The sequence below is a fragment of the Amblyomma maculatum genome, chromosome 5 (genome assembly GCF_055883805.1).
Source record: "Amblyomma maculatum isolate TAMU_Amacu chromosome 5, ASM5588380v1, whole genome shotgun sequence".
In the NCBI taxonomy this organism is placed as follows: domain Eukaryota; kingdom Metazoa; phylum Arthropoda; class Arachnida; order Ixodida; family Ixodidae; genus Amblyomma; species Amblyomma maculatum.
This window is the reverse complement of record NC_139348.1, coordinates 41,460,017-41,604,195: the sequence shown is the minus strand read 5'-3', so window position 1 is coordinate 41,604,195 and position 144,179 is coordinate 41,460,017. Positions and strand designations below refer to the sequence as shown.

Sequence of the window (144,179 nt, the reverse complement as noted above, 5' to 3'; positions counted from 1 at the left end):
CTGTCGTAAACGTCAGATTTTTATGTAGTTCTGTAGTTTTTCTGTAGGAGCTTTCTGTTGTCTGTAGTTCTGTCGCACTTTTCTGCTGTAACTAGAGAAAGCTGTGATGTTACTATAGAAAGTTCTGTAGTCACAACATGTTTTCTGTCAAAAACCGCACAAAAATTCTGTCATAAACCGAAATTTTTCTGTAGTTTTTTTTCGACTGGGTTGGACCAGAGCTCGTTTCTCTAGTACAGAGCTGCTGAGCAGGGTCGCCTTCCGGACACAACGAGTGGGGTGGGGAATAGAGGCTATTTTGCGATTTTTTGGCAGGCCCATACCACGTGGTAGGCATCAGCCACATCACCATAATGCTGACACTAGGCATTGATTTTCAGATCAAAATGTTTTAGTATAGCCGGTCAGAGAAACATATTGGTTCGGAGGTGATGTACGTATGACACGTTCTTGTGTTGTGGATAGGCCTTTCTCCGAAGGGGATAAACTCGGGGCTGCTAACACTAACAGATTCCGATTGCACAAAAGCGAAGTAGGATGTGAGATTAAGGCTGCTCAGGGAAGCATGGAGGATCCCTGAAAATCAGTACGCGGGCCACTGCACCTGCAGCGTGATTGCATCGAAGGCGCTAATGGCCTAAGTCCAGATTGTGGAGCCCCTTCGTGGCCGCATAAGCTTTTTGAGCGTTCTGCATTGTAATTCCGTAGCTGTCATGGCAGCTTAAGTAGTTATGGAGCCTGAAAGAATAGTTTTGCAAGTTATATGCCACAGTAGAAGACTGCTCTCCTTTGCTGACAACGGGCCATGCCAGTACCAATGTCATGCGTACATATACTCTCGATTGCTGAAATGGATATAATTTTTTCGTTTTTATTTACAGTTATTGCCAACACCTGAGTTTTCATTTTCCAATCATCTTTTATTCATATCAGGCAATTTCAACCTAGGAAAAGGCTATGATCTTTTCCGGCCTTAGTTGGATTACCCTTACGTCGTTGTGATGTCTTGAAATAGCTTGGCCAAAGATAGGACGACACATACAAATCCGATGTTCGGTTTGGTGTCTCCTTTGCTTATCTGCACATTCGAACCCTTTCGGGAAAACAGCTGCGAAGCGATCCCTGTTGGTTCCACAACGAGCGCTTTCCATACACCCCTCAGGAGAATGCTGAAGAAATGGTTTCTGGGGTTATGGGACTGCCTCTTACAGAGAGCAAGTAAAAGTCATACATTACATTACAGCAAAATCTTGCGGATAATAAAACCACTAATGAGTGCAACAAATAAGTACTACCAGCAGCTCTATTACGTTGCGCTAAATCATTATCTTAATTTCCAAATTAAGAAGAATTAAGAAGAAATGGGCATGGGCAGGACATGTAGTGCGAAGAGAGGATAACCGATGGTCGCTTAGGGTAACAAACTGGATTCCAAGGGAAGGAAAGCGTAGCAGGGGGAGGCAGAAAGTTAGGTGGGCGGATGAGATTAAGAAGTTCGCAGGGGTCAAGTGGATGCAGCTAGCACAGAACCGGGTTAAGTGGAGAAATATGGGAGAGGCCTTCGCCCTGCAGTGGGTATAATCAGGCTGATGATGATGATGAAATCATTATCACCGTGGTAAGTTATAGTTCAAGATGTTCGTGAGCCAAAGCTGTCGCCTCACCTCTTGATGACACTTTAGCGCCCCCTGAGTCTCACACGCTGAAGCTTTGCTGTCACGTGTCAAATAAGTTATTACAAATGCATTTATGGCTACAGTTTCACCTTCCTTTGTTTGCCTGACTAGCCGCCTGTTCCTACGCACCTCAAGAGTACAACCGTTTAACGTGCTTAAACCTTTCTTACAATGTTCATTTTTGCGTTAGAAGGCACGTCTGAGGCTCTTAAATGTAAATTGGCCGACCGCCGGAGGCTGCGTTTTGATGGAGGCAAAACAAAGAGGTGTCCGTGTGTTGTGCGATGTCTGAGCGCTTTAAAAAGTCTTAGGTTGTTGAAATTACTTCGAAATCCTCCACTATAGCTCATCATTCTTTCCACTTTCACTCCCACTTTCCTCCTTCTCTTACGGCCCGGTTAAGGTATCCACGGAAAAAAGATGCCGCTTTTGTCGGGAGGACGTTGAGTTAACAAGCATTAGCTCTTTGATTTACCAGAATTCATGGGAATGCGATTACACTCCGCCGAGGTGGCGCAGTGGTTACAGCGCTCGACTGCTGTGCCCAAGTGTGCGGGTTCGCATCCCGGCCTTGGCGGCCCTTTTTCGGTGTCCAAAAACCAAAACCATGTGAACACTGCCTTGTCCACATCATCATATGTTGACAGTTTCAATCTTAGCCTTTGTTCCCGACTCCACTGCACTTCTAATCTTCTCTTCCGCACTCAAAATTGTTGACAGGGTCCTCGCTGGGACGTTGAAAGGAGCGGCAACGTCATTCTTCTTCTCGCCCGCGGAGACCGCATTTAAAATGGCAAGTTTGTCTTTAAGTGACAAATCTCTTCGTTTTCTGACCGTTGAACTCATCACGACGAACTGACGCCGCAGATACAAGCGGTGCCCCGCGAATACAGGCAGGAAGGATGGCTTAGCACTTCCGAAACACGTCGGGCGAACCAACACCGCAAATCCGCAGACAAACTAGACGTGCACGAGACGCAGAACAACAAACAAGATGGCGAATGCACAATGTGCGCAATATTTGCATGTGCTACACTCACGTACAGTACTTTACAAAGAAATCAACTGCAGCCACTAATTCCACCTGGTTTTGCACTACACTACCAACGCCTGAGGAGGCTGCTGCGTTATCCACGGAGCGGCGCTATAAGGTAATACCGTGGTCATGATTGCCAATTTCGCTTGATTTCTGTGATTATAGGCGCTCACGTAGCTGCTGGTTTCTTAGAGTTCTAATATTCCCTAAATTAATGCATTTCTTCGGCCACATGTTCAGTAAACGCTCGAAAAAAATGACTGACCAGCTTCGCGAGTTCGTTACATGAAGGTTGACCGCCGCAACGCCTTCGTTACATAGAGGTCGAAAAAATATTGGCTTCAAAGGGTGTGGCATTGGGGAATTTCAAAACATCTTTAAATTCAGGAATTTGTTACATAGAGGTTCGTTCCATTCAGGTTGAACTGTAGTATTGGGGCGCACAGACACAACTAACTTTAGTGGACGCAATCTTGGCTATGACGTTACAGCAAAAGCCGGCAACTTGGACTTGGGAAACCGAAACTAAGGCGCCATTTCTTCCCCTGACATCACAATTACGAGGTTTCACTTCCATCTACAATGTTGCACCATGACGTCATCATTATTGTTCAAATTTTGCCGCCACCATTGATTTAACATTGCGAAACAACCGCTATCTTTATTTCACTTCTACCCCCTATATTGGATTATCGTGTCATAACTGGCATCCAAGTTTGGCCGCATTCTTGGATTATGATGTCTTAGTGATGTGCTGGCCTACGTCTGCTGTCATCTTGGATTGAATAATGACATCATCAATTCTTTAGCAGTATTGGCTCTCTCGGATTTCCAACTGAGATCGCCAATCAATCACCAATTGTGTTACTATTAATTTAGTGTCTGGGACGCCATGTTAAAATAACTGGTGACGTCATCAATGGGCGGCCATCTTGAATATATCATTGACGGCACCAATCAATAGTTGATTTAATATACTGGTCTGGTGTATGGGGTTTAACTTGCCAAAGCGACTCAAGGCTATGAGATACCATAGTGGAGGGGACCAGGAAGTTTCGACCACCTGGCATTCTTTAATGTGCACTGACATCTGACAACACACGGGTGCCTTGCTTTTCCCCTCCATCGAAAAGCGGCCGCCGAGACCAGGATGCGATCGCACATCCTTTTGCACAGTAGTTGAACGCTGTAACCACTTCACCACCATGGTGGGGCATTTGGGTGTAATAGGACACCACGAATGAATCACAGTTGGCTTACTATATCAATTTACTATGGCCGCCTCCATGTTGAGTTCATCGGACGTTGAAATTTTCACGACAAAGTGAGATGAAGGTAGCACTCCCCAAGAAACCGAGAAGCGTGATGAGTAAGAGCTAATACTAATAAATGTGTGACAGATACTGCTCCTTTCTTCTCCCGTAAACGAATTTATTATAGAGAAGGAAGGGCGGCGCCTCCTTAGAGCTTCATCTTGTCTATGCTCTCACGTGCTTTCAATCGGTGCCTGATTTGGTGCATGAGGCGTGTTATGCACATGGGGGCAGCACACACCGAAGCAGTTCCGCGAGGCGTCTTACAAATATTTTGGTCAATACCTGGTAATTATTGTTTAACAAAGTAACAGGTCGGCAGTCTCCAGGACTGGACGAAGAAGCGTCATTTTTGAAGCGACAGCTTCACTACGCAGTGTAAAGCCAAGGTCACCGTGTGCTTCCGTTGACCTACAAACACCTTCGAGGTAGAGCTGGAACTTATGCCGCAACCACTTTGGGTAGATATGTTTCCACCAAAGGTGAAGGTCAAAGTCAATGTCAAAGGTCAGCAAACGTGGGAAGTAGCTTACGCGTCAGTAGCTGCTGAATAAAAAGAGTGGCTCTTTGGGCGAGTTGAACATTATTTTAAAGCAGTGTTAAAACACGGACAGATAGAACGAGATAAACGCATATTGAGCTGAACTGATAAATGAATTTTCAATTATGAAGCGTTTGTTTTTATGCACAGCAGCTGATCAAAAGTCGACAAAGAGCCCCATTACATCTCCTAAAACGTCGCCTTTCGCTTCTAAAAAAGCCGTTTCCTTCACTTGAAGTTTTAGGGAAGTGCTGCTTATGCATGTTTCTTAATCTGCTCTGGTTACTACCTCAATACTTTTTGTTGCTATTTGATCTCAGATTTGGCCTATTACTTCAGTCCTGTGAAAGCTCGGGTCACACTTGCAATCCTGACAAAGGTCGGCAAGATTCCAATGCCTTTTCCCCTCTAAATTCTTCTTGTGCTCAAGGGTCCTATAATTAAAGCAGTGTCGCGTTTGACCAACATTTGTCTTTCCGCATATCGCATGCGACCGCAGGTGCTTTGTGTTTTATTTCCTTCGTTGTTCCTTTCTGGGTAGGTTATTATTTTGCACAGTTTTTCTAACGTGTCCGGCGCGGGAAAAACCGTCTTTGTTTTCACCCCAAGAGCAATTCTTTTGAAGTTTTGCGATACCTTCTGAATGTATAGAATAACGACTATATTTTGCTTTTTCGAGCTGCATCCTGGCTTGCTGCGAAGTTTATTGAGCATGCCTTTTGCCACCGAGATCAATACATGATATGGACTCCCTGGGTAGTTAGGCCTGTCCACTTCGTGATTAAAACTGACATTGATCATATTTGGGTAAGATGTTTTAAGAGTGTTTTGAAAACAGCTTCGCAATCGCTCTCTTCACTAGTTTCGAATGTGCGGAGCTAAATGGCAGCCAGCTTTTGATGCTTCTGCGCTAGTACGTCAAGCATGTTTCATGTGGAAAGAGCCAAATCTTGACGTCGAGGAACCGAATGGCAACACAAATTATTTTTTCATACGTAGCGGTTATTAGGTCGAGGAAGTAGTGAGTCGAGGATCGAGCAGCAAGCAGCTCTGCTACAGCAGAGTCGTAGATAATTGCATGATGGTTCAAAGGCACGAGAAATTATCCATAAATCTGACACTTTTACGTTCAAAGCTTTAGGTCTCCGCAAACGAGCAGCAAACAGTTCTGCACAATATTAAGATAAAGGCACTTAAGACTGGCGCAATGCATGTTCCTATGCAGACACCCTGTTTTGACAATAAACCACGTCATCTCAAACGACACACATGGGACTGATGTAAAAAGGAACTTCAGCAAAATTAGGCAGGGACATGCCAGTTTCATTTTAAAACGAAATATTTCCAAACCGATTATACATTCCGCCACACACTGATGCAACTTCTGATGTGGCAAAGAATAATATAGGTCCTTAATATCGAACAAGCCTGCCATCAGCACATTTTCTTTGTGATCGCCAAGAATGGTTAAAACATTGCGGGAACCATTAACAAGAAAAGTATTATCGGCGGTGAGACGAATAAGCTTTCGTTTCAGAAAATTAGCAAATGTTTCTGCCATGTTCGTGACTCAAATACAATAACTGAGTGGACAACCAGACTTGTGAGCTGTAGCTGTAAAGATAACTTTCAGGCTGTTGCATTCACTTGTTTTCAATAGTTGAGGAGAGACTAGTCATGCAGTCACAAAAGCTTCTGTACTAAGGCGATCACAGAGACAACGAGCGCTCCCGCAGCGTTTGGGATACGGGAGAAACTTCGTGCAAATGTCTTATTCCTTTATTTATTGAGCTGAATCTGTGCTTACATTTTTGTTCTTTGTATAAAAGAAGGAATATGTATCGTACTATGAATAGCATCCTCAATGCTGGTAAAACTACAACTCATACGCCACAGTAGATACGCCCTCTCAAGCTGCTGATGGTATAATTACCGACAGCTCAATAAAGCTGCTTTCCTTTCCCCCTTTGAATTCGCCGTAAATGACATCAATACAAACAGCAACTTTGTTCATTCCATCATACATAATTCGAACTTCCGCCATATTATATTTCTTTTATCAATCCTGTCGCTATAGTACTCATTTCAGCGAATAAATTAAACTTCCTGTAAAATAACTCCTGTTGTAAAACTTGAAATTATCTCCGAAAATGTTGTAAAATGAACAGCGACACTTTATCGCCTTGTCAGGTTTCACTCATTTCCGACTCTGCATGAAGTTTGTCATCGTAGCGCCCTTATCCGTCGTCGCTGTTAATCTCAGGTGGATGCTTTAAATACTGGCGCGCAAATTTAAATTTCGCCTTCAAGAAAAGAAGGCGATTGTGTTGCCGGATTCCGTCCGCGTCGTTTATGGTCAGCCTCTATTAAGCTATAACCTGCCAGCCTTCCTGGCCTATCAGCAGCATGTCTCTCTCGCATTTCGAAGAACCTGTGGTCGACTCCCACACCACTAAAACTTGACTAAGCTTTCATTTCCTCTCAGTTATTTCCGTTTGGTTACAGGAACTACCTTCAGAATTGTAACATCAGTCCGGTCATTAAGACCTGTTCGTCAATTTTACTTTCTGTTGGAGTCTCACTCACTTGTGAATTCGGCTGATGGAGGAATATATAGGAAAACCGATGCTAGCACCAAGATACTTTGTTGAGTGAGTTGGTACTTATGGTAAGGGTGTCAGCAAGACTTCTCTTGCTCTTTCAAGCAAAGAGGTGTCTTATTTAAGGGATTTTTTGTGCAGCAGGTGAACCCAGGGGTTGTTTCACGTGACTGTTTCGTTTTCTTCATGTTTTTTTTCTTCTGGGCCTTGGAGTAAAGGGCTTAGGCTTAGTTGTGAGTTTGCGCTTGTACTGTGGCTTTCTTTTATCTTGTCCTTTGTCTTCGTGTTCGCGCTGTTTATATTAACGATGCTAGCACAATGTATTGGCATGCGACAGAGAATGTCTTATTGGATAGAGGCCTGTCAGTATGCGCACTTCACATGTGCTTGCAAAACGAGGGCTGGATAAATTGAAAAGGAAACGAAAACAGCGAATTCAACGGTTGAAGTGATCGATATGAGCCGTTGAAGCATACCCACATTTAAGCTAGGCTCTACGTTGCACCTGGCCATTTAGCACTTCTTTGTAGGAGGCACATGGGTGTGTATGCATTAGTTTCTCCAAGATGGCTGCAGCGTCACCAATATTTTCGCTTCTACGTAAACGGGTACCTTAATGTATGCTTTAGGTCTCCGTGGAAGAAATGGACAGGCGCTGAAACACAAAACAAAACTCGTCGCCGCGAGCGTCGGCAGTTCTTTGAGAATGAGTAGCTCCAACACGTATCCCGTAAGGACTTTCAAAACGACTGCTAGGCCGCTTTCATTAGCGCCACTATGGGCATGGAACTGGGGACTATACAGGGCTATGACACTCCGAAATAGAGATATAAAAGCCAAAAACAAATTGAGCGCAAATTTATAGATTTGCAGCATTGAAAAAAGTGAGTCGTAGAATGTGTAAAGCAAGGAAATAATAAAAACTAGGAAACACAGAAGGGAGATATATATGCCGTGTCCGTTGCGCATCACCGCTACCACCAAAGTGATAGGATTCGTGATAGGATTCCTGCCGCCCGACTCAGCAACGCGGCTGCAAATGTCACAATTAAATATTTTCAGCAAGTCTGATTATCTTGATTGTGTTGGCACAGTCCTGCGATCAGCCGCTCTTTCTAAAAATAAGGTATAAGCATGGCTAAAGGCCACGGAGGGTGTGTTTACTACATGCGCGCAGACATATATCTCCAGAAAAGCTTTGCTATATTGTGCAAATAACTGCCCCGGCCGCTGGCGCGCACCCTTTTTTGGACAGTTCTGCGCGAACAATGCGCACTGTTTTATCTCTTTTATTTTGTAAATAATGTACAATGCATCTCTTGTCCTTTCTTGGTATCGCTCCCCTTTGCACTTCTTCTCGTTAGGTTCTCTCTATACCCTTTCTTTCTGACCGGCCGCTGCTCGGGTGCTTAGGATAGTAGATAGCAATTGCCGCAGCCGGCATCATTATTTTTCGTTTTTCTTATTTTCTGATTCAACCACCAATTTAGTTTGGGACCCAGCCGGCTCTAACAGATCAACTTCAGTGATCTCGGCAGAAGGGCGTTATGCTGTATCGTTTCAATTATAATTCTTTATTACATGGAAGTAAAACAGAGATAGGCTTCAAGAATTATTAACTAGGCTGCCTCCAACAAGCCAACATGCTTATTATGCCAGGCAACAGCTATCACTCTGCCCAAATGCTAAAACTGCGTCAGACACACAAATCCATCGAGTAAAGTCCGGGAGACAGAAGGTAGATCGCGCGCAGCATATACACCCTTTGGCCCATAGCATCAAATATTTGGTGAAAGCTGCGAATCTTTGTTGCGATCTGAACATTTTTACGAGCATTAATGACCACATGAAACCTTAGAGCTTGCATTGCACGAAAAACTCTAAAATCGTTTTGAGGGACATATGAAGAATTTCCAAGTAAATGCGACGTCATCACAAAACAAAAATCAATGATCAATAGTTTATAGCTGCTGCCTGGCCTTTGCATAAGCACGGAATAAATGACCTTTCAGCACGAAGCCACAATTTGGCAGGTAACGTTAGCGTGTGAAGATTGGAAAAAGTACGTGAGCCCGACTTAACATACTTCTGTCACACCCGCTTGATTATACTGCTGACTCGAAAGGAGAAGGAAGGCTGTCAATACATCGGCACACAAAATGATGTCTCAATAAGAACTTTTTTCGTCTCTTTTCTGAATAGACTGCACATGAACTGAAAGCAAAACCGTATAGCGAGGAAATAGAATGTCTCCGCGACTCCCCTGAGGAAGCCTCACAGAGGACCCTCAATTTCATGACCTTTAGGCGCCAACATAACAGGAAAATGGGTTCTTAATCGCCTATTAGGGACCGCAAATATAAGCGGCAATTTGCCGCTTTAAGAAAAAGGTGGGGATGGAAAAGAAATGCTAAACGCTGGCATCATCACACTCTTCTTAAAAATAATGTCTTGACGCATAGACTCCAATTGACAGCGCCGCAGTAGACGGACAGACATCCTTGCGTAACTTGTACTTTTTTCATGCAGTATGTAACCTTTGCAATGTATAGATAAGCTTCGTGACCAAACCTATACTGCGGAATTGTGCGCGTGCCACAACTGATGATATCTGATAATCACAATTCGGCCTAATATTTCAGTATTTATGCACAGAAGCATCAACTTATGTAAGTCTATTGAGTTTACCTGATGCCTCCAAAACGACTTCGTTTTAATATCCCGGTGCCATAGCCATGGAACACCGTTTAATTTATCGAGGTTAAAAGCCACAACAGAACTATTGCACAACTGCTCACAAAATCGCAAAATCTCGAACAGACTACTTTTGTCAAACAGAAAAGGCCACTGCCGTCAGCATAACCCAAGATCTTTATAATTTAATATTTCCGGTGCCATCACAAGATATAAATGGTCAAGATATAAAGTGGATAACGAAGGCGATAGTGTGCAGTCTTGCAAACCTATAATGTAATTGAAACAGGCTTGGTAACTTCTCAACAATAAGTTTTAGAGTGGGCGTTTTATAAGATGATTCTGCGCTAATATGTAGCAAGACATTACCAATGTCCAGATTCTCCGGGACAGGGAAGAAAAAATTATGAAGCAATTCATCAAAATCTTTTATCAGGTCAAGCTGGATAAACACTACTTGAGATTGCTTCATCGGACGCTGTCTCCAATAAAGAACCTGCAATATGGATACTATTGGAACCTTGTATTCCACACGCAAGATGTTGCCGCTCTAAATGAATAGCCACATGCTGCAGATAACAACAAAGAACCCGCGCAAATATTTTATGACCCACGCGGCGCAAGGATATTACGATACTATTCGCCGATGTAGCTGACTTTTGTCTGTAGCCAACGCAACTTTGCATAATTTGCGTCTTTGGCTGCTTGGAAAGCTGCGTGTTTGTGTGCGCCGCATCTACGAACACGCGACAAGTCACCGACGCCCTTGACGGTTATCTACACAGACGTCTGCTGAGGGACGGCAATATTTATTCTACGGGTAGCTCGCACTGAACCCTCTGCTGAGCTGACTGAAGCGCCACCATTGTGCATTTTTGGATACCTCACTCTTTGCTGCGCCCACTTCATTGAGTAATTCTGGGTTTAGCAGCGGTTAGAGCCGGACGTTGGCATAACTGTGTCAATGCACCTTTTCAGGTTGATTCTTGTGGTTTTGTGCCTCTGAATATTGTGCACCGCCTGCTGCTGCCAACATTTGTACATTGTGATGGATATACATTGCGACGGCGGGACAAACGTGCCTTGCTTCCAGGAGGCTTTGTCTGGTGTAGATGATAAAATGACATAATGTTCGAATTCACATATCATTTGTAAAAGTGTTCTGGCATCCCTGGTACTTCATTTAAAGGTAAATTTACATCTCAGCTGCAAATTTAGTAGTGCGCTCTTGTTATCCTGCCCGGTTGAGAAAAGGTTCAGATAGCTTATTGAATGGGACCTTTCCTCAAGTCCTGAAGTTGTTCATATGTTGTTCGGCTTAAGCCGTATTAAGGAAGAGCCCGGAAGAGCCCATCCATGTTTTCTCCGTTGCATCTTTATCGCAAAACTACGCGTGCAAATTAGGAGAAGAAAACATTTATTTACACACTATCCATGTTTTTGCAAGTGTTTTTTTTTTTCTACTCAGCAACGGGACGATGCTTCTTTCGGAAGGGAGGCAGTGTCACGCCCGAAGAAGACTGAGCGCGATCGCTTCGACAAAGACGACGCTGCTGCTGTGGTTCCGCTGCTGTAGTACTGCATTGTGACGTTGTCCTTTTGAATCGAGGTCTCTGCCGCGGTCGTGTCCCTGTGCGTCACCACGTGACAATAGTGGTGGGGACCCGGTGGCGAGTTTTTGCCTTTAAGTGGATGCTTTCAGCGTACAGAATCTGCTCCTTTTACTTTGGCTTGGCCAAACAACTCAGGCAAAATCAGACTTCGCCCCTACCAGCTGTCACCTAACACAAAGATAATTTGAAGATTATGGTAACGAAATCAGCTTATGTAATGGTTAGATTCATTTAGTAAGATAACCTCAACTTTGCAAAAACAGACTAAATTTGAGCTCAGCCGAGCACGAATGCTAAAGCAAAGAGGTTATAGGGAGAGACTATTGGAGAAGACGAGTATAAAAATATTGGCATAATTTGGTACATCTTACCACTTGGAGCCTGTGTCGAGGAAAGAACTCACGGTTTAAGCAGGAATGTATATATTAAATTGATCAGTCAACTGAGGTTTCACCAGAGGATTGCGCCATACTCGGTCCTTTCGTTTCTGCTAACATTTCATCCGTTTGGAGCGTCTCAAGTGAATATACTACGTTTTATAACTATGACACAGCTTCGTGTAGGAAGTAATTCTGTAATTTCGCTTTATTGGATTTGAAAATGCTTTCAAAAATTGAAAACCGCACATTCAAAGACGCCGCCATATTTGTAGCTGCGCTGCCGTCCCCAGTGTCGCTGTTACCTTGTAACCTAGTAGTGACAAGGCCATAGGCAACATTCCAACAGACGTGGATTTCGCCTAAATAAACTTCTTATTGGGCTGCCTTCCCCTCAAAAGAACTCAGCAATTCGAGGGCTGTCATAGCAGTTTTCGGGCTAAGCGGTCGTCGAGGTGCGAATGACCGTCGCTCTAGTAACGCCCAATTTAAAGGGCGAAGAATGATCTGGATAAAGCCGCAAACGGTCACTCGCACGTTTTTCTTTTTGCCTTTTTTTAGAAACACACGCGAGTGGCTGGAATCTTTCGAAATACGTCTCGCTGCATACTGCGTGAGAAAGAAAATGATAAAGCCGCGTCTCGGGATAACGAACATGAAGTAACAAAGAGTACAGAATCGTTCCGTGAGCTACATTTACCGCGGTCGCATCTTGGCGACTGTTGAAAAAGATCAAATAAAGATTTGAATGATTCGCGGCAGTACCCGCGAGATCTGTCACCAGGTGTATGTAAATTTTATCAATTCATCAATTGCAAGTTATTTTAGAAATCTCAATTCAAAGTTAACAAAATCAGTGCATCTTAATTATTGCCAGCTTCTGCACGCTACTCCATAGAGGTGCTATACAAACTTTATGTCCTGTCGACAACGTACGTCTTTCTAGACGTGAACCAACACTGAGAAAATGAAACTATCATCTGGAAAAAATTACGTTTTTAATGGTTCGGCCATGTTTTCAGCCAAACAACCATTTATTCATTATTTCGCAGTTGGAGCGTTCCAACGAAGCAATAAAAAATAGTTGAAAAGGTCAGTAGACTCGGTTTAAAACAAGCCCTAGGAGAGGAACATTTTAAAGCTGCTTAATTCACAAATTCTTGCGCGGCCACCAAGAACAGATCCGTTAAAGATTCATTATGGTCATGCCATGTGTGGCAAGGATTTTCGTTGCTTAACGAAATTCCAGTGCGAATATCTGGTACGATAAGCAATCAGGCATAAAATAAAAGACGAATTTTGACTTCGCACTGCATACCCGGACTTGTACCAGATAAGGAGGAAGTTTTAAAATTACAACCACCGTTACTTAAAAGAGCAGCTTTACACACGCGCGAAAGCATCACAGTGAATAAAATCGTTCGGTTGAAGATGTTAAATTTATTAAAGTGTTTATCAGTATGTACACACTGCACTAAGTTAGAAGCTCCCACAAAGCGTTTTATTTGCGACAATGTTCCTGACTTCATTCTGTCTACATTCATCTCAGACGTGAAGGCAGCATATAATTGCCTGCAAGTACGCATTATAGACTGAATTTTCCCACTCGTTTGAAGACTGTACATGATGCGTCACCGGACCAGTTGTTTCCTTTAATTTAGTAGAAATATTCTGTTTGTGTGTCGCAGAACGCGTGAGGGACGAGTCAGCCATCTGCTTCGTGGTGACTTTCTGGCGTGTTCCAGGTTGTTTTATTATAGTTAGCGCAACCGAGATCAGAGAGTGATGGGTGCTATCACACCAAGAAAGGGCAAAACATGTTGCTCTTCTGTCCATAATAACCTTGGCTATTGCAAGGATCACACTGCAACAACAACACGGTCACCAGTCACCGACCAACAACTCGAAAATCAAGTTTCCCGTAGAGCGCGCCTCGCAATATTCGCAAAGCAGTTAAGAAAAGGCCGGTAACCCCATCCGAGGTAGCATTTGTGCCAGTTTTCGAAGGGGCCCTTCGCGCAAACGGTGTGCGAAGGCAGATCGTTTTGATGACGTGTACATGACGTGCCGCTCGAGAGGGGAGGGACTCCTGGTCACGTGAATGACGCTTTAAGATAATAGCGGCAGGTCCTTTAGAATCGCCTTTTTATTCCACGAGCAACCGCAGTGGGAGCCGCTAATGGTGGCCACTTTCGCTGTCGTATATTATACAAATAGACGCAGAGCTTAAGCGTCCACATGATTTGCAGTGTCTAACTTCCGTTTTCAGATCGCCATCTACAGCGGCGGTGCTATCCTGGCTTGTTTGATATGTCTGATGCTGAATTATCTCCGCGTGCTTTATTATGAGAGCAGCAACCGACAAGAGAGGGATGACTGTGAGAGTCATATTTTAGTAACGACATTGCTCGAAACAGCCAGGGAAGGCTAAATCCAGGCAAGCGGCGATATTCTGCACCATATTCTGCGCGAAACTATAATAAATCTCTCAGTTTTAGTTATTATTCATCATAAGGCATACAATGTTCCCCCTTAAAGAAGTGATACGACATTGTCTTGATAACCTAGGGGTGGTGTGTCCGACTTGCAAACAAGCGGACAGGAGTTTGGCTGATGTACCTCGCTTATCTTACTTTCCAGCGCAAACTAGTGATATACTCAACGCATCGTAATAATGTTTACCGCACTGTGACTTTGTAGTCACACTTGTCTGGTATTTTGTTTAGTTTGAAAAGAATAAAATTACAAATTATTACATCAGGACTATGCAGACTACTGTGATTTTCCTTGAGTGTTTTACTGCCCCCAGGCCATGCGGTCAGTCTCAACGCTGAATATCAGGTTTGCTGCGAAACTTTGCCGTCCCCCTTTCACTTCACAGGGCTCTCAGAACTCACGTGGAGAGCAGGCAACACAGATATTATTTGCACAGATATACAGGGTCTCCAAGCTGACTTTAGCAAAGGGTTAAAAAACGAAACATTTGAGATAGGCCAGACATACAACTTGTATGCAGTTGCCAGCCAACTGGTGCACCACAGGCAATTTTTGGTTTTGCAATTAACTAATTAGTAATTAGATTTTTTTTTCTTATTTGCCTTCAGACAACAAATGTGATTTGCAGACTTGGAGAGCATCGTCTAAAGCCCCCGTTCCACCTATTTCCGATAAAGCCTCACGTGTATCGCTTTAACAAGCTTTAAAGAAAGCTCGCGAAATACAAAAAATATGACGTGACTGGCGCATTCGTGCGCCACGATTATGCTGCTCTCAACCTGGCTTCCAGTAAACGAAATCAGCTGCGGCATTGGCTCCACGGCCGTGTTCAGCGGCAGGCTGATATGTCTGCGGTGGTTCTTTGTCCGCTTCACGTCAATTTCACGCAGTCGGCGCGCGTGACAATGCAACTCGCAATGGGCTAACCGCGCCGGCTGCAACCAACGCCAACGTATCAGCCTGCCGCTGGGACTGCGCTGTGGAGTCAAGGCCGCAGCTAATTTCGTTCAGTCAGGCCGCGATTGAGAGCACCACAATCATGGCGCAGGAATGGGCCATTCACGTGATATTTTTTGTAATTCGCGGGCTTTCATTAGGGCTTGGTAAAACGATACAAGTGAGGCTTACTCAACGAAAATAGATGGAAAGGGGGTTTTAGAAGATGCTCTCCAACCCTGCAAATCGCATCTGTTGTCCAAAGGCAATAGTTAGTCTCTCATAGTCTGAGTTGCTTTGTTACGTTAGGCTCCGCAAACAACAGTCACTAAATTAGAAAAATATCTTAATTACTAATCAGTTAATTAAAAAACAAAAAATTGCCTCTGGTGCGCCAGATGGCTGGCCTCTGTACACAGGGGGTTTCCTCTGGCCTATCTTAAATGTTTCATTTTTTGCCCTTGGCTAAAGTTAGCTTGGACGCCCTGTATATTAGGCAATGCGCTTATAAACGGAGCATGAACATGTGGAAAATTAAAGCGGAAGATAAGAAGGAGTGCTTGAATCATCGTACCTCAAAGTACTGAGTGTGAAGAAAACCTACTGATGACGAACGAACATTGCTAATATTTTAGAATTGTAGGCGACAAGATGATCACGAAGCATATTGCCACCTGGCAGTTTGAGGTAGCGCTTGAAAGACGAAGTTGGAGACTCTAAACTTCGCAAAAAAAAAAAAAAAGTTGGAGACTCTCGCGCGCCTCAGCTAGCTAGGACTGCGGACTCTTGAGCCTTTGTCTCAGTGTCACTGCAATAAGTGGATTATCGTGGCTACAGATTATCTGACACGTTACGCGGAAACTACGGCGGTGCCGCGTGCAACATCCTCCGAAGTGGCACAATTTTTCATGACGCAGATTGTCCTTCGCTATGGCGCCCCATCATACGTCATCGCCGATCGTGGCAAGGCATTTACAGCGCGTCTCTTTGAAGAAGTTTTCCAACTAAGCCAGACACATACACCGAAAGACCACCCTCATGTCTAATGGCCTTACGGAGCGACTAAACAAAAAACAAAACAATAGCGGACATGCTCACCCTGTATATAGATGTGCGGCATAAAACATGGCACGAGATATTGCCTTATGTCACATTTGCATATAACACGGCCGTCCAAGAAACTACTCGATTCACTCCGTTTCGCCTAGCATATGGACGCGATGTACAGACCATGCTCGACGCTATGCTGTCATGTGCAGCTGACGACCAGCTGCTTACCGCTGACGCAGAAGAATTCACAAACTACGCTGAGGAAGCTCGCCAACTCGCCCGAAATCACATTACAAAACAGCAAGCAACAGATGCACGCCGGTATAACGACCGACATCGCTACGTCGTGTTCCAGCCTGGTGACAGTCTGGGTGTGGACACCTGTCCGGTGCCCAGGCCTGTCAGAAAAACTTCTCAATCGTTACTCTGGACCCTACATAGTGTTGCGTCACCTCTCAGAAGTTACGTACGAGGTTATTACAGACGGAACGGCACCAAGTTCTTGTCGTCAGTGCTCGTCTGACCTAGTGCATGTGCATGAAGCCGTGTTTCACCCGCTGAAAGCTGTATTTACCAACCGGATCAGTTTTTTATATGGGCTTGCGTTTTTTGTTTTTGTTTTTTTCGAGGGGGGAATAATGCCATCTGGCGGTTCGAGGTAGCGCTTGAAATACGAAGAAGTTGGAGACTCTCGCGCGCTTCAGCTGGCTAGGACTGCGGACTCTAGAGTCTGTGTCTCTGTATTGCTGTTTCCCGTAAACCCCTGCCTAGACTGTGTGTCTCTGCTCCTGCTGCCGTTTCTCATAGATCCCTGTCATCGTGACAATATAATGGCAGAAAAATTGCTCGAAGACTTGTAACTTCTGTGTTTAGAAACAGGTGACCAAATCAGGAAATGCACAGAACAATGGGAAGTGCACATGAATTGCATCACAGATCAGTATTTACACACAGAAAAGGAATTTAGCTGTTGCGTTTGGAAACATTATACATTGACGTGTGTTATTCCACAGTGCGGTGTCTTGCACTGCTAAATGCACAGAACAATGGGAAGTGCACATGAAATGCATTACAAATCAGTATTTACACACAGAAAAATAATTTAGCTGTTGCGTTTGCAAACATTTTCGACACTATACATTGACGTGTGTTATTCGACAGTGCGGTGTCTTGCACTGCTAACGGAACCAATCCTCTCAATGAAACCCGAGCTCTACCTTCCGAGAAACGCGCAAACTTATCATGGGTAAAGAACTGAATGTTAAAAAATGTAGAGAGATTTTTCAATCGTATTTATATCTTATCAGTTCCTTCCGGTTCCTCTATAGGCGCGTAATCAGAGTGCCCTCCCCTTGCATTAACCAAGATATAAAAAAAAAAAACAGAACACACCGACTCCAGGCGAAAAACCCATCATGAGCCTTCAAGCCAAATTGTAAAGTTTGCATGAAGGGAAAGGCGCTGCATTTGATACATTTCTCGCTGGACACCGAAAATGCTCCGCAGGGAAATAATAATAATAATTGGTTCACAGGTAAGAAAAAGCGCAGTATCTGTCACAGGTTTTGTGGACAACTGACAAGCGCCGTAAGGGAAGTGGAAATGCGGGCAGTGAAAGTGGAAATAGAAAAAGAGGTGTCTTAGTGGAGGGCTTCAGAGTAATCTCGAACACCTGGGAACATTTAACGTCCACTGACGTCGTACAGTACACGGACGGCTCCACAAACACTTGCGGTCAGACACTACACTGGCCAAACTCCGTAAGGTGGAGGACCAGGTGCGCCCCATGGTCCGCCGGGTTTCAAACAAACGCGGGAGGTTACGAAGTAAGGATGCCTTGCCGCTGGCAAACGCCTTCGTGACAAGTCGGATTCTCTATTTGACACCTTATCTCGGCCCGCCCCACCGGGGTGGTGCAGTGGTAAGACGCCCGACGACTGTGCCGGAGTACCCGGGTTCGAACCCGACTTCGGCGGCTGCGTTTCGATGGAGGCGAAAGGAAGAGGTGTCCGTGTGCTGTGCGATGTCAGGGCACGTTAAAGGTCCCCAGGTGGTTGAAATTCTTCTGTAGCCCTCCACTACGGCTACTCTTTCTCTCTTTCCACTTTTACTCCCACCTTCATCCCTTCCCATAAGGCGCGGTTGAGGTGTCAACAGAAAACGAATAAGATAGTTACCGCGCCTTTCCCTTCCTATAAATCAATCAATCAATCAATCAGTTTATCTCGCCCGACTCTGCACACTTCTCGAAAATGAGGGCATAACCCTTGTCAGTGATACACAACACCACCCCCGATCTTACACTCACGAAAACTTAACACAGTGCTATTGAACAAACACGCAAACCTCTCTGGTAGTGATAAATAATTGAGACCTTTTTCTCACTTCAGTTCAGTTCAGGCGTTCAGTCGTGTCCGACTCTTCGTGACCCTATGGACCATGTCACGCCACGCTTTCCGGTCTCTCACTATCTTCTTAACATCACATAGCTTCATCTGCAATGCCTCGAGAATGCCATCTAACCATCGCGTTCGCTGCCTACCCCTTCTCCGGCGACCCTCAACCTTTCCCAACATCAAATCTTTCTCCAGCGACTCCTCTCTTCTCATCAGATGACCAAAGTAGCTGAGCTTTAACTTTAGAATTTGACCCTCCAATGAGCAGTCAGGGTTTATGGTCGACAATATCGACTGATTTGATCTTCTGGCAGTCCAAGGAACTCTTAAGAGTCTTCGCCAGCACCACAATTCAAACACGTCAATTCTTCGGCGGTCAGCCTTTTTCACAGTCCAACTCTCGCATCCATACATCACAACTGGAAAGACCATAGCACGGGTTATACGGATCTTGGTTGGCAGACTGTCTCTGCTCTTTACTAGGCGGTCAAGGCTAACCATTGCTCTCTTTCCCAGAAGCAGGCGTCTCCTAATTTCATGGCTGCAGTCTCCTGCCGAGGTAATCTTGGCGCCCAAGAACAGAAAATCTGTCACAGCTTCCACTTCTTGTCCATTGATGCTCCAGGACTTGATAGGGCAAGACGCCATGATCTTCGTCTTTTTAATGTTCAGTTTAAGCCCAAACTCTCTTCTTGTACGGGCATCAGAAGTCTCTTGAGTTCTACTTCACTTTCTGCCATTAAAGTGGTATCATCCGCATATCTAAGGTTGTTGATACGTTTTCCAGCAATGTTCACTCCAGCTGAAGACTAGTCCAGACCGGCCTTCCTCATGATGCACTCTGCATATAGGTTAAATAGGCAGGGCGACAGTATGCAGCCTTGCCTCACCCCTTTCTCAATCGGAAACCAATCAGTAAGACCATGCCCAGTTCTGACTGTGGCCTCTTGCCCTTCATAAAGGTTCCTGAGGAGACAGATGAGGTGAATAGGAACTCCCATCTCTTGGAGAGCTTAGCCTCTATAATCCCCCGTGTAAAGCGGAAACTCAAAATCACCAACTGGGCCCCGAAGCAAATAGACCACCTTACAAATTGGCTGGCTAATCTCAACAAGGACGTGAACATGGTCACATCGGAAATGCCGTGCACACAAAACTCAGCGGCGATTGACAGCCGATTACTCCACATATAAGAAGCCCACTCGAGCTTACAGAAGCGATGGCTTGAAAACAAGCACATTCGCACCCTGAAGCTAAGCATCTCCGCTTTCATAAGAGAGATGGAGACGCACGCAGCAAAGCTCAGTCACCAGCAATGGGTCAAGTATGCGACTGCCTTGCGGAAAACCTAGGACTTAAGGAGACGTGCCGGTTGCTACGATGGCTTCTTGAACCCGATCACGCCAATAATGACAGCAGAAAAATGTGACTCGTCTTATCCACGGAATAGACATGGACAACGACAACATTATTAAGGCCTTAAAAATACATCCCCCGCAACCACACCAAAGACACCCTTACCACAGTACCTTAGAACCCAAAGCTATGAGCTAGATGAAGACATCACAAAGTATGAAATCAGAGCAGCCATGCTCCAACTCCGCATACGTCTGCAACAGGAGCCGATCATGTCACGAATAAAAGACTTAGAAACCTAGATGAAAACTCAATCCAGGCAACAACGAAACTCTAACAAATACTGGAAAGAGGGAACGCTTCCCTCAGAGTGGACACACGCACAGGTTACTTTTATTCCTAAACCCGAGGAGGAGGAGGAGGAGGAAGAAGAGGAGGAGGAGGAGGAGGAGGAGGAGGAGGAGGAGGAGGAGGAGGAGGAGGAGGAGGAGGAGGAGGAGGAGGAGGAGGAGGAGGAGGAGGAGGAGGAGGAGGAGGAGGAAAATCTTTATATAGCCCTATAATACTTGGCGGTTTTTGGACGTCTTCAGAGATGTGTGCTTGTTGAGTACACAAGAGTCTTGTCTGTCGACCTCGTCCACTTTTGCACAATGGTCGGTTTCCCTCAGTCCAGGGCTCCGCTGGCTACGAACGCAAACCGCTCGTTCTATCAAACCTTAGGCCCATTTCGCTAGCCTCATGTCTTGCTAACCATTTTGAACACATTGTCTTGAATCGGATACATACACACATGCAAACACGCGACCTTTTTCCTCACAAAAAGTTGAGTTTCCGCAGCCACCTTGGCAGCAGCAGTCACGGCGATCACACAGCTTTTCTAAGCGCTGCGCCTGCGTGGATTGCTGGCTGAATAACCTAAAAGCACACGAAGAGCCCATCACCGGCTCGCTTGGCAGCAGCAGTCACGGCGATAGCACAGCTTTTCTTAGCGCCTTCGTGTACTTTCACAGGTTGCAGTCACCACATAACAACGAGTGGCGTGCTGTTGGCAGCTGCTGGAATCGACGACCACCCCCTGTAGCAGCGTGCTTCGCCAGCGCTCGTCGGCAGCGAGCACTGCGCCCGCGTGGATTCCTGGCTGAAGAACCTAAAAGCACACGAAGAGCCAATCACCGGCTCACTTGGCAGCAGCTGTCACGGCGATCGCACAGCTTTTCTAAGCGCCTTCGTATACTTTCACAGGTTGCAGTCAGCACATATCAACGAGTGGCGTGCTCTTGGCAGCTGCTGGAATCGACGACCATCACCTGTAGCAGTTTGCTTCGCCAGCATTCGTCGGCAGCGAGCACAGCGGCTGCGTGGATTCCTGGCTGAAGAGCCTAAAAGCACACGAAGACCTCATCGCCACCTCACTTGGCAGCAGCAGTCAATGCGATAACAAAGCTTTTAAGCGTCTTCGTATACCTTCACTGGTTAGTGAAATGCTTACCTACTAGTCGCAATGATTTCTCTTTCGCTGTGACTGATGCTGCTACACTCTGTAATCTGTCCATTGCGCTTGTTTTCACTGGGTTGTTTTTGCTTTAGCGCGATTACAAACTGCGCGTTTTTTTTCTTCTTCATAAGTGGCAATGTCGAAGGAAATTACTAAACTTTTTGAGGAACTGAAACGAGAACTTAAACAAGAGTTCCGTGAACTACGCGAAAGTCTCGAACGGGACTTAAGAAAGGACATACGCGAGATAAAATCTAACCGAGCATTTATAAATGAGCTACGAAGAAATGAAGACGTCTGTGAACAGCGTTGAAACAGAGAAAGAGGAACTGAAAGCATTCGTAAAAGAACATGAGGAATGCGACGCTTTGCGAGCAGAGCTGAAAGCGCATGAAGTGAGACTTTTACAAAACGACCAACATACGCGATCTTAAAACGTGGAATTGAAAGGTGTACCAATGAAGCAGAATGAAGATGTCACAGAGATTGCAGATAGAATAGCTAGAGCAATTGAGTTTCCACTTGAAAGTGACGACATCGAAGTTTGCCACCGCGTTCGAACTGCGGGAAATGCAGGTGCTCCAAACATAGTTGTGCAATTTGCCCGCAGATCCGTTCGTGATGCCTTCCTTGAGAAAGCTCAAAAGTAGAGGATAACGTCAGAGGACATTGAACTTGAACCGAAGACGCAAATCTTCATCAATGAACATTTGAGTCCTTCAATGAAAAAACTGTTTGGTGCAGCAAACGCTAAAAAGAAAGAACTGAAATAGAAGTACGCATGAATTCGGAACGGCAAAATATATGTGCGCAAAACGGACACCTCAAATGTCGTTGCGATCACCAACCAGTATTATCTGCGCAAAATGGCTTAGTTATACCTTCTGTCATCCAACCTGAGTACTAGTTCTGTGACATTGGTTATAAGCCACATGAGATTACGCAATTTGATTAAACATAAAAAAACGGCTTTGTCTTTCTTCCACTTAAACATTAGATCCTTAATAAACAAAGAAGATGAATTAACTATTCTACTGGATACTGTCGAAGTTCCACTCACAGCAATAATGCTGACTGAAACGTGGTACAATTCGGCGTCGAATGTGCATCACCATCCTGGATATTAGTGTTTGTATCAAAACCGAAAAGATAAAAGAGGATGCGGCGTCGCGCTTCTACTTACATACAATATCTTGTGAAATGGTCGAGGAACAAACGGCAACAACTGCTGATTACGAAGTGCTCACTTTGCAAAGTTCAAACCAACTTTTGTGTCATGTACAGGCCACCATCTGGCGTCATCAGTCATTTCTTACCATTTGTCGGAAATATTTTTAGCTATGCATCATATGAATCTATAGATATGGTTTTAGGTGGCGACATCATAGTAAATATGCTTTCAACTTCACAATCACAAAAGGAACTCCATGTGTTCCTTTTGGAAGATGTGTTCATTACAAATATTGACACTAATTTATTAACCGCGGACGTTGGTTACACAGATATTAGTGATCATCTTGGAATCTTCATTGTACTTAACAAGCCCGTGCATATTAACGAAAGGAAAAGGCGAATAATTTATACACAGTCTATAACTAACAAAATCTTGATTCCTTTTGTCGTGCTATTAGCGAACAGACTAAGAATAATGTTTTTGAGGCGGATAGTAGCGATACTGCTTACTATAATTTCATCATATCATTTAAAACTATATATGACCTGCACTTTTCACTAAAAACTGTGAACGCGCCATCTAGGGCTAGGAAACCTTGGGTAACGTCTGAGTTGCTCCAAATGATAAAACATAAAAATAGCTTGTACGCACAGTTTGTAAGAACAAATAATGAAAACTTGTTTAGCCAATTCAAAAAGTATAGAACTAATGTTACATCAAAACTGAAGATCGCTCGAGAAGCTTATTTTAAATATATATTTTGGAGCTCGACTGAACAATGATCGGATCTTATCTGGAAAAAATTAAATTCCTTATTGTAACCAACTATCCCTGATACTCCTGATAACTTTCAGCATGAGGAAAAGCGTATTCATGACGCTAGCTTAGCTGATGCATTTAACAACTTTTTTATTCAACAAGCTTCTCAGTGTCAAATTAGTAGTAGTCAAGATTATACTGCATTTTTGAAAGCAAGCAGCAGTTCATCACCACTTTTCTTTGCTCCGACAAACTGCGCAGAAGTTTTCTCGTGTATGAGCACAATTGAAAATAGCAAGTCAGTGGACACACGTAGCCTCTAAATAGCACCTATTAAACATGTTCTTCACCTTATATGCCCAGCCATTACGCACATATATATTTTAATACTATCTACCGCTGTATTTCCGCAAGAACTTCAAACTGCTCCAGTGATACCGGTTTTTAAAAGTTACCATAAATCTTTGATCCAAAATTACCGCCCTATATGTATATTACCGGTATTCTCTAAAGGAATACAGAAGTTACTTCATGGTAGGGCCCTGTCATTTTTTAACAAGCATAATCTTCTTGACATTCAGCACGGTTTTAAAAAGAATCGATCTACAGAAACGGCGCTACTTGCGCAAAAAGAAATAATAATAGATAAATTTCAAAATAAGGAGCTAATTGCTGGCATTTACATAGATTTCACAAAAGCGTTTGATTTATTGAGTCACAAAATTCTCCTACATAAAATAGAAACCTACGGTATCCGCGTATAAGCACTAGAGTTAATGGAATCATACCTCTCCCATGGAACACAGTATGTAGAGTTTAAAAGTTCCTTGTCTTCAGTACAGAATATCTAAACGAGAGTTCCCCAGGGAAGCATATTGGGTCAGCTTTTATTTTTAATTTATCTAAATGATATTGTGCATTGTGAACCTAATAGTACATTTGTAGCCTACGCCGATGATACTTCAATGTTCATCTCCGGGAAATCAGAAGATGATATTAAAGAAAAAGCAAGCAGCACAATTGATGCTATAAATACATGGGCAAAACCAAATTGTCTGAGGATTAATCCTAAAAAGACAAAAATAGTGTTGTATTTTCCGAAAGGGAAGGTATTGTTTAGGCCACTCATTGTATGTTTAAACTGTTATCCTGGGGAGATAGTGGGTTCTGTCAAAATCCTTGGTGTCATGTTTTCTAAGCACTTGACTTGGAATGACCATGTTGATTATATTAGATCTAAAGTATCCTCAGCTGTCGGAGTTATATCGCGCTTGCGCAACATTCTTCCTGTCAAAATTAGGCTGTTGGTGTATAACTTCTTCGTTCTATCTCTCTTACAACACTGTATTATTGTTTGAGGTACCACTGGTATCACGAACATGGCCAAATTGTATCTTCTCCAAAAGCGAGCTGTGAGATGCATGGCTGGTGTTCCTTATTGTTTCCCTACGACTGACCTGTTTTTAAAATACGAAATCCTGCCAATCTTCGCTTTACACGAATACAAACTTTTAATGAGCTTCAAAAGTGCTTCGCATAGCAATTAAAATTACGTTGGTAATTTGACAGTACTTGTAAAAAACACCCATATTCCACAAACCAGAAGAAAAAGAAATGTGGTTAGTTCTTACACCTAGGGCATATTACTCAGAACAATCTATCTCTTACACACTGCCAATGCTATTAAATAAATTAAACAAAGAAATGATTGACCCTTTCCAGAATTCAGATACGGTTATTAAGAAACTTCTTTGAACAAGTTTGTGTGATGGCACTGATTATATTTTTGTGTTGGTACTTTTTGCTTCTTTTTCAAGGTGTGTTATCGACCTTTTGCGCTGTAATGTATAGCGCAGAACTTATTGCCGCTTGTCTGATGCAATGCCAATGTAAAAAAGGGGGCAGGACCTCTGTCAAGCTTCCGAGCTTTTAGTCCTGTCTCCTTCTCTAATATAGACAAAATAAAAGGGTGCTTGATTGATTGATTGATTGATTGATTGATTGATTGATTGGTTGGTTGATTGATTGACCTATGCACCCCAGATATGATGCTACAGATATCCGAAGAAATTCTCCATACCCGACACTGCAAACGACCAAGAGCATTGCCGGCTCTAGACTTGCACAAGGCATTTGACAATGTATATCACTCCTCTGTATTGGATGCATTATCCGCTCTTAATGTGGGACACCGAACACATGCTTAATTTCAGCATTTCTCCGCGGTCGCTCAGCAGAAATCGGTTCGGTGTCCTAATATCCCTCACTTTTACCCTCGGTAATAGAGGCACCCCGCAGGGATCAGTCCTCTCCCCTTTTTTGTTTAACATCACACTCATCCCCATGGCTAAAAGGCTTGCACAGATCCCAAACCTCTCCCATTCTCTACATGCAGATGGTATCCCCCTGTGGACCACCACTCGGAATGTAGGTAGCATGGAAGAAACTCTTCAAGAGGGGGCGGACATGGTGTCAAGGTGCGCAGCTTTAACTGGTCTTACATGTTCCTCCCCCAAATACGAGCTCCTGATACTCCACCCAAGCCCACAGAAATACTCCCCTCCCCTATGCTCATCATCATAGATGGACAGCCAGTACCACAATACTAGGCATGTTCATACAAGACAACGGCCTTAACACGGATACACTCTCCAGATTCACTAACACAACACATCAGATCACTCGCCTAATCAAATGTATAGCCAACAAGCACCTTGGAATGCGCGAGCATAACCTCAGATGCTTAGTACAGGCATTTATTACAAGAGGCATTCTTTACTCGCTTCTGTATTTATATGTAACAAAAACAGAGAAAGACAAGGTGGATGCTCTCATCAGACAGGATTATAAGGCAGTCCTCAGTTTACCTAAACGCACCCCAATCTATCGTCTCTTAGCCATGGAAGTTTACAACACCCTCAGCGAACTGGTGGAAGCCTACTGCATCGCCCAACTAAGACGGCTCTCCACTACCCAAACTGGTCGCCACGTTCTTTCCTTTCTCCAACTTAGGCCGTTAGGCACGTGTCCCTTCAGTAGAAACTGATGCAGTTCCAAAGACAGTCCGCGATCACCTCACTGTCCACCCACTTCCGAAAAACATGCATCCCCTTCATAACTAGGCCAGACGGAAAGCGAGAACACGTGCCCTACGCAGAGCACATGCGAACGAACCCGACAAGGTTTACGTGGACGCCGCAGAATATTCACACCGCTCAGCTTATGCAATATGGGCGGTATCCAGCCGCTTCGAACACATTACATCAGCCTCTATCATTACTCGAACGTCCGTAGAAGCGAAAGAACCCGCTATAGCCATCGCGATAGTCTCTTCCACCGCCACCCTTATCCTCAGCGGTTCTAAAACTGCCATTCAAAATTTCGCCCGAGGCCAGCTACATGCTGCCTCTCACAAAATCTTGACTATCAACCTTCAAACCCCCCGACCCATAGAACATGTCTCAGTACCAGCCCATTAGGGCAACTCCGGTAACGAAGCCTTCCATTCTGCTGCTCGAGTATACGTCGACCGAGCAACGGATACCGAGGACCTAGGCAGCACCTGAGATCGGCTGATCACCTACATTGACATTACACTACACTATCGGTCCGAAAGACTTCTCTACCCTCCTCCCCACCCCATATTAACTAAACCCAACAAATAACATGGTGACACCTTTAAGCAAGCACTTTCCCTCCCCAGCACTCCTGGCACTCTTCTCCCCCTCTACTCATCAATCCGAATGTTGCCTCAGCGAGGCCACGAGAGCTACATTCGAACATATTATGTTCAGATTCGCAGAGATTCAACCACCGGCCGAATGGGGCCTTACGGACAACGAGGCTTGGGAGATTGCGGTCTCACGCTCAGAAACCGGTTCCACAAAGGAGACTGGTCGAATGGGCTGAAGTGGTCACCTTCAGGCACTGCCTGCCGGCCACCACCGAAGATTAGGAGCCAGCCCAGCCCTTGTAACAAGTATTTCGTGGCTCCACAAACGTTTTTCACCACCACCATCTACGGAAACAAGAGGAGGATGCCATTGAAGTCGTCCTTTGCAAAATTATCAAGCATGCCCTGAACCTCCCCATCACTACATCAAAATGCCATCTTATGTCCCTTGGGGGATGAATACTTTCCGGGAGCTCCGGGAAGCGCACCTTACAAACCAGAACACGCGTTTATCGCAAACGGAGCGGTGTCGCCGCCTTCTTGCTCGACTCTATGTCGAACACGCCACGCTCATGGAAGACAGGTTTCGCATCCCAGAACTGGAGAGACGTGCCCTGTGTGTGCGACCTCTTCCAGCCAATATGTCACACAAAGATTATAATGGTCGGCGCCTGGCACGAGCGGAAGCACTAGCCCGTTACTATGAAAACAAAACAGGTGTATACAACGTGGAAACCTCCGACCCTCACCTCGGGGGATGGTACACGGCCGCTGTAGTTCACAACAGCAAAACGGTTAACGGTCTCACCTTCAGACCCCACAGTGCAACACACGCAGAAGAGGTGGCGATTGCTCTCGCGGCCTCACACTCCGATTTAAAACACATAATAACCGACTCGTGAGGAGCCTGTCGGAACATCAAACAAGGCTGGACTCCCTTCCTAGCCTGTAAAATCAACTCAAATTGCATACGGGTTACAGACCCCGCACACCGTTACCTTATATGGGCCCCTGCTCATCAGGGTTTGGCAGGAAACGAGGCAGCAGACACAGACGTCCGCGCTCTCTCTCACCGGCCTGTTTTCTCCTCCCCACCCGATCAGGAACCCGATTTTAATCCGGTCTACGCCTTCAAAGATATCACTATGTGCTATCAAAATTGTCATCTCATTTACCCCAGCCCATGTAAAGGTCTCAAAAAGGAGTATGAGCGGCTCCTTCTCCCCCTTTTCACCAATACATTGCTGTGTCTGGCAGCCCTAAAACATTTTGACCCCGCCTTCAGTGGCAGCTGCCCACACTGTGGGGCGGTGTTATCTGACACCTGTCGCGTGGTGTGGGCCTGCCCCTCCAACCCGGCTATTCTCTCATCCCCAACCCAACCCGGGAGGACTGGGAGATGATCCTGCTCGGCTGCCACGACTTTCAGGCCCAACAAGCCTTAGTCGGACGCGCCTGGGTGGCGGCAACCGCCACTGGGGTCCGAAATTATGGATCTCCACGTAGTGCTTGTAGGGACCAGTCCATTATGGGCTGATCGAAACTACCTCCTGGCCCTTGTACAACCAATAATTTTTTTTTACCCCCACGGACGGCTCGCCATTTCGCCGCTATCGAAACGCAGCCAGCGATCAGGTTTCAACCTGAGTACTCCGTCAGAGTAGTCAGGAATCTCAACCACTGCGCCCCCGAGGCGCGACTATGAGGAAATCAGATGGGAATAAAAGGAGAGGCCTTCGGAATAATTTCGACCAAGAAACCTGAGCGATAGGGAACTTTCATGGGCATTGACATCGCGCAGCACTCGGTAGCCTTTGTCTTTCCCTTCATTTGAAATGCGGTCTCTGCCGTCACGTGTGAACGTGCTTTCTTGGGATCATAAAAAATTCTTTTACAGACATATAAAGTGACGACATCACAGGTTGTGACGTCGTTGAACCACTGGTGAGTAGTGTATTCATAGCGAAAGATAAAAGAAATTAGCGGAGGCTTAATGCGGTTACTCCATCAACAGCGCGTTCACTAGAACGATTATGGAAGACAGTTGGGCTAGTTGGTGTGTATTCGTTAATGACTGCGACATTGCAACTAGCGTGGAAAAACACAAAGGACAGCAACAAAAGGTACCAACGGGACAGCACGCTAGGAATCAACTGACGTTCAATGTACACGTAAAAAAAATTATATACTGGCATTAGGGCGCATGCTCAGGAGACTGTTTCCCCCCCTCTCCCCTTTCCTTATCAAGAAGCATGTCATAACAAATAGTAAACATATAAACCAAATTGACGCGCAAGTGTCTTGACAAATAGATTCTCTCTTTTTTCGTGAGGGCTAATGAGGGTGTGCTCACGCACTTATCCCCTGCCTTATCATTACAAAATGCCTCAAATATCTCCCTATCACCCTGCCTGGGTGATAGGTGGGTGAATATGTCTAATTAAAAAAGGTAGTAAACCGTAACCCCTGACCATGAAAATGAAATAACTAGGAGAATAAGATTTAAAAATACTGGCAGGTTAAGCCTAGCGGCTTGTATGTACTGCTCGAGAGGAAAGTATATAGAAGTTGCACATTGCCTGTACTTGCCTCTACGGCGGAGTACGCAGGGAAGCGAAGAGTCGTGCTTAAGCTAAGGCGAATGAAGATAGATACGAAACAAAAATGATAGGTGCAACGTTGAGTGATAGAAAGCGCGCATAAGTGGTCCAGCGAAGATATTAGATGAAATAGTAAAGAACTCTGAATTACAGTCTCGTTATTAAGTTATTCCATTCCGTAATTGTCCTCGGAAAGAAAGAATATTTAAAACAGTTATTTCGCGCGTTAGTCCTTCCGCAGAAAGGGTCACATCCAACCTGTCAATCAAATCAGGGTCCGAATGTTAGCTTTGTTTCTATGCACTGATTTGCCGTGGTCCTAGAGCACATTTCCTTTCATGAGAAAGCCGAAGCGGAAACATTCGGAAAACGAAGGAGATTTGTCGAGACAAGTTCACCACTCTATGATTTAAGTGCACGTTAAATAACCTCAGGTCATCAAAATTTCCCGAGCCCTCCACTACGGCGTCTCTCATAGCCTTAGTCTCTTAGGAACAATAAACCAATGAACTAGCAAATCATTTCCACAGTATAATTCATCCGCGCCTTCCTCCAGCATGGTACCATGGTGTCACACATTCATTCACTTATACTCCATACCAGAACATTTAGCGCTATAGAAGCTAGGAGACCTCAAAAACCAATCACAAGAGTGCCTTCATCGTGTTTCTCCTTGTCCCGTCGTCTGCACGTGGTATGCTTGCGGTATGTTGAGATATGGTCGACAAAAGGCGTAAATAGGAGCTGCCTGCGTATTTTGCCCTTAAGGAACATTAGGATGCTATAAAATAGCACTTTACTTTTCGTTACCCCGTTTGTGACGACAGCTACTCGTGATCAATGTATGCCTACAGAACTGCAACAATGTGGCGCCAAATGGTTTTTGTGAGTGAACGTTAAGGCTCGATCTGATGTAGCACTTCGCGAATGCACACTTTAAAACACGTTATCGCACATGATTTTAGGGCTATTTCATAGTAGCACTACATTCCGGAGCATTATGACATCGCCTCAACACTAATCGTAACATTGAAAGTGTTGCTAGGAACTGGAACGGAGTATAGGCACCCTGCACCCGCTCGGCGCCACCACCGCAGAGCTTTTGTTCAGCGTCCAACGCGGCTGCTTCCTGGTTCCTATTATGAAAGCTCCCTCCCCGTCAACGCAGGGATGTCGTCTGTTAGCGGTGTGCCGCTGATTATAGAGGTTGGATTTTGAGCTGTAATTTGGTTGAAAAATACTTTCGAGGCGCAAACATCAGGAAAGGAATGAAGTCTTTTGAAGCAGGCCGTGTACACGACGTGAAGGAGATAATTTCGTGGGATGAGTACCAAGTAACAGCCTGGAGGAGAAGGAGGAGGACAAGATATTTATTAACTCTAAATGAGTATGTATATGAGGTTTGACTGGATCAAGCCTTAAAGGGCTGGTCCTCACGACCACTAGGTGGAGTCCCGAATACGGCAACCCAGTGGCGTGTGCATTGCGCAGACAAGCATCAGTGCGACATCGAAAACCGTTAAATTAAAGATTATAAACATATTTTGCTGCTGGCTTTTAGCGTGCTGAATGCTTTGCTACTAGCCTCTTGCACCTAAAAGTGTGATGAAAACGGCCACAAAAATGAGAAGCAAAACACACTGCGTTTCGGAACCTACTCGGTTCCTTCATCAGGTGTAGCTGCAAGCATGTGCTTGGTTGTGGTGGTAATAATAGCGGCGGTTTATTAAAAATGATCAAAGAGGAAGTAAAGGAATGATGCCGGCTGCGCCAATTAGTATCTGTCTCTTAAGAATCCAAGCAGCGGACGGCGGAAAGAAAAGGGACACGATGCAGGAGAGTTGCAGCGTACCTTCTTTTTTTATCCCGCGATTACCCATCCGCCGGATCACCGAACGTAGCTCGTGGATGTAAAATAGGATGGGGGGAGGGGCGGGGTAGAGGTATCCTGGGTGCAGGTTTATGTTTCCTTGTGTATACTATGATTCCAGCAAGAGTCTCCTGTGTGAGCGCGGGTCCCTGTTGAGCACAACTTTTTTTTCTCAAAGCCATTCTAGTGTTCATATGTCTCGCAGTAAATGGCCACCGCGCTATGGTTTCTGCTCGTTTGTGTGATATCCGCCTTGTGCTGTTCTATGCTTTGGGTTAATTTAGCTTTTTTGTACACTGAAGGAAAAATACTTGTGGCGTAGGACGATGGTGCTTCTTCGTTCGGTTTTGCATTTAATAGGAAAGGACTGCTGCATTCCTTGGAAATCGCCGAAGGTGCCCCATCTGAGGAATTTTAGTCTCAAAGGTCAAAATAAAAACAAACAAGCAACATACTCTGCTATGCGCATGCAATGAAAGATCTACGGCGCCTTTATGCAACGTCATATATGTGTAGCATGCATTGCAGATGCCAAGAAATGTGCCTCTTTGTGCACATTGACTTCAACACATCTGCCCTTGTACATCTCACATCTGCAGCATGAGGTGTGTAAACAAACGGAGCTTAAACTTGCTTTTGGCGACAAACAAGGTGAATCCAAGGCTACCCTCGGTCCGCCTCGCAATGCCGCGTTGGAAATGCCTGAAATTTTGTTCCAGTCGGCGATTTCAAGTAAATATTACTGGACACACTGCTGTGTGTCCGGCAGTTTTTATGCGGCATTTGTGATCGAGAAAGAAGCGTAGAGCTCATTTGTGTCATGCCACTTTGCGTAATTTGTGACGACGCGCACAGCACGGCACAGCACTGCATGCGCCATCGCCTTCGTGACAGGGACGTGCTCGCTGCCGCGAGTGGCGCGCATGTCGCTCCGGAGTTAGATGCGCAAGGTGCCTGTCGGCAGTCGAAGCACCAGCAGTTCTAAGCACATTCAAGTTTTTGGAATGAACCTGTCACTGTGCTGTGGTGTCAGATTACAGCGTTTCCCCGTTTAGCTTGAGGAGGTGGTGGTGATAACAAATATTTGGTAACGAGAGAGGATGATCCCCTTGGGTACCACTTAACTAGGCGTCGCCAATATTATAGGGCGTCAATAAATGGGGACGAGGGAGGGTGGATCGGTCAGGGAGAGCGGCGCGAAGTGGTTGAAGCTGCTGCTCGAGCCCATTGGACCAGAGCTCGTTTCTCTAGTCCAGAGCTGCTGAGCAGGGTCGCCTTCCGGACACAACGAGTGGGGTGGGGAATAGAGGCTATTTTGGAATTTTTTGGCAGGCCCAGACCACGTGGTAGGCATCCGCCACATCCCCATAATGTTGATACTAGGCATTGATTTTTGGATCAAAATGTTTAGTGCAGCCGGTCAGAGAAACATATTGGTTTGCAGGTGGTGTATGACGCGTTCTTGTGTTGTGGATAAGCCTTTCCCCTAAGGGGATAAACTCGGGGCTGCTTGCACTAACAGATTCCGATTGCACTAAAGCGAGTAGGATGTGGCACTCAGGCTGCTCAGGGAAGCACGGAGGTTCCTTGAAAATCAGTGCACGGGCCACTGCACCTGCAGCTTGATTGCACCGAAGGCGCTGATGGCCTAAATCCAGATTGTGGAGCCCCTTCGTGGCCGTGCACGCTTTTCGATCATTCTTCATTTCAATTCCGTAATTGTTACGGCAGCTTATGTAGTTATAGAGCCTGCTGAAAGCAGGGGTAGGAAGAGTTTTGCAAGTTATATGCCACAGTAGAAGACTGCTCTCCTTTCCTGACAACGGGCCGTGCCAGTACCAATGTCATGCTTACATATACTCTCTCGATTGCTGAAAAGGCTATAGTTTTTTCTTCTTCTTTTACAGTTATTGCCAACACCTGGTTGTTCACTGTCAAATCACCTTTTATTGGTATCAGGCAATTTCAATATAGGAAAAAACTATAAACTTTTCCAGCCTTAGTTCAATTACCTTTACGTCGTTCTGACGTCTTGAACTAGCTTGGCCAAATACAGGACGACGGATAAAGATCCGATGTTCGGTTTGGGGTCTCCTTTGCTTATCTGCACATTCGAACCCTTTCGGGAAAACAGCTGCGAAGCGATCCCTGTTGGTTCCACAACAGGCGCTTCCTATACACCTCTCAAGAGAATGTTGAAGAGAGGGTTTAGGGGGTTATGGGACCGCCTCTTACATAGAGCAAGTAATAATCATACATTAGATTACAGCAAAATCTTGTGGATAATAAAACCACTAATGAGTGCAACCAATAAGCCCTGCTAGCAGCTCTATTACGGGCGCTAATCATTATCACCGTGGTAAAATATAGCGCAAGATGTTCATAAGGCAAAGCTGTCGCCTCACCTCTTGACGACACTTTAGCGCCCCCTGAGTCTCACGCGCTGAATATTTGTTGGCACGTGGCAAATAGGTTAATACAAATGCATTTATGACTACAGTTTCACGTTCCTTTGTCTTCCTGGCTATTCGCCGGTTTCTACGCACCTCAAGAGTACAACCGTTTACCGTGGTTAAACATTTCTTGCAATGGGTTCATTTTTGCGTTAGAAGGCACGTCTGAGGCTCTTAAATGTAAATTGGCCGACCGCCGGAGGCTGCGTTTCGATGTAGGCAAAACAAAGATTGTCCGTGTGCTGTCCGATGTCTGAGCGCTTTAAAAATTCTTAGGTGGTCGAAATTACTTCGAATTCCTCCAATATAGCTCATCTTTCTTTCCACTTTCACTCCCACCTTCCCCCTTCCTTTACGGCCCGGTTAAGGTGCCCACGGAAACAAAGATACCGCTACCGTCGGGAGGACGTTGAATTAATAAGCATTAGCTCTGACTGACCACAATTCATGTGAATGAGATTACACTCCGCCAAGGTGGCGCAGTGGGTACGGCGCTCGACTGCTGTGCTCAAGGATGCGAGTTCGCATCCCTGCCTCAGCGGCCGCTTTTTGGTGGAGGCGAAAAGCAAGGCGCCCGTGTGCTGTGCAATGTCACTGCCCGTTAAAGAACCACACGTGGTCGAAATTTCTGGAGCCCTCCACTACGGTTTCTCTCGTAGTCTGAGTCGCTTTCGACGTTAAACTCCACAAACCAAACCAAACCAAACCGAGTGAGATTAGAGTCGATATCGCTACTTAGCGTAGTGATCGGCACCTAGTGCCATCCATCGGAGAAATAACGATCATGTGCGTAGTCTAATCTAGGCGCCATTTGATTAATCAACGCATCTTGTCCGATCAATCTCGTCACGAAAAATTGTTTGTCACCTGTCCTCTTTGTGTAAGTCTCCGCGTTGTCCAGTTACATTTATCCCCCCCCCCCCCCCAAGATATTGTTACGGACGACAAGAAAGAAGAAGCGGGCAGTGGCGCGGGCAGGAGCGCTCGCGCTAGGCCCGCGAACCTTCATTAAACGTCATCTACCATCGTCATCGGTCATGTTCTGTCTCCTGTCTTTATCGGCTTGCCGCTTCGTAACAATATTTTACATTTCGGAATTTGCTTCGTTTGGGATTCAAGTTTTGCCCAGATTTCGGCATCCGCTGCGATGTGGTTATGCTTCTATTCGTAGTTCCATGTGAATAGTGTTTATTATGTAATCATGTTTTTTATATACAACCATTCATAGGATTTCGCTTACGTACCGAAATCGCTAAACAGCTGTCCCCGGATTGCTACCCCGTTGTCAGAGTATAATATATCAGAATATGTATAGCGGTCCCGTAATGTGACAGGTTTACTGCCCCATTATAGAGTTGAACCTGGATATAACGAAGTTGACAAAAGTTCGCAATTTTTCGTTACATGCAGGTTTTCTATGAAGGCTCGCACAAATGATGCAGAAACGAAACCGAAAGGCTTCAGAAATCAGTGAAGGTGAACTCACCCTTCAGCCATTTATTTTACAGCAAAAAAAGCGTAATCTCTGCTTGTTCCCGCGCGACCGAAGGTAGAACACGGCGCTCGAATGAAGCTAAATCATGTAATGCTCCTTCGAGGTCGCGCGAGACGACGAAACGGCCCAATACGTCGACTGCGTTCATCACCTCCTTCGCGGTGGGCATGCGTCACACGGCTCTAGCTCACAGGAACCATCATCAAACACATCGAGATTTTTCACGCTTCCGGCAAGTGCCTGAACAATCAATTCTTCCGTAGCTACGGCGACGTTGTCGGCAAACAAAACGTCGCTCAGATCAACGTCGTCGGGGACACCACATTTGCTGCGTAGCTCACCCCACGCTTCGACCACGTCGGATGAAGCTGAAGTCCCTTCTTCCTCGCCGTCGGCACTAGCCTATTCGTTTTTCGTAATCCCTGCCTTCATAACGCACTTCCTAATAACTTCCGTCCTGACTTCTTGCCAGGAGGCAGCAAGCATATCAACTGACTGATCTTCAGCTCCCGTTCCAGATCAATTTTCAGAAGAAGCTTCTTTATCAGTCGGCGCTGGTGACAACATTTAAAACTGTTCATTATTGCTTTGTCCAACGGCTGTATTAGTGATGTGCAATTAGGCGGGAAGTAGTGCAGTTTGATGTGAGACAGCTGCAAACCTTCAACATGGTGCGCAGCGCAATTGTGCAGAAGTAGGCAAACTTAACTGTCTTGCCGCTTGACATCCTGGTTGAAATCTTTCAGCCGTTCAGAAAATATTGCCCGAGTCATCCACGCTTTAGTGTTCGCCGTGTATTTCACAGGCATACGCTTCGTCCCCTTAAAGCACCTGGGACAGGCACGCTTTTCCACAACTAGCGGGACTCACTTGTCAGTGCCGTCGAGGTTGGTGCACAGTAGAACTGTTACGCGGAGTTTGCTCTGCTTTCCGCCGCGGCAGTCATCTCCTTTAAGTGCTATAGCGTGCGGCCCGGAAGCTTCTGAGAAAAGAAAGCCGTCTGGTCGGCATTATAGATTTCAGCTGCTTCGAAGCGACTCAGTATTCCAGGAAGCGTGTCAGCCGCCCACGAAGCAGTAGCACCGCTGTCTACAGAGGCAGAGTCGCCGCAGATAACTTTCCCGATGACATTGTGTCGGCTCTTGAAACCTTGTAGCCACCCGTTGCTTGCCTTGGAGTCATAATGGCCCAAGATGCAGAGAATTATTAACTAGGCTGCCTCCAACAAGCCAAAATGCTTAGTATGCCAGGCACCAGCTATCACTCTGCCCAAATGATAAAACGGTGACAGACACACAAATCTATCGAGTAGAGTCTGGCAGACAGAAGTTCGATCGCGCGCAGCTTATTGTCACGTAGTGGTGACAAGGCCATTGACACCAAAAGAAGACACAAGCTTGATTTTTCTGAAATTAACTTTTTATTTAGCGGACTTGCGTCCGCAAAAGAACTAAGCAACTCGGCGGCGGCGATAGCAACAAACGTGCTCGTCGATCGTCGAACAAAGAATGCTCGTCACACTCGTCAACGCTCAATTTAAAGGCTGCTAAGAACAATCTAGATAACGTCGAAAACTGCTACTAGCACAAACTGGAACATTGTAGAAACATACGCAAGTGAACGGAATCTTCGAGACAGATCTCGGCTCATCTCTCGCGACAAAGAAAACGATAACACGTCGTATCGCGACAACGAGCATGAACAAACACGGGACACAGAATTGATACGCGTGCCTGGATCACAGTGATAAGCCCGCATGCCGGTGGCTGTTAAAAAACAACAAATACAGATTTGAAGGTTTCGCCGCATTACTCCCCCCTTAAAAAACATCGCCTCGATGTTCTAAAATAAACAAAGCAGCTTCAATAGAAACATTACAAAGTTTAAATACAACAGATTCTTTAACGCGCGTAATAAGGCTCCAGACGAACAACATGTACGATTTCTGGGCGCGCGCGACGCCGTTGTGATGCTGTCGTACCCTCAGGAATATATCATAGTCTAGTTGTTCGATGCGGTGAAGGATTTTGTATGGCCCAAAGTATCGACGCAGAAGCTTTTCACTTAGCCCACGGCGGCGAATTGGAGTCCAAACCCACACCTGGTCTCCTGGGTGGTACTCTACGTGGCGTCGTCGTAAGTTGTATCGCCGGGTGTCAGTGCGCTGTTGGGCTTTAATACGCAGCCGTACGAGTCATCGGGCTTCTTCTGCATCCTGCAGGTAGGCGGCGACGTCAAAGTTGTCCTCGTTGGTTACGTGCGGCAACATTGCGTCGAGCATCGCCGTGGGCTCCCTGCCGTACACAAGGTTAAACAGGGTCGCTCTGGTCGCTCCTGGACAGCCCTGTAATATACGAAAATCACGTACGGCAAAATAGCGTCCCAGGTCTTGTGTTCAGCGTCGACGTACATGGCGATCATGTCCGCGATCGTTTTGTTCAGGCGCTCCGTAAGGTTATTGGTCTGGGGATGGTATGCAGTTGTTCGTCGATGGCGTGTATGACTGTATTCCAGGATCGCTTGCGTCAACGCTGCCGTAAATGCCGTTCCCCTGTCCGTGATGAGAACTTCTGGGGCGCCGTGGCACAAGAGAATTTGTTCGACAAAAAATTTAGCAACTTCTGCCGCTGAATCATTGGGCAGTGATTTTGCTTCTGCGTAACGGGTAAGGTAGTCAGTGACGATAATGATCCACTTGTTACCCATAGACGAAGATGGAAGGGGGCCGAGGAGATCCATCCCAATTATTTGAAAAGGCAGGTCTGGAGGCGGAATCGGGTTAAGTAGCCTTGCTGGTCTGATCTGTAGCTTTTTGAGTCGTCAACACTCACGACATGTCTTCACGTAGTGGGCAACTTTGGCAGGCAGTTGCGGCCAGTAGTACTCCTGGATTCGACGAAACGTGCGCGCAAACCCGAGATGGCCTGCTGTGGGCTCATCGTGAAACGCCTGCAGAATTTCTTGTCTGAGGTTTTTAGGCACAACAAGAAGCTGCGCGGTCTTGTTGGGTGCGAAGTTCTTCTTCACGAGGAGGCTATTGCATAACGCGAACGATGATAAATGTCGCCTGAACACAGCAGGAGGGGAAGTGGTCTTTTCTTCTAAGTAATCGGCTAGCGCTTTCAGCTCAGGGTCTGATCGCTGTTGTTCTGCGAAGCCGCTGGCGCTTACTGGTCCCAAAAAAGTCTTCGTCGTCTTCTTTCGCCAGCGCATCAACGGGGGCTCGTGACAAGCAGACTGCATCGGAGTGCTTGCGGCCTGACCTGTAGACGACTGTGATGTCGAATTCTTGAAGACGTAGGCTCCATCGGGCAAGGCGGCCGGAGGGGTCTTTCAAATTAGCCAGCCAGCAGAGCTCGTGGTGGTCGCTTACCACCTTGAATGGTCGACCGTATAGGTAGGGACGAAACTTAAAAGTGGCCCAGATTATGGCGAGGCACTCCTTCTGGGTCGTTGAGTAATTGACTTTGGCTTTCGTGAGGCACCTGCTAGCATAGGCGATTACTTTTTCCTGTCCGGCACTCTTCTGGACGAGAACGGCTCCTGGGCGCACATCGCTCGCTTCAGTATGAGTTTTGGTCTTGGCGTTTTCATCAAAGTGCCCAAGTAGCGGAGGGCACTGCAGATGGCGCTTAAGTTCTTCGAAGGCTTTTTCTTGCGGCGCATCCCATTTAAAAGGTACGTCAGCCTTTGTGAGCTATGTCAACGGTTCGGCGATGCGCGAAAAGCCCCTGACAAATCGTCGATAATTAGCGCACAGCCCAAGGACCCTGCGCGCGGCTTTCTTGTCAGCAGGCGGTAGAAATTGTGCGATTGCAGCTGTTTTCTCCCGGTCTGGCTAAACACCATTCTTGCTAACGATGGGACCTAGGAACCGCAGTTCCTCGTAGTCGAAATGGCACTTCTTTGGTTTTAACGTTAGTCCCGATTATTTGATGGCTTCCAACACTGTCTGCAGCCGTTTCAGGTGGTCTTCATTGTTTGACGAGAAGAGAACAACATTATCCAAGTATACCAGGCAAACCTGCCACTTCAAGCCCGTCAGCACAGTGTCCATTACTCGTTGAAACGTCGCTGGTGCGGAGCAGAGGCCAAATGGCATTACCTTGAACTCGAAAAGGCCGTCCGGTGTGATGAATGCGGTCTTCTCGCGATCTCTTTCGTCAACCTCAATTCGCCAATATCCGCTCTTCAGGTCCATCGATGAGAAATAGCTTGCATTGCAGAGCCGGTCCAGTGTGTCGTCGATGCGGGGAAGCGGGTAGACATCCTCCGTAGTTATGCTATTCAAGCGGCGCTAATCGACGCAGAAGAGAAGTGTGCCGTCTTTCTTCTTCACCAAAACGACTGGTGCCGCCCAGGGGCTGTTTGATGGCAGGATCACGTCATCACGCAGCATTTCCTCAACTTGATCGCGTATGGCCTGGCGGTTTTGTGGCGATACACTGTAGGCGCTTTGACGTAGCGGTCGAGTGTTTTCGTCCGTGATGATGGGATGTTTTGCCAACGGAGTTTGCCGCACCCTCGACGCTGACGAAAAGCACTCGCTGTAGTTTTCAAGAACAGTGCGAATCCGGTCTTGTCTGTCTCGGGGAGCGCTGGGTTAATGTCGAATTTGGGCTGCTTGGCTCGGTTGAGTGCATCATCTTCATGTTGGCTGGGGAGTTCGAAGACTTCTCGTGTGTCCGCTAGCTCGTCATTGAAAGCAATCATCGTGCCCTTGTTCAGGTGCTGGTATTCGTCGATGAAGTTCAGACGAGGACATCACCTTGTCCATGACAGAAACGGACGATGCCTCTTGCGGTGCCACATCATCTATTTAGTAACAACCGAGTGTTTCCTTCGACAGCCCCTTCCGTGATTTTGCTTCTGTTGTAACCACAGGGACGATGACGCTTGATCGTGGCGGTACGGTCAATTCTCAGTCGAGGACGTTGACAGCGACGTGAATCGTTTATGTTCTCATACCAGGTATGGCTTTGTCGGCCGAGAGCTTGATGAGTTTGGATCGGAGGCCGATGATCGCTCGATGTTCGTTCAGGAAATCTATGCCCAGAATCACATCGCGGGAGCAAGGCTGTAGGACGCCGAAGCTGGTAGGGTAGGTACGTCCATTTACTGTAACCCTTGCGGTGCATCGCCCCGATGGCGTAGTAAGGTTACCACCAGCGGTGCGGATTAGCGGGCCGTCCCAATTGGTCGTCATTTTCTGGAGCTGGGCGGCGAAAGCTCCACTGATGACAGAGTAGTCGGCACCGGTGTCCACTAGGGCGGTTACCCGGCATCCGTCGACAGCAACCTCAAGGTCGCTTGTTCGCGTCCTATTATTACACGTTGGCTTAGGTGTTCGGTCTCTGCTTCGTCTTGTGCTGAGGTCGCGGCCGGGGAACACCGTCGTAACGTCGGTGGGCGGCGATGTCAACTTGAAGTCTGGTCGTGATCTCGTCGACGTTGTCGTCTTGTCGATCGGCGATTTAATGGCTGCCTCGTCATCGCTCATCGTCGGCGATGGAGGATCTTCGTGTTTTCGACGTGAAGCAACCTCACCCCGAAGGTTGCTGTGTTCAGTTTCCCCTGCGCGGGCTTGGGGACCCTCCGCGCACACTCTCATCGTTGTTACGGCCTGGTGACGCAAAGCGGGCCCTGTACGGCGATTGAGACCTGAACCGACGGCTTGGTGGCGCAATCTCACCACTACACAGATAGTTGTCTATTTCTTGCGGTCGTTCACCAGGGCGCGGGCGTGGAGCGTCGACTGCAAATTTGCGGAGACCGATTCGTCGTTACGGGCAGTGGCGCAGAATGTGGTCGGTCTCACCACGGTGGAAGCATAATGGCCGGCTGTTTGCTGTCCTCCAGGCGTCGCACTTCCTAGGGTTTGGGGGTCGTTGGTAGGCTTGGCAGGCGGGTGCCAAGGGGCGGCTTTCGTGAACAGGACGGTAGCGGTGAGGTCTTGGAAAGTCATCACGTCGGGACTCAGAGCGACGTAATGCAGCAGCGTAGTTCATCGCTCTTGCCTCTTGTGCTGGAACAGTCGCAGCCCTCGCTTGAGGAACGCCCAGCACCTGCAGGACGTCTTCACGGACGACGTCCGCGAGCGTCGCCACCTGCGGTTGTTGCGATGATGGCATCAGTCGGTGGAGCTCCTCTCGCACGATCTCCCGGATGAAGTCCCGAAGGTTCTCTCCGCTTGTAGATGCGCTGGGGTAGTGGCTTGAGTAGTGTGTTGAAGTGGTCGCTCGTACTGGCGCATCCAGTTGGCCAAAGTCTTCTCGATGGCAGACGCTTCCGTTTCAAATTCTGCCACGGTTTTTGGTGGGTTTCGGACAAGTCCTGGAAGAAGCGACTCTTTAACGCCTCGCATTACCAATCTCACTCTCTCACCTTCGGTCATGTTAGGGTCGGCGTGGCGAAACAGGCGCTTCATCTACTCTACTTATACCAGGACGGGCTCGTTTAGGAGTTGAAGTCTTGATTGGAGGAGGGCCTGAGCTCTTTGCTTTCGGACAGAACTTACAAAGGCCATCAGAAACTCTGCTTTGAATATCCCCAATCCTTTAAAGAAGTCTCGTGATTTTCGAACCAAACTCGGACATGTCCTTGAAGAAAAAAGTAGACTTGCCTCAGTTTCGCAGCGTCGTTCCAGCCGTTGAATCCTGCCACATGGTTTAAAGGTCCATCCAGTCGTCCGCATCTTCGTCCGGTCGTCCATGGAAGCAGGTGGGTTCACGGGGTTGGACGAAAACAACCAGTGCTGTAGGCAGGGCTATTGTCAGCGTCGATACCTTCCGAGATCGAATGGGGTCCGGCAGCAGACCGCGTAACAGGGTAACAAAAACAGGGTAACAGGAACAGGGTAACAGGAACAAGGCTGGCGTCGTCGCTTGAAGGATCAAAGGCAGCACCTCCTCCAGATGTCATGTAGTGGTGATAATGCTGTTGGCACAAAAAGAAGACGCAGGCTTGATGGTACTGAAATTAACTCTTTATTGGGCTGACTTGCGCTCGCAAAAGAACTAAGCAACTCGGCGGCGGCGATAGCAACAAACGTACTCGTGGATCGTCGAACAACGAATGCTCGTCACACTCGTCAAAGCTCAATTTAAAGGCTGCTCAGAACAATGTAGATAACGTCGGAAACTGCTACTAGCACAACCTGGAACATTGTAGAAACATACGCAAGTGATCGGAATCTTCGAGACAGATATCGACTCATTTTTCGCGACAAAGAAAATGATAACGCGTCGTATCGCGACAACGAGCATGAACAAACACGGAATACAGAATTGATACGCGTGCCTGGATCACAGTGATAAGCCCGCACGCCAGCGGCTGTTAAAAAACAACAAATACAGTTTTGAAGGTTTCGCGGCAATATAAACCCTTTGGCCCGTAGCCCACTGCTCTGCACCTCTACAATCAGAGTTTGGTGAAAGTTGCGGATCTTTGTTGCGATCTGAAAATTTTTACGAGCAATTAAAGACCACGCGAAACCTTAGAGCTTGCATTGCACGAAAAACCTTAAAACCTTTTTGAGGAACCTATGAAGAATGTCTAAGTAAATGCGACATCATCAGGAAACAAAAATCAATGATCAATAGTTTATAGCTGCTGCCATAGGTGGCATTTGCATGACAACGAAACAAATTTCCATTCAGCACCACGCAATGTTTTGGAAGGTTAAAAAAAAATGCTTGAGGCTGACTTAAGATACGTCTGTCGCACCCGCTTGAATACACTGCCGACTCGAAAGGAGTCGGAAGTTAGTATATCAGTACAGAAAATCGCGTCTCTATAAGAACTTTTTTTCATCTCTTCCGGATAGACTGTACACGAACTGAAAAGAAAACGTATAGCGAGGAAATGGAATCTCTCCGCTTAACCGCTCAGGAAGCATCATAGAGGACCCTTACTTCCATGACTAGTGGGCGCAAACATAATAGGCAAGTGGGTTATTAATCGCCTATTAGGCATTGCAAATATAAACTGTGAATTCCCGCTTAACGGAGGTGCCATCACACTCTAAAGAAAAAAAATGTAATGATGCATAGACTCCCATTATTAGCACCACAATGAAGTGACAGACATTCTATGCGTATCTTGTACTTTTTTTTTCACTATGCAACATTTGCAATGTACAGATAAGCTTCGCGACAAAAGCAATATTGTAGAATTGTGCGAGTGCCACAGCTGATGAGATCTTAGAATCCTAATACGGCCCATTACTTCAATACGGATGCACAGGAGCATCAAATTATGTAAGTCGTGGGAGTTGAGATGATGCCTCCAAAAAGACCTTTTTTACATCTTAGCGACATAGCCCCGTTTGATGTCTAGAGGTTTGATGTTTGATGTTTATTCAGACAAAGTCTCGGATACAGAAGGCAAAAGGCAGATGAACTCTGCCTAACAGGGCCCTAGCACCCGACACAATGCTCACAACAAGCAGCAGAAGCAAGACCAACATGCGTTCTCATCGCACAAAGAACTCACACTTATGCAAAAAAAAAAAGGATTAAAGCTCACAGACTAGCAGTAGCATAATTATGCATTGAATATTTACAAGGCATATTTAAAATAAGAAATATTTAGAATAAGAAATGTAAGAAATTTCACAGTTAACAGAATATCAAGGACATAAGGAATTTCTTCATGAAGCAACCCTTTAATTATCCGGACAAGAAAGATGTTAATACAGCCTTTTTTTTTTTTTTTGAAGGCGTTCTGGGAAACACATTTCTGAATAATTTCCATGGCCAATGCGTGTTTATTAAGAACGCTGGGAATTAAAAACGAAAGCATTTTTGTCCCATAGCTTGTCCGAACAAGTGGTACTCTGTAACTGATGTGCCGTATTGCATAAGGCGCATTACTACTAGTCTATAATTGGATATATTTAGCTGGATTAAGTTTTAAATCGGTAAAGACATAGCAAAGCAATTTAAACTCAAATAATTTGTTCACATTTAGGACGGAATGCTCTGAGAAGTGCAAACCTGTATGGTCATTGTACGCAAGGTTTTCGACATATCGTATCGCTTTTTTCTGCAACACTATTAGCCTCGAGAGATTAGTTTTTGTTTTAGACCCCCATACCAATAAATAATAAGGAAGATGTGAATGAACTAAGGTACAGTATACCTGCCACTTCAACCATTTCGGAACAAGGTCTCTGATATTCTACAGTTCACAGAGTGACCTTGATGTGTTGGAATGAATCCTATTAATATGCAGGGTCCAATTAATTTGTACTTCAAAAATGACACCTAAAAATTTGTAGGAAGAAACACGTTAACTTACACTGTTTTCAAATGTAAGCTTTATTTCGGGGTCATCAGGCTTGTTGCGTGCCTTAAAAACAATAACGCTTGTTTTATTAACAATTAGTTCAGGCTTATTTCTATTCAACCATAAAAATAATTCATGTAACCATGCATTTGCCTCGACCTGAATATTACTATGATGCATGCCAGAAAAATGTACACTTGTATCATCTGCATACAAGATTATTGCTGAAGTTCTTGGGGAGGCAATTATATCATTTATATAAACAATAAAAAATATTCGGCACAGAATGAACCCTTGCGGAACACCGTATAATAATAGTCTAGCTTATGACTGACGACCATTTAAACATGCATACTGCATGCGACCAGAAAGATAACTATGGATAAGATTTAAGGCAACTCCTCGAATGCCATAAAATGATAGCTTATAAAATAAAATATCATGTTTAATAGAATCAAATGACATTTTGAAATCTAAACAAAAATGCAACTATGAATTGTTTGTCATCCTCATTAAAAAATATTTTTTTCCTTTATACTAAGCAGTGTCATTTCTGTTGACTACTCACGAAAACCGAACTGTTCTTTGGCAAAAATTTGTCTCTCGTCAAAGAACTTACACAGTCTGATTTTGATGAAATTTTCCAGCAGATTAAAAAATTAAGGAAGAACAGATATAGGCCTATACTTGTTTATATTGTCATAAGGGCCACCTTTGTGTAAAACAACCACTCTGGCAAGTTCCATAGCATCTAGAAAAACACCTTGGACTAATGCGTTGTTACGTATGTGCTGCAAGGGCAAGCTGATTAGATCTGCAACAGCAGTAGTAGGTTCGGCCTTAATTTCATCTGCACCTTCCGCCGTGGATTTATCCAAGTTTCTAAGGCATGGGAATACTTCATGTACACTGCACGGATTCAAAAATATGGAACCTCCAGCTGGAGAAGCAATGTACTGATCAATTTCAAAGCCACCTTCTCTACCGTTATCTCTGAATACACCTTCAAATTTATAGCCAGGATAAAAGGTAACATTTTCACTTGTAAACCATGTTTCAGTGTACGCTAGTATATCAAATCTATGATTCAGGGAAGCTAAAGTTGTTTGGATTTCAAATTCGTTCTCTTTCAGGCTTCTAATATTCACATGAAAGATTGACATCCTGTCGTTTTCGTGAACACGGCAACTGCGCACCAAAGAACCGAAAAATAAAGCATTGTAGTAAAGGGGCTTTGCTTGTGATGCCATAAAGAAAATTCAGGAAATAAACCAATAAGTGAGGTGAAAGAAAGGCGACGCCCGCTTAGATTATCTTTTCGAGGTCAGCCTCACATGCGATCCTCATTGCCGTTTCACCCTGGCTCTTGCGCACAAACAGCTTTCCATTACGGTTCCAAGCATATTCATATCCCTTTTCTGTAGCCCTTGTCTTCATCAACCACATGAGCCTTTTGTTCTGCGCAGTTAAATTGTCAAGAAAGTAGATTGTGGACTGAGTTTCCAACATGCTCTGCTTCTGGTCCTTTGGTCCTTTATTACACGTGAAGAAAAGCGAACTAGAACTGCCGGGGTTTTTCCACTTTCAGCGGGCAGCCTGTGAAGGCCTTCAACGTAGTGCTCAGTCAACTGAGGAAGCTCTAAGTCCTGTGCTATAGCATTGATCTTTTGGAGCAAGTTTTCATTTTTGGTTTAGGCAAGCTCATGTACTTCCAGGTTATTGCGTCTGGTGTATTGTTCTAGGTTGTTCATTGGCTGTCGTAGTTCGCCGATTTCCTGATTACTTCTCTGTGGCTCAATCTGTGCCTCAACCTTTTCAACCCTTTTTGTTAAGGCAACAATCTCAGTCGACTGAAGCTTCATTTGGGCGAGCACTTCATCGCACTGATCTGAAAGATACTGAACAGATTTTACCATGCTGTCAACTGCCTCTTTGATCTAGTAAAGGTCATCCAATTTTTAGGTAGTTCACCGAGCTTTCTGTTGATTTCTATCAATAGCCTTTCAGTCAGAGACTAGTCATTCTGAACCTTTGTTACATTTTTTAAGCCTCCAGCGGCTGAAACTACACATGTTTGGCACTTCCAATTTTTTTTCAGTATCTGTCATTGTTCTGCAGACACTTTTGGTCGTATTAGAACAGGCGCCTAAGTGATAACCGTATTGGCACTTTGACCAGATTAGGCACAGGCTTTCTGCCGGAAGTGACTGATTGTAAACCAGGCATATATAAGAATCAAGATCATTCATAGCGCTCGCCATGAAAAGCTTTCGGCGCTATAAAAACAACTATCAGTACAGCACAGGTACAGAAAGAAGCAGCAGTGGCGATTGGCAGAAGCGTTTCTTATGACTTGGCGTGGACTAGGTTGGTGTGTGGAAACACACCAATGTGCAAAATGAAGGATTCGCAGTTACGCTCTTGTCGTTGTTGCTTCCGCCACCACCGCTGAGCAAGGGTAAGGAGCCACAACCTAGCTTTCTCAAAACTGCTCACATAATCGCAAATCTCGAGCAGACTTCTCCGGGACAGGGAAGAAAAAATCATGACGCCATTGATCAAAATCATTTTTTATGATAAAACTGAATAAGCGCTACTTGAGATCGCTTCATTGGACACTGTCTTCAATAAAGAACTTGCGATATGTATATGGTTTTGGATACTACTGCTTTGTATTTCACACGCATGGTGCTGCCGTAATAAATGCAGTGTCACATGCTGCAGACAATAACAAAGATACGGCGCAAATATCTTATCACCCATGCATGATACCCTGCACTAATGTAGCTGATTTTCGCAAGACGTCAATGCATCTTTGCCTAATTTGCGTCGTTGGTTGTTTGGAAAGCGGCGTACTTGTGTGCGCGGCATCTACGCACACGTGACATGCCACCGACGCCCTGAATGGTTATCTTCACAAAATCTTTTGCGCGAGTTACCGAAATGTGGACTCTAGAGGTTGTTCGCGCTGAAACCCCTGCTGCACTGACTGAAGCGTCACCACTCAGCATTTTTGATACTTCCAACATTGCCACGCCCACTTCGTTTCAGGCATTCTGGTTATAGCAGCGGTAAGACCCAGACGTGGATATAACTCTGCCATCGCATCTTTTCAGGTTGGTTCTTGTGGTTTTGCGATTCTAATTCTTGTGCAACACCTGCTGCTGCAGATTTTGTTCATTGTGATGTATACACGGGATGATGACGGATCAAACGTGCCTTGCTTGCAGAAGGATGTGTCTGATGTAGATGACAAAATAACATACTGTACGAGTTCACATATCATCTGGGAAAGTGTTCAGGTATCGTTGATGCTTCATTTAAAGATAAATTTAAAGATCAGCTGCAAATTTGGTAGTGCACTACTTGTTATTCAGCCGTGTTCAGAAAAGGTTCAGATAGCGTATTGAATATGGTAGATGAACCACTGAACGATGCGGCGGCTGCTGCGGAACCATTTTTTAGGCCTGAAAATTGACCCACAGTAGTCTAAAATACATTCATCGTAATTCAACTACAAAGATTTGGAAAGTTGCCGGAAAAAGTTTATTCTTTGTAGTAGAGTACGAACGTCGAGAATTCTGACTTTGGGTTTTTTTCCCTATGAAAATGCGAAGAAATAATTGCTGAGAACGCGTCGGTGAAAGCTATCAACGAATTTCTTCAAGAGCAATATCGAAAGTTAACCGTGTAAACCTATAAACTGGAACAGAACTCGAGGGGTATAATGTAGAATTGAGAAGGATGCAAGTAAATGAATACGATCACTGTGACCCGATTGCACATAAAATTGGAAACCAAATCGGATTCCCTGTCACTTCTCGTGACATTGATGCCCGCCACAGACTCTCTCTCACACACAGCAACGGTGAAAAGAACCTCGTTGTACATATGTACGTTTTACATCAAGGAAGCTGCCTAGCGCATTGTATAGGAAGATAAGAAGGAGCGTCTACTGATGATGACTTGAGCTTGTCGGGGGATATGACAACAGGTGTTCGTGAATGAGCACATTGCCCAGAAAAATATCTTCGCAGAAGCAGTGAAAAGAAGAATGCCCAGAAAAATATCTTCGCAGAAGCAGTGAAAAGAAGAAAAAAATTGGCAGTGGCTTAGCTCGGTGGCTTAGCTTGGCAGTGGCTTAGCTAAACCGTAGCATTAGCTAAGGTTTAGCTGGTTATTCTTAGCTTTCCCAGCACGTTTAGCTTTTTTATGTTCCTTCTTTGTACGCTCACCCACCAATTGCCAGGCAACTACTTCGGGATCTGATGAGTTAAGCTTCTCCGCTTTTCTTCGCCGTTGAGCTGCAATTTCGCTCTCCTTCTCCGTGGCTATAGGGACCGGACAGCTGAATGGGTGGCGCCGCCTCTCGGCGCATCGCTCAATCGCCGGAATGCGCCGGCCGGGGGCCGGCGCATTGCCAGCGCATTGGAGCGTAGTGTTTGTCGTTGGTTTGTGTGGAAATTGGAAATCCTAAGGTTTAGATGACGTTGTGCGTGAATATATCCTCAACAGAACAGAAAGTTGGGCTAGTTGTGTGAATATGTCCAATGAAATGAAGTCTGGCCAAACAAGGCTGGCGAAACGTGGTGCGTTGTTGGCTCCACTGGCAGCTACGCAAACTCGTCGGACGTTTTTAAGCCGATTCATTCCTACGGGTTTCCACAGAGCCATGAGTGTCGGGTGACCTAAGCATGGTGCTTTGAAAGGCAAAGCACGAATCTACGTATTCGGTTACTGTGTGGTCATGGAAAGTGCCGATTTTTAAAATTCCGCTTGCTACCGGATGCTCTGTGCCTTCTGTTCCCCAGGAGTGACGGCACGAGAGTCTCGGAGTCGAAACCGCACTCCTTAATCTGTAGTCACTTTATTGACAATTGGAAATCGAAGTAACCCAACAGCGTAAGTTACAACGCTAGCATTTCCCCGCCTGTGTACAAGAAAACCTCAGCACGGAAAAAGAAAAGGCAGCTCCACCATCGTCGTTCGGGCTGCGTTACGATCTTCAGTGATGGGCAGAGACAATGTTTGTGCAGATACTTTCGCTTACATAGTCAAAAATAATTTACTTTTTTCTGTTAACAGAAAGAGCATTAATACTTTCTTCTGGGCGAGTCGGTTCATATTAGCAAAAGGTAAAAGACTTGCGCAAAAAGTAGATGAAGAAAGAGACGTGACAACAAGACAGAGCGCAAGACAGAGCTCTGTCTTGTTGTCAGGTCTCTTTCTTCATCTACTTTTTGCGCAAGTCTTTTACCTTTTGCTAAAAAGAAAGAGCAGATAGTAGACATGAACAATTCCTATTACCATGATCTTGTCATTTTTACTCTTTTCGTTTGTCGACTAATGAAAATGCGCTGAGAGCTCTGCGTTGATACTCTTAGAATTTGTTAACATTTGTTTATGGCATGTCCATTTCGCCTAATAAAATCACTCATTTCACAGCTCATTCAATACCGCATGGTCACAAAATCTGCTATCGGCTTCATATAAAAGTCGAAAAAGAAAAAATATATAATTTCCTTTGTGGAAACGAGCATAAACGTAGCAATTTTTTTTTTTAATTTCGAAGGCCGTGTAGCAGTTTTTTTTCCCCATTCACGTTGCACCTGACACGGCTTTACGTATTTTCTTAGCAGCGTTCATTTCCTGGCCCGCCTAAATACATGTTTTTCATCGGTGTTTTATGAACGTGAGATTTCCTGATTGTGGCGTAGTATGACAAGACCGTTTTACCTCTCTCAGAAATTGCTTCTATGGCCAATGTAAACAGATTTAGCAGCAGTCCGGCAAGCTGCAGTGACAAAGTTGTAAAAGGAAGGGTTTTCAGTTATCCGGATTCCTTTACGTGCAAATAGAAAACTACATACATGGTCGTGTCCCCTCACATTCATCAGGTATCGAGGTCAGCTAGGTATCGGCCCCGCAAGTTCGTGGTATGCTGAGAAAGTAGGCCACCTTAGCGAACGAGCCATCAGAAGGATTCAATTAACAATAGAACGCTCTTTTAGTTGTCGGTGGCTTATCTTACAACACATCACACTGTGTTTTTTTTTTCGATTGTATTTAACAGTTTGACAGTATTGGACTATTTCCTTCAGATATTCAAGGCAGGTGCGGTCAATCGCATTGAACTTCCTGCGCTGAGAGAACGCTAGCAGGAAATTTATTTTTTTTTTCTTTTCACAACCTCCGCAGCATGTCGGGAGAAAGGCATGTATAGTATAATATTTTCTAAGTCAGTTATATGTAGCAGCTCGGACGTGTTCAACAAGAGCATTGTCGTATATGTAATAATGATACTGAGGTGGTATTACTCATTTGGCTTATATTACGATGCACAAAAAGATGATAACGTTCAATGAGCAAGCAACGTATTCCAAATCATTTTACTAGAATGAAAGAATTGGAAAGGGCATGGAAAACTGCCTCATTAAAACAGTGTTCCTGGCCTGCCTTAGTTTTTTTGAATGACTAGACAGCACACATTATTTTCCTTCCCGTACAGTTTTTTTTATTCCTTTCCCACCGCCTAGCGCGGTTGAAATGGTCAAACTCTAAACTAATAGGCGGAATAAACTATTTTTGTTGTTTATTGCCGATATATATGTTTTGCGCCGTATAAATGTACCGGGGCCTTCATGCTCACAGTCTGCGCGAAAAACTGTCATTTTTTTACCACCGTGCGAATGCCCAAAACTAAAATGGTAACCTCGCGAGTCTTCCGGCTTTTCATTTTATAGTGATTGCGTCTAGAAAGTACACACATCGTATTCGGTCCTTTCTTCAGGTAAACAGACGATGTCGCGCGTAGTTCCTTATGGATAATACAAATGCACTAGAACAAAAACATCGCTGAGAAAATGGTCATTTGTTCCTTCAACTTGAGGCAACGTTTTCCTTCTCGGCAATGAAAAAGCTACCTTCTAATCACTAATTTAATGTCACATGAACATGCTATGGCGACACGATTTCGTTTTTATGCGCGTTCTCACTGACGACTGGATTTGTACTATAGGTTACGTATAGATGCAGGGATGTAATCGGCGTCCAATACAGGCATATTGGGTCGTGAGTGCTAGCCGGTCTGGGGTATACATATGTGGTCGCACGGTCGTGCTATCATTAGATATAATTGTGCGACAAACGTATGCGCCTGCGACGAAATCTGCATGCATGCCAATAGGCTAAAACCATAAACACATATAGCTGACCCCCAAAGGTGCGCCGCATATGAGCGCACCGAAAAGACGAATCCAGACAGTTGCAGCGGTACGTGCTTGAATGCGTAATAGTAATTGTCGTCCCGTACGTGGTACTTGGTGAGGTCCGAACGAACGGCTGAAATGTTGTCGGAATTAAATGCCGCGGTTTGGCGTCCAGCGCACGTGTATTCAACCATAAGAATTTAGAATTTGTTTTGATTGAATGGTCAACGAAAAATATTCTCTTCGGCAGCCCATTAAAGCAGCGTTTTTGGGATGGCAATGACAATCGGGAGATCAGGGGACAAAGTGGTCCATCGTGGGCAGTTTTCATACAGGGATAGCTAATATTGGAAAAACACAAGACAAATTGGTCCATTACAGCCAAATTTAAAAAAAACGGAACGGTCAACATCGGAAGAACACAGGACACCTTGGTCCATTGCAGCCAGTTTTAAAAACTGAGCGGACAATGCCGGAAGAACACAGGACAACATGGTCCATTGTAGCCAGTTTTAAAAAAGGAACGGCCAACGACGGCGGAACACAGGACAACGTGGTCCATTGTAGCCAGCTTTAAAAACTGAACATCCAATACTGGAACAACAGAGGATAACATTGTCCATTGTAGCCATGTTTAAAAACCGGAACCTCCAATGCCGGAAGAACACAGGACAACTTGGTCCATTGTAGCTAGTTTCAAAAAACGGAAAACCCAATGACGGATGAACGCAGGACAGCTTGGTCCATTATAGCCAGTTTTAAAACCCGCCAAAACAGAAGACTGGGCGAGTTGGTATGTATACATTCTAAAACAGCGCAAAAGAGCAGGGACGAGAGAACGAAACGTAGAACACGAGCGCTGACTTACAACTGATTTATTGAACATAAGTGAGCAATATATAAGAAGAAAACTGGGTGATAAAACCAGAAGTAGTCGACGTCAAACACGGTGTAGGGGGCCGTAAAAGCGATAAGAGCGTGGTAGGTTAATGAGGGTAAAAGACGATATAACCTAAAAAGAGATGATTGAAGTGAACACATAGATTCGTAAGAAGCAGTTGATGTGATAAGGTGTAAAGAACCATAAAAACGATAAAAGCGAAGCATCGAAACATGATAAAGTTGATAAAATATACAAAAGGAGTGGAATGCATAAAATTGACAGGTTACTGCTAAAACTGCTTAAACTTTAACGGCGAGTTAAACGATGGCGATCAATATTCTGCAGATAGAAACCTCATTTCTTTGTCGGACAGAGGCACAGGCGGAGCACTGACACAGGTGTATTTATTAGTTTTTATGTTAAAAGCCTCAATCACTTCCCTAGTCAGTTGATCAGCGTGATGTCCTATGACTCTGCATTGTTGAAAATTTGGTAGACAATCGCTGCAGTTTTTGATATGGTCTGCGATATGTCATTTGTCACCTTTTTGCACATCTTTGTTGTGTTCTCGCAAACGATCATTGATGCATCTTCCTGTCTGTCCGATGTATTTGTAACCACATGTTAAGGGGATTGAATAGATGACTTCGTTTTCACATGGGATGAATTGCTTTTTATGATTGGTCCTGCAGGTTCTTACGGTCTTGGTAGGATGGTTGACACGATGGCAAATGTTAGCCAACTTTTCTGGTGCGGAAAACACTACTTTTACTTTAGCCCGATTCATAATCTTTTTGAGCTTATGGGACAAGGCGTGGCAGTACGGAATGACTGCGACCTTCTGTTTCTGGTTATGATAAGCAAAGATGTATTTCAGAAGGTATAGACGCTGTAATTAGTTATAAGCCGTCAGCAACAACATACCGGTTCGTAGAACTGTCTCGTATCTAAAAGAAAATTCTCTTAGTGTGGTGTTAGCGGATAAGGAAGGGGGTTTCGCTATATTCCCACAAGGAACCTTCGCATCTAAAGCACTCGAAGCCATTAATTCGGTTTTTCTCCAGCAAAAGGAGAAGTCTGTGACCGCAGCAAAGAAAAAAATTTAACAGATATGCGTTAGGCAAGACTTAAACTGTCTCCTTAAAAGTAATGATGACAGTGAAAACAATACTTTGAAAATGTTCTTTGCTGCAAAAACACACAAGATTGCATGCCCTCTTCGTGTCATAATTTCTGAGAACGGCACTTAGCAAAAGTCAGTTTCTATGTTCATCAATTCACGTTTAAAAGTCCTGCAAATCGATGATCCCTTTATGATCAAAAGTTCCTACGCAGTTATAGAGTTTTAAAAGGTCACAAAGGGGGGGATACTATTGCCTTCTCCATCGACATCAAAGATCGTTATTATTCAATACCAACAGATAGATTGCTTAAAGCAGTTGAAGAGATCATTGATCACCATGGTGCCATAGCTTTCCAGAACGTTTCGGGTATGTCCGTTGGAGGCTTTCTCAAATTAATGTCTGTATATCTATCCTCAACATTCTGTACATGGAATAATCGCGTTTACCTTCAAAAATCCGGAATACCCATTGGGTCATGTATAGCCCCCATATTGAGTGACATATTTCTAGCTTCCATAGACAGGATTTTGGCCTCATTCCTTCCCAGCCAGTGAGTGGTATGTATATTCAGATACGTTGACGATTACCTAGTGATTATAAATAGTCACAGCCAGCCTTTCCAGTCAACCGTACAGAATCTTATGAATGTTTTCACTTCAGCTATGTTTCCTCTTGTCTTGACACATGAGTTGCCTGACGAACATACTATCAGATTTCTTGACGTCAAGCTGGATTTCCAAGACTACCACATATGTTGGACCTTTGAGCCACCAATAAGAAACTAGTTGTCCCTTACCATTCAGCTCATTCAAAATTGGTGAAGCGAGCCATTGCTGGCTTGTGCTTGTCTAATGCGCTCAAAAAATCATGCCCACACAGCATGCTTTCAAGTTATGAAAAACAATGCAGTAGATTATCTCAGGCAGGCTATCCCACGCACCTTATATCTGTCTCCCAGAAGCTTCTAAAGCAGATAAATATACAAGGCAGGCAATGTGAAGGAGTTCGTGATAATAAGGATAATCAGAAACAGAAGGTCGCAGTCATTCCGTACTGACACGCCTTGTCCCATAAGCTCAAAAACATATGAATCGGGCTAAAGTAAAAGTAGTGTTTTCCGCACCAGAAAAGTTGGCTAACATTTGCCATCGTGTTAACCATCCTACCAAGACCGTAAGAACCTGCAGGGCCAATCATAAAAAGCAATTCATCCCATGTGAAAACGAAGTCATCTATTCAATCCCCTTAACATGTGGTGACAAATACATCGGACAGACAGGAAGATGCATCAATGATCGTTTGCGAGAACACAACAAAGATGTGCAAAAAGGTGACAAAGGACATATCGCAGACCATATCAAGAACTGCAGCGAATGTTTACCAAATTTTCAACAATGCAGAGTCATAGGACATCACGCTGATCAACTGACTAGGGAAGTGATTGAGACTTTTAACATAAAAACTAATAAATACACCTGTGTCAGTGCTCCGTCTGTGCTTCTGTCCGACAAAGAAATGAGGTTTCTATCTGCAGAACATTGATCGCCATCGCTTAACTCGCCGTTAAAGTTTAAGCAGTTTTTAGCAATAACCTGTCAATTTTATGCATTCCACTCCTTTTGTATATTTTATTAATTTTATCATGTTTCGATGCTTCGCTTTTATCGTTTTTATGGCTCTTTACACTTGTCACATCAACTGCCTCTTTCGAATGTATCTGTTCACTTCAATCATCTCCTTTTAGATTATATCAATTTTACCCTCATCAACCTACCACGCTCTTATCGCTTTTACGGCCCCCTACACCGTGTTTGACGTCGACTACTTCTGGTTTTATCACCCGGTTTTCTTGTTATATATTGCTCACTTATGTTCAATAAATCAGTTGTAAGGCAGCGCTCGTGTTGTACGTTTCGTTCTCTCGTCCCTGTTCTTTCGCGCTATTTTAGAATGAATTTAAAACCCGGCGCGACCATTATTAGAGGAACAACGGCAATCTCGGTCCAATATAGACATTCCGTATATACGGCAGTGCCAATATCGGGAAATCACTGTACATCTTGGCCCAAGCTAGCCAGTGTTGGCTATTGGCAGCGCCAACACTGGGAGAGCATAGGCTAGTCTGGGCCATTGTTGGACATAGTGTTGACTGGCATGTCCTATGTTGGGAGCATGCTGGTTAGGCTGGCCCAATGTAGGGCCGCTGTTTGCCGTTGTACTTACAACATTGGCTCAATGCTTTGTGCTGCCTGCGAAGGTTGATAGCCTCAAGGCCGGGTTCAGTGAGCTATTGTAGCGTAATTGTGCAGGAAGTCCTGGAAGTATATGTGTGTTTGCTATTCCAACCATAAATAGGATCCTACTTTTGTCTTGCTTGTCTATTTTTCTCCTTTTACAGCTCGCGTTGCAAGGTTGAAACTGGAATGTCATTTGCTATTATTCTACTCTAAATCGTTTGAGCCTAGCTATTACCAAAAAAGACAGGTGCAGCATCTTCTTCATTTTACATGAATGCTGACCATTACAACTACCACTACTACGGCGCCACGGCTACACGGCTCGGTGGTATTTCATCTTCAGGCAGGTTTCGACTAGACCTAATATAAGATGGACGCGCAGAGCAAGCGCAATTCCCGTCTTCGAAGTCTCCTTAACAAGTGCCAGGTTATGACTAGCAGCTTACCGGTATCGCTCAAGAGGAAAGTATACAACAGTTGCATCTTGCCTGTACTCACCTATGGGGCTGAAACATGGAGGCTAACCAAGAGAGTTCTACTAAATTTAAGGACAACCCAGAGGGCTATGGAACGAAAAATGGTAGGGGTAACATTAGGAGATCGAAAGCGTGCAGAGTGGGTCAGAGAAATAACTCAAGTTACCGCCATTGTAGTAGAAATTAAGAAGAAGAAATGGACATGGGCAGGACATGTAGTGCGAAGAGAGGATAACCGATGGTCGCTGAGGGTAACAAACTGGATTCCAAGGGAAGGAAAGCGTAGCAGTGGATGGCAGAAAGTTAGATGGGCGGAGGAGATTAAGAAGTTAGCAGGGGTCAAGTGGATGCAGCTAGCACAGAACCGGGTTAAGTGGAGAAATATGGGAGAGGCCTTCGCCCTGCAATGGGTATAATCAGGCTGATGATGATGATGATAATGATGAACGAAAGTGTTCCTAGCGCATGGTGAAATCACGCGCGCGGCATTTTCGAGTATATAACAGAAATACCATGCGGGCGGTTTAAAAAAAAATAAAAAAGAACACGCATGCCCTGCAGAGAACGGCTCTTTACTTTTTCTAGATTTCCCGGTCAAAAAATACTCCTTGCAGTTACTCAAAGCAGCTCAAAGCCACACCGCAAAACGACGGGTAAGGACAGGCTCAAAAAAGTCTCGCAGAACGGAAACGACTGCGCCGCTCAGCTGTCTCGGCACTTCGCTGTTTCGGCACTCCGCCGCGGGCGGCGCTGTTCCACCGAGGCGACGGTGGCGCCATACAACGGGCGCCCGGTCCCTATAGCACACTGGCAAACGCCCAGCTATATATATATATATATATATATATATATATATATATATATATATATATATATATATATATATATATATATATATACACATTGTGAGCACCACATTGCTCACTACCAGCTATGATTCGACCAGAGCTCAGTGCCTTTCTGCCCTGGTGACGAAGCCCTGCTCTGGACCCACACTCGCATCCCCTTCTTGTGTGTAGTTATTGAGCTGCTTTATTGGCCCTTACACGATATTGCAACAAACATCCCCAGTATACTGTCGAATCGCCCCTGTATCGCCGGTTCGTGACCGTCGTCGCCGCACCGACATAGTGCACGTGTCACGTTTGAAGCCCTTTACCCGCCGACATTGATCTACCATCCACGACCACGATGGTCACTTCCATTCGGGAGGGGGAAGAGTGAAAGTACTGTGATTGAAGGTCATTTGCATCTGCGCATATCAATCATGACCGGTCAGCTCGTCTGAAGAAGATGAAGTATGAACGAACTGCTGCTGGCTGTTAGCTGCTGCATCTGCTGATCTGCCAATAGCAAAATGTACCTGTGCTTCTTCCCGTCGCACAATATATATATATATATATATATATATATATATAACCTCACTGATAGTACTGCGCATGCGCGGCGCTATCAAGCGCCTCCAGCGCAGCGTCGGACTTGGCTACTACGCAACGTAGGCGCACAGCTGGGCACGTGCTGGCGCCGGTGCGTCTTCTGCGGCTAAGATGTGACTCCTGAGGAATGCGCAGTTTGGAATTACTCGATAATTTTGAAAGCACCGCGATTATTTTCCCTTTGCCGCAGCGCCAGCGATTGGGCACCATGGGTCACGTGGTGCACAGCGGTCCGCTTTCTTTCGCCATCAAGCTTCCAAGCCGTCGCAGCATGGACGCCTTTCACCGCAGTGCGTGTGCGGCGATTGTTGTATTTTGCGTATGGATTTTGTTGCTCAGGTTTTTTTTTCTTGTGAGAAACACTTAGCGGCAGAAAGCCGGGCTACAGCGCCTTCGGCTGCAGAAACCTGCATGAGTCGGGAAAATTTGTAAGGCGAAAGCCTTTCTAGGCTAGCTCGTTTAGCGAAAATGTGTGTACGTGATCTGTGCGTTGAATCTGTGCGCTGAAGTGTCGCACGCAAATAGCGGACGTGTGAGGGAGAGTAATAAAAACGATTGATGGTGACAGGTATCGAGTAAAAGTTATAGACATCGATATAGTTACTGACTCACGCTAATGATTAATAATAATGATTAACAATGACTTGCAATGATGAGAAGAGAGGAGTCGCAGGAGAAAGCTTTGATGTTGGGAAAGGTTGAGGGTTACCGGAGAAGGGGTAGGCAGAGAACGCAATGGTTAGATGGCATCCTCGAGGCACTGCGGATAAAGTTGTGTGATGTTAGGAAGATAGTGAGAGACCGGAAAGCGTGGCGTGATATGGTCCATAGGGTCTCGAGGAGTCGCACACGACTGAACTGAACTGAATGACCATTATGTCAAATTACGACTTGTAGTTACCGCAACTGATTGGAAATTAGTAGCAACTCTTAGCGATCAGTGGTAATGACTACAATGAGCAGACATGACTCATCATGACTGCTAATGACTACAAAACAAGCAATATGTTAAACAATGCCTTTTACTAACCACAGCTGATTGGAAACGAGTACAAATGCTTAGCAATAAGTGGTAATTACTTGTATGTGTAGGTATGACTAATCATGACTACTAAACTAGAAACATGTCAAATGACGACTTGAAATGATCGGAACTAATTGGAAATTAGTAAAATGACTAGGCATGACTAATTATGACACCTAACGACTACGAAACGACTAAAAGGACAGACGATGATTTGTAATGACCGCCACTGATTGGAAATGAGTAATACTTAACTATAAGTGGCAATGACTACAGTGACTAGGAAACACTAATCATGACTACGAAACGGCCAATATGTATAAAGACGACTCGAAATCACCGCAACTGTTGGCAATGAGTAAAAATGCTTAGCTATGGCTGGTAATGACTACAATGACTAGGCATGACTCATCATGACCACAGAAGGACAAATATGTCAAACGACGACTTGAATGGCTGCAACGGTCTGGAAAGAAGTAAAACTTAGCGATGAGTGATAATGATTGCAATGACTAGGCATGACTGATCTTGACTACGAAACGACCAATGCGTCAAACGACGGCTTGAAAGACCGCAACTGACTGAAAACGAGTAACAATGCTTAGCGATGAGTGATAAGGATTAATGATTTTGATTGCGTTAACAAGATGTTTAACAAGCGAGCGCAAATGAGCCTGCGTCAAAGTGTGGGCGCACATGTGCGACGACGGTCAGTAATTGACATCTTCGTCGCCATAGAAAATCGCTGAATGTGATCATTTGCGGTGGTAACCGAGGAAGGCAAGAAAGTGCGAGTGATCATAATACCATGAAAATCACACCAGAATATCAAGGTATTGAATAGAATAGCAAGGTTATAGTGCCTAGAATATAGCAAGGTGTCGAATTAATCGACAGAGCTTTTTGGCAGGACTGGAAAGATCTGGAATGATCCGCATGCAGACCGCCGCTCAGCCTTCGGTAAAAGCTTACGATTCACAGTTCGCAAATTTGACTGTTTTTAAAGTAGCCGCGTGTCCTTCAAGTCAATGCACAAGTAAACACCTATGCTGCTTTCAAAATGTTCTATGGGTTTGACTTGAATATAGCCACGCTTCGAGCAGTTGGAAGCTTCTTGGCCGCTACGGGGATTGTTGCCAGCATGCGATGGGACCTTCGCGGCGCTGCGGTAATCAAGTGACTAGCGCAGACAGGCGAGGCGCGCGCACGCGTGGCGGTTGCGGAGCGCGCGGCCAGCGTCAGACTTGGCTGCTATGCAACGGAGGCCATGGTCTCCGAGATCACCTCCGCGCGCAAGTTTCTCTCCAGCCATTCCAATCGGCCGGGGAGAGCGTAAGTTGTAAAAGGGGCGTGGCAGCGTCTTTCGCCGCACAGCGGCGCTCGCCACCTATGCATCGAGTGTTCCGCCGCAACTTGGCGCCAGCTATAAAACACGAGTTTCCTCAGCTTGCGCTCGTACCATAGTCGAGCTATCAGCTTTAAAATGCCACAGGCAACACGGCGGACATCAATTTCGCTATCGGCAAAGTACTAATAATATGAGGCCCACATGCGCAGCAAAGTTAGGCAGCGACTGCGCGAAGCTGCATGCCTGCCCGAAGCATCCGCGTCTCATCTGGTTCCGCGTCTTTTTTTTTTTTTTTGTCAGTGTGTATATACACCCCATACATTTGCGAGTTCATTAACTTGCTAAATACAGTATTTACGAGTGTGGCGACTTACATGAACATCCATCGCATGAATGCAATTCTCTAAATAGTTCCGCCACAGCCACAAGATTATTGCTTACTTGGATCCATGTCACGATAGTTATTTTTTTTTCTGGCATGGTTTTAAAGCAGCCTTGGAAGATCGTAAGCACGCAAGTTCGATAGAGTCCTTACGGAAAACAATTTACATGGGTTTTTATAATATTCATTATGGCAAGCTTGCGTAATAAAAAAAAAAGTTCGATAAAAGTTCGATAACACGCACGCGGGGTGATCTCAGAGGCCATGCGGAGGCGCACAGTTGGGCATGCGCCGGCGCCAGTGCGTCTGCCGCGGCTAAGACGTCATTCCTCTGGAATGCTCAGATCGGCGAGGCGCGCGCGCCGCTGTGGCGGAGCGCGCGGCTCCGGCGCGCCAGCTGCGTGCCGTGCCACATCACTACTCCTCGTGCTTGGGCAACACGGCTCTCAAGGAGCCACGCGAAACTGCTCAACCTCGGCCAGTGTAGCTAACGCTACAAAAAAAAAAAAAAAAAATGGTAGTTCGCAGAGACTGATCGAAGTCCAAGTGAAGACGCGAAATACACATTTCAAGGTTATTAAAAATATCGCGCGTCTGAAACACGTTTCATACTTTCTCAACCTGCTCTGTTTTGGTTTGGTTTGTGGGGTTAAACGTCCCAAAGTGACTGAGGCTATGAGAGATATCGTAGTGGAGGCGAGGTGCAACCTGTTCTAGAATGCTCATGGTTCCTCTGTACGAAAAATGACGTCATCAGTGCTTTGAAAACTGCTTTGCAAACATTCGCTTCCGTGTATTCCTCTGGGCGCGAATCCCTTTTTCATCACCAGTCTGCAGCAGCGTCGCGAGCGGCCTCTTTGTTTGTAAACAAGGTTTTGATCTTGTAAACGCAGTTACAGCGTTCGTTCATTGACGCTGCATATCTATATCATATGAGAATTCAGTGTAGCCCTAACAATTTATCATTTTCACATTGTGAAATAGTCGTAGGGATTAGCTTTGTTCTTGTTCCACTCGTACTGTTAACTTGCACTAAGAATTTCATTACACCTAGAGCTGCTTTTAACGTTGCTGCTTTTTTTTTCTCTCTCTGAAAATGATACTAACCGTCCCTTTTGATATGCATTTTTGCTTTATATGTAGTTGCTTTATATACGTACGGTATGCACGCTGTTTTCTTTTTCTGTGCCTGACCAGCATCGGTGCACTTGTGTTTACGCGGTCTACATTCGGCAAGCGACAATTCAGCAGCACTTGCCACAATATTCTTGTGGTTAGCCTGCAGCCTAATCTCATGTGCGTGGAAACTGGCTTTAGTTTGATGCACACGTGATGTTTTCCTGCCGGCTCTTAGGCATGATTCTGAGACTAAGCCGAGCGAAAAGGTAGAAGAACCTTCCTGCAATGCAGTGAATATGTCAAACCAACATGTTTGTTCGACATTATTAACTTTTTGTGTATCCCGCACGTGCGCAACGTTTCGCACTACCTGATGAAAATTGCGGGCAAAGTAGGCATTAGTTTGTTTCCTTCTCCATAAATAAACCGAGGGGACACTGTAGGCATGCGAACGACGCTGAAAGCAAGAAAAAGGCTTCCAGAAGGAGTACTAAGGTTTATCGACTATAGTGTTGGGGTTATTTACAACTTCCTGATGTCATTTTACATCGTTGAGACAAGACGCTGCCTTAACTATCGACTGCGTGAACACGCAAAACATATAAAGAATCGTTCACGCTGAAACTATCTTGCAATGTATTGCGCTGAGTGCAAAGATTACGAAGCGCATCTCAGTCCTGCCTAATATATCATCGCCTAATATAAAGATGATGCCCCGAGGCTAATTTCTGAGGCTTGCAAAGGTTAGGCGACACCTGCATCAGCAGCTCTTCGATACCTCTTCGTAAAGGAACATGGGTTTCTTAATCAATGACGTTGCTTCATTTAAATTGGTTTGCGTGGTCATGCGGTTTCGTATTCTAGTTTTTTTACTCTTGTCGTTTCCTTTATATCTTGAGTCACCTTTAACAGTAAGCCATTTGGTTGCTAAACTGCGCATTTGTTTGCCCCTCTCTTGTACTGACTTCAGCAGCTGTGTTTACTTTTCATCTTCAATATATACCAAAAAGTCTGTATTAAACCTCTTCTATGTGTCGTTCGTTTCTTTTTGCAATTTTAAATATGTACTATCACGCTGCTTTGGCAGGCCCTTTTCTGCTGCAAGATTTTTCTTGGACATAAGCCTAGTCAGATTACCACAGTTACGTATAATGGCATTACTTACATAACGTCTAAAGCCAAATAAACGTAAAACCAAACAAATGTGTTATTCTGTCGGAAAGGTATGTTTAGCTTCCATTTCGTGGGATAGTTATAATTTTTTATGAAGATACGATGAAACAGACAAAAAGGCGCGCACAGGAAAAAATGCAGGCAGGAAAAAGACTGGACTGCCAACTGCTCATTCGCGAATTCTGGGCTCAGGTGTACACAGGGCGCTTTACACGTTTAGCTACACATTTATACAAAATTAGTTCTTTGAACGATTGCTAGATAAACATGCAGTGGTCATTGTAAATTTGTTTGCATGACGGAAGGCTGTGATAGCGATTGTGAAAGGGTCATGTGACTCAATGCCTTGTCTATATTTGAGCCTCAAACTGCCAATTGAACAGCTGATACTCTTTCCTGCCTGATGCTTTCCCTTTTCGGCCTGTGTCTTTCCTGCTGGTTCATCCTTTCTTCATGGAATGCACCAGCGAAAGAGTAAAACTTGCCGCAAAACACGCGACTGAATTCATACAAACACAGGCACAAACAAGGAGATTATGTGTATCTTTCAGTCCAGGCTTTTCCGCGCAGATTTAATCTCTCGTATCAAATGTACCAAATAACTCATCAGAGCGTCTTACTTCAATGCACCAGCTAGCCCAACAACGTGTTCTACTGAAACAAAATTGTGTTGTGTTGCTTCAGTTTTAATTTTGTATACTTGGTCGTTTGCATAGTAAACAAAACTGAAAACTTTCGCATAGTCTTCTTGAGAGAAATGTGTGAAATAAGTTTTCCACGAAAATGCCGTAGTTTTCCTGGTTCATTCCAATGGCAATAAAGATAGGCAGCGGTGAATTGGAAAGGCCAATACAACGTCCGTAATAACAAAAAGGTCATTCATGGAACAATAGGCTAGCATGCGTCACGATAATACATTTATCGGGTTGAAAGAATATCTTTATTTATTTGTTTGTTTTGAAATGCCCTAAATGCCCACTAGGGCATTGCTTAGAGGGAATATGGAAGCAATGCAGGATAGAACACAAACAGGAACGTCGCAGGTTCTGTCGCTTTGCTTCGGGAGCCCAAACAAGAACGCCTTGTGCTTTCGCGCGTTATCTAAGTTAGTCGCAGCGATAAAATGACCGTGGGTCATGTACCCGATAAGCGAAAAGCCGCAAAAACAACTTGATCGACCATCGCTACGTTGGACGGTGCATTGTTCTGTCGACTGCGGTTTCCTAATCTCCTAGAATAAGTCCGTTTTTCGTTTGATTATCGAGCAGTTCAGGAAGAAGAATACAATAGTGCTGTTTTATTTTTATAGAGGGACGTCCGCAGGTAAATGCGTGGCACGCAGAACAGCTGAGCCGTGCAGAACGTTGATTACAGAGGAGGTCAAAGGTAATGGGTTCTTCCTCTGCGCAGCTCAGCGTAAACGACCAGTGAGCGGCACTACGTGGTCAGAACCAGTCGATCATCATGGAGTTCGCGCCCCTGTGGTTCTACTTCAAGGTCTCTGTGTGGACTACCGTCGTGGCTGCAACAGTCTACGGGCTCATCAAACTACTAAGGTGATGTTTTCACTCGGGGAAATATATCTGTTTGTTCTTTTCTCCAAACATTCCAATGCACCCTTAACCGACAGTTTAATGCACGAATCCCTCTTCCTTGTAAGATTAGACTTACTTATTACGTATAGCGTATAAAATATTTACCAAGGTAATCGCTAATAGAATCAGGACAACCTTATACTGCATCCAAGCAAAGGATCAAGCAGGGTTTCGGAATAAGTACTCTACTATCGATCATATCCATACCATCAATCAGGTGATAAAAAAAAACATTTGACTCAATAAAAACTACGGCGGTCATGCAGGCATTGCGAAATCAGGGGGTAGACGAGCCGTACGGGAAAGTGCTGGAAGATATATATATTGGCTGCACAGCAACCATAGTTCTGCCTAAAGAAAGCAACAAAATTTCTATAAAGAAAGGAGTGAGGCAAGGCGACACGATCTCCCCAGTGCTATTCACAGCTTGTTTAGAGGAAGTATTCAGAGACTTGGAATGGAAGCAGTTCGGGATATGGGTAGATGGAGAATACCTCAGTAATCTGCGATTTGCTGATGCCATTGCCTTGCTAAGCAACTCGGAGGATGAACTGGAAATAATGATTGATGACCTAGACAGAAAAAGTAGAAAGGTAGGCTTGAAAATCAATATGCAGAAGACTAAGGTAATGTTCAACAGCCTCGGGAAGGAACAGCAGTTTACATTAGGTAGCGAAATACTGGAAGTAGTAGGCGAATATGTCTACTTAGAACAGGTAGTAACCGCATATCCGGACCATGAAAAGGAAATAACAAGAAGAATGAGATTGGGATGGAGCGCATTTGGCAAGCACTCGCAGATTATGACTAGCAGCTTACCAGTATCGGTTAGGTGGAAAGTATACAATAATTGCATCTTACCTGCACTCAAATATGGGGCTGAAACGTCGAGGCTAACAAAAAGAGTTCTGCTTAAGTTGTGAACAACGCACAGGGTTATGGAACGAAATAAGGTAGGGGTAACATTAAGAGGTTGGAAACGTGCAGAGTGGATCAGAGAAATAACTCAAGTTACTGACATTCTAGTAGAAATCAAGAAGAAATGGGCTTGAGCAAGACATGTACCGAGTAGAGAGGATAACAGATGTTCGCTTAGAGTAACAAACTGCATTCCAATGGAAGGGAAGCGTTACAGGGGGCGGCAGGAAGTTAGGTGGGCGGATAAGGTTAAGACGTTTGCAGGGGTCAAGGGGATGCAGCTAGCACAGGACCGCAATTTTTTGAAGAATATGGGAGAGGCCTTCGCCTTGCAGTGAGTACAGTCAGGTTGATGATGATCATGACTTATTTTTTATTTGTTTCCTTGTTTGTGTATTTGCATAAAAAGTGGAACCTGTTTCAAGCATTGCATAAAGAGCGAGGTTCTTTTCTATAAGAGTGGCGTCGGTAAATGTCGCCTGCCATAGGTAGTTTATTGACCGGGATCAATTGAGTTGTGTGTACTGCGTGCACCAAAGTGTAAGAGGGCGTTAAAATCTTGAAGTTCTAATGTACAGAGCTTCCTGTGTCAAAAAAAAAATACTGTTGTTGCACCATAACCTCCACAACAGGGTTGAAGGTGAGATGACACACTGTTTTCTTCTGTAGTATTAAGTCGTACTTTACTAGATCTGATAATTGTAAATAGTTTTGTTTTTCATGCAATATTTAATTCTGAAATTTATTCCCTGGATCCATTAAATCACTGCCAATAAAAAATTTCCTGTTAAAAGTTAATTCCACCTGATTTTATGCATTTTGTTATTGCAGTGTATTGCTGCCTTCTCGTTTTGGCACAATATCCCAGTGTTGCTTTTATTATGATTTGCATTTTTGTCCTCTGCCATATTTCTCGCAAATATTTACATTTTGATTACTTTTTTTTTAACTACACTTACAACAGATTTGTCTAACACACGTCTGCAGTATCCCTAAAGAAGGAGCTAGAGTATGTATAAATAAAATAAAAAAAAATATACATAATGTGATGCTGGTATACGTTTTTTTCTTAGTAACTAAAGGTGAACCTTGTGAAAAGGACCCAAACGCGGGCGCCTAGGTCATGCTTCTACTAAAAAAAAATTGCTTTCAGATTTATATGTATTTCGACCCTTATATTTCAACTCTAGTAGCAGCCGCTGATTTTATTGGTGTAGAGAGAATATTGAAACCGAAAAGGTCAGTTTTGTCAATAAATGAGGGAACATTCTAGGATTTCTTATGTTGTTCTTGCACGCCAGCGCTGTGGTGCAGCGGATAGTGCGCTTAACTGCTGCACCCAAGGATGCAGGATCGAATCCCAGCCGCTGCGGCCGCCTTTCGAGGGCGCTGAAAATCAAGGCGCCCATGTGCTGTGGGATGTCACTGCGCGTTTAAAAACCCCGGATGGTTGAAATTGACGGATCTGTTCACTACGGTGACTCTTATATCCCAAGTCGCTTTCGTACGTTACATCCGATAAACCAATCCAAAGACTGTTTTTTTTTACCCCTGCCTGTCTAGATGAAAAGGGTTTAAATAACATAAACTCTTATGCAGCATTGTTGATGAGATGCATAATTCCATTTACTTTATTCCTTTTTAGCCAGAAACTATGATATATGATAGGCGGGGAGCCTATTTTCGGTGATTGTTTACAGCAGTAAAAAATGCACATCAAGATATACAAGAGATAAGACGCTCAAAGGTGATGACAAATCGCAGCAAATAAATATTTCACCTTAGCTAGAAAGTTAAAACAAAAATAAATATAAGTAATGGACATCCGGTTGAAATTACGAAAGAGCAGCTTTTGTTCCTAGCATAAGTTATTTTATCTCTACGAGAAGGGGTGTCACTACTCAGATAATTCGAGAGCTGCTGTCTGAGTAAAAGATTAGTTGTTCAAACCCTGACGTTCGAGGGGGCAAGGTTCCTTTTGATAGTGATTCAGGCTGGAAGATATCCCAGCTGTGGCATTGAACAATGAATATGGTTCATTTTGTTTAACTGTATAATTAATAGTTTAGGCGTCTCAAGAGGATGGCAAGGAGTGATTTATTGTTGATAGGCGGAAGGAATGCTTCAGTTGATCGTTGACAGTAGCTCAGTCCGAATAATGGGAAGAAATTAATCGAGGAATAAGGCTTTGAATGCCAGCTTCGTTATGCATGCATTACTTTTAAGCGCACAGATGTTTCCTGCTCGTGCTGTTTTTTCCCAGGAGAGGCTCATTCCTGATTTAGCTTTTGTTGGTCAATTTATTGCGCGGTATCAGTGCAAGCCGTTTTAACGCACGTGACCATTGAGGATGAGTATTTAAGGTGTACACGGAAAAATTCGGCAGTTTGTGTATGCAATAATTTGTTCATAGCATATTTTCTAAGAAAGAAGAAATGCATTAGTGGAAGCTGTAAGGCAGGCTTCTAAGGGATGGCATCGGATGATCGTTGTTCACGTGAAAACAAACATCATTTGTGGAGCGTTTGCAACCGCCGGAGTTATTTTGCGTTACTGTGCAATGTGTAAGGTAAGCACGAGCAAATGAGAGGTGGCACTGTGAGATTCGTGTGTTCAAAGATGTCATGGTTGCTGTGCAGCCACTATGTATATCTTCCAGCACTTTCACGTACCGCCGCTCGTCTACCTCCTGATTTCGAAATGCCTGCATCGCCGCCGATGTTTCAACTGAGTCAAATGCTTTTTCGTAATCAATGAATGCTATGTATAAGGGCTGGTTATATTCCGAACATTTTTCTATCATCTGATTGATGGTATGGATATGATCGATAGTAGAGTACCGTTTCCGAAAACCTGCTTGATCCTTTGCTTGATTGCAGTCTAAGGTTGTCCCGATTCTATCAGCAATTACCTTAGTAAGTACCTTATACGTAACAGGCAGTAAGCTGATTGGTCTGTAATTTTTAAGGTCCTTAGAGTCCTCTTTCTTATGAATGATGATAACGTTTGCATTCTTCCATAGTTCCGGTACCGTCGATGACACCAGGCACTGCTTATACAGGGTGGCCAGTTTTTCTAGCACGATATCCCCCCCGTCCTTTAGCAAATCTGTAGTTATCTGATCCTCTCCAGCTGATTTCCCCCTTTTCATAGTTTCTAATGCTTTCATGACCTCGTCCTTCGTCACTGGTGGAACGTCTGACTGTTTTTCCCTGCCGCTAATCTCGTTTCGGTCCTGACTACTTTGGCTACTGTAGAGATCCGTATAGAACTCCTCCGCTACTTTGAATATGTTTTCCATATTCGTGATGACGTTGCCCGCCTTGTCCGTTATCGCATACATCTGGTTTTTGCCTATGCTAAATTTCTTCTTTACCGCTTTAAGTCTTCCCCCCTTGTTTAATGCATGCTCATTTTTCTCCATGTTATACTTTCTTATATCGGCCACCTTGCGCTTATTGATTATCTTTGATAACTCGGTCAATTCGATCTGGTCTGTCGGATTGGAAGCTTTCATACTCTGGGGTTTCTTAATCAAATATTTCGTCTCCTTAGACAGCTTACCGGTATCCTCTCTAACTCACCTACCGCCTACTTCTACCGAACACTCAGTAATGATATCTCTGAAATTATTGTTCATTGCTTCTAGGGTAATGTCACCATCCTCGGTTAGAGCTGAATACCTATTATGTAGCAAGATCCTGAACTCTTCTGCCCTCCCCCTTACCGCTAATTCGTTGATGGGTTTCTTTCTTACTAATCTGTTGCGTTCCTTCTTTAGATTTAGGGTAATTCGGGACCTCACCATCCTGTGGTCACTGCATCGCACTTTCCCGATTACCTCTACATCTTGCACAATGGCGGGGGTTGAACACATTATGAAGTCAATTTCATGTTTAGTCTCCCCGTTAGGACTTTTCCATGTCCATTTCCGGTTCTTCCGTTTGGTGAAGAAGGTATTCATAATTCTTAAGTTATTGCGCTCTGAACTCAACTAGTAACTCCTCCCTGCTATTTCTAAAACCCATGCCATAGTCACCTACTGTCTGGTCTCCTGCCTGCTTTTTTCCTACCTTGGCATTGAAGTCGCCCATTAGTACGGTATACTGCGTCTTTATTTTTCGCATTACCGATTCTACATCTTCGTAGAAGCTTTTAACTGCCTGGTCATCATAACTATCTGTAGGTGCATAGGCCTGTACAACTTTCAGTTTATACCGTTTATTAAGCCTCATTACAATGACTGCCACCCTCTCTTTAATACTATAGAATTCATCTATATTACCCGCTATATACTTATTGACAAGGAAGCCTACTCCTAGTTGTCGCCTCTCTGGTAAGCCTCGATAACACAGTACATGCACATCCTTCTGTACAGTATATGCCTCATTCGGCCTCCTAACCTCACTAAGCCCGATGACATCCCATTTCATACCTTCTAGTTCCTCTAACAGCCCTGCTAAGCTAGCTTCACTAGCTAGGGTTCTAACGTTAAACGTTGCCAGGGTCAGTTTCCAATGGCGGCCTGAACAGCGGAGCCAGGCTTTCTTAGCACCCCCTGCTGCGTCACAGGTCTGACCGACGCCGTGGTCAGTTGTTCCGCATCCGCTGGTGACTGAGGGCCGGGGTTTTATGGAGCTCATCCTGAGAGGTTGCCGCCAATTACTGCACCAGGGTGGCCAACTCCTGTTCTGGTGAAGGAGTGCGTTGCCGGAGCTGTCACCGGCATCAGGTCGCACCCCAAACCTGTTTATGCAATTCCATCGACAACCATAGTTCTGCATAAAGAAAGTAACAAAATTCCCATAAAGAAAGGTGATAGGCAAGGAGACACAATCTCCCCAGTACTATTCACAGTTTGTTTAGGGGAACTATTCAGAGACTTGGAATGGGAGCATTTAGGGATAAGGGTAGATGGAGAATACCTCAGTAATCTGCGATTTTCTGATGACATTGCCTTGCTAAGCAACTCGGGGGATGAACTGCAAATAATGATAGATGACCTAGACAGGAAAGGTAGAAAGGTAGGCTTGAAAATCAGTATGCAGAAGACTAAGGTAATGTTCAACAGCCTCGGGAAGGAACAGCACTTTACATTAGGTAGCGAAGTACTGGAAGTAGTAGGCAAATATGTCTACTTAGGACAGGTAGTAACCGCAGATCCGGACCATGAAAAGGAAATAACAAGAATAAGATTGGGATGGAGCGCATTTGTCAAGCACTCGCAGATTATGACTAGCAGCTTACCGGTATCGCTCAAGAGGAAAGTATACAACAGTTGCATCTTACCTGTACTCACCTATGCGGTTGAAACGTGGAGGCTATACCAAGAGAGTTCTACTTATGTTGAGGACAACCCAGAGGGCTATGGAACGAAAAATTGTAGGGGTAACATTAAGAGATAGGAAGCGTGCGCAGTGGGTCAGAGAAATACCCAAGTTACCGACATTCTAGTGGAAATTAAGAAGAAATGGGCATGGGCAGGACATGTAGTGCGAAGAGAGGATAACCGATGGTGGCTTAGGGCAACAAACTGGATTACAAGGGAAGGAAAGCGTAGCAGGGGCGGCAGAAAATTAGGTGGCTGGATAAGGTTAAGAAGTTAGCAAAGGTGAAGTGGATACAGCTAGCGCAGGACCTGGTTAATTGGAGTAATATGGGAGAGGCCTTCGCCCTGCACTGGGTATAGTTAGCCTGATGATGATGATGATATTCCTTCCTCCGGCAAGTAGTAGTTTGAAAGTGGTATAGTCGAGCACTCATTGGTTGGCAGGGTGTATGACCTCAAGATACGAAGTCACATAGCCAGGTTTCCAGGCTTATTGGGAGCTGGAAAAGGCGATCACGTGACATGTCCGGAGAAGTGGCTGTAGGTTTAATTCTAAAATAAAGAATTCGCAGCCAGCACGTGGGGCACCAAAGAAAGAAAAAGCTGAAGAAATCTGGACTTTTGGGTTACTTAAGCGCCCGAGTATTTTTGCTTATCAGTCTTGATTCAAAATTAAAGCGCATTAGAAGAGCAATTGACGGAGTGGGGTTGTGTATCAACCTCAAGACTCCGATCGTTCAAAGAGACGATTCTTTTCAGCGTTCCCAAGTGAGGGTTTTCTCTATCAATGTTTTATACCAATATCCTTGTGTAGGTGGCGCCAAAAGACCTTCAACTACTTTAAGGAACTCGGTGTCCCTGGACCGAAACCGAACTTGCTGTGGGGAAACCTGGCAGAGTACCACGGAAAGGTGTGTCTTTACTTTCTTCCTCAAGTGGACGCGCACACTATTAGTACTCTACGTTTTACTAAAACATTTTCACACTTCTGAGAAGCAGTCTTATGGAAAACCACTGTTAACATTATCTGAATGCTGCCTGAGAATCTGGTATCGCCTTTTCACAACGGTTATTTCTGTCAATATATGAATGCTTCTCAGGCGTGAGCGTCAGAAAATCTGGTATTTCGTGATCTCGACAAAAGCTCAATGACCCCAAAGTAAAAAGAGGTTTTTGGAAATATTTAATGTTGATTATTCCAGTGAACGGCAGCCGGCACTATTATTAAAGAGGCGATGACAGGGTCATTCGATGTATTACCGTTTTATACTTCTGTGAATAATATACAGATCTGTGATTCTACACGCAAAGTTTTTGTGCCCAGCGCGCGGTGCATATTACAAAAAAAAACTCGATATAAATCAGAATTGAGAAGCTCCTCCCGCGGAGAGCGACCGCCAATTTGAAATGCTTTTGTGACGTCACACAGGATACGCGGCAGAGCGTCGTCTGCAATGCAGAGTACAATATCAAAATGCACGTCTTTATTTTTTTTTCTTGGAACGATTGACATAGTGGTCGTTCCTCATGCAGAAGTGCTTGATGAAAATGTTACCGTACGAAAGCGATGTAGAGTAAGGCGTTTTCTTCAGCACAAGGTAAGCTCACTGTCAGTGCGCTGCACGGTTCCTTAGATTATCGACGCACTGATCTTTCGCATTACACCGGCGAAGACGCCATCACTGCCAACGGTCGCCTCTCACCATAATTTGAGTTTTGCGGTCCCGCGACGCCGGCGGAACCGATTTGCGTACGGTCGTCCGATCTGTTTTGGTCGGATCAGACGCCGAGCGAGAACGTGACACACTATACTCAAGTGAACAGCCTGAAAAGCTGTGCTTGTCTGTAGCTTAACCGAGTTAGAGAAAGGAAAACAAGAAGCTACACCTTATATGTTCCCCCTTGTCATCAGCAGTGACCTTGGCCATAAATGTTAGTCAGCGCCTAACTGCCGGCTCGTTCAGCGGCGAGTAGGCCTAGCGCATGTACGCGCGTTTCGGGTATAGAGTTTCGGCGATTACGGAGCGCTCGTTCACAAGCTTTAGCGGTCGCATGTGGTCATCAAGTGTAGTTCTGGCAGTAGCAACCACAAATCGACGACTGCTTTCATCACAATGCTTTTGGACATTGAGCGGGAAGTGTCCATATATGTGACCCTGTCTAGCGAGCGCAGCCGGCAGTTGTCGGCGCCGCTGGTGTGGTATACCCGGCGCAGGCAGGGGACGTAGCATCCACGGCGCATCTTGCAGCGCAGCTGTAGTTGATGAACAAATAAAGGTGCAACTGATGCGAAAAGTAGGTAGTTTTGTTGTTGCTAGCTGAGCTTGCATTTTATTTTGTGCGAACGAGCAGCATACATCCAGTCATTGGAAAAGCAATGTAAAACACGCACGGGGCGCAGACGTAATCCGCGAATCGGGGCATTCCTGCGGGAGTTTTGGATTCACACACTAAATAATAAATGACGTATGCTTACGCTGAAGCACTCGCGAGTCATTTGCTGAAGGCGCAGTAGAAAAACGGAAAGTGAGACTTGGGAGTCCATCGCAATCTGCGTGCGGCTGCGGGGGAGGCGAGACGGAGACAGCGGCGACTGGGAGGCTCTTGTTCGGTACAGGCATGTAGTGAAGAGCAATCGAATCGCGTTTGGTTTTGCGACGACTGGGCTGAAGCGGTGGCAGCGGCGGCACATACTTTCGTGCGCTGGCCGTGGCTGGACAGAACATAGTCTTGCAAAAATGGTTTACCAGCCGAAAATAGTTAAGTCTGACTAACACGCGCATATAACAGCAAGTCACGAGGTAGCGATTCGTTCAAAGGTTTTGGCTGCTCCTTTAATGTCGCAAGGTATGCTCTCGCGTCAAAGTATGCCTGTTTGAGATTTACGCTTAGTTTTTTCACCCGAAGAGCGACGGCAATAGCTCAACAATCAGGAACATAACGATATCCCCTTCCAACTTTCACGGCACATGTACACGACCGAAGGAAACATTGGACAAGGGCCGTTTTATATGCGAGAGCGCTTGTTGCTAAAACATGCTAACTCTCATAACGTAAAAATAATACGCTTCTGACTGCATGCCTAAATTATACAGCATGAGCTCATCGATTTTGGCCTCCTCGGCAATCTCTAGACGAAGTCCAAAACACGTCCGAGGTTCTCTGAGATCGCATATTATAGTGAAGGCTTCTCAAAGAAAAGAGATCATGCGAATAAAATATTTTTGCTGAAGAAATAAAAAAAAAAAACCAGTGACCACCATCCACGATGCGCGCACCGCGCGCATGTGGCACCGCGAATAGCAAACAAGGGGACGTCATTTTGGACGTTGTGACGTCAGCTGCCAATGGTTGCCAGACCAGAAAGCTGAATCTGATATTAATAAATTAATTAATTTTTTAACTATATATTGCACGAAATGAGCTCAAATTTAGAGGATTTTTAACATAACATGTGAGGAGTGAAATGCAATAATCAGTTTATGCTCAGTTGTTAGCTGTCACGACAGCTTTAATGCAGCGTTGGATGTAGCCCTACATTTCGCCGCTACACTCATATTTTGTGGTCGGATGACCGCACTGACACTATGTTTCTCTATTACCCTTCTTGCAGGGCCTCGTTAAGGCGGTAACTGAATGGTGTGAAAAGTATGGAGACGTGTTCGGGTGCGTACAGCTTTTAAGCAGCTTCTTTTCATAGCGGAAGTCCCTGCATCGCTTTGTGCGCTTCAAATAATCTCTATAATCATAAAGTATCGAATGAAGCCATCCTTGACTCTTTGCAGTTTTTACAACGGTGACGTGCCCACACTGGTCAGTAAGGACCTTGAATTTCTCACCTACGTCTTCATGAAGAATTTCCAGAACTTCACGAACCGAGGAGTAAGTATAATGAACTACTTCGACTACAAAGCCCACTTCAGCTGATAGAATTTACTTGCCTTTTGCGCAAGTCCGGCCACTCTCATATTTAAGCTTTACAGCAACTGTACTTTTCCGCTACACAAATTATTGAATTGGTTTAAGAAATACTAGAAGCATATCATGGTGAAGCAGGAGCAGTCGTGTACAATCCAGGATACGCTGTTCGAAAACAATAAAACAATATAGAATGCACACAGCGGTTAACTGATAACACAAGAAAAACACAGAGCAAATGATAACATATCGCAGCTCAGTTGGGAGGTGATAAAAACTGCGAGTTCGTTGGTGGCGCACTCTAGTCTGCGATTGCCCGTAAAAAAAAAAAAAAAAAAAAAAAAAAACAATTTAAAAATTTTACATGGTTCGCGCAAGCACAGGTGATAAGACAAGACAATGCTTGTGCCAAGATGATCTGGAGAGATCTTTTTTTAAGGTGGTCATCTGGATTAGTGCTTAGTCTGGAAAAAATATAAGGGTTCAAAAGGTCAGTCGTACTTCGTTGTTTTTTTTTTCCTTCGCCTAGTTTATACAGGACAGCAAGAAGAATCATAGATGATGGTTAGCCTCGGCGCCTGTATCCATTTTATATGAAACGAGCTGCTAGGCGTTGAAAGTTTTTAAGTTTTTAATTCACTTGACGTATAGGAGTATCTTGCCACAGAGGCATATCCAAGTGTGGGTGTTTTATGTTTTTGATGTCTTGAGTTTTAATCAGTTTGGACACTGGCCCATGCAGCGCTAAAAAAACCGTGTGTATGTGTGTGCGCCCGCATGTGCGTGGTGCAAAGCATATACTCTGATTGTGCTTTGTCCAATTTAGTCTAGATGTAATTCTTAGCCTGAACTTTATAGTCGTTTACCTGTCTGACTAGGTTTTTGTTTGCTATAAAGCCATACAAGTTAATTCCCTTTGTGATGCTAAGTATAACAGTTTTCTCAGTTTTTGGTCATCGCGCATTCACTGCACCATCATTCCAACAGTTGCAATTGTTTGGTCCTGAACGTATTTTTTTTTAAATATGCCCTCATCAGTAAATAATTAAATTAAACTGTACGTTCAGTGTTTTAACACAATCGCCCTAACCGAACCTAACCCTAAGTTTAGGACAGGTAATTATAGGGCATTTAAACAAAGAAATGCATGCAAAAGAACGACCCTGGACAGGCTCTAACTTATGTATTTTTATTCGCTGCGCAGACAGACAATATATCGCAATTGGTCGATAACTCATTGTCTCTCAGTCTACTCATGCCTTGCATTCATATATTTGCTGGCTGCTCAGCTAATAAAGTTAGGTGTAGTTAGTGCCTGTCCTGCATCGTTTCTTTACGTGTATGTAATTATGTAAACGCGCAATAATTTCCTGTCCTAAACATGCATCATCTCGCCGAAATAATCGTTATCTTGAACCGAACCCTGAGGAACGTAGGCATGAACATCTAAAAAACAATAGTTACTGCCCTCAGCAGCAATACTTGTTGCACTTTGACAGATAAAAAGATAATAATGTGTAAATTTACTAGGCACACCAATCATTTTCACTTTATGGACATTTTGTCGAAGGGCTCCAAGTAATCTAGAAAAGCTATGTCAAATTGTCTCCAGTATCTATGATCTTAGAAATTTCATCGACTTACTAACTGTGCATTTGTGGAAATACTTCGTCGGAAAGCGTAATGTGCGTTGGTTGATATTTCATTCAGTTCAAGAACATTATTTTCTCTGCTAATCAATATATCTTCTAAGAGTTTTAAAACAAGATGTTAATGAGATACTGTGGTAATTATTGACCTGTAATCTTCAGGCCGTCTTACATGCAGGAATAACTCTTGAAACTTTCTACTCATGGGGTACAGTGCCAGGTTCTATGGATTGCTTGTTTAGAATTACTAAATATGGCAGTGGAAATTTAGCGGACGTGCTAAGAATCAAATTTGAAATGTCATTCAGACCTGGTGGTTTGAAGGGACCAGGAACCATAAGCAGGTTTCCAACACCTTCCCCGGTTATACTGAAAGTAACTTCACTTGCACCTGCTTGAGAGGAATGGCTGATTTCACCGCTTTTAAAAACCATGCTGTGAAAGTAGTGATCGTAGTATTCGTTATTTCTTTTCTCTCGGTGACACTGCGGTCAACCATAACTATGTTGTAGAGCTTGCGATGCCTCTTGCGTGAAAAACTGCCAGAACTTATTTGGATTCTGTGTTACAAAGCTGTCAGTTTCAGTAAAGTAATGGTTCCTGCTTTCGCGCAGTTTAGTCGCTAGATTGACTTCATGTGCACAATAAATGTGAGGTTGACTAATTTGTTTCTACGTTACTATCTAATTTTCCATTTTTACATAAATTACTTCGGTTTAAATTTAGGTGTTTGACCTGGCAACCTTTTTTCGCTTATTGGGGATGCCCCACAGGGGCATCTGCTAAGCAGATGTTTGCGTATACTGTGCGACACCACGGAATCCGAGCACCCACGCTTAGCCGTGCGTGGCATCGCCGTGTTTGGGGAAAATAGGATTCTGGTGGTTGAGCCAATGCCGAGTGTTTAGACCTTTACGGCCCCTCGGTGGAGGCAACACACCTTTTTGGCCCACGCTTGCCACAGAGGGCACCTCAGGCCTGTCCCGACCGGGGGAAATCGACAGGCTCCTTTTCCTATCCTACCTGCATCTTTCACTTTCATACTACCTTTCTCACAACTAACCTGTCCTCTCCTCTCTCCCTGTTTTTTTTTCTTCTTCCTGGTGGCTAGGGTTAACCTTGTGTGGCTAACCACCCTGCGTTACGCCATATTTTGTTATAGTCAAAGTGCACGGCTGGCGTGAATAGGACCTTTTTGCAAGCTCATGTTCCGTCCCCTTGTTGGGCTCCGTTGTGGGTGGCCGCCACCCTGGCCGAACAGGAAATATTTTTATTGCTTCTTCTCTACTGTGAAATAATCGCTCCCGAAAACGGGGCGCACTGATGAAATAACAAAGTTTTACCCAAAAACTGCCACCAATTTCCCACGCTTCAACGTAATTGATAGTGAAGAGAGCGAAAAATCTGCTAGACATCTGATTTCATCATTTGTGGTTACCAAGACAAAGTACAAAGTGAACAAGCTACCGAACAGCGACTTTCTTTTGGAAGTTTTATATATTAATCAGTTCGAGAAACTCTCGCCAATGGCATCCTCTGGAAACTGCCCAGTAACAATCGCCCAACACCCGAAAAAACTGCTCGAAGGACTAAAAGACCAGAATGTCACTAGGTTTATAGAATCAAGGTCAGATGAGATAACAAGGAGATACCGACCAGGCATATTGTCCTTATTTTCTCATCAAGCACACTACCCGAATATGTAGAGGTGGGGTACAGAAGATAAAACTAAAACCATACATAGCAAACCCACGTCGCTGTTCAAGTGTCAGAAATATGGCTATGGCTCGCAGACCTGCCGAGGCAACATGTGCAAAGTGTGCTTCACACGAGCATCCCGCAGACAACTGTCAAACTGAAACACCTAGTTGCATCAACTGTGAAGGCAGCTATGCCGCTTACTCACGCACATGCCCAACCTGGAAACAAGAAAAAGTTATTCTCACACTGAAAGTCCAAGAAACACTAACTTGCAAAAAAGCGCGCAAGAAGCTTGCCTCTTCCAAGAATCCTTCATAGTATGCTGTGACGAAACAGGTGGCGGCATCACAGCAGACTTTGACCGCTGCCCAGGCCACACGTGGTGAGCTGCAGACAGGACCCTCCCCCTCCCCCCTCAGTTGAATGGGGCTAGTGATACTCTACCGCCTTCAAAGCAGGCAGCGCGGAAGCCAGGTCAGCAGGCCTCAAGGCTTCCCCAATTTCGGTGAGGTCTAGCCCAAATATTTCTGTGCAGCATTCTGCACAATTGTCCGGAACGTCCGAGGACGCTATGGACCAGACAAATGATGATCGTCCTGGGTCGTATACATCAGAGAGGCGGAGTAGCTCTTTGGAGCGAAATAGAAAAGAAAAAACCCGAATCACCGGGCCAGAAAAAACCTAGCCTCTCCATTTTCCGTCATAAATAATGGCGTTCTTAGTCTAGAGGAACTGTAGAGGGCTTTTAATAACTGCTGCGATATAAAAGATATTATTCTTTCACTCTAACCTGTAGTACTGTGCCTAAAAGCAACCAATCTCGGTCCACAACAAGAAAACATACTGAAAAAAAAAAGGTTCTCCGCTGCGACGGAGAGCCAGCCAACAGGCTCACTGGTGGCGTTGCCATCGTAGTAAACAATAACATTGCAGCTAACGAACACAAACTTAACATTCAGTCTGATGCGGTGGCAGCCACCTTACTTTCATTCAAAACAGTGACTGTGTGCTGTGTGTACATTGAACAACACAAAACAGTAACACACCATAATTCAGAAGACCTTTTATATCAACTACCGGAGCCTTGCGTGATAGTTGATTTTAGTGAGCATTCCCCGTTTTGGGGAAGGGAGAAAAGTGATGCACGAGGACAAATTATAGGAGGTTTTACTCTATCTAACAATGTGTTTATTACACACGGGGAAACCGACTCACTGCTCTCCGAGCACGGGAAAGATGAGTGGTTTAGATCTATCATTTTGTTCACCTTCAGTTTTTAACGATTTTAAATGTGGAAGTTTTAGATAATTCACATGAGAGCGATCACCTACCACCATTAATCAGCTTATCATCACGAAACGTCATCCCAAGAAAAGCACCGCAATGGAAGCTTGATTTAGCTGACTGGGTTCTTTTTTAGACTGAAGCCAGCCAAGAATGTGTTTTCAGAAGCGCTTAGCGTAGACGAAATAAACGGAAGGTTCGCAAACTGTATAATAAACTCCACATGTTTGGCTATCCCACAATCCTCGGAAGTTGCGCGCCAAACCATAGAACTTGGTTTACACAAGAATGTCGTGATGAAAAAAAGAGACAAAATAAAGCCTAGGGAACATTCCGCAGTTTCCCACCACATGAAAACCTTATAGAATTGAAGAAGGCAAGAGCAATGGCACGCTACATCCGATTAAATGCCAAAGGCTCATGGAAAAATTAAGTATAATTCATAAACAGCTCCACCAAATCAAAAAGATTATGGGAAAAGGTTTCGAAACTAAACGGCAAATTTTCACCGTTTACAATTTAACAGTACCCGGCAACCAAATAATTCTAGTGGAACAGGCAAACATACTAGGAGACCACTTTGAAGCAGTGTCTAGATCATCCCACTACACTAGACCCTTTTTCAAATACAAAAATGTAGCTGAAAAACATCGACTTCCAACCACTGGTGGCACAAATGAACCCTATAACAACCAAATTATCCGACATGATATAGAGCACTGTCTTCCGGAAAACAGATAGCCCCAGGGCTCCACAGGATACGCTACAAAACGCAAGCCCACCTTTGCGATTCCGCTGTTGAAGCACTTTTGAAATTCTTTAATAAAATATTTATGCTGCTAAAGATACCTGAGACTTGGAAACTGGCTTTCATCGTACCATTCCTCAAACCCGGAAGCCGCCAACCTCCTGCACCAGCTACAGGCCCATAGCACTTACGAACTGCACTGACAAATCTTTTGAAAGTATATTGGACATTAGGTTGACATTCATTCTAGAATCCCGTAAAGTTTGAGACATTCATCAGTGCGGGTTTAAGAAAGCATGCTTAACAACAGACCATCTTGTCAGGCTTGAAAATGCCAAACGAGACGCATACATACATAAACAGCACTGCCTCGTCGTCGTTTTCGACATGTGGAAGGCATATGACACAAATTTGGAGGTTTGGCATTCTGCGCGACCTTACAGATCTAGATATACGTGGCAACATGTTGAACTGCCTATAGGATTTCCTTTCAAATGGTTCATTCATTGTACGCTTCGGCTCAACCCTCTCAAAGACCTTCACGAAAGAAAACGGAGTACCACAAGGATTTATTTTAAGTACTATACTCTGTTTGCTGTAAAATGAATTCAATATACAAAATAATCCCAAAATCCATCATGTATTCAATTTATGTTGATGATATCCAGATAGCGTGCACATCATTCAGCATATCAGCATGCGAGCGGCAAATACAGTTGGCAATGTATAGATTAGTCACATGTGCAGACAAAAATGGATTCCACTTTTCCCCACAGAAATCAATGGCTGTTCTGTTCTCACTCAAACGAGGCTCGCATACCAACCCTCACTTACACCTAAAATAATCTGTACTACCTATCATTGATACACTCTCTCATGAACTGTCGTCATTCAATGAACTCTCACATGATGCAAACACAGACATCGAAATTTTATGGCAACGGTTCAAATCAGTTGTGTCACATTGCATCGCTAACTACGTCCCATTGAAGATTAAGAAAACGCACAAACACAACCCCTGGATAACTCGAACCGTTATCCACGCAAAAAGAAAAGTTCGCCGGCTCAGAAGAAACCAAAAACGCCATCCGTCGCAATGCACAGTACAAAAATTAACTTCCGCCATTGACAACTTGAAACCAAAGATTAAGAGAGCAAAATCATACTACTTTACAAAAACACTTCCCAATTTTCTGAAGAATGCTCCCCAAAAATTCGGGCGTTATTTAAACCCTAAAAAACGAGATGAAAGACAAACATCTACCGAAGGTAACAAACATACTGCGATTACTCTAAACAACTACTTCTGCTCCATTTTTACAAGTGATAATGGAAAACTTCCCACAATGAACTCTAGCACAGGTATGAAAATGAAAGCTATAATTATAACAGAAACTGGAGTATTAAATCTATTACTAAATTTAGACACTAAGAAAGGACCAGGGCCAGATAACATTCCTAGCATATTTCTGCATCGATATGCTGAATGGGTGGCCAAATTCCTTGTTCTACTCTTTAACAAATGATTATCCACTTGCACCCTTCCCAGGGAATGGAAATCAGCAAAAATAACCCCAGTACACAAATCGGGAAATAAATCTGACCCCTCGAATTTCAGACCAATATCATTAACCAGCACAGTATGCAAGCTACTAGAGCATATTATCTTCAAACACATAAATGCCTTCCTAGAAGTAAATGATATTTTAACCCCCTGCCAACATGGTTTTCGTAAGGGCCTTTCCACCATTACTCAGTTAATTGAATTAACACATGATATATCCTTGAGCATTGATAACCAGAAACAAATAGACCTCATATTTCTAGACTTTTCGAAAGCGTTTGACCGCGTATCACACACAAAACTTCTGGTAAAACTCGAGCTAACTTTGGGAACTGGTCCTGTTCTAGATTGGATTAAAAATTATCTTAGTAATCGCACACAATTTGTTGAAATTAACGAGAAATCCGCTTTAACTACTGTTTCATCAGGTGTACCCCAAGGAATTGTCCTAGCTCCAGTATTATTCTTAATTTTTATAAATGACTTACCAGCTTACGCTTCACATAATATTAAACTTTTTGCTGATGATTGCGTTCTTTATCAGGAAATTAACTCCATTGATTATCATCTAACCTTAAACAACGCCATAACAGCAGTATACCAGTGGTGCCAGGACTGGCAAATGAATATCAATTTTAAAAAGTCTGTTCTTTTATCTATAACAAGAAAAAAGCATTCAGCAGCATTTCAGTACACCCTTAACAACATTCCCCTTGGATCTGTTCATGAGCACAAGTATCTTGGTGTGACGCTAACTTCTGGCTTCCGGTGGAACTCTCACGTTAACATCACGTCAACCGCCCTAAAACAGCTATTCTTTATTAACAGGCGCCTTAAACTAGCACCACCTGAAACAAAGTTACTTCAAATAAAACACTTATCAGACCGGTACTAGAGTACGCTAATACCGTTTGGTTCCCGTTTACTAAACAGCTCATTAAAAAACTGGAGGCAGTACAAAGAAAGGCACTAAGATTTATATACAATAAACACTCCATTACAGACTCACCAACAGAATTACTTAAACTTGCAGATACTAACCTTAGAAAACAGAGCCTATCTTGCAAGACTTAAAATCATATACCAGATAATACACAATCAACTAAAACTGCCTATTACAAAGTACATGCCGACGTCCTCGAACAGATTAACCCGTTATAACCTTACGCATACATTAGGCGCATTCTCATTTCATACTGATATTATTAGATACTCATTTTTTTCAAGGGCAACACGAGAATGGAACATTCTGCACACGCGCATTACTAACACCACGTCCTTAGCTGAGTTTTGTTCCCTTGTTGCAGATGAATTACACCCATTGCAGTAACAATTGTATTCCTTATTTTTATGCTTCCTTGTTATCTTGGTATTTTTACTTGCCTGTGGTGCCTGAGTCAAGTTGTGAATTCATTATAGTCGATTTTCTGTTTTTTAGTATTTTAAACCTTGATTGTGCCTTGACTGTCAATTACAACTAATACTGATCCCCTCGCTGTATCATCCGTAATCATGTAATTAATATAAGTGATATTATCTGTGTTATTCGATTGTTGTAAGCTGCCTGTAACTCTACACCATGTATTATTGTGTATGCTTTTTATGCTTTAGTATAACATGCTCACAGCCCTTCCTGTTACAATCCCTGGTGGGATTCACAGTATCAAATAAAAAAAAAATAAAAAAAAATTAAAAAAGAAGCAAACATAAATTTCTGGGCATTATTTTTGATAAAAAGCTAACACTTCTACCGCAAATAAATGCCTTCAAAAAGAAAGCATCCCAATCGCTAAACATACTTAAAGTACTATCACGAAAGCACTGGGGGCCCGACACGACATGTATTCTGCACATTACCGCACTGTAGAGCAATACACCTTCGATTATGTAAGCATAATGTACGGGTCAGCAAGACCCTGTTATCTGAAACGCCTGGATTCTGTTCACAACTTGGGGTTGCGTCTTTCAACTGGTGCATACAGAACATCATCTGTAGATAGTCTGTACGTTGAAGCGGACAAACCACCTCTCTCAGACAGAAGAGCAATGCTTACTTCCATATAGCACTCAAAATAAGGTCCATACCAGATCACCTCTGTTACCCTATAGTCACAAAGTGCCCATCGAAAAACATTTTTCCAAAACAAACCCCGAGCAATCAGACCAATAATTCTTTGTTTTGAACAGATATATAAGGAATTGAACGCAGTCGATTCACTTCAAATATTGCCCGCAGACCTAACCCAATGGCTCCTTGGTATCATTTTCCCACTGTGGCAACTTCCCATTAACACACCTTAGTAAGAAACAAATACCACACGAACTCATACTGCAAGAATTCTTCGCACTAAATGAAAGATACAAACATTGCCCAGCATTCAATACCGATGGGTCTAAACACCACTTTACGTAGGAAGTTCAGTAATACAAGAAACATGGAACCAAATAGTCCGGTTGCCCGAATACTCTTCAATATTCACAGCTGAATGCTATGCAGTTTCATTGGCAGAGAGAGAGACAAACAATTATCAGCAGGCGTGAAATATTCAGCCCTAGGTGGGCAGCCTCCTCAGTCCAAAAGCCGTGGACCCGAGCCATCTCCCGAGTCCGGTTGACCAGACTACGCTGATCCTCCAGGCTGCGGCTTGACAGCTGAGTCTCCCACTGCTGTTCGGTTATGGCCATGGTGGTTATTGTACCATTTGGTCCCTTGCATCCCCACACCATATGTTGTAGGTTGTTTGGTTGGTTGACAAATGTACATTCATATCTGTAGGTGGTGGGCGAGATTCTGTGTAGTAAGCTGCCGTGGACGTGGCCGTTGGTTTATACCGTTCTATCAGTGTAATTAATGCACTACGTCACAAAACTGCTACACAATCTTTAAGTGGAAACATTATACATGACGTAACAGCTGCAGAATTACATGGACAGTAAATAAAATTATGTGGGTATCAAGCGATGTTAGGATCATTGACAATGAGAAAGCTGATGCGTGTGCCACATCAGCCTGTAATTCTAAAATACAGCAAGTTAACATACGACATAGAAATCTCTTCAAATTCATTAAGAGAAAACTAGGAGTCAGATGGGCAGGCTTCATGGAAAAATGAAAAACGAACTACATCTTGTCAAACCAGTCATCGAGGAGTGGAAATCATGCTGTCGTAAGAAACACATTATTCAAGTTAATTTGTCGCCTTATTGCCGGACACCCAAACTTAACACATACCTTCATTCTTAAGAAGACAAACGTCTATGTGAGGGATGCGGAGAGAAACTAACAATACATTACATCTTTTGTGCACTAAGCTTGAGAAATTAAGGAAAAAATATTTTGCACGTTTTTACAATGAACAAATCATGTTTAATCCTAACCTGCTTTTGGGAGAAGATGCACTGGTCACAACTTCTCATGTTTCGACTTTCTAAAAGAGGCACGGCTCCTAAGCAAGCTTTATCATTCTTACCTATAAAATAAAAACATACCTTGCTCTGGTGCATGATAGCCTGAGTTGCTTGTGCCCAAAAAAACCCAACACAACAACACAGCTTGCCGTGGATGACGCTTCGCATACAATAATGGCAAATAGAAAAGAAACTTCTTTAAACTGTGTTAGAATCGTTGGAATCATATGTGTACAACGAATCTTCTAGGTAATGAATAATGTTAGTATGGTCAGCTAAAGCGAAGTTTTTACAGTGACGTGCTCCTCGGAACTAGGTGTCGAAAATCTTGCAAGAAGGCAACTGAAAGACACCCATTTACGATCTCAAATTTGTTTATGTATATCTGTGCTGTACTTGAAGTTACACGCGCGGGTGAATGGACTATCTAGGTTAGGTCAAACGCAGGGCGCATATCCAACAGACCCTCTCCACTATTACGTCACTGGTACCGGTATCCATTGTACCCCAATTAATATGCAGAAAATTAACGTCGCCAGCGATTACAAATCTGCGTTTTATTGCGAAAACAATACTACTTACTCTAGGTTTCGAGTCTTCAACGTTGCGCGACAGGTAGCCACGTCTTACTTTCGTGAAGCTGTGACGTCACACTAAACGTGACACTAAAGTGAGAGCTGGGCTACCAACTCACGCGGTCGGCGTAGCGCGGTCGCAGCCGCGGCGCAGCGCGTGACGTCACACCCCACGTGACACAAAAGCGAGCGATGGGCTGGCAGGAGCTGCCAACTTGGGTCTCTCATTTCACATGGGACGGTTATATCAGATTCAGCCTGCTAGGACCCTGGCATTCACGTTACCCCTATAGGCCACAAAGGCACATTCATACGGCTTGGTTAAAGCGGGGCTTTATATGTGGACAGAGGAAGATGAAAAAGAGAAGAAGAACGCTCGGTCACCCGCAGCTAATGCTTTCGCTCAATATTTTGTTCAGCAGCGTTGAACCCTTGTAATTCTTTAAAAGCACTTAGACAGACGGTATACGAAATTTCAAAACGTATCAACTTCTGAAACCACATTTTTGCGATCGTCACCAAATGAGGTATCGCGTGCAAAGAAATGCTACACTTAAACAGAACAGGAACGTCACCACCCTTTGATCCTCGATCGTTACAGTAGCAAGTACACGAAGGCTGAAAAATTACAAACTCAGGAATATCAAAAGAAGCCACGTCTGGCTATGGTGACAATACGATGGTTACAAGATAATACGATATGCTCGACGGGTTCTTGCTTATTGCATACGCTTTGTGCATTCTAGCGCATCACACAAACAACTAAAATTTTCAGAAATGTCGACATCATGATGGTAATTTTGTTGGCCATCTTCGCCACGCAGCTGTTTTCTGCAGTTTTTGTTTAGTTCGTCCCAAATGTATACTTGATCATTTATCACAATTTTTATCATGCACTAACTTCGTTTCCGTTCCAAGCCGTTATTCTGCTCTGGTGGACTTCCATAACTTTTTCCTTTTTTGTTTAGTGGCATATAATAAATATTTGTGTGAATATTATACACCTTTGCGCTTATAATAGTTCTTGAAAATGGCTACTTTTTCGTTGTAATTGCGTACTAAAAGAAATGTTGGCCGATGTAGGTTATCATGCGCATTGCCAAACCGACGAATGCGCGCGACTGTTCTAACCATTGTACCATGCTTCTCAAAGCACACTTATTTAATGACTTTTTCTTCAGAGTCTGACCATGTTTTATGAGGCAATGTTTGAATTCCAGACATCACCGTGCGTTTCTTCGAGCGCCATCCTCTAATTTTATTTTTCTTGTTCAGCTACAGTTGTTTTCAGACGCAGTTTTTGACATTTCCCTCGCTTCCTCTTGATATGTTCAGGACATCTATCAGTTTGGGCAGTGTATAAGTTGATCTATCTAAGCATCTCACCCCTAGCATTATTATGTTTTTATTTCCTCCAATTCTGATAAGATGTGCTTTAATGCTTGCTCCTTTTATTTTGGTTTTGATCCGGAATAGTTTCTTTATCCCCCACAACGCTAAAAGTACACCAGCAATCAGCTGCAACGTTGAACCACCTTTCAGGTCACAGGTCAGATTCTATAGATGGATGGATAAAATTATTTATTGGTTCCAAAGGCTATTAGGCGATGATGTGTGGATCTCCAAGTCCGGCAGTCCATTGACCTTCAGAGCTGCGTCAGTCCGGTTTCACCGTCGTCGCTGGCCTTGTGGGTCATCCGTGCACAAAATGATGGCCTCCTATTGCTCTTTAGAGTGGTTGCGGTTCGGGTCTACCTTGGGTGTGTTCTGGCATTTCCATATCATGTGGTATATGTCTACGATTCGGCTGCTCGTCTTACTATGTGGGCTGTATAGCGTGGGATAGCATTTGATGCAATTTTTTACATGCGGGGAGTGTTTTTGTATGCGCCGAAACGTATGCTCCTCGGCTTTAGTGTTTTGTGAGATGGCGGGCAGTTTTCCAGCCCTTTTGTGTAGAGCTAGTCGCTCCCCGTACAGCACTGGGCTGGCATTGATTGCGTCCGAATTCCTATCATGCCGTGAGTGTGGGGCTATGCGACCGGGGGAGGGGGGGGGGGGGGTTGTTCGGAAGTGTTCGGGCATGTCTTATTTGCGGCATACCTGATTACCTCCCTTTATGTTCGGTTTCAAATGCCCCGGGAACCGCATCACGAAGGCAAGAAATGGCGGTAGTCACATCATGATTTTGTGATGTTTTTGTTCCTGCCTTCAGGAGACTGCAGCAGGCGTTTTGCGAGTCAGTGAGGACACCTTCTTTGTAGTTTTGGGTTACGACGTGTGCTATCGCAGCTTCTTCGGTATAGTTCGGGTCCGCGGCCTTGATCGAGGCACATTTAATGAGGTCTCCATTTGGGGTCACTACCCATTTATAGGACCTGCTGTATCCATGTACAGAGTACTTTGTTCTTCCATGCTATGCCTGTTGAACTGCGGCTCTTGCTGAGTCTGGTATGGCCAATTGCCGCCTTGTATGCTTTTTTGGCCAAGAGTTCCAGCCGGTTTACTTCGTTCTTGTTTATGTTGAGGAAGGCTGTACCGCACAGGGTTCTCGAGATTACGAATCCTGCACCAGCCTGATTGCGTCGTTTTCGCGATTGCCGTGATGTTTGTTTCTGATCCTGCGGATAATTCTTAAAATTTGGTCAGTCATGTTTTACAGTTTCTTTCCTGTGATACCATTGCCTCTTCTCTGTCGGATGTATTGGCACAGCACCTTGATTTCTGGTGGTTTCTGGACTTTTTTCCGTTTCCTTGGACTGTCGCGTTCGGAGCTACCAGTTCTCGTGCTTTCTAGAGGATTAGAAGTCCCGGCTTCTACGAGGCGAACTCGAGCCCTCTGTCCCCCCCCCCCCCCTTCCTTGTCACAGTACCATCGCATTAACACTGCCTTTCGGAGGTTCGCTTTGGGTCCAGTCTTGTCCTTCAACTTGTTCCAGATAGTGATGTTGTGTGCGCACGTCAAGTTTTAAGGCGTAAGCCTTTAATGCCTCATCGTTCGTAGTGAACAAGTGTCTGCGTTTTGCGGCGGAACCGGAAGTCGACCAAAAACAAACTAACATCAATGAGGCCCAACTAATGATTAATAGTGGTAGTGGCAGTAATAATAAACCTACCAACCAAATTTGACAACAAAGCAATGATTCGTTAATTAATTATCGATAATTAATCACATTGGACATCAAAATGGTGCCGACGTCTATATAGTCGATAGGAAGTGATGTCACGGTCGGCGACTGAGTAATAGCGACGGCTGCTACTGGGTGCCGGGGCCAGTTTCCGCCACCGCCGTGCGGTGTGACAGGTGGCGGAGCAAGATGATTGATGGTAAAATATTTAGGGGAATCCCCCAAGGTTGAGTAGATTTCTAATAAGGGAGTAATTACCCCCTAATTAGGTTACTAAGTATTACTTCCTTACTTAAGATGATTGATGGTTGTACCAGGTGCGCACCGACGGAATTACTCTGACGTCGCTCCTGTCGACGTGTGATTGCGGCGCCTGCCACGGGGTAGCGCAACTATAGTCAGCGCAGCAGCTGCGCGACGTGACAAGGGGAGGGGGGCGAGATGATTGATGATTGAAGTCAGCGCCCGCCGATAGGAGTATTTAACAATGCACTTGCTTTTTCAGTAGTCTGCCTGATGCAAGCGTGGGCTTTCGCCTCTCCACACTTTAGACAGTCAAAGTGTTCCAGAAGAGGGCAAATATGGGCTGGTTGGTACATGCTTAAGAATCGAGTAAAACAGCGCTAGGGGAGACGAAACACGTGAGCGATAGACACATGCGCTGACTAGCAACCAAATGATTTATTGTTGCCTGTGAGGCAGCAGTATAAAAGAAAAATGACAAGAGGAAAGAACACAAAAAAGGAATCCGCGCAACCACATTACCACATGAAAAAAACCAAGTCACTGATTCAGATAGTCATATTCCTTAGGGTATAACGTCATCGACGGGCTGCTGATGCAGGTGCCTCCTAACATGCAGGTGCCTCTACAGGCAACAATAAATCGTTTGGTTGCTAGTCAGCGCATGTGTCTGTCGTTCACGTGTTTCGTCTCCCCTAGCGCTGTTTTACTCGATTCTTAAGTCAAAGTGTCCCCTGAATATTTTATTCCCTAAATCGCCGAGAGTTTGGCTGGTAGTTCTTTCATGGCCGATTATACAGGTAGGGACAGAACACAATCCCTTGTATCATTCCGAGGGTCCAGGGTTATTAGATACACGTACTTCCTCCCAAGTTATAGCAGACTTTCTGGAATTGAGAACATCTTGTACATAGTTGTACGTTCTGATTCCGCAACTGGAATTTGATAGAGTTCAGAATATTTTTGTCTTTGAAAAAATTATCGAATGCCTCTTTCATACCTAGTGTGAAAATTTCTCTGAAAAGTTTTTCTTTGGCTCTTCTAATATGCCCTTACACAGCTTAAGAAAGGTGAGGTCGAAAGCAGAATTGAATGTTTAGCTAGCATGTCATTTTGTTCCAGACGTTTCGTTCTTCTCGCGTTTACCACTCTTTCAGTCGATTATCTCAAGCACGAGGTCACGAATATTGGTCTGATTTTATTGACAAGGCTTATTGGGTTTCGGAAGAAAGTGAACTTTTGTCCTTTTCCATGATTCTGGAATCTTTTTTGTAGTCCAATGCTTTATATTGAAGTACTCAATTAGGCGATATGTGCGTCATTGAGGTTGTATATGCTCTGCCCATGACACTCTAGCCCGCTGGCGCATTTTTTCCGCATTGCCGCAATCTCCACCTTGACTGCTTCTATGATTTAAGTGAAGCCTATCTGCAAGTTTGATTCTCCTTGGTGCTCCTGGAAGTACAGAGGGTCTAGCCATATATATATACTCGCCTCAGGGTGTAATGTATGTTCTGGTTCGTCCCTGGGGTCGTCGAGTGTATGGTCTAGGTGATCTTGTCGCATGTTTGGAACCTGTTGTTGTTTGAATCTATCAGAACTGTGAAGAGCCTCCACGATTTAGCAACTCCAAATTAACCTTGTAGCCAATCGCATAGCGAGTGTCAGTTTTTTCTCGCCAGCTTCACGGCGTAAGTTTTGGCTTTTCTGTTAAATTCTTCAATTTTTACTCGGAGCTTTCTATTATGTCGCTGATGCTTCCACCGTTTTGTCAGTGTGCGTCTCCGTTCCCATAGGTGGAGGAGGTGGGGTTCTATTGCAGTGTAGTCTTCTATGGATTGTGTTTTTACTGTGTGCGCACTGACGCTTTCCATGTTGTTTCTGACCCATTCCTCGATGTTTTCAATATGGTAGGGGTTGGCACTTCTCTTCTTTCTCCACTTGTCCCATTCCGTGACTTTAACGAAGCAAATTTAGCGTTTGCACTTCGTTGTTCCAAGCTCAGCCTCTGGGATGATATGGTCGCTTCCCTAGTGTTCTGTCTTTATCCTCTTCGAGTCATTCGTGTTTTTCACGAACGTCCGGTGGGGGCACGTGTCCCCGCACATACTCTTTCCTAGCCTCACGAGGGTCATTGTGTCCCTTAGTAGAGTGAGGTATTCCCTGGGACATTGTAGTTCAAGGTTTTTGTCTTTCGAAGGTGATGAAGTGTACGCCCATGCGAGGTACGGTACGTTGAAGTTTCATCCTATCAGAATGGGTTCTCTCCTGGCCTCTTCTAAGAATTTCTTTATCAACTGTTGGAGCATGAAATATTTTTCTCATGAAGACCGTAGATGTTGAGTAGATGTTGGAATTTTGCCGTTTTTGCACCTATCCCAACAATGACTTTCCCAGACCAACAACTCAATGTGCGGCTCCGGTGTGTTACCGTTGCGATCATCGTGAGCAAATTTCCTGGTACTGCCAGCGTCGTGAGCAACATGACGCAAGTCCCTGTGGTGAACCTACGGTAGCATTCACTTACTATCAGCCTGGAATCCACCTTGTTCCCTGCAGCTGCGACAAGGAACACTCCGAAACGACTGACCCTCTTCCGATCGCAGTTCCACACCACCTATTCAGAGGCACCGTTCACCTTAGCCCCGCCGCCTGTGTGTCGCCGCTTACGAAAACCTAACTGCTGCGACCTATGGAGGTAACGTTGCGGAACAATCTGCTTGTCAGCCCGCGTATCTCCGCTCTCCACCTCTTCATCTTCATCGCACTGTTTGTGAGCGCCAAGAATCAATATGCATATTTGGCTCTCCTCTTCTGAGAGGTAGGAGCCTCTCGTAGCCATCTGCTATCTCTTCTGAAAGGTCGCACAGGACTGCCGTGTGATGTTCTCGGAGAATATAGCGGTTAGTTTCATCTTGTTGATACGTGTTGTATACTTTCTCTTAATTATTTTTTCGGTGTACTTGTATGAGTGTTACTGCCGGAAAGTCCGGTTCATGTGACCGCAGAAGGTTCAAGACCCTGATTCCGTTTAACCCCCCGGCAGTTCTATTGCCACACTGTTACTATATTCCGGAAAGATATTTTTATTCTCTGTTCGAATGATTGTCCGCGTTTCTTATAGAGGTGCGAGCGCACTTACTTTTGTGTCCGTTATCTTCGTCTTTTTTTTTTTTTACTGAGATTCCCGTTTCCGCGCATCGTCTGCTCTAGTTGATTTGCACCTGCATCGCCTCAATTTGGCTCGCCACTTGCTGCAACGAGCTTGTGCTTTCTCTTTAATATTTTTTACTTCTTGAAATATTTGTGTGTATACCTCTTCCATAGCGTGTGGGTTTGAAGTCTGCTTATTGTGGTGGTTGTAGGTTGTTGTTGTGTGGGGTTTGTTCCCGATAACCATTCAACGATACGGCTTAAGTGCCGTATCGTTGAATGGCTTTCATTGTCTTCTTCGCTGTTGTTAGACAGGCACGCGGCTATTATTAATCGCTTGACCTTGGGGCGGCCGCGTTATCTCCGCTGCCCTGCGAGCTTGAAGGAGAGAAGTATGCGCCGTTTAGCGCTGTTCGATTGCCTAACCGCATTGGGAAGCCTGGGGTGGCATCTATGGTACACCTGTAGCATCTTCCGACGTTGACACAATGACGTATATAAGATGGCACTGTTCCACGGTCGTCAAGTTTTACAAGTCCACAGCGCACATCCGGTTAGTCTAATGCCGTAATTACTTTACAAATGCGTCAAACAGCGCCTATACAATCAGTGAATCATAGGTAGACATGACATCCTTTCGGCCACTGCAGTGGCCTCGTTTAACTAATTTCCTCGCTTATGCAGGGCTTGCGGAATTGCGTTCAAGGTTCTCCCAACAGGGTTGGCAGGGGATTTTCTGTCCGCCTCTTCAACAACCCAGCGACCACTACCAACTTCTCGGGCTCAGGTTTGCCATACTGGGGGTAACTTTCTGTTACGGTTATGTAGCCCCTTACGGTGTTCCAGACGCTCCAGAATGCATCACTGGCCTTTTAGTTGCATTTCGAGATGGCGTCACACCGCACTCGTGGCTAGTACTCATAAGTTTCTCTGGCATACAAATTTTTCCTCCCCTTCTTGAGTAACTGAAAATTTCTGGTTTGAACTGTCATGGTGGTGCAGTGGTTAGAGCGCTCGACTTCTGTGTTCTAGAATGTCCGAAATAACTCCTGTACTTTGAACTCTTGTATGTCTTCCACACTGAAATATCATTGAAGTGTGTTCCTACCGGCCGGCTTCAAGCCCAGATACTCTGACTCAATAGCCAAGCGTCTTACCCACTGTGCCATCGGGGCGCCTGTTTTCTTTTTTTTATGACCAGGTAAAAGTAGGATAAATTATAAGCCAGCAGAAGCATGTGACGCGGCGACTCGCAGGTGGCGCCACAAAGTTATGACCTCCGCGATCAGGCGCGCCATTGCACCGAAGTAGATCTCGGTTCAGTTCAGTTCAATTCAGTCCAGTTCAGTCGTTCAGTCGTGTCCGACTCTTCGTGACCCTATGGACCATGTCACGCCACGCTTTCCGGTCTCTCACTATCTTCCTAAAATCACATAACTTCATCTGCAGTGCCTCGAGGATGCCATCTAACCATCGCGTTCGCTGCCTACCCCTACTCTGGCGACCCTCAACCTTTCCCAACATCAAATCTTTCTCCAGCGACTCCTCTCTTCTCATCAGATGACCAAAGTAGCTGAGCTTTAACTTTACAATTTGACCCTCCAGTGAGCAGTCACTGTTTATGGTCGACAATATCGACTGATTTGATCTTCTGGCCGTCCAAGGAACTCTTAAGATTCTCTGCCAGCACCACAATTCAAACGCGTCAATTCTTCGGCGGTCAGCCTTCTTCTCAGTCCAACTCTCGCATCCATACATCACAACTGGAAAGACCATAGCACGAGTTATACGGATCTTGATTGGCAGACTAATGTCTCTGCTTTTTACTAGGCGGTCAAGGCTAACCATCGCTCTCTTTCCCAGAAGCAGGCGTCTCTTAATTTTATGGATGCAGTCTCCTTCCGAGGTAATTTTGGTGCCCAAGAAGAGAAAATCTGTCACAGCTTCCACTTCTTGTCCATTGATGCTCCAGGACTTGATAGGGCAAGACACCATGATCTTTGTCTTTTTAATGTTCAGTTTAAGCCCAAACTTCTCACTCTCTTCTTGTACGCGCATCAGAAGTCTCTTGAGTTCCTCTTCACTTTCTGCCATTAAAGTGGTATCATCCGCATATCTAAGGTTGTTGATACGTTTTCCAGCAATCTTCACTCCAGCTGAAGACTCGTCCAGACCGGCCTTCCTCATGATGCACTCTGCATATAGGTTAAATAGGCAGGGCGACAGTATGCAGCCTTGCCTCACTCCTTTCTCAATCGGAAACCAATCAGTAAGACCATGCCCAGTTCTGACTGTGGCCTCTTTTCCTTCATACAGGTTCCTGAGGAGACAGATGAGGGGAATTGGAACTCCCATCTCTTGGAGAGCTTGCCACAATCTGCTGTGGTCTACGCAGTCAAATGCTTTCGCATGTCAATAAAGCAGAAGTAGATGGGTTTCTGGAACTCTCTTGCTTTTTCCATGATCCAGCGAAGGTTGGCAATTTGGTCTCTAGTTCCTCTGCCCTTGCGAAACCCAGCTTGCACGTCCGGAAGCTCCCGATCCACATACTGCTGCAGACTACCTTGGAGTATTTTCAACATCACCTTGCTAGCATGCGAAATAAGCGCGATCGTGCGATAGTTAGAACAATCTTTGGTACTGCCTTTCTTTGGAATAGGGATGTAAACTGACCTCCTCCAATCCTGTGGCCACTGCAGGGTTGTCCAAATCTTCTGACATAATGTATCCAGAATGTTAACAGAGTCATGGTTGAGGTTTTGAAGCAACTCAGTTGGAATGCCATCAATTCCGCTAGCTTTGTTCTTAGCAAGGCTGGCTATGGCCCATTCAACTTCACTCTTCAGGATGCCCGGCTCAAGATCAGTGATCACAACCGTCTTATGTTGGGTTTCACATTCGGGTCCTTCTTGTACAGTTCTTCTGTGTATTCCTGCCATCTCTTCTTTATCTCTGAGGCTTCACTGAGATCCTTGCCTCGTTTGTCCTTTATGACGCCCAGCTTAGCACAGAAGCTTCCTTTGATATCTTTGATTGTCTTATACAGAGCTCTTGTGTTCCTTAATTGGCTGTTGTCCTCAACTGCTTGGCACTGTATGTTCAGGAAGGCATTCTTGTCTCTCCTTGCTATTTTCTGAAAATCAGCATTGAGAACCTTGTATCTTTCTCTTTCCCCCATAACTTTTGCCATCCTCCTTTCCTCAGCTATTTGCAAAGCCTCTTCAGATAACCAGTTTGCTTTCTTGCATTTCTTTTGCTTTGGAACTACCTTAGTAGGAACTTCTTGTATTATATCCTGAACATCAGTCCACATCGCTTCGGACTCTGTCTTCTAGATCTAATTCTTGAAATCGATTCCTCACTTCCACAGCATATTCTAATGGAATTTGATCCAGATCATACCTGAAAGGCCTTCTAGTTTTCTGCGTTTTCCTCAATCGAAGCTTAATTTTGGCAACAAGAAGCTGATGATCGGTGCCACAATCGGACCCAGGCCTTGTTTTTACTGCTTGTATAGCGCTTCTTCATCTCTGCCGGCAAAGAATATAATCGATCTGATTCCTGTACAGACCGTCCGGTGAAGTCCATGTGTAGAGGCGCCTCTTGTGCTGTTGAAAATGAGTATTCGCTATGGTCAGGTTATTTTCTTGACAAAACTCTACTAGCCTCTGCCCAGCTTCATTTGGTTCTCCAAGACCGAACTTGCCTATAATTCCGGATATTTTTTCACTCCCGACCTTAGCATTCCAGTCTCCTATGAGAAAAACGACGTCTGATGATGGGGTGCGGTCTAGAAGGCATTGTACGTCCGCATAAAATCTCTCAACGTCAGCTTCTTCAGCAGTAGTGGTCGGTGCATAAACTTGGATAACTGTTATGTTGAAAGGGTGACCTTGGATCCGAAGTGAAAGCATTCGGTGGTTTTGGGGGTTGTACCCTAGCACTGCTTTTCCCATTCTTCTGTTTACTATGAGAGCGACCCCATTCCTTCTCGGATTCGTGCCCACAATAAAAGACATAAAGGTCGCCGGAGTTAAATTCTCCCATTCCGGTTCACTTGAGCTCGCTGATACCCAAGATATCAATGTTCAATCTGTCCATTTCTCGCTTGACGACATCCAGTTTACCTGCGTCATAGATCTTACATTCCATGTTGCTATGTGATATATCTCCTTGCAACATCGGGCTTTCCGTTCGCTTCCCGACACATCCACAACTGAGCGTCCTTTTGGCTTTAGCCCAGCCGCTTCATTCGTCCTGAAGCTACTAGGAATTGCCCTTTGTTCATCCCCAGTAACATGTGGGACGCCTTCCAACCTGGGGGGCTCATCTTGCGGCGCCATATTATTAATGGTATTGTGACTGGCCATAGGGTTTTCTTGGCAGGAAATACTGGAGTGGGTTGCCATAACCTTCTCCAGTGAATCACATTGTGTCAGAACTCTCTGCCGTGACCTGTCTATCTTGGGTGGCCCTTCACAGCAGAGCTCACGACTTCATCGAGTTTCGCAAGCCCCTCCGCCACGACAAGGCAGTGATCCATGAAGGGGAGATCTCGGTACCAACGGTTAAACATCCGCCAATTGACGTGTCGGCTCCCAGACGGCACCACACGTACAGCTGAAACTGCAGCTTCCCGTTGTTTCACACTGTAATACGTTAAACAGACTCCTTCTGATTTTTGGTCAGAACTTTCCTCTTTTGATTGCATTGTGCCCAAGAGACTGATATCAACCTGGCTCCTAGCTCGACATTTGTTTGTTTTTTTTTTTTCGTTTATCGCACAGACTACCATGAGGACGGACGAGTTGCACCCGTTCCTGGGCCAGGGCATTCTTCATGCGCGTGGATTTCAGTGGAAGCGAACGCGCAGCTGCATCTCTGCCGCCTTCTCGGCGAACAAGTTGAAACAGGTGAGAATACCACGAGGAGCGGACAGGGTCCACACGTTTCCAAGAACGACATCGTTCAATTCTATGCAAGGCGTTTCTCTGGACAGCTATCAGCTTTTAGAGCGCCCCGTTTAAAACCAAGAAGGGGAATTATCTGCACTTGCTCAGACGACGACAGTGAAAAATTGGAAAGTGGTTTTCAGCAAAATGAAGGCCCAGTAATTTTTCTTGCTTCCGTGTGGCACCTCAACCGCAACTCGAAAGAAGGGCAGAAACCGAGAACGAAACGTGAGGCGCCATTTGACTCCGCCATTCAATTTAGCATCGAGCAAAAGCTTTCAAATTGCTACTGTCTGAAGTAACTTATTACGATGGCATCTTGGGAACAAAAGGCCGTTTATTCTCGAGGATATATGCATATATATATATAGACAATCGAAAGGGAAAATGAGGGGCTCCTTATAGGGTTTAAAAGAGCTGACAGTCTTGACAGTCTACGAGTCCAAGGTAAACGAAACGGCGAGGCCGTTTTTTTTCTTTCAAGTTTTGTTTTTGGTATTTGACACGAATTAGTCCTATAGTGATTATCAGGATAATCACCATAAGACTAATTCTTGTCAAATACCAACCAAAAAAATTCAAAGAAGACGAAATCTCCACCATTTGCCTCGGACTCGTAGACTGTCAGCTCCTTTACACTATATATATATATATATAGGAGAGGGTGACGTCACGTATATACAAATATATATATATATAGCAGAGGGTGACGTCACGCACTCCAGCCTGGGGCAAAGCTTCCGCGGCTGGTAGCGCATGCTCATGGCGATCACGTGCTGCAAAACTGTTGCGGAGTTTCTCAACAATTTTGGGGGTGGATGTCGACATCAGCCACACTCCGACCTATTTAGAAAATGAATAGACTGGTTCTAGAAGCACATGAGAATCCTTGGAGGTAAAATCTACATGCACGCTTGACTAACACTTTACCGGATATTTCCAAGGACGCAGTAGTTAGGGCTAAGCAGCTGGCTGAACCGCTTGGCAGATTTTGCACCTCGTTACGTGTTGCTCAATTGCCAGATCTATGCCAGGCCATCATACGAAACTCCTAGACGGCATCTTCCTGCGACTGGTGTCTGGATGTTCCTCATGTAGCATGTTTAGTGCGCGATACCTCATTTCTTCCGGAATTAACCGCCGTTGGCGCAGTGCTTACGGCGTTTGGCTACTGTGCCCATGGATGCAAGATCGAATCCCGGCCGCGCCGGCCGCTTTTTGATTGACGTGAGAAGCAAGGCGCCCGTGTGCTGTGCGATGTCATTGCTCGTCAAAGAGCCCTATGCTGTCGATATTTCCGGAGTCCTCCGCTATGGTGTCTCTCATAGCCTGAGTCGCTTTTGGATGTTAAACCCTACAAACCAAACGAAATTTTCGTCCTGAATCGCCACTCTAACACCTCAGGTTACGCACCACTGTTTCAGTGAAAGCTCGTCACGACGCTCATAATAGGCTCCGAGTTCTGTGTATTACCTACCCTAACCATTCAAAATGAACTCTACCACACGAGAGAGGGCCGAGTTTGGCCTTGTCGCCTTCGCAATATGATCAGCCGTTATCGAAAAGCATTGGAAGACCGCAAGACATTCCTCTGGAAATTCCTCTGTAGGGACAGGTTGCGCTAATTTGCAAAGGGCGTCGGCTACTGGAGCATCTTCTCCACGGCGGTACCTGTGGCGGCACTGGTACGTGGCCAGTGTCATAGCCCACCGCTGAATTCACGCTGCGGCTAAAGTGGACGTTGTTGCTCCTGCTCAAGATTGCCTAGTAGCGGCTGACGGTCTGTGTAGATCGTGAAAATTCTACCATACAGGTAGCGATGAAACCTTTTAAGCCCAAAACTCAAATCTAATGCTTCGCGCTCACATTGCGCATACGTTTTCTTGTTCTTGGCGCCAATGCGATCGGCCTTTGCCGTCAACCTTTCATGGAAGATAACAGCTCCCAAGCCATCGGCTGACGCATCACAAAGGATTGCTACCGGCTTATCTATGTCGTATTATGTCAGTGCCTGGCTGCTACCAAGCAGCTGTTTAGTCGCGGCAAAAGGCCGACTGCTTTCCAGCGTCCATGACAATTTCTGACCCTTCCTAAGCAGCAGAGATAGCGGCTCAGTGGCAGCGGAACCATTCTTTAGAAATTTAGAAGTTCAGCATGCCTAAATACTCCCTCTGTTCCGTCACTGTGGTGGATTCGGGTACTTCCAAAATTGCCGTCTTCTTGGCCTCCGTGGGATACATTCCCTAGGCGGTCAGATTGTGACCCAAGTATGTCACGCTGTTTTGAAAGAAACGGCGCTTGGCTGTTTTCAGCTCGATAGCATGCGCACGCAACCTGTAGAAGGCAACGTCGAGTGTCTTTTGGTAGTCTGCTGCGTCAGACTCCGCCACAATCACATCATCAATATAATATCCGACGTGCGGAATGCCCTTCAGTACCACATTCATCATCGACTGAAAAATCGCTGGGGCACTGGCCACACTATAGGGGAGGCGCTGAAGCTCAGCAAATCCCAAAGTGAGTATTATTGGTCAAAAACGGCCGTAACATGTGTATGTGAGGCACCTGTTTATACGCGATAGGTAGCTCCACACAAAACACCTTGCCTCGAGCAATTAATCAATATAGGTCCTCCCGCCTGGGTAAATTATAATGATCGGTTTTCATGAGTGGTTTATGGTCATCTTGTAATCCCCACGCAACCTGAAACCTTTCCTACAGTCGTGATTTGGAAAAGCCCCTAACGGGGTTGTTCAGTCACTGTGTGAGACTTGGCGAAGATTTCCCTTTTCTACCATGCAGTTCAGCTTGTCTGTTATCCGTTTTCGAAGAGCAAATGGAACGGGTCAAGTACGGCAGAAAACCGGAGCACGAACAGTTTTCAGTCGGCGCTTCAAACTTCTGTATGGTGCCTAGTTCGTCCTTAAATGCGGAAGGGTAGCTTTTTTGCAGTGCTCGCACCCACTCTTAAGCCGCACTTTAGTCAATTTCCGGCCAATAGAGCTTTAGGCATTCTATCCTATACCGCCCCAGGAGCATTGGATGTTCTTGGCCGTTATTCTTGACAACTATGACATGCGGGCAAAAGGATTCGTACGCACTCTCGGGCACGATTGTAACAGCTGCCCATGTGTCAATCTACATGCGTAGATCTTTGCGCTCAACTTGCACATCCACTTTGTAACACGAATGGTTCCAGTTTATGAAATGATACACTTCTTGCTCCTCCTCTTCGTCAGACCATTACGGAGCATTCGTTCTCCTGTAACGCGTTTTCGTGTTCGGGCACATTTTCTGAAGATGTCCTTCTCTCGAACACTTCCGGTAAACAAGATTTTTTTTACCAACATGCGTCAGACAAATGTCCTCTGCCGTACCTTCCGCATCTCTTTTATGTTCCCGTTGCAAGTCGTTAGACCTCCCTTACGTACGTCTGCTGACCACTTCAGCGAAGCCTCTTTGTCTCCTGCTTGCATTAGCGCCGCGTTCCGTTCCGCTGGTTCTCCCCTTACAAAAATGAGCATTGAAAAAGAGTTTACAGACTATGGACACCTCGTGGAGTCAACCGCTTCCACACAGGTTGTTGCTAGGTTAACAAGTTTAAACGAAATTGGTATTTACCTTTAGTTAACAGCGTAGTTTTCGACTAACATTTCTGTAAAGTTTGTTAACCATGTTTTGACCTACCTAAATCTTATACTTGTTGACTAATACGTGCGTAAATTTTGTTAACTATGAGTTGACTGGCTGAAACAAACGGATGATCTTCAAAAAATATCCGGGAGAGCTTAGTTCATAGCTTGACTCCGTTAGCTTTTTTTTCTTGGTAGTGATTCTGCTCTTGATTCCTTTCGTGTTTTTGTCTGCTAATGAGTCTGCTTCCATGTTTATTTCATTTTAACCTTCTGGCACAAACACCTCAAAACGCGTTGCAAATGATAACAGATGTTTGGGTTTTCTAGCATTTTACTTACGCAAAAATAATGGTCAGTTAGAATGCGATAGCCTGTTGACAAAATATACGCCCTGCGTATACTATACCTTTCATTACCACTCATATTCTCCAAGGCATTGTTATACTGTCAATTGCTTGTTCAGTTATGTCTGCACATTCTACCAGAGAGTAAAAGTGTGTCTACCCTAAAATAAGAACGAGATACAGGTGCGCCGTACTGCATGGACTTCGACAAATTTTGACCACCTAGGACTTTTTACTGTGGAACAATATTCCACAACTTAAGTAGAACAATATTCTACTTAAGTTGAGGACAACCCAGAGTGCTATGGAACGAAAAATGGTAGGGGTAACATTAAGAGATAGAAAGCGTGCAGAGTGGGTCAGAGAAATAACTCAAGTTACCGACATTCTAGTGGAAGTTAAGAAGAAGAAATGGACATGGGCAGAAAATGTAGTGCGAAGAGAGGATAGCCGATGGTCGCTGAGGGTAACAAACTGGATTCCAAGGGAAGGAAAGCGTAGCAGGGGGCGGCAGAAAGTTAGGTGGGCGTATGAGATTAAGAAGTTCGCAGGGGTCAAGTGGATGCAGCTAGCACAGAACCGGGTTAAGTGGAGAAATATGGGAGAGGCCTTCGCCCTGCAGTGGGTATGATCAGGCTAATGATGATGATGATGATGATGAATATTCCACAAACGAACACCATTGTGCGCTTCGCTTCCATCGACTAGCGACCACAGCTCAGGTCCTGCAGCTCAGTCTCCGATAATTCTGACCGCTGTGTTTGCGCAGGTGACTCCTTCAGGCGCTTTTGAAAGAAAGTATGGCATGATGGAAGAAGTGTCAAAGGCGACCTCCATATAGTGTGAAAAGAAGGAAGGAAGGGAGACAAACTTTTGATCACACTCTGAGCGAGCTGCAAGGTGCAGACTTTGCGAGAAGCGCAGACGATCAAGCCGCCCTGCGTTTTTCTGCGTTTCTTGGAAATTCTACGTAGCAGAAACACCACTAATTTCGGATACGCTCAACGCAAGCGGCCGCAGTACAGATGTCTCCGCATCCTAAAGCAAAGGGAAGTGTTCAGGAAAAGTGTTCAGCTGAAAAGCGAAAAGATACTGAAACAAAAAATAGCAACGTATCTACATTTTGCTCAATTTTATGGTTAGCCCAAACGACTACAGGAAATTTTGGATTCCTAGCTAATTTTTTCTAGATATGGGCCAAACTGTGATTACGGTTTTTTTTTTTTCAGGCACCAAACAACCTCAGCGAAGAATTCCACGATACGCTATATATGAGCAGTAGCTGTTTCACATAATTCCGACAGTTACTCCGCGCATGTGTATTATTTCACTGCATAATCGTCAAACTATACTGCCTGGAAACCTCGAGTCACCATATAAACACAACCTCGCTCCCTCGGTTTCCTTTAAGGAATATTGTACACGCCCAATTCGATCCGCCACGATTGTGCAGATGGTGCCGTGCTTGACGCAAGTCGTCGACACATTTCTGGAGATACTGGGTGAAAAGGCTGACTCGGGCAAGGAGTACCCGATGCTGCCGCTTTTCCAAGGGCTTAGCATGGACTGCTTCGGGAGATCATCGTTCGGATTCGACTGCTGTTTCCAGCGTGACCTGACACACCCGTTCCTAAAGACAGCGCAGAGTGTTCTGCCGGGCGTCATGACGGGACCTTTCCACATGTTTGCTCGTGAGTGCCGCCTGGAATGCTAACTCGTGCTTTGGCGATTCGATGGCGCTCGCTTGTCAGTCTCACTTCGCAGTTTATGACTCTTTCTATGTTCTTTTCAGTGTAGACGTTTATTCATTGATTCACTATGACCGAGAATGTAGTAGTCGTAGAGGTATGTACAGACATGAACTGGAGGGCTAGTTGGTTAGACATAGCTTCAGGTAACGCAGCGCCACGGCACGGGGCCCAGACGGAAGAAGAGGACTAACACAGCGCTGGGAGTGTCCCCTTCTCTCGTCTAGGCCTCGCGCCGTTGCGCTGCACCACGTGAAGTTTGTACAGATGCACACATTAAGTACATAGATGTCATCACCCTGACTATGCCCACTGCAGGGCGAAGACCTCTCCCATATTCCTCCAATTAACCCGGTCCTGTGCTAGCTGCATTCACTATATATTGCTAGACATGTATACAGACACGAAATGACAGTTAGATAGGCAGATAGGAATACAAATAGGAGAGGAGACAGATTGACGGCTATATAACAGAACGTAGATGTGCCTGATCATAGCAATTTGTACAAGGGGATTTATGGAGTCGCTCTACGTTCTTGATGCGTTTCCGATGTCCTTATAACATTCTGAAAGCACTGACGCCGTCTTATTTCTTCATTTTACAAATAAGAAAAATAAGGTGTATTTTACTTGTTCCTTTCAAGATTCCACCACAAGAATACCTGCCATCGCAGCGCCCATCCTTTGGTTGAACGCAAAGTTGGGCTCGTTCATGTATGACATATTCAATAAGCAAACGTCCAAGGTTGTCGAGCTCCGCATGAAAAACCCAGAGGTAAGGAAACATGCACTAATACTTCCGCCACTAGCAATTTACTTACAATACAAATTATTGCGTGTTGCCATTCAATTAACCCACAGCACAAATTCGTGTTACCTTCCCAACACCGATCAGGAATTACTTGGTATGATATTTTTTTTTTTCTTAAGGAGTGTCGACGCATACCTTTGGGCTCATTTTTTATCCCTTGCAATGATGCATAATACATTACTGCACACGAATCACTACGTCATATGCGCTTAAGGCTGCTGAATAAGTTATAATCGAATTTTTTTTCTCACCTATTTCGGTTTCGGTTTCAACAGCCGAGCGGTGGCTGTGACGTCACAGTCAAGTTTAGGTCAGACGAGAGATGAAAACACAATGATATAATCATTGTTGTGTCTTTTGAATTCACTACAATGGTAAAGCCAGCTTGCCTCAAGAATAAGAATCACTACGAGGGAAGAATCGGCGATTACATCGCTGTTTTGTCATGCTGTGCATTAAGACGTGATTGTGACGTCGCATCCATCTCCCGGCTGCTGAAACCAAAACTGCTGAGAAAAGAAAATTCAAATTTATATTATTTAGCGGTCGTAGCGAAAACGGCGTTCGGATCGATATACAGGAATGTCTTACGCATCATTAACAAGCAGAAAAACGCCACCAAAATTTGGTGTCTATAGTCCTTTAGCATCGGGTCGAAATTACGCGTTAAACAATCCGCATTTTTTGAAGGCAATATCGACACTGTAGTGTCGTGCAAAATAATAGATCAATCTTTGTTGCAGATTTTAATGACGTTGCCAGAATAGTTTGCAATAATGAGGTAAATTGTAAAGATAGCGCCTAGAAGCAGCCATTAAGAAACAGATTTACAACAAGGCTTCGAAAATGGCTGAGTGATTTCTGCAAGCATATGTAAAGCAGTGGTGTTTTGAAAGCAAATTAATCTATTTGTTCGACTTCTAAAGTTGTATACTGTTAAAGAAGGCACTGCGGCTCTGCTCTAGCAACTTGTGCCCAACTCAGTCTTACTGTCGCGGTGTGTTTGGTGATGCGTATCTACGATTGCGCTAACCATTGCGGTACGGAGTGAGAAAGCGCCCTGGCCGAAAGCAATGAAGTTACAGTGGGGTGCTTGCGTCTGTCATGCTGCATATGCTGCTTGAGCAAAGCTTCTGCCCAACTAAAAAACAAGAAATTGACAAATGCGCGCTAAAAAAAGCTCACAAAAAGTACCTATAATACTCATACACAGCTCAATTCGGAGAACAGCTGCTTGCAGCAGGGCCATAACCATGTACCTCAGCCCACTTTGTCTAAGTTTACTCTGTCTTAGTATGGTAGAAACGAAAGAAAATCTGTGTATTGCAGTATTTTCTGGCGTATTAGATGACATTTGTATAATACGGTCCCCCCATATTTACAGGCTTTAAACAGAAAACGTTAATTACACGCGCGCTTATATAAGACGCACCTCAGTTTACCTAGCATTGGCAATGAAACTTTTCTATATATAATTAGGCTTCTATGGCGAAATCCTCCCTGCCTGTGAGAAAAATCTTTCAACGAAATAATTGAAAAAAAAGGCAAAAATCACGCCCCAAACTAGTACTCTGGCACAGGCAGAGCAGGGAGACTTGAGTCTTACTCAAAGCTTGAAGACGCTTCATCTTCGGACACGCTATCAAAATGTTCGGCAATTTTTGGTGGAAACGCTGCACTGATCGTCGCGGTCGGGTGGCTAGAAGGGTTTCATAGTCGCGATGTTCGGGCGTCGGACACACGGTCCACTAAACGCAGAAAATGGAAAACGCGCATTCAGTAGTCACCAAACAATTGTTGCCAATATCAACTGGAAAATTCACTCCGCTTGTCTTGGCTTGTTGTGCAGCGTGCACATGGACGTGTGAGGAGAAAGGAAGTCGCCAGCTTTTAAAATTTTATATCGCTAGTGTTTAAGGACTGTGAAGAAATTCTCATGAATTTCGTAGTCGCAGAAGTCGATACCGTGCACCATTTCACCCCAAAGACCGCCTTACTAAGCAGCGCATCAAGAAAAAAAAAACACATGTAATACGCAGTGTTTTTTTTTTTTGTCTTTTTTTTTGGGAGGGGGGGGGGACGCACTAGCAAACTGTCTGCAAAAGAAAACGCCTCCTATACACAGGAATATAGAGTAATCGATAGAGACACAACCAGGCATGGCCTCAGTGCAACCGCAAACCAAGAAGCCTTTTCGCAGCGCTTGACCTCTACCACAGTCTGGCGCCGAGAAAGTACAAACTTTTTTTTTATTTAAAAGGCTCGATAAAAAAACTACGCTCGCAGCAGCAGATAGCATAATTTCCTCGACGCTGAAGGCAGAAAGTAGAAGAAAAATTAGGGAAACGCTTAGACTTCGCCCTAAAAGTATACGCGAGAGCACCTTTACAACCGCATCTTCATTGCCCGAATGAACACCTAAATTAAGAGAAATTATTGCTATACCATCAGTACACATCGTAAACAGAGATATATCATACGCATCACAACGCGTTCAGTAGTAGGTACCCCTTTAACACGCTTGGTACCAACGGCCTTCTGTGGCCTATAATTTTGGTGCCCATCTGGCATGCATGGGACCTAGGTTTGAACTCGAATGGCCACAAGTTATTTCAATAAATATACGTGTTTCGTGACTTTATTTTTATTATGAAGTGTTTGAATTCCCGTCACGAGGTCATGGGATTGTGGCCCCTTAACCCTGTCCACCAATCAGGATTGTTCCGCACGAATATTTCCGACCCGCTAATGCCGACAACGTCTGCTGCTAGGATGATGACTGCTCCTCGACCGAATGAGCTATACGCGCTTCGCGTAAAATGCAAGTGCTTGTAGACTGGCTCGACTTCAGCCGCAATCCAGAAAGGAAAAATAATTTCGTTAGTACTGTTTAAAGGCACACTGCAGCACTTTTTTGCAAAAATTGGGCTTTCAGCAGAAAACCACAGCTTGTCATGCTGCGAACTCGAATACCCAATTCAAACTAGGCAGAAAAAAAAGCTGAAATATCCTTTTTTTCAGCAGAAATATGCAGCCCGCGCGATGGGGATCACCGCGGGTCACGCCTCCGCCTGTGATTGGCCCAGACGTCGGGTGACGACTTTTGGAGGAGCGGGGAAGCTGCCGATGCGGCTCCTTCGCTGCGCTGTGTGCTGATCGCCGCTCTCTGCGGCTTTGAGAATGCCACTATGGCACGCCACTGACACACGAATGACCATCGGGATTTTCACCGCATGTATCCATACCAGATGCGCCCACAAACGATGCAGTGCTTCCGTTGTGAAGAGCGTGGATTTGGCATGAAAGCTTGCTGCGGTTAGAGCCATTTTGAAAAGTGGTGTGTGTCATTATTAGCAGAAGCTATACTTCGTCTCACAAGATCTTTTCAGCCCAGCGAAAGGTACAGGCACACCGGTCCAATCAGGATCGCGCGCATTACTATAGGCAATTGTGCTCCTACGCGCCTCTCTCCCCCCAAAATAGGGAGGGGGGGGGGGGGGTGCCAGGCGAGAGAAACAGCATAATTGCAAGGGCTTCTCTGCCTTTCGCAGTTTTGCAGATATATCTTGTGAGACGAAGTATACATGGCCCACCGCGCGCATATTCCTGGGAAGGAGGGGCAGAGAACAAGGCCCTATCTACTACCTCCGTCTCAGGATTCCCGTCCCGCTCAAAAAAGTCACTGTTGTGAAAAAAAGGACCCAAGGCTTAGTGTATCAAATCTTGCTTTGAGTGCCAGTCTTCCTGTTTTGGGGAAACGAAGAATTTTATAGAAAGGCTGCCATGAGACAAATGAACAATAAGCGAAGCACGGTTGCCGAGCTCTGCAATTCATGCGAGGCATTGATGAAGCCATTGTGCTGGAGACCAAGTCACATGCGCGCAAAATGCGGCTTGAGTCATAGGACATTTATCAGACTTAGAGAGCCTTTCCCTTTTATCGTACGATCAAATACGTTTCGTTAATTGACGGGTGACCTCTTTTGAAAGCCAAACGGAAAATCCGACGCACCCATACCTTTATGAGAAAACGATTTTGTGAAATGTGTTTTCTTATACGAGACTCGTCGCTTTCATTTATACCTTAATTTGCATCACCAAACAAGACAGGACTATGTAAAATGACGAGGCAGCAACGGGTGCATCACAAGGCTATATATGAACAACTCCGATTATTGCTTTTCTTGGACTCATTAAAGGAAGCCTCGCTCTGCGTGCTCCTTACCTGAATGCGCCTATACTCAGCTGTGCGGTACACACCTTATCTTCTAATAACACTTCCGTAAGGGATCCACGAACATATCAGGCATGTACTGTGCCGGAAAGGATCTCGCAAAGCCTTCACAACCTAGCTGCGATACAACAGTCGGGTCTTAATCATCTCCTCGTTCGCAAAGATCATCAGCGCGTGTTGCTGATGAGTTGTCTATGTTTAGCACAGAAGCCGTTGAGCAGAGCTTTTGCGCAAAAAAAAAAGAAGAGACGCGAAAACATTCATGCACTGAAGCTGTCTGCCCGTCTCATCGCGATATTGCACTCCATGAACGGATTGCAATCAGCGCTAAAGGCAACGGTTGACAAACAATTGATACATGAATAGTCAGGAATTAATGAAACTACGAAATACAAGCCTTACCTCCATTTTCTTCCTTTAATAACCGCTGTGCTAGGAAATGATGAATGGCCCGAGTCGTTTATGCAAAGAAATAGAAGGAACCGCTTAATGGTTCAGCCCTGCCTTTTTGACAAAGCCCTATAGAAATCGCATTAGGAACAAACTATATGTAGTCACAGTCAAGAAAATGCTTCGAATAGCATGTTTACTTTGGTCCGCCTGAATTTATCTCTCTTCTCAGCAGCACCGCATTGCGCCGCTAGCTTTTCACTCGATGGAAGACTATATCGCCGCGTCCACAGATGTTCGTGCATCCGAACACATGCAGAGCTGTGTTGTATCGGGTGCAAAACACTAAGTTGACGTGTTTTGAACATCCGCAACGCACGCAAGACGAGGAACAAAGCATCCGAAAGCTTCCTCTGTTGGCTCTGAATGCCTACGGCTCCTCACAGTGACGTCACAATGGACGGAGAAACAATGTTTCTCTCCCAGCTTTCCTCCTCTGTAGCAGTCACGCGGGGCGCGGAAAATTTGAACTACGCGCTTTCAGTCAGCGATTGAGCAGGTGCTTTGTGCATAATCGAAAAAATAACTTCACAGACATGATCAACAAATACACTACTTATACAATCTATGGTATAGGCACATTTAAAAACCGCTGCAGTGTCCCTTTATTAAGCTCTCAAATCGACTCATACTATGAGGGAGATAGCATATTGGAGGCCTCAGGAAAGCTTCGACCTCTGGAGTTCTGTACTGTGTAATGGCATTGCACTCTACCGGGGAGACTTGCTGTTCGACGCGACCTCATGGCAGCGGGCGCCTTCACAAGTCAAGCGACTATAACCACTAAGCCACCGTGGCAGAGCGCTGAAAGAAAGAGTGTCTTTTCATTTTTTTGTTCGCTCAGATGCAGAAAGAGTTCAAATTTAAGCCTGAAAAAGAAAGTGAAAGAAAAGGCTCGTCTCTCAGATTCCTAGTCAGCCGAAGAGACACCGACAGCTACTTCTGAACGATATATCATGAATGTCTGTCTCCCTCTCATGATGGTTTTCCGTCTATAATTACAGAAGCCGCATGCTTATTACATTTCTCTCGCTGGTAAAGAACGAAAGCGGTGTTCCTTTGATTTCCACCGAGATCTACTAGACTACCACCGTGCCACTGTGGACGCGGCCTGTGGATGCGCTCTGCGGACAGAAATCTGTGAACATAGCGAAGCATTTATAACTCAAGTTACTGAGACTCTGGTAGAAATCAAGAAGTAATGGGTATGGGCAGGACATGTAGTGCGAAGAGAGGATAACCGATGGTCGCCTAGGGTAACAAACTGGATTACAAGGGAAGGAAAGAGTAGCAGGGGGTGGCAGAAAATTAGGTGGGTGGATGAGTTTAAGAAGTTCGCAAAGGTCAAGTGGGTGCAGCTTGGACAGCACCGTGTTAATTGGAGGAATATGGGAGAGGCCTTCACCCTGAAGTGAGTATAGTGAAGCTGATGATGACGTTAACGCAGAAAGCAGTGAGTGAACCTTGGCTGTTGCAGTTTATAAACAAGCTGACATCAACATGTTCTTTTAGCCTGTGTCGGAAAAGGTTTCATGCATCATTAGCTTCTGTGATGGCGCTGACCCGTTCGCGCCGCACTATGATCGATAACAAGCGAGGTAAGAGACTTCAGGTGCTCAAATGGACATCGAGTTCTCATGAGAGTCGAAGCCTTAGTACTAACGCAATAAAACTAAATGGCTATTGTGAATCCGCGACTACTGCCCCGCCGCAATGGGGCAGTGGTTAGGGCAATCGACTGCTATGCTCAAAGATGCGGTATCAAATCAATGCCGCGGCGGACGCTTTTCGATGGAGGCTAAAAAGCTAGCCGCCAGTTTGCTGTGCGGCGTCAGTGCAATTTAAAGAACCCCAGGGGGACAAAATTTCCGGAGTCCTCGGCTACGGCATCTCCAATAGCCTGAGTCGCTTTGGGACGTTAAACACCACAAACCAAACCAACATCGGTGACTACTGCTAACAGTAGCCCTTTTCGTTTCAGCACACTGAAGCTTTCACTGTAAAGAGCAAATAAAGCGTGATCGTGGAGGTAACCTTGTGCGATACAGCTGCAGAAAACACGGTACGAACACATGACTGCAAACCAGAAAAATACCGTCTCACTTCCAATCAGCCTCATCTCATCAACATACCGTTAAATTTATGCGGTGTTATTCGCAATAAATGCAAAATTAGGTACGTGAAATTTAGATATTCTGCAACACATCACTGTCGTTTACATTTCTGCGATACGAGTACCACTAATGACAACTGACGAGAACTTCATAAGATGGGCCCAGCGTTTTTAATCACTTGGAATTATAGTTGACACACGTGACGCTGCAACAGTAGTCAATATATCAGCCTGTTTTCACCTGATTTTCTTTATTCAGGCCACGTTTGAGAGCCCCACGATAGCATCGCGAAATGTGCTAGTCGCGTGATTTATTTTTGCATTTATGTGGCTTTCTGTCCAGCTAGAAGAGGGGCAGTAGGAGCATGACCTGTAGCTCACGTCACCGGTTTCGCAATTGAGAGTTGCCTGCTAACTCGGTGGTAGCGCTGACACAGAGACAGCGTCGAAGAGATGAACAAAGTCGTCTTTATACACTATTTACAGGGCAATATTTACCGCAAATCGGGAAGGGGATCGAGGACTACAAGATAGACAGAACTGTAGTCACACAGCGACGGCCGGGAAGACTACGACGCGTCCCCTCCTTTGGTGCAGTCACTGCACTCGACGAACGCTCGTGTAGGTGTCTCTGTCTCCAGTGACAGTGTGCTCGCTTATATTGCCTCGAAATCCGTTGGCACTCGAATTGTCCAATCCGGAGGCAGCACGTGGCGGCGGCCAGAGAAGTCCAATCAGCGAGTACGCTGATCGCTCGCTTCAAATCCCTTCGTGGCGCGAAGGCGACTCGCCGTTAGGGTATACTGGCGTCACGTCGTGGCATGTTTCAACAAGTTGCTCTTTGATGCTTCTGTGCAATGCTCTGCTGGAATGCGGAGCAGCAACGGCGCTTGTGAAGGAGATGTTAGCAAGAGAAACGACGTTTGGTTCAGGGGAATCCGGGCGGCTTGGCTGGGCACAACGAAGCAAATGATACATATGAGTTTACTTATCGCGCAGACAGGAATATGACCATCTTAGAGAGCTATCTACCTTTGTAAATATCATTTGCTGTCTGGAAGTAATATTTAATAATTTGGAAAAGGTACCTTCAAGCCTTAAATGAAAAGCACAAAAATTATCCGCTGCGCGCAAGACGGCTGGCAGTTGTATGGAACTGGTTTCCCTCTCCTGTCTAAAATATGTTAATTTTAACCCTTGCCTCAAGTTACCGGCGACACCTGGTAAATACGCCGATTTCATTACGCTCAAGGCTTTGCACCAAGTTTAGAAACAAATCAGAATTCAAGTATCCCGTTTATGTAGGTGTCATAGCTTAATAGCTACTTATTTTGTAACCCGTTTAAAAAAATGTTTTAGCTCACCGTGAATAAAATGGCGTGTGAAGAATAACGTACTACGCTTTGAATTGGTTCTTGGTGACGATGCGCATTGTAAGTGCCAGAACAAAATCGTAGTACTTACATAAAATATTAAGAGCAGATTTTAAGGTGCTTTTTTTTTTTCAAGCGAAATTTGTCCGGATGATTTTTCACCTCCGCCATTTGATCTGTGTGCCTTTAGGCCAAGAATTAAAGCGCACTGAACAAGGGTAGAGGGAGGGAAGCCTCAGTTCGCAGGTGGTTTGACCTGCGAACTGCTTCGCCCCATCTAGACTTGTTCAGTGCTTCTTCATACCATGTAAGCCATCTTCTTCCTCTCGTTTTACCTTCAGGCCAAGAAGCCAGACCTGCTGCAGGCGATGCTTGACGTTGAAAGCGAGGAGGTCGGACAGCTCCCAGAAACCCAACTTCTCAACGGTACGTTCGCGTTTATCCTCGATCATCAAATGGGGCCCAATGTAGAGCAGCACTAGTCGCTCGTGTCGCGTTTTGTTTGAATGGTAACAAACTCTTGTGCCTTTCTTGCTGACTTGGTTTGTTAGTACCGCATCGCTGACGTCGGCTAACGAAACGTCGACACTATGTGTATCACTAATAAGAAAAAACGGGCATGAACAGGACATGTAGTACGAAGAGGGGATCACCGGCGGTCTGTAAGTGTAACCAATCGGATTCTATGTTATGAAAGCATGGCATAGGGCGGCAGAAAATTAGGTGGATTGATGAGGTGATTACGTTTTCGGGGGTCAAGTGGATGCAGCTAACGTAAGACCGGTTTAAATGCAGGAGAATGGGAGAGGATTTCGCCCTGCAGTTGATATAGTCCTGATGATGATGATGATGATGATGATGATGATGATGATGATGATGATATACGTCACCAAACTTCAAGAGCTATGCTAGGTTGGATCTATGTGCTTGTAATAATAACAGAAATGTGCAACTACTGTCTGCAGCTGATAATATTTAGCTATCACTAAATACTGTCACTAGGAGAAGTGCACACGGTATAATCCCCCCTCTCGGGAAAAGTGGTACAATGTGAATAATTATCCCCTCTCGGATTATATTGTTCAGGTCGATTTAGCAGTTTGCTTTATGACATCAATGGGCACATTACGGCCTCTCGGCGCTGAAAATCAGCATCTATTCAAGCAGATGTCTACGAACGCGGCTATTAAAGCGCGTTCGCGAATTATATTACTGAAGAGCGTTCACCGTCATGTGTTGGAATAATTTCAAGATGAACTGCACAAGCTATATTCACCACTATGCATGAAATATGTGCATATATGTGATGCCAACAACAGTGAAGCCCAGGTAATAAACATCAAAGCGGAAAAATATCCATGGGCATCAGTAAGCCTCTAACATGTAGAAACGTTGATGAAGAACAATTATGACTGTTGTTTACTGGTGGAAGGCACGCTGCTACGTTCAAACCCGAGTTGCAGTGTCCACACGTATGTGTCACAGTGATTCTCCTGGCATTTTTGACGATTTTTATGGGTGTATGTGCCGTTATCGAAACGCAGTATAAATCAAAATTACTATTCAGATTTCCGCCATGTGCATAAACTGATTCAAAGAGCAGCGCGCAATAGTTCTTACCGCACATCATGCTAATTCCGAAAAAGGCTGATGAAAATCAGTTCAGCGCTGTCTGGTCTTATTGTTCTATTTGCTTATGTAATCTTAGTTAGTTGCTATACACTTGTAAAGGTCGACTTTTCATATCTGCAGGTTGTTGCATTCTATTGCTGATGTTAGCATCAAACTTACGCCATTTTAGGCTGTTGCATGCAAACCGCACAAAAGAATTCTGCATGATACAACGACCTCAAAGGAGATTTGTCAAACAATATCGCACTAATATATTACCGATGTGAAGAACTGTCCTAAAATATCGGGCATAAACTATGACAATATTTCCCTTCAAACTAGGTATTATGTGATGATTGTTTCACATTGCATGATAAACATAAGAAGAGAGCCAAAAGCAACTGACACGGAGTAGAACATATGGGATGTTATTTTTTTTTAACTTCAGTTTTCAAAAGCGTGAAGGCAGTTAACTAGAAGTCGAAGAAAAACAACCATATGCCACCGGCTGGAACCAAACCCACAACTTCCAATTGCCGTTCTGTGCTCCACTACTGACCTACGTATAACGGAGCTCCTGCTATTCTCTGTATTTGCTTGCAGATTGCAGGATGAAGTCTGATTTGATCATTTCATGTTAAAAACGTTTTCAGTGCTCGCATCAATACCACGCTTTTAGCGTTGACGTATCAGATAAGGCGAGCCGATTTGCTGTTATTGGTATTTAAGTTACGAAAGTCTGTGATCGAGCTTGTTACGGCGTTTTGTTTCCAGATTCATAAAAACCAGTGTTGTGGTATTGGTTAGGCCCATCACACTCCGTTACACACAGTCCACTACAAGGCTAATCTCGGCAGTCGCGGCAGCCGCGGCCGCTTTTCAATGGAGGCGAAAGGCTAGGCGCCCGTGTGCTGTGCGATGTCAGTGCACGTTAAAGAACACCAGGTGGTCTAAATTTCCGGAGTCCTCCACTACGGCGTCTCTCATAGCCTGGGTTACCTTGAGACGTTGAACCCGTAAACGACACCTAACCAATATTTCGCTTAAATCATCGCTCAAGTAGAACTGACCTCTATTCCCTTTTTTTCTTTCGCTTTTTATGCTGAGCTCCGTCACAGTATCACAAAAGCAAAACTTCTGTCTTCTCTCTATACCCCAATGTCGGGTTATATTCTGGATTCTGTTCAGTTATAAAGAATGTTCTCGACGACTTGCCCTAACACATTAGCTGCAGCGGCAGCTCCGTCCGCTGCTGCTAAAAAAGAAATGGGGGAGGGGGGGAGAGTACTGCTAATGCGTCCACTGCCCCATGGTTGATGTTTATTTTCTTCCGTTCTTGCTTTATACTAAACTCTTAAAGGGCCACTGTCCAGGGAAGGCCCTTTTAGGAAAAGGAGCCCAGTGTTTCGATCAGGTACTGGAGATAGTCTGTGCAAAATTCTACAGCGACACGCGCGCCGCAAAGCATCGAAAATACAATTCAAAGCTCCCTCATGCTCTCCTTTGAGAAGCCAGCTTCACCGCTTCCTGCGCTGGCCCGACGGGCCCCGATAATGACGTACGTACCGGGAACGACGTCCATTGGTCCGTCTCACTGACTGACGGGAGAAGGATGGGTGTCTACCGCTCGCAGCGCGCTTTTCCCTCGCCACGGCCAGACTGAATCCAGCGGCGCGCGCTCCCTCGACCGTTTTTTTTTTTCGCGCTCGCGGACAGCCACGCCCCACCTCCCGCCAAACGCGGAGGAGGAAGGGGAATTTGTATTGCAGAGGCTAGACGACCTCGGGCAGGAGAGTGAAAAACCTTTGCGAGGGAACGGAAGGAGAGAGGCAGGATAGAATCGGGTGATTGCGGTGGCTGTAACTACGTTATTAGTTACTCTTTTCAAAAACATTTTGCGGCCTTGCGTTCCAGGAGCGAAGTCTCACAGTCACCGGGGAAGAAAATATTTTCGACCGGAGGGTGGACAGTGGGCCTTTAAATGAATGAATTTCGAATGAATTTGGAGTTAGGCACGCCACAATTTTCGAATAATGGCCGCCTTATTTTTCTCCAAAAACAAGTTCTAAAAGCATAAATGGTCAATTACAAAGGTTCATATGTGAGTCGCGAGCAGTTCACGACATATTATTCGCTTCTGTTTCAAGGTGTTTAAGAAGGAATTCTATGCGAATTTGAAAGCGCCTGCTTTAGAACGCATCGCGTTTGATACAAGCGTAGCAGGTGTTGCGCGATGTCCCCCGACAATTGAGCAGCATAGCATTTCTTCCAATTCTATGTGCAGCTGACGCGAGGGTGTTCAAGAGGATGACGCCTGCTGAAATCGGCATAAACACTACCATTCTTTTTATTGGCGGGTAAGCTTTCAGCTGTATTTATGGTTCTCCACGTCGTGTATTTAACTGGATTATATTTGTAAAACTCACAAAGCCTGACCACTATAGCCACCGTTTCAAGGCAGGCACTAAGTTTGTTAACTGTTTACGTAAATCTCCCACAGAGAACTAGGTTTGTAACAAATACTAATTGCTCATTACCACTGTCCCAACAGCCATCATACGGCTATAGGAGAAACCTTTATAGAGTTTTCACATACAACACACAACTGAAACGAAAATTATTCATACTTTAGGCTGTGAACAAGGAAACTGCTTTTTTGGCGGTGTTTCGGAGCACGTTACCAATACACAAGGTTCAAATCCTATCGTTTTACCGATCCCAGCTAAAACAAATTCTGACAGCAATAACAGAGCTTTCTGCTCACTTTAAAAAAAGGGGTTTGCGGACACATTAACCGAATGAGAGCACAAATATCGTATATCAGTTAACGCTTCTAACGTATGAAAATTTATATTTCGAGAAAAGAATACATACAGAAGTAGAAACATGTGGCCGTACTCTGCCATTTCATTATTTCCTGTGAATTTCTTCCGAACAAAATAAAACGAATCTTTGTAGCTTTTCATAATGCATATACCGTTTCAGGTTTGAAACTACAGCTACAGGATTGAGCTACCTTACCTACATCCTTGCAAAGCATCAAGATGTTCAAGAGAAGGTCCGGGAAGAAGTAAAGTCAGTCAGAGAACGATACGTAAGTTGGAGGTATTTGTGCCTATGTGAGTGAAAATACCAAAAACACAAAATGAGTACACCCTAGTAGCCTATCTCAAGGCTGCATCAAACATGATAAAGCGTTAATGGCATGTATCAAATGTATTTACAAGGAAGAGAAAGTATATTTTTTGACTGAAAGCTGATAAAATGCACTCTCCTATATACTTCCTCTACCAGATCTCCTTCGCTCGCAAAAAAAGAATATAGACACTAGCTTATGGCTGTGCTGAGCTGTTGCAAAATTTCTACACATGAAAAAGAAGTATTTTGCGGAAAATCTGCATAAAAAAATTGCCACCGATGATTCAAATACCCGGTAATGCTAAATATAAGCGCAGGTCAGTGCGTCACGGGAAATCTGGAACCTTCGTCTTTAGTGGTGTGAAACGAAACATACATCCATTCCGTGAACGGTGTGAATCCCAGAGTCCACAAAGATCCCGCTTGAAGCAAGTCACTAACCGCCGTATTCACAAACAAGCCTTCACTCGAACTTCTACTCCAAGCGGCCCTCGAGGCCTGTTTTTCGTTTCACAAAGCAATCTCCACTCGAATCGCTCCTCCAGTGGCGGAGAAAACTTGAGTTTTCTCGAGAATCTCGAGTCTGCGACGACGCTACCTTGGCCGCTCCTCGACCGCCACTCCGCTTGTAAACATGGCCGACATCGCAGCGCTCACTCGCTGTCTGGAATTCGTTCTACCGGTATACCAAAAGTTTTACGAAAGAAGATACGACAAGGATGCACCCAACCTTTCGCTAAAGCATCAGCTGAGAGTGACAGTGACCCGGGACTTCTGGCACGCTATCGTTTTACGTATGTGGTCATGGCTAGCCTCCGGCCGTCCCTGCCGCTCACGCCGAACATGGATAACCGGGATCAGCCACCGACGTCTGTGTTATTTGATCGTCGCATCATCGCATTGCGCTTGTGTGGCGCGGGCACATTTCAAGTCGTCACTGGATAAATGGATAACCTTTTCGGAGCCCACCGAGTGCACAGTTGAGGCACGATTTGGCCAAATGGTGAGCTCGCCCGCGGCCGGAGTCGAGCTGCGGCGGGGCACTTTCCGTGGCTCGCCCCGCGCGCTTCCGCAGACGGCGCCGAACTTGTGGGGCAACAGCGTGCTGTATTGTGCGGACATAAATGGCTTGCCCGTCGCCGGAGGGTACGTAGTACGTCCAGTACGTCTGCGGGCGCGCGGCCGGCGCGGCGCTGTTGAGGGAGCGCGTTGGTGTGCTCCTCCTACGGAGGGATATTCGCGGCCGACGAAGAGCATGGCTTTTCAAGCGCGTTTTCAATTAGGGCTCCCCACTTGTTTGGAAACCGCACGCGGCATTTTCTTCTGGAGGGTCGAATTCAGCGTGCATGAGCTGCAATGCGCTGCGAAGCAGCACGCATGTTTAGCTCGCCTCCGAGCAGGCCAGAGCCATGCTGGTAGGAGTTCGCGGCTCGTACTTTCTTTTTTCCTGCAATGTATTTTGACGCCCGGCAATAAAAAAAAAGCATGGTAAAAAAAAAAAGTCGGTCAAGCCTGTCAAAAAAATAATAAGCGTCTGCCAAAGCCTGGCAATAAAAAAAGGCAAAGCGGCAAAGGCCGAGCGTAGATCTCACACCAAAAAAATAAACAGAAGTATTCACACCATTTCTCAAAGCTGACGTCAACAGCAGCGACTGTTGCCAGATGCGAAAACATTTTCAGCCATTTTTCACAGCCGCCCTTTTCATCCAGCCCACAAAACAAGTTACACTATGCTGTTAACGTCGAGGTCGGTTGCGAAAGTTGTTTAGAAGACTTGACATGAAAAACTGAGCATGTTACATAGTTCAGCACGCAGTTTTCGGGCCAAAAGTTCATCTAATCTCGTCCCCATATGCCACTTGCGCTGCTCCGAGTGGAGGAGGTATTCTCGAGGAGAACTTGTCGGAGGAAACGCCGAGGGGCGTTCATGAATCCGAATCGGCCCTGGAGTGGAGTAGCGGCTGTATTCTCCGCTCCAACGAGTGGAGGTGGAGCGTCGAGTCGAGACGCGTTTGTGAATACGGGCGTAAGAGTCAGTAAGAACAAAATTAGCAGAAGTTTAGCGCTGCAAGATTTTGTGGTACTTTGCTATGTTTGGGAATGTCCTAGCCTGTATGTTCCACCGGGTTACTGCCTCCTGTCTGCTGAGGTCTTTGTGTGGTTCTGCGTATCGTTTTCTTTCTAATTTGAAGTATTGTATTAGTTCCCCGTATGTGAGAGGAGGTGAAGGCTCTGAAAACAATAAGTAAAGATAAATGAAGGTAAACAAAACCTTTCCTTCCGAATCTACACTCTGCCATCCTTAGGGGAGAATGAAAGCGGCGCATGCGTTCTGCCTTCTATGTATTGAAACGGCTGGGTTGGCGGGCCACTCAACCTGTCAGGGGGCAGGTTTTTTCCGCAGCCCTTTCATGTACCGGTACATAAATGAAATGCCGGACAGTCGCCACTTCAGAAGAGCTTGAGAAGAGCTATTTAAGGTGCACAGCGTTTATTACCAGTCACCTATCCTCACATGAATCTGTGTTTGCAAATGAAAGACATGGGTGGGTTGTCCTGCTCCTCGATATTGAATGAAACTTACGGCTGTTCAAAGTGCATGCCGATTATGAGACCGATGCTGGTCTTCGGTTCACAAAGAATTCGTTCTCTCTCAAGACGAGGCCCTTTCCTTGAATTCAGTTTAATAACAATCCTGGTGGTAGAGCTGACCAGTGAAGCAGGCACTTGTCTACAGGACAAAGGCGCCCTTCGGAGCTGACAGGCCGTATCACACAGCCTTGAGTGTTTGAGACCAGTGGCTTAAATGCTATACTATTAAGGTGTGCCTATTTTTTCTGCTAAAATTGTCAATTGGTAAGGCCTCTGAACTCTTCTTGAAAAGGTTGAGCACTGCTATAGTACTAATAAAGAGGTATTCTGCTCTGGGAACTCTTGAAGCGTACCTAGAAAGTCGAATTCAATTGAGAAAGGAGCGGACACGATGGAGGCAGCTGGAGAGACTGCGGAAAGCGCACTGCAGTCTACGATGGAGCCTATGGGCATATCAGGTTAGTGCACCGTTGGTAGCCCGTAGAGAGCAGGGAGTTAACCGTTCGTGCATAACATAGTTGAAATATAGTAGCTTGTAGGGGGACACGGATGACACCTGAAAGAAGTTTCGGACATCTTCAGAGTAACGACGTAAAAAACAAAGGCTGGGATCGAATTGCATCAGTGACACTCCAGTGTCACTATTTAGTAGAGAAAGTCGTCTTTTGAATTTTGTTTAGATAAGGAAGTACTAAACTGGCATAAATATGGTGTCGACGGTGTGGGATAATTTCTTTTTTGAAAAAGTTTCAAGTTGTGTCGTTTCGAAAAAGAAGCTGGAGTCAGCGCTTGTTCTGTGTGTATTTGTTAGCGCTATAAATATTTCCTTTTAAGAGTAATGAACAAAGAGCAACAAAATCAAGAGACCAGAGCGTGGAAAGTAAGGAAAACATGGTGCCGGTGGTCCCTGACATGTTTTTCTTATTTGTTAAGTGGATAGTGCACTTACTGCAAGAACCTCAATAATAGCTTCGCGGAAGTCAGCCGCGATGAATGCGATGGAGTTCATGGAGAGAAGCCCGTAATGGCGTATGTTCTGTTGCCACAGGTTCACAATTCCAGACTCAACAGCCCCACGTAGCATGGCACGCCCCACTTCGTTTCTGTTCCTGAGAAGGAAAAAAAATAGTTAAAAAAATACGAGGGACTTTAGCGACTAAAGTAGGGAACGGCGTAAGCCTGAGTGCCGCATTCTGTTATGAGACTGACACTAATTAGTAATTAATTATTAAATTGAATAATATTTCATTCATAAATAAATATTTATTAGGTTGGTAATTATTTATTACTAAATAATTTATATGTATTCGTTATTTAGTTAAACAATGAATTACTAATTAGTCACCATTAGTGATAATTAATATTGGTCATTAATTAGTTATTGATCACTGATTTCCATGTCGCCACATAGGGCACGCATTCGCGCATACTGTGGTGGTGTTCTGAGATTGGTCGAGACTTTTATGACGTTATCCCACCTAGGCCAATCAGAGCCACCGCAAAAGCGGGACACATTTGGTCCACGACAGCATGAGCCATTAAAGGCTGTCGCCATAAAAAGTGAATTCAAATGCTATCGCAAAGCTCGATTTATCTACAGGCCACGATATTGACTAGGGCGTGGCACACGTGCTGACAACCCAAAGCTACGTCCTCGCCTGCACTTGGAATCATTAATCGTTCAATCTACTAGTCACACCCTCAACCACTACGATGGAAATCTCAACCCAGCCTATGCACGCTCCCGCACTTGTTTTTAAGCATATTTAATTCAGCTCAGCTGCTTGCTTCTTCTCATTGTTAACAAGGGTCCCGTACGGGAGGCCAAATTTCTTATTTTTGGTTGATTTTGTTTTTCTATTTTGTCGGCGTTCCTTCACTATCAGTACGTTTATCCCCGATAAGACGAGCTTTCGTTCAACTCTCTGCATCATTTTACAGTGTTGTAGAGATAGCTCACCCAGCTCAAGACCTAAAAGACAGCTGCTCCATTAATGTCTCTGGGATGTCTTGCACGTACCCAGAATGTAGAATTTATTTGAGAGGGGAGAAGACACGATCGTGGTAACTCTCTGTAGGAAAATAGATTTCCTTCACAGACACTACGTAGTGGTGGTCGGCTGACTTCACAGTCCCTTAGGTAAATGACCAATGAATTCGTTATGTCGTCGTCAATATATTACCGTGTAATCGGGTAGGGATGCATGAATTGCTCGCGTGAGGTCTTGGGGTTGTGACATCACGACTTTCTCGGCCAATCAAAGAATGAGTTTCTTTAAGCAGGGGAGGTGTTCTCCTTGTCCCGTCACGTCACGTCAAAGGTTGTCACGTCAAAGACGCAAATAGTTTCTGTCCTCGAGTTATTTAATGCGAAACACAATTACGATTGGTGTATTGTTACTGAATAGCTTCGCGTTTTCTTTAGACGGCTAACTGATTCTTGATTCGATATTTTTCAGGGCACTCTCGATTACGTGGCGGTGACTCAAGGTTTGAAGTATCTGGCCAGAGTCGTTGACGAAACCCTGCGCATGTTCCCGCCCGTTGTCACGTGAGTTTCAGCGGAGCATGGAATTTCCTCTTTGCTGGCACATTTTGTTCTAATCTATTGTTTGTTCCGAAAGGTTCTCAACTCGGACTGCATTGAACGACTTCGAGTACGGTGGCGTCAAGTACAAGGCCGGAACCAACATAATGGCCCCAACCGCCCAGATCCACATGGACCCTCGCATCTGGCCTGAGCCAGAAAAGTTCGACCCCGACAGGTGATTCTTTGGTGTCCGCAGTCATAATGAACCAGCGTTGATGGCCACGTTCTGTGGTCAGTTCTTTTATTCCACACTCGTGTGTGGGGAATCTATTGGGCAATATGCCTGCTTAGTTTTCGTTGTTTTAATCTTGCCTCTCCACTTCTTTAACACGTGGCATAACAGCATATTAAACAGAGATTATAGGGGGTGGGGAGCAAGCTTTCAGCAATAAACTGAGCCTCGTACAACTCCAGATAATAATAACATTTCCGCATACCTCGTGAGGTATGCGAATGAAATATGCAAACATAACTGTTATTTTTAAAGGAGGCGATAGAAACAAGATGACAAACTATAGGCCAATTTCTATTCTCCCTGTTTTTTCAAAGGCTCTTGAACAAGTAATGCTGAAGAGAATCGATGGGTTCTTTTCTAAACATGCCTTAATAAATGCCAGTCAGTTTGGATTTCGAAAGGGCAAGTTCACGGAATCTGCTTTACCCTTGCAAAAGGAAATTATTTTAAATAATATCGAAGCTAAAAGTTTGACCCTTGGTATTTTCATCGACTTTACAAAAGCTTTCGACCTTCTTAATCATGAAATACTACTCTGTAAACTTGAAAGCTATGGTGTCCGTGGTCTTTCCCTCCAACTATTTCGTTCCTATTTAAGCAGGCGCCAGCAGGTCGTTTCGGTCGATAATCACAAGTCTAGCTCCCTTTTCATTGAATGTAGTGTCCCGCAAGGTAGCCTTCTTGGGCCGTTCCTCTTTAATGTCTATGCTAACGACCTTCCGAGCATAGCCTATCATACAAGTTGTATTCCGTACGCTGACGACACAAGTTTTTTTCTTAGGGGATCTTCTTCCGATGAACTAATCAATAGTGCAAATCTAGTTCTTTGTGCTCTCCACAAATGGTCCACAGCTGATGGTTTGGTAGTTACCTCAAACAAGACCAAAGCAGTCTTTTTTCGTCCCCTTAGCCTGGATATTACAGTAAACAATACTCTGCATCTAGAAAATAACATTATTGAAATTGTAGACAAGTTGAAATAACTCGGTGTCGTATTCGACTCTCGCATGAGGTGGTCTGAACATATAATGTATAATGAAAGCAAGCTCACTAGATCTGTTGGTTTCCTCTCGAGACTGCGTAACGAATTTTTCCCAAAGCAAAAGCTCCTTATTTATCACGCTATATTTCAATCACACATAAACCACGGTCATCTCGTTTGGGGTACAACATCCTAAACAAATCTAAACATCATACTCGGTCTCCAAAAGAAGACAATTAGAGTGATCGCTGGTGCATGCTACACAGCCCACACATAAACATTATTTCCGAAAAATAGGATTCATCGTGTGCATACCATGTTTGAGTATCGTCTACTTCACTGCCTTAAATTGTCACCTCAATGCTTAACTGACTTCTTGAAGAATATATCTGGACTGAAGCCTTACGAAAAACCCTTTCACACCAGAAGTAAACAAATATGGGACGTTCCTCGAACGAGGACGTTATGCGGTAACCAGAGCCTTTGTTTTACTTTACCATGCATATTAAATCATTATGGCATACACAAACCAAACATCTTTACCGCTCAATTAAGGACTTTAAGCTATATTTTATCAATTCCTCACTGTCTCTTTGTACTTTCCGTTCCTTGCCTTAAACATTATTACAAGAATAGTCACTTCAGTTTCATAAGGTTTTGCCATGTTTCGTGCATACTGTTACATTATTGTGGGCCGTTAATTTACTGTGCTGGTTTTTAACTTGCTGTCTCATTTGTATATATGTGCTCTTTCTGTGCCTCATAATTTTCATGTTATATATGTGTATATTCGCCTTAATGTCAGACATCCTGTTTCTCTGCCATTACTAGGCCTCGGTTATCTCTCAAGCTATCGTTGTAGCTTTTCGCCCGAGGCCCATTTCCTGCATATTACTGGAAATACATTTTTTTTTTCAATTTTTAGGTTGTAAATGTATCACCGGTTCCTTCTTAAACAAGGGTGTCCTATCAACGGCAACCAGTCGAGTGCTCTAGAATTTCGTGTATTCCGCTCAGCCATACATTTTTCTTTCTAAGGACTGAAGTACTAACCCGACAATCGAGCGAAGTTTTCACGCATTTGTTTCAGAAGTAAATAGCAAATGCGCAATCTGACAGGGCAACGGGGAAGATTTATCAGCCCGGACAACGCTCGGTTTAAAACTGACAGGTTTTATTGCGCCCCTCACGTGCATCCCGAGACGCCAATGTTTACGTCGACAGTAAAGGCTTTCTCGCTGTAGACCTTTAGGATCGGTGGCAAGCGGCACGAGATGGACGTCCGGATGGAGGCAGTTGTTGATAACCATTGCAATATATTAGCTTCTGGCGCTGTTCAAGGCATCAAGTGGCGGAAGTCGGGACTGTGGAGCTTCAGCGAATTAGATCTGTAAATGAGCTTGTTGAGTAGCTATTAACTAAATGTGTGCAGTTAAATGTTAACGTAGCTTTCTCTGAAAGGGATGCACCACGGTTTACACACTACGAGTTTCGTGAAAGCTACAACTCAAGGTCCCGTTTCGTGCTGTTTGGATCAAGCGTTTCAAGATGTATGGATCCTTGATCCTAGCAGATCAAGGATGCTGATGCTTTGTAGAGCGCAGGTTGGATTGGGGAAACTAGGCAGAAAGTGAGACGATGCATAATCATGAAGTGGCGAGTCCTAGGTTGACGGATTTGCTTAGGTGTGACCTTAAAGAAGAGCTATGCGCGGGAACTGCGTATCCTGAAAATATGCTGCAGATCGAGGGGTCTGCGATGCCGAAGGGAGTTTTGGGAATTGTATGGCCCAATGACGGCATATTGAAGACGTGTATTCTATCTAGGCATGTCTATGACAGTTCAGTGGATTTAGCCCATTCCGGCAGGTTATTCATGCAGTAAACTACCTAGAAGCGATGGGGTGAAGCACCATGCGACGGCGTGAGAAGGTTCATATAGTGGCCAAGGCGAGCGCTCACTTGCTGGCCTAACCTGCTCCAGAGGCCAGGAGGAGGGTAGCTGGTCGCCCCGGAAATAATGTTCTGAGTTTTGAGCCTTTTATGAAGGATATAGAATCATTCCCACTCTGGAAGCGGACAAGGCGAGTAGAACGAAACTGCAGAAACATGTTCAAGCGTAGCATCAACCTCGCTTATTTTCTGGTGACATCCCCTAGATCATTGCACAAACTTTAACATGGAAGGGGCAAGCAGAGGTCATGTATGAACTCGGACAACAGCGGTAAGAGGAAGACAAGTATGAGATTATTGTTGGCTTAAAGTTCAATGAAAATGACCTTGAACTGCCTCGCTACTCACTGCAACCACACACATGAAAATACCTTTAATTTTTTTCCTGTAGTGCGACCCCTGTATTTTATGCATGCGCTGGGCAAACTATATGCCCCAGTCATGGTGACATGAGAGGTCTTGTTTTCTAGTGCATTTTACAACCGATAGACGAATATTCATGATAGTATATTTATGGAAGCATTTCATCCAAATCGTTTTCGGACCGATCTACGACCTCAGTGTCAACACTTTGATCATGAAGCCATGTTTCGAAGCTTAAATAATGGATATCTGCTAATTAATAATTAACATGCTCAAATTACCTCACACTAGGCCACAAGACTCAACTATGATTAGTTGGTTTCTTTCGGCCATTATGCTTTTCTACACTGGCCACTTTATTTAGCACACTGTTAGGCAAAGTGCTAGGAAAACATTATGGGCATGCTAATATGTCTTTTCACAATACCTTGGTTTTAGCTTAGTCTGATCGCAAACTGTTTTCAAAACACCACCTCCTCGTGTCGAAAAGCAATAAAACGGTCATACCCGAGCTATTGAAAAGGGGGAGAGTAAAAAGTCGGTATCATCCTTGCATTAGTAGCCGTAGTAACTTGACTGATAATAAAATAGATGGAGCTTAGGTTTTTACAGCCGACCGGGAGTAAAACGCATACCTTTCGCCACAAAAACATATGGCTTCAACACTGCGACATAAATATCGATAATTAATTTAGCCTGACAAGTCAGAACATTCAATGAAAACTAGCACCACTCTGTCATTTGATATAGATCCTATCAGTGCGCTTGGGGTCTTCAGAATGTTGTGTACCCCCGCATGTTTGCGAATTGAAAGAATTGTTTTGTGTAAAGGATTAGGGAGAACAGGGATGATGAACTGAAGGGAGGAATCAAACTTTCTCGCAATGTGTCTCTTGGTCTTCAAGGCAGAAAGTAATGAGTTGACGCCTTTGCAGGTGTTGTTGAGAGGGAAGATCTTGTAACCATGAACCTAGTGGAAACAGTTAAGTTATGCCTCTAAGGGTATGATGAGATAGCGTGGGCTACCATCCGACAGACTCCCTTGGAAACAGTTAAGTTATGCCTCTAAGGGTATGACGAGATAGCGTGGGCTACCATCCGACAGACTCCCTTTAACCAAGCCATATGATCGTGCCTGTGTGGCTTAGGAGTAGCGATCCTGACACGATCGGCATTCAAGACCACTCCTAAGCTTATTATAATTCCGCCTTCCAACCTGAAACGAGCAACCCGAGTGGACAGCCTCCTCCCAACATTCAGATATGTTTTTCGCTAAGCCTCATAAATTATCGAATGATTAGTGCTCGGTTATGTCTGAAACCACCCGCCAGCTTCATGGACATTATGTTTTCATCACAACGCTGACACCGATGCCGACACCGATTTCGACACAACGTCTCTTTTCACGCTATCATGTTGAAATAGGCCAGCAGCATCTTTTCATTAGCCAAGGAAATAATTTTAGGTACTTCCACTGAGCTTCGGCCAGTATACTTTTAGCGATTTGTTCAAATTGCATGCATTCACATGTTTTCTTACGTGCCAAATCGAGAAAAAAAAAGACACTTGTTTAACACAGACTGTTCCCCTCCTCCCAGTTCTCCAGTTCTCAGACCAACTGACGAGACGCCAACGAACCCACTCAGTCACACAATGCTCCTTTAGAAACTAGTCGTTCAGGGCCTCTTGCACACTGCTTTCTTCACTGATGCTTCCAGATTTCTGCCAGAGAACACTGCAGCTCGTCCGAGTATGGCGTACCAGCCTTTCGGTGATGGCCCAAGGAACTGCATCGGCAAGCGCCTGGCACTCCTCGAAATCACCTACACTGGTGCGAGGATGGTCGAGAAATTCAAGCTCTCGTTGGGAGAGTCTCAGCAGGTGGGCACGTACTTACTGCTTAGGCTGTATTAAGGCAAAAGACTTTAACAGCTAATACTGTCTGCTATTATTTTGTCATACACTTCCGTCACACTATAACTAATGCGACGTCACATCCGGTTATGCGGCAATTTCGAAAACAGTCAGCAGGAGTAGTCAAACTGATGTTGTCAACGACTTAACTTAGTAATTTAGAAGTCATGATATCATAACATCAATTGGTCATTATTTATTATTAACTGATATAAAATCACACCCGCACCGGGAATAGAACCTCCATCCTTCGGAACCCCTGCTGTGTTTTAACCACCTGCGCCATGGCCTAGATCATGAAACGCACGCCATAATTCTCGTTGTGTATCGTGAGGATGACAGTAGCAATGTCAATGGCGCTGAAATTTGTGATAATGACAATTTCATTAGCAATTATAATGAATGGTGCATTTAGTTCATAACGACACTGAGAGCAAACATAATGCACCATGTGCATCAGCAAGGCTCAGGCGTTCACGTTCCATCAGTGTAGATTCCACAGTGTTCTCGGAATGATTTCTTATCGTGTTGATTTTGAGTCATGACTAATCCCCACGCAGGTGAGAACATAAAACATCTTGGCACCAGAAGGTGACTGCTTGAACCCTATAACCGACGCTTTGGTCAAGTTACCCTAATAGGCTTTCAGCTGAACGGCAGCTCGCGTTCAACCCACGTCTAAAGCTTCGGCAGAAAAATATACAGGCTAAAACTACATTGAGCAGTTTAATCGGCAAACTGCGGCATACAAAGTTTAACTTCATACCTTAGTTTTTGATTCTCATTTTGCCAGAACTAGACTTTAATTGAAGAATTTAAAACACCACTGAATGAAAACATAATTACATATTGCTTGCTGAAAACCAATTTTTAGCGTTTTCAAAGAAAGCAATTGCGGTTCAAAACAAGTGCTACAACAAGCTGGCAGCACCCGGCATGTTGAGAAAAAAATTCTAGTGTTGTTCGTAGCGTATACGTTGCACTTATTTATAGCAATTGTTGCAACCACTTTAAATATCAGCCTAAATATGCAATGGGTTACATCGTAGTCCAACGTGTTCAACAAAATACCGACTGTAGTCGATGGTTTCACGGCATACCGTTTGCTCAGAATCATGGTTGAACATTTAATGGTCACTGACCAAGGTCAAAAAACGAAAGACGTTTCGGAAACGCTACGGCTCCCTTGTTCACAATGAGGCAACCGGCGGACGGCTCCGCGTTTTTGTAGCACTTAGAAGTGTTTTCAGTGATTTGGCATAGATAAGATGCAAAGTTCCCTCGTTCCTGCTGAGTGTGTTAGACGTTGTCTGGATGATAAATGACTCAAGGTTTTGGCGAGTTGATGCATTCTTTTCTGTTGTCAGTATCTTCGCTTCCTCCCAGTTAATCTCGTGGCCACTTTTCTTCGCATGTTCGGTGATTGCATTCGGTGACACTTTTTCGTTTCGCACATCGTTCTGGTGCTCTCTCAGGCGTCTCCTGAAGTCTTTTGTTTCGGCTATATAAACTGATGAGCAATCGGCGCAGTCAATTTCATATACAACGCCGGGAAAGTTTTTACGAGGGAGCTGATGCTTCACGTTGACAACCTCAGTCCGCACCTTGCTCGTTGGGACATGCGCGATGTTGACGCCGTGCTAGCGGAAAATACGCGCAAGCGCCTCGCTGATTCCGGCTACATACGGGACAGGAGCTCGTTTTGGTTTGGGTGTTTCCTTACTCCCGCTTTCCTAAGGTACAGGTACACATGTAAGGTACAGACGTGGCTTCAAAAAATTCTCGCGAAAAGTTTCTAGGGCCTTCCACCGTCGATGAAACGCCTGTATTACTAGCTGCTGTGTACGAACGGCTCGACACTCGCCATATATGGCCTTTCGAAAGTGCACAAACAAGGCATTCCTCTGCGCCCAATAGTAGATTTCCGGAGGCCTCCTTTGCACTCACTGTCGCAGTACCTTCACGGTGTTCTGGCTCCGCTCGTTGGAAAGACAGGCACAAACATAAAAAACTCGTCCGATTTTATCAACAAGGTAAAAGCCATAGTTCCTGAAGACACCGACATGATCGTTTCTTTCGATGTCTGCTCACTGTTTACAAGCGTCTCGGTTGATCTGGCAGTGGAAGCATGCAAGCAACGTCTCGAAGATGACAACTCGTGGCAAGATCGGGCCCCCTTTCGACGCAGAAGAGCTATGTCAACTTTTGCATTTCTGCCTCGCCAATACGTATTTTATATACGATGGCAACTTTTATCAGCAGACATTCGGTACAGCAATGGGAGCAGCCATGTCGATCACAACGGCGAACATCACGATGGAAGCAATCGAAAGCGAAGCTCTGACCACCTTCCAATAGTGACCGAAAATATACCTGAGGTACGTGGACGACTGCTTCTGTGTCCTAGACCGGAGGCACACGACCCTTTTTCTGGACCACCTCAACGGCATTGAACCTTCAATCAAGTTTACAGTTGAGGAAGAAACAGATGGCTGTCTTCCGTTCCTCGACACCTTGATTACCCGTGCTCCGGCTGGCCTTGCATTTCACGTCTGCCGGAAACCTACGCATTCTGGAAGGTACCTTGAATTTATTTCAGTGTACCACGTCAATCACAAGCGGTTAGTGGTTGAATCCTTGATCAACCGTGCCAGAAAAGTCTGCTGCGATGAAGTCGCCCTAAAGAACGAAATGAAAACAATAGATTCTGACTTGCAAAGAAACGGCTATCCCCTTTCATCAGGAACACAGAAAGAATGCCACCAAAGAAACCTGTTTCCGAGGAAAGCGTTAGTAAGAAAAAAACCCAAACCAAAACGAGCTCCTGTCCCGTATGTAGCCGGAATCAGCGAGGCGCTTGCGCGTATTTTCCGCAAGCACCGCGTCAACATCGCGCATGTCCCAAAGAGCAAGGTGCGGACTGAGCTTGTTAACGTGAAGGATCAGCTCCCTCGTAAAAACTTCCCGGCGTTGTATATAAAATTGACTGCGCCGATTGCTCATCAGTTTATATTGGCGAAACAAAAGACTTCAGGAGACGCCTGAGAGAGCACCAGAACGATGTGCGAAACGAAAAAGTGTCACCGAGTGCAATCGCCGAACATGCGAAGAAAAGTGGCCACGAGATTAACTGGGAGGAAGCGAAGATACTGACAACAGAAAAGAATGCATCAACACGCCAAAACTTTGAGTCATTTATCATCCAGACAACGTCTAACACACTAAACAGGAACGATGGAACTTTGCATCCTATGTCAAATCACTGTAAACACTTCTAAGTGCTACAAAAACGCGGAGCCGTCCGCCGGTTGCCTCATTGTGAACAAGGGAGCCGTAGCGTTCTCGAAACGACTTTCGTTTTTTGACCTTGGTCAGTGACCATTAAATTTTCAAAATACCGACTATTTATAAATCTACCTTGCGTTTCAACGAGGCTTGCTGTATGTCAGTATTCCGCATTAGCTTGTTTGGAAGCTATATCTCAAAATAAAAGACACATCATTCGGTTCCCAAAAAGGCTGTGCAGAAATGAATTTTCGAGGGGCATCTGAGAGCAGATGGCATGAATATATCATGAACACAAAAACTCCGGCCCCGTTTTTTGAAACATGAACTTAACATTCGTGATATTTGCACCACACAACACCGCCATGAAAACAAATGAAGTACCCCAACAACGATTATTGGTTAATAACAAGAATTATAAGGAAATACGCTATATACCGAGGTTTATAACAACGACAGCAACAAGACTTCCCTGCTCCAGTTGTAACACATTGTAGGAGATTCATTCACTGTGTATGACATTATTTTCTTGCATTTACACATTTCTCCCCTTTTTCAGAATCGTATGAACATCAACTACTACGCCATGGTATCATCGCCAGGGGATAATGGCCCGTACATTATGTTCCAACGGCTCTGAATTCTTTCCATCCGCATCACAAGCGTGATCATCTGTACAAGCCATCAGAGTGCCGGTTCAAAGAGCTCATCAACAAGGCACACTTCAGTCACCAATGAAAATTGCGGTTTTCCTTTGAAATTTCTCAATTACAAGAGCCAAACAATAAAATTTGTACCTCATTAGAAACGTCTCAATGAAGGTGTAGATAATGTAACACTACAGCAGCAGAAAAAGAAACGCATTCGAGAAGTTAAAAGTGAAGAACCACAGCGCTTTGCTACTTGCAATCTATGCAGCAGCCCGCTGTCGTTTACGCAGTACAACTAATGTCAGGTTCAAACTAAGTGTACCAACTTTCGCTAGGGCAATGCAAAGCAAAATTCTGTTTTTAGGCTTGTAATCATCGCTGTTTGTCTAAACTATTTGGACGCAATTACAGAACGCTCCTTACATTATCAGGTTTCCTTATTTCCCTAGAGGAGTTCTCCATTCTTCTTGAAGGGCGTTGAAGAGCGCTACCTGATGCTCGAACCGCCGTTAGCCACTCTTATGGTAAAGAGCCACTTCTGCAGAGCAACAGACAGCCGTTTTTATAAGTATGGGGTGAAAATGTGCGTTAAAAATTTTGAAAAACTCTCCAAAATTTCAAAATGAACAAGTGCACTGTAAACATTTCCCTTTTTTGCGAGGTATTTATTATGTACGTTTGTTTTCAATTTCGCGTGGATTGTTTCAATGCTCAGATGCTTAGACATATATTATGGTGAGGCTACCAAAAAAAAACATAAAATAATGTGCAGAAAATATTCTAAAGGCTGGCAACAACCTTTCCTGTATAGTGCATCAGCAGTGTACAGGCGACAGTGACTGCTCTCTCGACGCCGCCACTGGAAACTCGGCCCGACGGCATCCACCGAAGATGAGCTACTGTGCAAGTCCGAGACGAGTTGTGCTTTCCTGAGGTAACAGCGCAAAACATGGACGGGAGTGCAAGATTAGAAGACGAATATATGAGTGCTACCTCTCAAAAACTCTGAAAGGTTGTTGAAATTAGCAAGATTGTTGAAAGTCAGCGCTCGTTGTGCCGTCTTCTAACCTTGTGCTCCCGTCCACGTTTAGCGCTGTTACCCCAAGCTGCTATTCCCGGTTGTGCTAATTGAAGCAGGTGTTCTAATCTATGAGCCAGATAAAAAAGCAAGATGGTAGCATAGTGCTTACCTCAAGAAAAGTACGCTACAAGGGTTCCTCACTAAGCACTTGTTGAAAAGGCGCGTTTAATACCTGAGCTCAAAAAAGCGAGCCCCTCTGAAGGCATAATCAGTGAGGTATACATTAGTATTTACAATTTGTCCATTAGTGCTACACAGACTCTCACAGAGCCTCTGAAAAGCATTTCTAAACGTCTCATAAAGTTAACCATGCGATGTATACGGTGACGTAGTGGCACATCGTGCGGTGAACAGCTTGCGTCCACGGTTCGACGCCAGCGGGTATTCGGGGGGCGTCGGAGATACCGCTCTCCCTAGAAAAGCGGTTCTTTCAGGAAGACCCTATCTGGTCTTCTCCACGGGATACTGCGCATCCATATGCGGATAAAATGTGTTCTTAGTACTGCATCTTTTCTATAAATCAGTTTTCTGCTTGTGCCTTGTTCCTTTTAAATTAGCAAGAAGGGTGTTTGTTCATGGTCCACTAATTGCGCAGGAACGATTACCACGCATGAAAAAGCATCCTTTGCGTAAGCTTCTAAGACGGACAGAGCAGACTGAAGCAAACTTTTCGGCTCGCGTTTCTGTTGCCACTTCTCATAGTGGCACATGAAAGGTGTTTGTCCGAATACCACAGAAACAGTATGCCCTTTGTCGTGTATTTTATTTTCTTCTCTCGTGAGGCGGACACACGCATGAAACACAACTGCGGACACGGGAAGGGAAGATAAAGCAGAAACATTCATTCTTGTGTTGATGTAAAGCTTGTATTTTGAGGCTCCATCTATGCTTGAGGAAGCCAGATTTTGTAACCGTGGAAACGAGCGAGTGAGAGGGGCCAACCTCACCTTTGTCGCTTATATCTACGCCGGGCAGTGTTTCATATAATGTGGTGGCTTATAGTTGTATAATAATGAGTGCAATTTAGATAACAGAATTACAATTTGTATATTAAGCCAGTAGCAGCGTCCATGAACTGCAGACGAAAGAGCCGTTGACAATGTCGCGCCTTACCCTTAAAAGGGGAGCTCAGCATCATTGAATTGTTTGTGCTTCTTTGTGAGCACTGAATGGTACTGTTCTGTCACTCGGTTCTGATAACCTGGGAGAGAAAACGCGATCCTATTTCGAATCATTTCAGCTTCCACATTTTCCCAGTTTTTGCAGTTCCTATGGGCGTTCTATATCAATGTGTATTTGCTAGCTGTTAACTGAGCGCAGCGAAAGCCGCAGGCATTCACTGGTACAAGAAGCGAGTGTAGATTAGTTTAGTTCTTTTTTCTCATAAGTCAGCTCTCTAAAGAGTTCATAGTTGATACCAGTGCCACGCCAGTCAGCTCGCTCGTTGTCTACCATGTCACAATACTTAGCCAGTTGTGGTAGCAACAGAATAGTTTCCTCACATTGACGAGTGCACTAGGGTAAGCATGAAATCTATACGTTTGCCTTCAAACTACTTCAGGCCGCCATATTAACGATGGCCGTCATCATCAGTGGTCCTTCAAGTAGCCCTGCCATTCACATCAAGCTGACATCCGGTCATTGCCTGGCTTTTTGAAGCGAAAGCTTTACTACCGCACCTTAGGGCCATCGTCAGCAACATCCCACGTCCGACCTTCAATAATTCCAATGACAAAGTGTGGCCATAAGAAAGCACCATAAACAACCCATATGATTTCGCACCATCTTTCACCTTTGGCTGGAAGTGTGGCTATAAGCAAGGACCATACTGACAAAGAAAGAGAAACTGTCTTCAACGTGAATCACACCGCTATCCCTCCAATTTCAAGCCGAGTGCGCAAAACACTACCCCACGTCTGCTCGTCGTAAACAGATCTTAAATCTCCTTGTCCAGCTCGGATTGGATTATCATAGTTATGAGTATTTGCCCTTTCTAACGAGCGGGCAATAAAAGAAAAGTCTTAGCCAAGTCCTGACTATGACTGAGTTTGTCCCGCCGTGGTAGAACTGGCCTGAAAACGATCTATTTTGATAGCCGTCTCTAATTCTCAAGGCGTCGGCTTGAAGTCTTACAGTCGTTTCGTCAAACCATGGCACTTCACTGTCGACCGCACCACCTCTATGCGGTTGTCTGAAAGCAAACCCTAGAGCCTGCGTGAAGGTAGTTCCACTAGCTCGAAGATGATACTAGCGATGACGCGACGATGCAGTTAGTGATAATGATGATAGTAGGGATGCTAATGACGTGGCAGTTAGCGATAATGATGATAGTAGGGATGCTAATGACGTGGCAGTTAGTGATAATGATATTAATGGTAGTCTGGGCTAAGCCCGTCTTAAACATCGACGCAGAGTTATGAGCAGATCCCGTGCGAATATTTAATAGTAAAATGGTTTACAATCTCTTTAGCCCTTTGGTCACTAGAAGAAACTTAAATGGCAGGTTACTTTTTCCCTGAAGCGCCTCTTGGCACTTTGAGGGAATGTTATTGACGGATGGTCTGAAAATGTTTTGGATGGATGGATGTAATATAGGAGCCTGCTCTTTCAAACGGGGTGGTAGCAGTTGCTATCATGCTCGTTTTTTCCCTATATCATAATTATTGTTTTAAATCGTTTAACTATGCATCATTCCATTTATTGAACTTTTTTTCGACAATATTAACATTATGTTACTTTTCTGCTTTTAAGCCATCAATCTTCAATCGTTTTTTGCTAGCTTCCACTGCAGCTTCATTCACCCGGCCACTGTTATCTCTAAACCCCAGGGCTCCAGGAAAAGTGACTGCGCCTGCATCGACTTCCGGATGAATACCATCTCATTCGAGTATAAGATGGTTATTTTTTTCTGTGGATTTACCACATTCTGCCCATGCATCATCTTCATGGTTAAATCTTTTTTTGTAGCTAAGTGTTCTAAGACACCCTGATCTAGCTTCAAAAAGTAGGGCACTGCCTCTTGAGTTATCAAAGAAAGCTTCCTTCCTGATCTGCCTTTTCCACTTTAGGTATAGTTCCACACTCTGTTTTTTTTCCATCAAAATTATCCATAGGGTCACGAAGAGTCGGACACGACTGAACGACTGAACTGAACTGAATCCAATTTTTACCTTCTGTGTTTTTCACATATTGTTTAACGCTCTTTAATTCTTCATCCTTGTGACCAGCATGTTTACTGGCTAGTTTCCTAGTTCTTTTCCTCCATTGTGAGTCAACACTTTTTAGGTATAGGTATTGAAATACTTTAGCTGCCCAATTTTTACTGTTCAATTTCCTCGGGCGTTCCAAATATAATATTTTACTCTGAGTTGCCCGGGCTTCAAAAGAGGTCCAGCCCATATCTTCCTGCACAGCCTCATTTGGGATTTTGCCGTGAGCACCCTGCGCCAATCGTCCGAAGGTTCTCGGATTTATTTCTAATGCCGAATGTACTGGGTATTTTATGGCCTTGTATTTTAACACCCTGTTCAGTTTAGTCGTTGAAGATCATCAGACCCGACTTAACTGCGCTAAAACTGAAGCCCAGAGAATCCGCTTCGTCTCCGCAATACTTCATTAGAGTTTTCAAGTCTTCTTTGCTATCTGGTAACAGCACAATATCGTCTGCGTGCATTAAACCGAGGTGGCGTTGCTCTACTGACTTTCCACCTAATCTATATAACAGGTTAAAACCTAGCTTACTTTCTTCTATCCTATGTTCCATATTTATCATATAAAGCATGAACAGCAGCGGTAATAGAGGACAACCTTGTCTTAATCATTTGCATACATTGACAGTTTCCGTACTTCTTATCCCTTCGCATGTAATTTCTAATTTGTTATCCGGGTATATTTTCTGTAGGAAATCTGTTATCTCATGACCGATACCTTCTTCTTTTATTATGTTCCTCAGGAGTTTCTTGTTTACGCGTAATTCCATCTCCTCAACGGTAGGGTCCCGCATCTTCTTTCTCGTCACTGGTTGCCTCTCGGCGGGTTAAACTGCGATTGTTACCGAGAGGTGTGTCTGAACGCAACCTAAAGGTAACATACACTCACGAAAGGCAGGAAATTATTATGGTGAAAATAATTAAATAGTGTTAGCATTGCCATGGAGTTGTCTCATGGCTGTGTTCACGGCTGGTTTTGTGGCTATTAACAATTAAAAACATCGCATGATGCAACCTAAACGGGAACATCCCCCAGGAAAGATATTTATAGCATATTGTAATCTTGCAGTTTAAAAAAGAAATTCAGAAAAAAAAAAGTAAGAAACACAGGATTCGAACATATATTTCATTCGCTAAGTGCTCAGGTAAGTAATGTTAATCCATTACGCCACTGAGGCTTTTTTTTTTCTTTATTTCCTGACCGAGGACGTACACAAAAAAAAACACATGTGACATCAATAAAATGACAAAATAAAAGATCAAGCATTGACTTAAAGCTTCGGCCTTCCTTAGCTGAAATTGTCGGATTAAAAATCCCTCATATGTGACAACCCTTCAAAACTAACCAACCATTCTGACTCTAGTTTTAACGCTTTCTGTTCATCCACATATGCCCGTATGCACTCTCTAAAGAGCTGTCTCGCTGAACGTGCATCGACGTCACCATGCTCTACAGCCATACTGCTTTTCCATATGCTGTGGAGAGCCAGTAGCATCAAAAGATCCAACGGTGTATCATTGTTCGCTTCTACTGGCAAGAATCGAATACCATGTGGGCTTATGGGTAGTTCCTTTTTAAGCGTCCTCTGGAGCACGTCCCATAAAAATACGGCGTCCCAGCATTCGAGAAACACGTGTTCAATCGTCTCCTCTTTCCTACATATTATGCAGTGGACACCCCAGGGTACAAAAAGCCCTTTCTGTTCCTTCCATTTCTTTACCTCCAATGTTCCAGTGTGCAGCTTAAAAAAGAACGTTTTCATCCCTGCCGGCACCATCATCCTCTTCACTCTTTTAAGAACATTTTTGCCCCCGGTAGACGAGTACACAGCTCTGTACAACGGTTCTGAAAGCACCACATCGCACAAGTCTTTATACAGTTTTTTCCGGTTTACACTCCACAAATAGTCTAAAGTAAACCGCACCATCAAGAACCTGTACGCCAAGACCACTTCCCTTAGATACCCGTGGACACCTCCTGACATGCGGTCAGAAGAAACGACAATTCCCGGGAGAGCTTGGCCCAGGCGTAACTGACAGACCGTACGAAGAAATGGATTTTTCACATTCCTCAAAAACATGAAACGATTGACTAACTGGCGCAGAAACAGATGTGCCAAACCAAGCCCGCCGTCCTTCACCCGGCGGAAGACATTTGTCCGACTTGTCCGTTCCCACGAAGACCCCCACACAAAGACGGCAAAGATACGATGCATCTTTTGGACATTAGCTCTTGAACAATATAACACTTGAAGCACGTACCAAACTTTTGTCACTAAAAACAAATTACAAATCGTGGCCTTCGCAAACACCGACCACTGCCATCCATTCCATTTGTCCACTCTATCTTTCAATTTACCGACTTGGTTTTTCCAGTATGGGTCACTGTCCCGATACGATTCAAGAGGGGCACCAAGGTAGCTGACAGGGTTGGTAACAAATTTCATGTTAGCAAAAATGCCTGGGGTCGCTGGCCAGTCACCGTGCCAGAAGCCCAGGCACTTACCCCAGTTAACAGCACTGCCGCTTACAGCGCAAAAATCTTTTACAGTTTTCACAACTTCTACGATGCTTTCGTAGTCTACACAAAACATCGCGACATCATCGGCATAAGCCAAAAGCTTCACTTCTGCTTGATGCAGCTTGAAGCCCCGCATTTTCTCATGCTTGATAATGCTTAAACATAAGGGTTCAAGATAGATACAAAAGAGAAGAGGTGAAAGGGGGCAACCTTGACGAACTGAGCGTTGGACAGCAATACTGTCACCGACAGATTTGTTCACAATTAGTCTAGTTGTACAAGCACTGTAAGCCATAGCCACTCCTTCTCTGATGACGCATCCGACCTTGACATAGTCTAATATACACAAAAGCAAGTCGTGGGGCACTCTATCAAAAGCCTTTTCAAGATCTATTTGGAGCATTGCTACTCCAAGTCCACCAGCATCGCAACATTCAAGAATGGCCCTCGCGATGTGAATGTTCGTAAAAATGGACCTGTCTTTAATACCGCATGTTTGGTGGTCTCCAACAATATCTTTAATAACTGTTTGCAGTCTTTTAGCTAGTATTTTCATCAAAATTTTATAGTCGACATTGGTTAAACTAATCGGTCGGTAAGAGGTAACACTGCGTAATTGACCTCGGTCCTCCGTTTTGGGAATTAGCACAGTATGAGAAGATGCAAAGGACGGCGGCAGCACATTAAGGTCATATGCTTCATTATACACTTTTTCCAGTACCGGCGAGAGAAAACCCTGGAAAGCTTTATAAAATGCGGCGCTAAGTCCATCAGGGCCAGGCGATTTGCCGGGGTTCAAATTCCCAATAGCGCATTTCACTTCGTCCTCCGTGATGGGGGTCTCTAGCACACGTGTCGTCTTTTCGTCGAGTTGTGGCATTAAAGGCAAATAAACTCTCTTGAAACTCTCGATATCAACTGCACATCGTGCGAACTGCTGACGATAATGCTCGAAAAAAGCTTGCTGGATTTCTTTCTTTTCATTGGTAATGGTCCCTTGGTATTCAATTTCATCTATCTGATTCCTTCGAGCGTGCCACTTTTCTGTGCCTAACGCCCTTTTTGTCGGACCTTCCCCCCTTATCAGCCGTTCGGCTCTAGCTCTGACAAGGGCACCGCGATATCGGTCAGCGTCGAGTAGTTCAAGCTTGCCCTTAAGGGCTCGTATGTCGTCTATGAACAAACCGGGGTTATTGCTTCCACATCGATTAGACGCTGTAGATTCACGCGAAGGGACGTTTCTTCGGCCCTTTCTTGTCTGGCTATAGCGCTCGATCTTTCCAATGCTGTCATTTTGACATTCTGTTTAAAAACCTCCCATTTAGCCCCTAACTTTGTTACGCCTTTGTCATTCATATTTGCTATATGCCTTTCAACGTCGGCTTGGAAACTGTCATCAGATAATAATTTTGAATTTAACTTCCACATTTGCCAGTCAAATGCTTGACTTTTAGTTTTGTTCCCAGCGATAGTGACGGTGACCAAGCAGTGATCGCTGAACGATACTGGCTTAACGTGGTATTCGTGGCATACAGGCACCAGATCAAGAGATATGTACATCCTATCGAGTCGAGCGTGGCTAGAAGCCTGGAAATGAGTGAACTGTGCCGCTCGTCCACCCTCCAGACACCCAGCCACATCAACAAGGTTAAACTCATTTACCAATTCTGCGAGAACACAGGTGCTGGCATCACTATGCGGCCTTCTACTCGTTTTATCTGATGCGGAGAGTACACAATTGAAGTCTCTCATTATCACAGTTAGCCTTTCAGAGTTGCAATACTGACGAATACCTTCAAAGAAATCGCGCCTTTCGCCCACGCTGTTCGGTGCATAAACACAAATGATGCGCAATTCGTATGAATACAGCACGAGATCGCAAACAACGAAGCGGCCATACGCACAAGTCGTGACAGCTTGAATTGTGACACCAAGGCACTAACGCACAAACAGCACACAACCAGCCGCTGCTCCAACTGCATGACTTACAACGGCATTGTATCTTGAAGTAAAAAGGCTAACCATTCTCCCGGTTTCTTCTTCACCATCAACTTTAGTTTCCTGAATCGCGATGACGTCTAGCTCCAGCTCGCTAACCAAACGAAACAGTTGATTTTGCTTGCGCCTTGCTGCGAGCCCTCGAACATTAATAGTCGCGAATCTAATGGCTTTGTCTAGACAAATCATTGGTGATGAACGAATACCCGGGAGCATGGTCATACCTTTAGTGATGTCTGTGGCCGAACACCCCTCCATGGTGTCAGGTGTTAAGTCTGAAGTGGGAGCGATGCAGCCCCCCCTCTTTTCTCTAACAAGTTCGACCTAGTCCGATAGGACGCCCGCCGTACCGCCGTGGAAGTCTTTGTCGGCGGTCCTTCAACGTCTGCATTCTCGTGACCTGGTGTTCGGTCCTCCGTGTCGTCGTGTGTCCGCTTCGCTACCGCTGCCGAGTTCGCTGCCTCAGATTCGACCATGCTGTCTGTCTCATGAATGAATACTGTGCTGTGACTGACCTCCGTGTCCCCAGTTGAGTTGCTGCTGCTGGCCACCTTAGCGTCCGCGACGCCGACGGAACACGCTTGCAAATTCTTGACACCCTGTTCCTTGACCTTGTCCGCGTTTGGGGAGGGGGGAGTGACCGTTGTTTCTGCTGAGCTGGTGCCTGACTCCTTAGCTGCTTCTTCCGCATCCGCCTCGTCCATGAGGTGCTCCGACATGTCGTCGTTCCTCACGGGCCCTGCGACGTTTGCATACGTCTTTACACACTGCGGTTCGTCGTGGCCGAAACGACGACAACGAGCGCAGCGCGGAACCTGGCACTCCTTCCGGATGTGACCCGTCGTCTTGCAGCGAAGGCACAGGGGAGCCCTGCCCGGAACGACGACGAGCGCTGGCTCACCGGCAACTCGCAGCTGGTGTGGGATGTCGTCAATTTTCACCCCTGTCTTCAGCTTTAGGGACACGGTGCGCGTAGTTGACCCTTTGTCGGTGACGCCTTGTGCGCGCCACCTTTCCCTTGCGATGTCAGACACCGTCCCATACGGCAACAGTGCGGCTCGCACGTCTTCGTCAGGAACGCCATGCAACAGCCAGTGAATCTTTAACCGGACGCCCTGGTCGTTGGGGTCGACGATTACACAGCGATGGTCCTTCACTTTCACATCACTGACAGCGAGCAGCTTACGTGTGGCCTCGGCGTCTTTAAACGTCACTGCCGAAACGTGGTTCATTTGGTACGCCCCCAGGGCGACCACCTCTGGGAGCAATCCAAGACGAACCAACGCGTCCCTGAAGTCTTCAACTCGGTATGGTCGAGCCTTCACATCACCATGCATGAAAACAGTATTAAGCACAATGCGCCCGGTTGGCAAACTTGGCAGAATCAACTGATACTCGTCAGCCGAAGCGTCAAAAAACCTGTTTCCGCGGCCGGCCTGGGCCGCAAACGCCGCTCCGCCGGAGCTCATGCTTCTGCGTCCGTACACGCCGGTGGCCGGAAGTAGAAGCGACGCCACTGAGGCAACGAATGCAGCAGGCTTTAAATACGCTAGTTCATTCATTCATTCATAAACCTTTATTCATGAGGAAATACGCTCGTATTGATTTTTACAATATTTCCGCTATCTGTCGCCAGGTGACGCTGCTCAGAGGACCCTACCGTTGAGAGAACGGAATCATGTCTTGTTTACATTGTCGTACGTCCCGTTTATGTCCAGGAAGGCCAAATGCAAAGGTCTATTTTCCACTCTAGATATTTCGATGCATTGGGTAGGCACGAACTGGCTATAATCTAAGCGCCTACCATTTCCAAAGCCCTTCTCAAGTTTTCCGGGTATCCTGCTTTCTAGTCATGATTGTATCTTTAATTTCACCGCCTGCATGACCAACTTGTATATAACAGATGTTATGCTAATCGGCCTGTAGGATTTTATGTGTATCCTATCTCCTTTCCCTTTATAAATCTAATTCCTTTTTCTCTGCCGCCAGCTGTCCGGAATTTGCTTATTCATTATGACCTTTTCTAAAGATTTTAAGAGTTTCCTTACTTCTTGGATCAATAGTGCTTGCGTGTGGGTTTGGTTAGATGACTCTTAAGACATCTGGCGTTGCATAGTTACAAACACAGCACACACATAAGAGGTTACAGCAAGGCGTTCACACCGATGATGCGCTCACTACCAACTGGCTGTCATTTGCGTTACGAAGAAGAAGAAAGCATAATCAAAGAACGTGAGGGTAATATTTTCTGTTTTCTTCTTCTTATTGCATCTTTAGGTCTTTTTGTGATGCTTTCTTCTTCTTCGTATCACAAATAACAGTCAGTTGGTAATGAGCGCATCATCGGTGTGAACGCCTTGCTGTAACCTCTTATGTATGTGTTGTGTTTGTGTGTAACTATGCAACGCCAGATGTCTTCGGAGATCCTCGGACCAAGTTTAATTATCAGCTTGATAGGAATTTCATCTATTCCCGTAGATGTGCTTTTAGGAATATTTTTTGCGCCTTTTTCCAGTTTAGAGTGGTCAGTTCTGAGCTGCTTTGTATTCTGCTATCTTGTGTTGCTTCCTGATTTGCGAAGATTACCCTATCGTCGCTCCTAAATGACTCGGCTATAACAGGTGTAAAGTAGTTTACAGCGTTGTTTCCCTTTAAACAATTTCGATCGTTAAACATTTCCAAGACGGCACTTGTCAGATAAGCCGAGCTGCTGAAGAACATTTTCCGCCAAAAGCCCTTACCATGAGAGGTAAAGGTATTGTGAGACAAACTGATAGTACGGCTGAAATTGGAGGCCATCTTAAACACTCCATAATGAGGCTGTTGAAGATATTTTAACAGACCAAGTAAGGCATTCACATCAGCCTACTAAGGAAGTTATGGGACTAAGCGGCTCAAGTAATACAAAAACCATCAACTACCATCTTCAAGCAGATGACTTAATAAATGCCCGCTATGGCCACTGCCGATATTTCTATATGACGATGCAGACCAACAAATATAATCAAATAACTTCATGAGCACTGCTTTTTTGCAAGACACCGCTACAAAAAACTCTGCGCTTCAAGTAAATCGGAGTGGTGCGTAATCCCGAAGGCACGATAATATTTATAACGATGTTCATTTCGGAGGACGCTAAATGTATACGGTAGCGGGAACTGAACTATCCTTTCGGCACGCATACGCCACACGCTTACTTGTTGCAGAGATAACCTGTGTGCAACACGAAAGCGATGGCCACCTCTATAATCTTCACCACAAACAAGTAATTTATGCAGCCCAGCAATCGAGCGTGCATGGTTTCTGTCAACATGCGAGGACAATGCTAGAGCGTAATACGACGCTACTTCGGCCCATAAAGAGATGCGAAAGTCATAACTACGAAGTCCTTAAGCAAGCATCTATTCGCTCCTCCAGGGTAAATTGAACTACAGCAAAATAAAAATAGATCGAGATATCGCTCTAAGCTCTAGGGCAAATTCATTTATCGATTTGAAAGCGCCTACGAAAGGTAACCGCATAACCTCTATACGATCATGCGAAATAAGCTATTACAAACTTAGCTGACAATTTCCGAGCAGGAAAATTCCTGAATTCAATCATTCAAGCATGATGCAAAGACACATAACAAACGCGTCATTACATCTTCTCCTGGTATGCTTCCCATAGAATTATTTAGAAGGTTCTCTCACCCGATTAGAATTGCATTTACAATTCTCGTCCCCCTCTTCCTTGGTGTGAACAGGGCATGCTCTAACACCAGTGCATTACTTACCACATATGTATAACATGGCAAATGAAATATGTTTTATTAGCGCGCGTCCCTACTGTCATTGCATTTTGAAATTTTATTGTCTGAAACTATTGTCTTCATCATTATTCTC

General features: G+C 44.7%; 1 protein-coding gene across 1 annotated transcript; it reads left to right on the top strand.

Annotated features, from left to right (window-relative positions):
- Positions 1 to 47,789: 47,789 nt before the first annotated feature.
- On the top strand, positions 47,790 to 131,665 carry LOC146188140 (cytochrome P450 3A8-like). Its single transcript, XM_084603664.1, has 15 exons — positions 47,790 to 48,007; positions 64,712 to 64,857; positions 71,958 to 72,054; positions 74,757 to 74,809; positions 74,929 to 75,025; positions 97,302 to 97,427; positions 102,899 to 103,136; positions 103,838 to 103,968; positions 112,516 to 112,600; positions 116,070 to 116,142; positions 116,771 to 116,879; positions 121,975 to 122,066; positions 122,140 to 122,280; positions 127,356 to 127,518; positions 131,396 to 131,665. Exons 2-15 carry the CDS (start codon positions 64,766 to 64,768, stop codon positions 131,474 to 131,476), a joined length of 1,578 nt encoding a protein of 525 aa, XP_084459790.1. The 5' UTR covers positions 47,790 to 48,007; positions 64,712 to 64,765; the 3' UTR covers positions 131,477 to 131,665.
- Positions 131,666 to 144,179: the final 12,514 nt, after the last annotated feature.

What these genes read in the sequence shown, in the direction of transcription:
- LOC146188140 (XM_084603664.1), top strand. Translation starts at nt 64,766, where the DNA reads ATGGAGTTCGCGCCCCTGTGGTTCTACTTCAAGGTCTCTGTGTGGACT. An exon ending in CGGCGAACAAGTTGAAACAG is followed by an intron (nt 97,428 to 102,898) that starts GTGAGAATACCA and finishes ACGATTGTGCAG; the next exon opens with ATGGTGCCGTGCTTGACGCA. An exon ending in AGAAACCCAACTTCTCAACG is followed by an intron (nt 112,601 to 116,069) that starts GTACGTTCGCGT and finishes TTCTATGTGCAG; the next exon opens with CTGACGCGAGGGTGTTCAAG.